This window comes from Anabrus simplex, chromosome 5 (genome assembly GCF_040414725.1).
Source record: "Anabrus simplex isolate iqAnaSimp1 chromosome 5, ASM4041472v1, whole genome shotgun sequence".
NCBI classification, from domain to species: domain Eukaryota; kingdom Metazoa; phylum Arthropoda; class Insecta; order Orthoptera; family Tettigoniidae; genus Anabrus; species Anabrus simplex.
Genome location: NC_090269.1, coordinates 265,465,221 through 265,609,399, shown reverse-complemented (window position 1 = coordinate 265,609,399; position 144,179 = coordinate 265,465,221).

Here is a 144,179-nt window from a genome sequence, read left to right as displayed (position 1 = left end):
GGTGTCGACGGTAGATTTAATTTTCTCAAGACCAGCGGATTCTATACTAGCGGATAGGCGATTTTTGAACAAACAATTAATTTTTAATCATGTTATATAGGCAGGCTGTACCATCGGGAATATTTTGTAAACTAGGAGTTAATTAAACAAAAGAAGGTAGTAGTTTCACTGTCACGTGACCATCCCACCCCGCTGGGTTCAATTTGTCTCACAGGATTGGTAATCTCGGAACCTTTAGTATACACACTTACCGCAAACACGCATACGTTTTAAAGATTGAGAGAAAAAAAATGAGTGAACATGACTGAAAGTCTCGGACGATACAGCGCTGGCTTTCTGAGCCCGACTCGGTAAGATGGCATTCGGAGATGCCCTAATACGCTAGCCTCGTGTCAGAAAATTTGTAGGCACGTAAAACAATTCCTGTGGTGAAAATTTCGGCACCTCTGTGTCTCTGAAAACCATACAATTAGTTGGAGGGACTTAAAAGCAAGAACGATAAAAGCAATAAAGAAAGGGACTGAAGGAGTTAATCCACCGGATAGCCGCCCGTCCCTATTAGGGAACCGAAATGATCGAACTTCTAATCAGTTTGTATGAAACATTTCTTTTATGTTTGGATGTAAGCGGGATTTGACTTAAAGCACAACATTAAAATTGTCAACCGTCCAGCGGATTTTCTAGTTCGAATTTTATTGGAAAATTTAAATCCAATACATGATCAGGTCAGCGAGTACAAGTAGTGTCTAACAATCGGCAACGAATTTTTCAGCACGGAGTCCGCCATGGCATGGATGATGGTGTCCAGGATTGGTTTTATTAAGAAGTTCAGCGTCTCCGTAGTAACTGACAATCATAAGCCAAATGGATTCCCATCTTTTAATCTCATATTCATTTCCGAGATCCTCGGTGCATGGTTTATATATGGTATTTTTGCCCTCAATCGCTAATCGCGGCTGCTGTTCATTTTCCTCGAATATTGTAGTGGGATCAATCACCTTATCCGTACCTTTAGCCCCATAAATTACGACAATATCAACTAATTGTGGATCCATCTCTGGGGAAGACATCCTGCTTCTTCATAGATGTTGTTGTGAATCAATCACTACTGATCTGAATTTAGGGCAGTCGCCCAAGCGGCAGATTCCCTATGTTGTTTTCTTAGCCTATTCTTAAATGATTACAACGTTGTTGGACATTTATTGAACATCTCCATTGGTACGTTATTCCGATCCAAAACTCCCCTTCCTACAAATAAATATTTGCACCAATTTGTCCTGTTGAATTCCAACTTTATATTCATAGTGTGATCTTTCCTACTTTTAAAGCCACCGCTGAAACTTATTCGTCTACTAATGTAATTTCATGCCCTCTCTCCCCTGACAGCTCAAAACATACCACTTAGTCGAGCAGCTAGTCTCGTTTCTCCCAAGTCTTCCCATCCCAAACTTTGCAACATTTTTGTAACGCTACTCTTTTGTCGGAAATCATCCAGAGGTTTCCAGCAACCAATGTGCGAATTGTAATGCACTGATTGATTCTCATAGCTCCCCCTTATGGCAGAACCATACTACATGAGGTAAAGTTTCGAACTCATTTCAGCCGGGCTGAATGGCTGGTTTTCTCACCCCAACTTGGAACTTTCTATCCTGTCTCAGTCCGGTGGTATTTGAAGATGCTCAAATACGTCAGTCTCGTGTCGGTAGATTTAATGGCACGAAAAAGAACTCGTGTGGGACTGAATTCCGGGAACTCGGCCTCTCCGAAAATCGTAAATGTAGTTAGTGGTACTTAAAGTAAATAAAATTTCTTCTTTTTAACAAATCATTGCATCTCCTGGAACGGGATATATTAAGGCTACTTCCAGGGGGAGATTGAACTGGGATGGCACTACAGTTCATTTTAATTGCTTCTGTCCGTTGTCCGCATGATACACTCCTCTTATTACAGATACGAGTGTTTCCTATCTTCCAGCGGGTAAAGGAATACCGTTGATAGTGATATGTACCAACTTCTAAGGGAATCTATTCCTCATTTCCGTATGTCCGGTTCCATGGCTAAATGGTTAGCGTGCAGGCCTTTGGTCACAGGGGTCCCGGGTTCAATTCCCGGCAAGGTCGGGAATTTTAACGTTAATTGGTAAATTTCGCTGTCACGGGGGCTGGGTGTACGTGTCGTCTTCATCATCATTTCATCCTCATCACGACGCGCAGGTCGCCTACGGGAGTTGAATCAAAAGACCTACATCTGGCGAGCCGAACTTGTCCTCGGACACTCCCGGCACTAAAAGCCATACGCCAGTTCACTTTTTTCATTTCCGTATGATTGGAGTTTTAAGAGGGGGTACCGTTTTTTGTAATTCCAATGTTTTCAACTTTGAAATGTTGAACATAAGACTGTAAATCAAACTACATGAATCTGTAAGTAAATCTGTAATCTGATAGCATAGGTGAAGCATTGAAACAGGTATCTAGTTTTATGCGTAGTAATTAAAAAGCTACCGAGTTGGATGGCTGAAGTCGCTTAAGTGCGGCCAGTATCCAGTATTCGGGAGATAGTAGGTTCGAACCCCACTGTCGGCAGCCCTGAAGATGGTTTTCCATGGTTTCCCATTTTCACACCCGGCAAATGCTGGGGCTGTACCTTAAGGCCACGGCAGCTTCCTTCCCACTCCTAGACCTTTCCTGTCCCATCGTGGCCATAAGACCTATCTGTGTAGGTGCGACGTAAAGCAACTAGCAAAAAAAAAAAAAAAAATTAAAAAGCTGCCACCAACATAATTTCAACGCGCATCTTAATGAAGTTTATGTATGTACATCAGGTTTTCTTCTTCTTAAATTTGTGCTCTACGAGGTTTCATTCTAAGAACAATCCATATGAATCAGTCAGAATTATTTAAATCTATGCAGGCTGATATTGCCTTTTCATCATTAGTGTTCTGCCCTAGGGCAGGTTTTTACACGGCAGCTTTTCATACAATACTCTCACCTACTACCCAATTTGTTTTCTCATAATTGGCATCTATCCTCACACTATCAACCATCTATTCTTCTTTCATTCACCGCTCCTTCCATAGCATGGATCAGTAAATAATCTCTTATAATTATTAAATTAATGTCGTAATGGTAGGTGGACCAATACGACATTAATTTAATACATGTATTGTGATAACACTTCAATACGGATCAGAACCATGAAGTTTATATACTATGAAAACAATCTTTTCTCAACCATTGTCCAAGCCAATTGTGTTTCCTCCTCCTCCTCTCAGCACCTACTCATTTCTCACTTTCTCTGTCAATTTAATCCCCTCCGTCCTCCTCCAAATCCACATCTCGAATGCTTCCAGTCTTCTTTATTCCTCTTTCCTCAAAGACCATGTCTCGGCTCCGTATAAAGCATTTCGCAATTTTCTTCGTCAGATCCCTGGCAATGCAAAGAAGCCTCCTTTTCTTATTAAATGCCTCCTTGGCAATTGCGATACGAGTTTTGACCTCCTTTTTGCATCTCATATCATCTGTTATTATGCTTCTCGGGTATTTGAAAGAACTTTCTTGTTCTGTATCTTCCTGTCCTATTTTAAAGTTTTCCTTACTTTTCTTGCACTTATCACCATACATCTTGTCTTTTTCTTATTCTGAATTCCTCACAGATTTTATTTAAATATTCTATCATTCCAAGCATAGCTCTTTCACTCTCTGCCAATAACACTATATCATCAGCAAATCGAATACAATCCGTCCGCCTATCACAAACCCACACTATTATTTGTTGGATGACGAATTGAATGCTGTAGCACACATGTAGTATTACTAAATAGCGATGATTACTCTGGTAGTGGACTGCAGTTTGGTTAAGCACGTGATAAGACCATAGGGCCGAGTCATGTATCAATATTACACGTAAATAAAACTTTTATTACAATTCAACATGATTAACAAACTGCATAGAAATTATTTACACATTAACAATAAACTAAAATGCTTGGATGGCTATTGATTAAGTTGGAGGCCATATGGCCGCGAATGCCTCTCTAGCCGACATGTTGTCTTGTTCGAGTCTGTCTCGTTTTCTTGCCGGAAACCAGATGCATTCTGGACACTCAATAGAGACGCGGACAAGAGCGCGCTCTGTATAAATTTTCTAAGAGGACGGAACATTCTCCCCTCTGTTGATTGCATTCAATCAAGACAAAATACAGTTTTAATGAAAATAACACTAACATAAAACAAAATGTCATCAGAATACAAATACATAATAATAAATGTTGCACTTAAATGAACGTCAATCACTAATTAACATAGATAAAATGAAACAGAACTGTACACTCGTGTGCAGGCTGATGCATTGTTTTGTTTACAGCTGCACAATGAGAGTTTTTTGAATTGTTCAACTGCGAACCATGTGACCTTGCCGCGGTGGGGAGGCTTGCGTGTCCCAATGATGCAGATAGCCGAGCCGCAGGTGCAACCATACCGGATGGGTATCTGTTGAGAGACCAGACTAACGAATGGTTCATCGAAAGGGGGGTAGCAGCCTTTCGGTAGTTGCAAGGGCGGCAGTCTAGATGATTGACTGATACGGCCTTGTAATAATACTCAACATGGCTTAGCTGTGTTGATACTGCTACACGGCTGAAAGCAACGGGAAACTACAGCCGTAACCACCTCCCGAGGACATGCAGCTCGCTCTGTATGAATGATGTACTGATGATGGCTTCCTCCCGGGTAAAATATTCCGGAGGTAAACTAGTCCCCCATTCGGATCTCCGGGTGGGGACTACACGAGAGGGGGCGATCATCAGGAAGATGGATACTGACATTCTGCGAGTCGGAGCGTGGAATGTTAGAAGTTTGAATCGTTGTGGTAGGTTAGAGAATCTGAAAAGGGAGATGGATAGGCTAAAGTTAGATGTAGTTGGTATAAGTGAAGTACGTTGGCAGGAAGAACAGGATTTTTGGTCAGGCGATTACCGAATTATCAACACGAAATCAAACAGGGGTAATGCAGGAGTTGGTTTAATAATGAATAAGAAAATAGGGCAGCGGATAAGCTACTACGACCAGCATAGTGAAAGAATTATTGTCGCCAAGATAGACACCAAACCAATGCCCACCACAATAGTGCAGGTCTATATGCCTACTAGTTCAGCGGATGAAGAAGAAATTGAAAGAATATATGAGGAGATAGAAGATTTAATACAATATGTCAAAGGTGACGAGAATCTAATTGTGATGGGAGACTGGAACGCAGTGGTAGGCGAAGGAAGAGAAGGTAGCACAGTAGGAGAATTTGGATTGGGACAAAGGAACGAAAGAGGAAGTCGGCTGGTTGAATTCTGCACTGACCATAATTTAGTCCTCGCCAATACTTGGTTCAAACACCACAAACGACGGCTGTATACGTGGACGAGACCTGGAGACACTGGAAGGTATCAAATAGACTTCATTATGATTAGGCAGAGATTCAGAAACCAGGTGTTGGATTGCAAAACTTTCCCAGGAGCAGACGTGGACTCTCACCACAACTTGTTGGTCATGAAATGCCATCTGAAATTGAAGAAATTGAAGAAAGGAAAGAATGCAAAAAGATGGGATCTAGACAAGTTGAAAGAAAAGAGTGTGATGGATTGTTTCAAGGAACATGTTGCACAAGGACTAAATGAAAAGGCCGAAGGAAACACAGTAGAGGAAGAGTGGAGAGTCATGAAAAATGAAGTCAGTAGGGCTGCTGAAGAAATGTTAGGAAGGAAGAAAAGATCAACTAAGAATCAGTGGATAACTCAGGAGGTACTAGACCTGATTGATGAACGACGAAAATACAAGAATGCTAGAAATGAAGAGGGCAGAAAAGAATACAGGCGATTAAAGAATGAAGTGGATAGAAAGTGCAAGGTAGCTAAGGAAGAATGGCTGAAGGAGAAGTGCAAGGATGTCGAAGGCTGTATGGTCCTGGGAAAGGTAGATGCTGCATACAGGAAAATCAAGGAAACCTTTGGAGAAAGGAAATCTAGGTGCATGAATATTAAGAGCTCAGATGGAAAGCCACTTCTAGGGAAAGAAGACAAAGCAGAAAGATGACAGGAGCATATCCAACAGTTGTATCAAGGTAACGATGTAGATAATTTCGTTTTGGAACATGAAGAGGCTGTTGATGCTGATGAAATGGGAGACCCAATTTTGAGGTCAGAGTTTGAAAGAGCTGTGAGTGAGCTAAATAGGAACAAGGCACCTGGAATTGATGATATTCCCTCTGAATTACTGACTGCCTTAGGAGAAACCAGCATGGTAAGGTTATTTCATTTAGTGTGCAAGATGTATGAGACAGGAGAAGTCCCATCCGATTTTCAGCAGAATGTTGTTATACCTATTCCCAAGAACGCCGGTGCTGACAGGTGTGAAAACTACCGCACTATTAGTTTAGTATCTCATGCCTGCAAAATTTTAACACGTATTATTTACAGAAGAATGGAAAAACAAGTTGAAGCTGAGTTGGGGGAAGATCAATTTGGCTTCAGAAGAAATGTAGGAACACGTGAAGCAATCCTGACTTTGCGTCTGATCTTAGAGGATCGAATCAAGAAGGACAAGCCCACGTACATGGCATTCGTAGATCTAGAAAAGGCATTCGATAATGTTGATTGGACCAGGCTATTTATGATTCTGAAGATGATAGGGATCAGATACCGAGAGCGAAGAATTATCTACAACCTGTATAAAAATCAGTCTGCAGTGATAAGAATCGAGGGCTTTGAAAAAGAAGCAGCAATCCAGAAAGGAGTGAGGCAAGGCTGCAGTTTGTCCCCTCTCCGTTTCAATGTTTACATAGAACAGGCAGTAAAGGAAATCAAAGAGAAATTTGGAAAGGGAATCACAGTCCAAGGAGAGGAAATCAAAACCTTGAGATTTGCCGATGATATTGTTATTTTATCTGAGACTGCAGAAGATCTCGAGAAGTTGCTGAATGGTATGGATGAAGTCTTAGGTAAGGAGTACAAGATGAAAATAAATAAGTCCAAAACAAAAGTAATGGAGTGCAGTCGAACGAAGGCAGGTGATGTAGGGAATATTAGATTAGGAAACGAAGTCTTAAAGGAAGTAGATGAATATTGTTATTTGGGTAGTAAAATAACCAACGATGGCAGAAGTAAGGAGGACATAAAATGCAGACTAGCACAAGCAAGGAAGAGCTTTCTTAAGAAAAGAAATTTGCTCACTTCAAACATTGATATCGGAATTAGAAAGATGTTTTTGAAGACTTTTGTGTGGAGCGTGGCATTGTATGGAAGTGAAACATGGACGATAACTAGCTCAGAAAGAAAGAGAATAGAAGCTTTTGAAATGTGGTGTTACAGAAGAATGCTGAAGGTGAGATGGATAGATCGAATCACGAATGAAGAGATACTGAATCGAATTGGTGAGAGGAGATCGATTTGGCTAAATTTGACGAGAAGAAGAGATAGAATGATAGGACACATCTTAAGACACCCAGGACTTGTTCAGTTGGTTTTTGAAGGAAGTGTAGGTGGCAAGAACGGTAGGGATAGACCAAGGTATGAATATGACAAACAGATTAGAGCAGATGTAGGATGCAATAGCTACGTAGAAATGAAAAGGTTAGCACAGGATAGGGTGGCATGGAGAGCTGCATCAAACCAGTCTATGGACTGATGACTCAAACAACAACAACATTTGATGACTGTACAATATAACTACAAATACAACTTTATACACCAATCAACTCACTGACACTGTAAGGAATCATATTGTCATTAAAAAGAAAACACTACTCGATGGGAAGGGGACACAACTTCACTACTGGTCTCTTGAAATTTCCATGAGCAGTTTTTATGGTGACTGCTCGCACAAGTCCATCGAGACCTGGGTGAAGTTCCTCAACCACACCTAGTCTCCACTGAAGCGGGGGTAAATTGTCCTCCTTGATAACCACCACTGCTCCAAGTTGTATACAAGGTTGCTGGGAGGCCCACTTTGGCCTGTTTTGTAGTTGGGTTAAGTATTCCTTATGCCATCTGGTCCAAAAGTGTTGCACCATTTGCTGCAACCGTTTCCATGCTGAAAGTTTATTGCTGGGTACAAGTGTCAGATTGGATTCAGGAATGGAATTCAAACTGTTACCAGTAAGAAAATGACCTGGAGTCAAGGGTTGAGGGTCAGTCGGATCTGAGGATAGGACTGTAAGTGGACGAGAATTTAAACAGGCTTCAATTTGTGTGAGAACAGTACTAAGCTCTTCAAATGTTAATGATGAGTTTCCAACAACTCGATGCAAATGATATTTAACTGACTTGATGCCAGCTTCCCATAATCCTCCAAAATGGGGTGAACGAGGTGGAATGTAATGCCAGTTGATACCCTTGTATGCCAGATTCCTTACAACTTCCTCTTGATGCTGCGGTGATGCTATGAATTGGTGAAGATCTTTTAATTCTCTATCGGCTCCAATAAACGTAGTAGCATTGTCACTGTAGATATCTGCGGGCTTTCCTCTTCTGGCTATGAAACGGCGAAGTGCGGCTAAGAAGGCATCTGTAGTAAGACTGCTGACTACTTCCAAATGTACAGCCTTTGTCGTGAAGCAAACAAATAGTGCGATGTATGCCTTGATACGGACATTGCTCCTCTTGTTAATTGGGCGAAGTAGAATAGGACCTCTATAATCAATGCCGCAAACACTGAATGGACGTGCTGGTTGAACTCTATGCTCAGGATAGTCAGCCATGAGTTGATGACTAGTTACGCCTTTCAATTTGTAACATGTTACGCATTTGTGCACTTGCTGTCTGGCTACATTTCTGCCATTCAGAATCCAATAACGTTGACGAAGGGTTGCTAACAACAATTCTGGTCCTGCATGAGCTTGTTGTAAGTGTTCATGTTTGACAATTAGAGTCGTCAGGTGATGTTTTGATGGTAACAGTATTGGATGTTTGGATGAAAACGGAATCGATGCATTCTTCAACCTGCCTCCGACCCTTAGAATATTGTTGTGTAAGAAGGGACATAGGTTCTTTGTCTGGCTCTTCTTAGAGACTACGCCTCCGTTTTTCAGGTCTCCAATCTCTTCTGAGAAGGCTGCATTTTGTGCAATACGAATGCAGACTTCTAATGAATGTTCCAATTCTTCAACATTTAAAGGTCCAATTTTCTTGTCCCTGGCATGCTTAGTGTTATGAAAAAATCTGTAACAATAAGCTATTACTCGTCGCAGTCTTATTAATGAAGGGAATTTCTCAATAATAGTTTCAGCTTGTGTCACTACTAATAGTGTGGATGATTGTCGCTGCTCTGCTATGGCGAGCGAATCCTCAACATTGTTGTTCTGCGGCCAATTTAACTCAGAAGTGGATAACTAGGCGGGTCCTGACCACCAAATGGTTGAGTTTTGCAGATCTGCTGGTCTGACGCCTCGAGAAATCAAGTCCACTGGATTATCTTGTGATGGTACATGATGCCAGTCACTATGGTTCGTTGATTGTTGAATATGAGCTACCCTATTTGCTACAAAGGTCTTCCAACGTGATGCTGGTGATGCTAACCATGACAGTACGATAGTGGAGTCTGTCCATAAATGTTTCATTAATGGCCAAGTTTAAGACTGGCATGGTTTTGTGTACCAACTGAGCTAATAATGCTGCACCGAGAAGTTCTAGACGAGGAAGAGTGACTCGTTTAACCGGAGCTACGCGCGATTTAGAGCATAGCAGTTTGACTGATACTTCACCCTCCTGATTCACTGACCGAAGGTAGATGCATGCGCCATAAGCTCGCTCGGAAGCGTCTGAAAATCCATGAACTTGAATATTTGCCAAGTCACCCTCAATTAATACGTGGCGTTCTACTTGTATATTGTCAATGTGTGCTAGCTGCATTTGTAATTTTGCCCAGTCTGATGCTAATGGATCTGGCAGTGGGTCGTCCCAGTGAAGTTGATGTAACCATAAGTCCTGCAAAAATATCTTGTATAGTATCACTAATGGGCTGATCAATCCTAATATCCTAATGGGTCAAATATAGATGCTACAACTGACGTAGTGGTGCGTTTGGTAATGTTACTGTTCCCTGGAATGTGTTTGATTCTGTTTGCCACTAAGAATTTGTCTGACGTAGGATGCCATGATAATCCTAAAGCTTGTATGGTGTCATCATTATCAAACTGGAAAGGTAAGTTAATTTCTCTGTCTTCAGGTGGAACAGCGCCAAGTATAGCTTGATGATTTGAGCACCATTTCCTGATGGGAAAACCACCTTTATTGAGTAAGGCTATGAGTTCACTTTGCAATTTTAATGCTTCAGCGATGTTGGACGCACCACACAGGGCATCGTCAACATAAAAATCCCTTTGTAAAACCGTTGATGCCAGTGGAAATGAAGTTGCTTCATCTTCTGCCAATTGTTTGAGGCACTGTGTTGCCAAATATGGAGCTGAAGCTGTACCATACGTGACAGTCAATAGTTCGTAAGTCTTGATAGCTGTTTGTGGCGATTCCCTCCAAATAATTCTTTGCAACTGCGTGTCATTTTCATGAACCCGAACTTGTCTGTACATTTTCGTGATGTCTCCCGTAAATGCAATGTTGTGTGTCCTGAATCTCAACACAATGGAATAAAGGTCTTGTTGTATAGTAGGCCCTACTAACAATGTATCATTAAGCGACACTCCAGTAGTAGTTTTGGCTGATGCGTCAAAAACTACTCTGACTGATGTAGTTGTGCTTTGTTTAAATACTGCGTCGTGTGGCAAGTAATAATGTTCATAATCATTTGTTGCATGTAGGCCTACCTCCCTCATGTAAGATAACTGTTCATACTCGGACATGAAGTTCGCATACTGTTCATGCAATACTGGATTTTTCTTGAATTTTGCTTCCAGTTGTTGAAATCGTTGTGTTGCCATATCACGAGAATTGCCCAAGGGTGATCGAGTTTCCTTACGAGGTAACCTGACAACGAATCTTCCTTCAGGAGTGCGTGTGGTGTTTTCCTTGAAGTGCTGTAAACACTGTTGTTCATCCTGAGTTTTAGGTTTAGTGTGCAATTCTTCTATTTCCCAAAATTTACGAAGTTGCGTGTCGAGTTGATCTTCCTTTTTGACAAAGAGAGAAGTGACTGTGTTGCATGCAGGATGGCTGTTTGACTGAGGGCATTTACCAGAAATTATCCAACCCAGATGAGTGTCCTGCAATACCGGGTAATCACCTGCACGTTTTTTCCCATCTGTCTTTAAAATGTTAAAGAACATCTCTGCACCAGTGATTAAATCTACCTTGCCTGGACTGCAGAATTTAGGATCTGCTAGTGTGATGTCATTAGGTAGGTTCCACGATTTGTAGTCTAACTCCATGGAAGGCATTTCTCCTGTGTTAAAATCTGATGTTGTGGACTGGAGGTGAATATCCACACTGTGTTTCAGAGTTGATGAAGAATTGTTAATGCCTACAATAGAAGTGGTGTCTTCTTTACATTTTAAATTTAGTCTGCTGACAGTGTCTGTAGTAATGAGATGAGTCTGACTGCCGCTGTCCAAGAGTCCTCGAACCTTGCGAAATTTACCACTGTGATCCTTGATTTTGACAATAACTGTGGATAACAACACATATGGTTTGTTTCGAGTACATGGATGTTCATTCTTGGTGGTTGTGTGAACGCTGGCAAATACCACCTTGTTGTTAGAAGTAGTTTCGTTAGTTGTACTAGACTTGTGATTTTCAAGATGTAGTAATGTGTTGCGGGCCTTGTTGCATTTGCGACAGTGACTGGATGTACACTCTGACGTTTTATGTGATGCTCTAAGACAGTTTAAACGGAGTTTGTTGTCACGAGCATATTGAATGCGATTTGACACTGTTAACTTGAGAAATGCTTCACATGCAAAAAGTCCTGGTGTATGACCTTGTTTACAATAAGAGCACTGATTTGTTAATGCATGCAACATGTGTATAGGACGACGGTTTTTTCTTGTGTGAGCTTTCTTTACTACCACGCACCTTGACTTGACTGACAGATGTTTGCATGCTTTCAAGGACTTGGCAGCGATGTTCAATGTAAGATGTTAATTGTTTGAGGGAGGAATTTTTGTTGGCGTTTGCTTCTAGTTCCCAGCCCCTCCTGGTTTCATAATCAAGATGATCAACAATATGTTGTGATAATATTACTTCTTCGAGAGGAGTATCTAATTTCAATGCTTTTAGTGCTTGTAAGTTGCTTGAGAATGTGCCGATGAACTGCCTGAGGTCTTCAGCGGTTTCATTCTTCACTGTTGCAATGTTTAAGATTTCTCTAACATGCTTTGCTGCTATTAGCCTCTTGTTTTGAAACCGATCACATAATAGGTTCCAAGCTACCGTATAGTTTGTTTCAGTAGTTGGAAGATTCTGAATTAATGCTTTAGCTGAACCTTGAACTGCTCCTAGTAAGTAGTGAAATTTCTGAATGGTTGCTAGACTGGAATTTTCATGCACCAATAGTTTGAAATTATCTCCAAACGACATCCAATCTTCACAGTTACCACTAAACATGGGTAGATTAATCGCGGGTAATTTGATGTTGATATTTTCATGCAACGAATTGGAAGTGTTACTTCTGGTACTACCGGCATTTTCGTGTTGGTCTGGCGACAATAATACCTGCATTTTTGCCTTCAAACTGTACACAATGTCATCTACTTCATCTCTATCTACCCCATGATCTCGTTTACTATCCTCCACCTCAAGCTGCGATTGAACTAAATCGTATTTGCTTTCTAAGTCAATAAGTGCATCATATCTAACCCTAATGTCTGCTAGGTTTTGAGTAGTGTCGTACGTTTTGACGAAAGTTATGATTTTTGTGATTCTACCTTTCAGATAACCCCGTTGCTTGATCAGCTTTGCGATTTCGTTCTCGTCCATCGTAAAGCACTGGCTCACACAAATGTAAATAATGCAAGGAAAAGGTAATTAAAGGGAATCCGACCTTGTAAACTGAAGAGTCCCACGTTGCATTGTATGTTTCCAATCCTGCGGATATTTCACACGCGTTTCACTTTTACCGTGTAATATCGGGCCCGGAGGACCAAAATGTTGGATGAAGAATTGAATGCTGTAGCACACATGTTGTATTACTAAACAGCGATGATTACTCTGGTAGTGGACTGTAGTTTGGTTAAGCACGTGATAAGACCATAGGGCCGAGTCATGTATCAATATTACACGTAAATAAAACTTTTATTACAATTAAACATGATTAACAAACTGCATAGAAATTATTTACACATTAACAATAAACTGAAATGCTTGGATGGCTATTGATTAAGTTGGAGGCCATGTGGCCGCGAATGCCTCTCTAGTCGACATGTTGTCTTGTTCGAGTCTGTCTCGTTTTCTTGCCGGAAACCAGATGCATTCTGGACACTCAATAGAGACGCGGACAAGAGCGCGCTCTGTATAAATTTTCTAAGAGGACGGAACAATTATTTTTCCTTCCATACATTTCTGAATAATATTCTCCAGATGAATGTTAAACACTTCCAATTGTGCTTTCCTCTGTCATCTAATTCTCAGTCTGTACTCGTATGTTAGGTTGTAGGTATAGATTAGCCTTCTTTCCCTCCAGTCAACTCCATTCTTCATTAGAATGTCCATAATTTATTCCACTGTACTTTGTCAAACGTTTTCTCCAGGTCAATGGAGACAGTATACATTTCTCTTTCTCTTTCAATGTATCTCACCTGTAGTTCTTAACAGTCCAATTGCATCTCTTGTTCCTTTCCCTGTTCTAAATCCACACTGTTCCTCTGCAATACATTTGTCCATTCTACTTTAGAGTCTTCTATTTATCACCCTACGTAAAACAGTTGCTGCATGAGAAATCAAACTGGTGGTTCTAAAATCCTCATATTTATTGACGTTCAATAATAATAATAATAATAATAATAATAATAATAATAATCTGCTATAAATTCCTATAGATTTTAAGATACACTGAGAGTTTAGTACTGCAGTAGGTCTTGAACGAGCCGGAAACCAACTTGTCCCATTTAAAAAAAACCTTAAATGCCACCAAACTTCACTGGTTACGAACCAGCTACCTTATAAACGGATTTATGAATCAATACAGGCAAATGATTAGCCCAGGGATAACTCATTTCGTATCTTATTAAAAACGACCGAAAAATAAATGGCAATCATCGGGAAAAATAAGTGTTGCAAAATTTTTTTTTTTGCTAGTGGCTTTACGTCGCGCCGACACAGATAGGTCTTACGGCGACGATGGGATAGGAAAGGCCTAGGAGTTGGAAGGAAGCGGCCGTGGCCTTAATTAAGGAACAGCCCCAGCATTTGCCTGGTGTGAAAATGGGAAACCACGGAAAACCATTTGCAGGGCTGCCGATAGTGGGATTCGAACCTACTATCTCCCGGATGCAAGCTCACAGCCGCGCGCCTCTACGCGCACGGCCAACTCGCCCGGTGTTGCAAAAATAATGTGTTATTCGTAGCATCGTAGACCTTAAATGTTCATCTAAAAATAAACTGTGAGTACTCTTTCCTCCATGGTGACGATGTCGGAAACAGAAGATCAATATTTATTACTCATGAACTAAATTTCATTCCAAAAGGTAAAATATTTGCTATTTGTGAAATGTCTTTTCGAATGTGCACAGAATAGGAATGGCTTTTATTTTATTTGATCCTTATTTTATATACATGTTCGTCAATATTTGGTTTGAAAATATGTCTTGTCTTATGGGGGAGCGATAACCGAGTGATATAGTAAATTGACTTTCAGTAAGGCGGCCATGTGTTGAATAACGGCTGACGTATAGGAATTTTTGAAATGAATAAACCTGCTCCTGTAATTCGTATTCCACGTAAAACTGGATGTCATGTGGTTATGATCAAATGTCGATTAAAATTAAGAAGCTTGCTCCTTTGGTATTTATTTTAAACTGGTTATTGCTGTATAAACAAAACAAAACCCCAAGACGCAACAGCCCCAAAGGGCCATGGCCTACCAAGCGGCCGCTGCTCAGCCAGAAGCTCTGCAGATTACGAAGTGTCATGTGGTCAGCACGACGCATCCTCTCGGCTGTTATTCTTGGTTGTCTAGACCGGGACCAGTATCTCACCGTCAGATAGCTCCTCATTTGTAACCACGTAGGCTGAATGGACTCCGAACTAGCCCTCAGATACAGGTACAAGTCTTTGACTTGGCCGGGAATCGAACACAAGAACCCTAAGTAAGAGGCAGGCACGCTACCCCTACATCCAGGGCCGGCGGTTGTTACTGTATACTATTCAAAATTCTAAAAATATACAGTATTTTCGTGATAAATATCTGTTCCGTAACATGTCATTATATTTATTTATTCATAAATTCGTAATTACATTAAGTGGTTCATATTCTGCCACGATTGCAACTGTCGTTCACTTATCATTCCATTTTCATTAAATCCTCATTGATGGCAATATTTTCCAAAATACGAAGCAGGGAAGTTTAAAAGTTGTGAAATTAGATATGTTAAAAAATCTAGGAAAATAAGTGCATTGTATTAGACACTGGGTCTGGACGAGTTAAAATGCGTGAACTTAATCTCAAGACTTAAGGATATTGTCCTTTTAAAAACACCAGATACAGCCCTGAAGTTACGTAGATAGAAATTAATCTTAGTTACTACAGACTTGCTTTCCCATTGCTTGAGTTAAGCGCAATTGAACCTGCACCGCATTAAGCTTTGGGAGATTGTTACTTGTTTGCTAAACAGTTCCAAACTCTACATACATTATTACTGGGTCTTGAATAGCTTACGGGAGCTGAATTAAACTGCAGTTTGTAATGAAACTGTCAGAAACAAGTACTGCGTTTGTTGCCAATGAAGTTCTATTTCTTTGAACACCGGAGGTTTGACACAAGTTCAGTGGCGGCACAAAACGAGTACAGCAGTCTGAACAGAAACCACTCATAAAACTCAAACTTTGAGACCTCAAACCGTTTAAATGGACATAAGAAAACGAACACGTCACTGGCTTCTCACCGCAGCGGATGCGATTAGAATTTCTCCCGTTTCACATAGGATGAAATGTTACAGATCTGCAACTCGGTTTTCATGAAAACGTGAGGTTTCCATAGCTGTGAAATGGCGTTCACCACCATCCTGACCACTACCACCGCCGTCCGAGGCGAAAGGTTACACAATCTATCCCTGTTATTACCAAGTTTACAAGTAGTGGAAACTTTCACTTCTCCAAATTTCCTCATGACATGCATGGGATGATTTTGATGTTTTTATGTTGTTAAATGATTGAGTTCACTAATTAGTATGAACTTTGTGCAATTATAATTCCTTTACAGTCACAGTTCATCAGGTCGTATGCCTTAACTCCCGCGCGTGGAAAAGGATAGTTAGCAGTTTACTTTGTTAATGACTGCTTCAGTTAGGGTATTAAATCATGTTTGTTACTTGGCATCGGAAATTGGGAGGTTGCAGCGTCTGATGTGTCGACGTTTTGCACATGTGGGCCCACAATATTTGGATAAAGATACGAGTCCAGTGAATGAAATCGTAGAAAAGAAGAAAAAAATTGGTGAAGAAATAACTTCCACGCTCTAAAACAGAGAGGAACATCGGTAGCTTTTATGGGCCAGAATTCTGGTGTTCTTGATAACGCAGTCTGTTGGTATTTAAGGGAGCATGTTTCAGTAGATTAACGGGCACGTTGAGCATACATTTTTCAGGGCTGGACTGGAATTCAGCAAGTATTGTTCATTATGAATTTAGAATCGAATTCGAGCTATGTAGTGACACTAATAATGTACATGGAGCGTTGACTTCTGCAGATTAGTGGCGTGATGTACAAATTTCCCGCGTGTTGCCGTTTCGAAACACATAGTCGAGGAGAGGATGAAGTTCTTTCGAGTATTTTACGGAGAAGTACTATTATTTTCCAAATAAAAATTCGAATATATATAATTATACGAAGAATAATAGAATCGGAAGAATATTAATAAGAAATACGGAAAAATCACCTGCAAGGAATACATTTGAAGATCCTCCATAAGTTCCGGTGCACATTGTAAAACGTCAATTAAGTTAGTCGATGGGTTTCTTTTCCTAGCTTCATATTACATTATTTTTCTGTTTTTTACATGCACCACTTAATGAGAATTTATTCTCAATTTTCCAAAACGTGCTAGAGGAACAATGGATGCAACATGAGTTTTACTTCATAATGAGTGCATAGAATATGAAAACTATCCAAATTCTTGATACCATCTTTGGTCCAGGTGTTTTTCTCATTTGGAAAAAGTAAACACGGCCAGAAAAATACCACCGAAATGGATTTATGTAGATCCGACGATCAGATTTGAAACGACCAAAACAACCCACCAGGCGAGTTGGCCATGCGGTTAGGAGCGCGCGGCTGTGAGCTTGCATCCGGAAGATAGTGGGTTCGAATATCACTGTCGGCAGCCCTGAAAATGGTTTTCCGTGGTTTTCCATTTTCACACAAGGCAAATGCTGGGGCTGTACCTTAATTAAGGTCACGTCCGCTTATTTCCAGTTCCTAGACTTTCCCTGTCCCAACGTCACCATAAGACCTATCCCACTAGCAAAAAAATAAAAAAATAAAAAAATAAAAAATCCAAGAGCTGGAATGGTTGGCGCTAGAGGAACTATCCCTGTCTTCTTCGTCAAGTACTGCAAACCATTTAACAGCAGTCAGACATTACAAAAAGAATTTACAGCGACTGCCTTGAAAAGGCAAATCATGAAGATTTTTCATGAAACCAACCATTATGAAATCAACTCCTTATAATTATTTTAAAATATTTTTTACTGTAGATATGGTCCTCGGGAGCAATATCCGGTTGGCGAAAGTCAAAATAGGTAGAAAATGATAACTTGGCACTACCGCACAGTCACAGCGGTTCTGTATGCCATGATACGTTAAAACATCTTTCGAAATGTTCATATGATTTAATCTTAAAGTCTTTTAATTCAGAAGTTGGTCTGCCATTGGAAAAATTACCTTTTTCACAAAATGTACGTGATTCTAAGGAACTGTTTAGACGGCGCTCTATAACACAGTCACTATCTTCAGAGAATTCTTCAGTCAATTACAAGGCCATGCGTTGAGAGTGTAGGGAAGGGAAGAACAACACAGTTTGTTTTTATGTATAACTGGCAAAAAATGCACGACACTCTCACCATGGCAATGAAGATCACTGATACCCAGCCTGGGCGAGCTTTCCGTTGAAGCGCTGCAGGTAACATGTGGTGTAAATCGTAAACATTGCAGACGTTTTTTTGTATGTAGCATGTATCAGTTCAATTATTCAGAGCTAGGTAGCAGACATATCTTTTCTGACATGTGGGGCGGGAATCCAGTGGATTTAGATTGATGGAATATAATAAGGAATATACGGTACCTAACTTTTTTATTTTTCCCTCTGACGCCGGCGGCCACACTGGCAACATAGACGCTACGCCCCTCTTCCAAATCGCTGTTCTGACTAGCTCAGACAGTAGACTACTTGACATTCTGAGCAAACGTTAGAGGGTTCGATCCCTGTTCAATCCGTTGTTATTCGAAGGTGCTCATATACTCCAGCATCGTGTCGATAGATTCATCGGTGTGTAAACGAATTCTTGCGGGAGGGAACTTCGTCACGTCAGATTCCCCGAAGATCATTAGTAGTTGGTGACACGTAAACCAAGAATAACGTTATAATCATACATTTCGGTATCCGTGGATCTCATCAGACTGATGTTGAGTACGGTATCTTCTATTATTTCAAACAGAGTTTGTTTATTTGGTCGTGTCGAGTACATATCGTCGTTGCGTCACTGAAGACTGCGATGTGAAATATTTCAACTTAGAAATTTGGCCGGTAAAGCTTTGTCATTTAATGTTCAATATTGTGAAAGGATGAGCCCCATGGCACAGGCGGCAGCACCCCGGCCTCTCACCGCTAGGTTACGTGGGTTCAAATCCCGGTCACTGCATGGGAGATTTTGTGTTCGAGAAAGTGGAGGCGGGAGAGGATATTCTCCTGGTACTCTGGTCTTCCCTCTCATCTTTCATTCCAAGAACACACACCATTGTCATTTCGTTTCACCTGTAGGTCATTAATCATTGCCCCAGAGGATTGCGACGGGCTTCGGCAGCCGGCATAACTCCTATCCTCGCCGCTAGGGGGTCTTCATTAATTCCATTCATGACCCGGTCGGGTGACAGGAAACAGACTGTGGATAATTATATGACTGTGTAAGTTCATCGCCCTCTAGTATACATCAGCCTCCCCACTTTAAGAATACATGCGAACATCAAGAAGTACTCACTTTCTCCACCGGAGCGCTGCAAGCATGGCCAGTCAGTTCCCCACAGCTGTTAGGCCTATATTCTGATTATTTTCCTGTTGATCGGCTCACTGCTTAAGTATTTCACCCTCTCAAAACGTTCAGTCATTTCATCTCCAACGTTTTTTTTGAAATACTCGGGATAAGAGTTTTGCAGATTACCTCACCTAATTTCTCAGCATGATTAGAACTGTCATTTTAGTCGCACTTTAAAACCTCCGAATTCTTCAAAACTAGCAGAACTACGGTAGTTAGTCGTACAAGCTCCTGTGTTAATAAATTTTGCAGCTTCACACACGAAATCATTAACAATATTTATAATCCACACCAATCGTTCTGATGGATAGAAGAAGGCATTACACCGATCTTCCTTAAAAATTATGTCCATTACTGGAGAACTGCATTTTTCTTGTTGAATTAGGCTACGGCATGATTCACAAGTTACTTCTTTTCTTATTTCCTTCACAACGAAACCACTGAGGAAAGCAAGCGATGCAAGTTTAATAGACACTACCTCTAGACCTGTAAAAGAAATAAGGGTATTAAGTTCACTACATAATAACAGTATGGTTATTACTTAGAATACTGTTATCTAATAGCCAACAGTAAATAAATTTTGTAAAAGTGAGTATATACGTACAATGCTTGTGAAGATTTTGCAGGATTTCTGTCACTGTTCCTGGAATGTTAGGGATCACTTCCGATGGGACTGATTGAGATGACTTGACACAGCTTATAACATTCATCTCACGAGTATTTTGATGTCGCCGTTTCAAAGGAATTCCTATCTTCAAAATTTTGTTGAGGGCAAGTACTACAGCCCTTGAATTCAGCATTCTACAACTCCTGATTAGTTTTATTCAGTTCGTTTACAAGACGTGAAAGTTTATCCCGCGCTCCCCACAGTTTTAGTCGCAATTTATTTGTTTCTATTTTCTATTTTGAGTAGCTTCTCGTCTAAAATGTCGCACTGGACATCAACGGAACTATGAAAGTCATGATTTGCGGGACACCCGTGCAGTAAAACACCTGTAGTATTACTTTCGTCACTTACCTTTGGCAATTACTGAATGTTTTATAATAGGTCTACGTTCTTCTTTGATCTGTTGGACTTTGTACGATGGATAAGAAGGGAAAACAGAGGGAACAGCAGCATCCTGCAGTTTCTTAATTTTCAATCCAGGTCGATAGTCAGACTCACGAAAGGAGCCTCCGTGGCTCAGACGGCAGCGCGTCGGCCTCTCGCCGCTGGATACCGTGGTTCAAATCCCGGTCACTCCATGTGAGATTTGTGCTGGACAACGCGGAGGCAGGACAGGTTTTTCTCCGGGTACTCCGGTTTTCCCTGTCAACTTTCATTCCAACAACACTCTCCATTCTCATTTCATAGTATCTATCAGTCATTAATAAATCACTTTGGGAGTGGCGACCCCATCGTACTAATAGCCCCTATATCTGCTTCATTCATTCCATCCCTGACCCGGCCATTGTCAGTCAGACTCACGAAAATGAACGCTACATACCACAGAAGATCTGAAGTCTGCTCTTGATATAACGTTAAGCCATTGTTGTCTGAGGTCAGTTCTGTTGGGAAATTCGTGAAATGATACTCCTTTCACTTTACTACTCTGGCTTGTGCAGCAAGGCACGCAGCAATACACCATTGCTATTGATAGAGAGAACTCTACAATAGAACATTAATATGCCAAGTTAATGTAGCCTATGGCAAGATCGTAAGCAATAACTAATTAAAGCAAATATGTTAATATAGCCTTCAGTGAAGTAAGAAATTAGATTAAAAGGGTATGAGAAACTCGAACAGTGCGCGAGATTTAAGCATGCCCTGTAATTACTTCTTTTAATAAATTACTACCACATACCTTCTTATGATGAAATAAATAGTCTGTACTTCCACTAATATCACAACTCAACTCAACTCAATCTCAGTAAACTACATAAAGAAACGACACTCGATACATTGTTTACTCCCTCTTTCTTGTTGTTCCTAACGTGCCTTCGGCGCGGGTCTCGTTCACGCTTCTAGCGCCACAGCGGCCAAAGTAGTCCTTACGTGATGTTCGCAAAGAAGCACGCAAGCCGAGCGAAGTGGGAAGGCTGAGAGGTATACTAGTGGGCGATGGTAAGGTAGACCAAACATTCTCGTTCCCATGACATATGTTCTGCGGGTCAGTATTTCTTCAGTGTTGGTTTTATACAGCTGTTTCCGCAGGCGCAACGACGGTTATACTTTGCGTCTAAGAGATATTACTGTAAGTAGAGTAAAAAAATCAAACGGACACCAGTAACTTATAGTACAGATCCCAAGCCAATGGAATTTAATCGGAAAGGCCAACACAACTCAGAGGTAGAGCATCGGACGGATAATCTGATGGTTTTGGGATCGGTTCCTAGTGGAGTGTGGCTGGCCTATTTTTTTATTTTAAACGTTTACTGAATTTGAAGTTTGATGTAGTTATGAATGCTAACTATTCAGTCAGGTAACCTTATTTAAATATTTAGTTTCACTTTGTGACATCTTTCAACAATAGACTGATGTGCGTCCTGGAATCCCACTGCGTGGCCATTGTTGATTTTATGACAGCCGTAACTGGAGCAGGTATCTATTGGTTAAACTGGGTTCCAAAACACAAGGAGTAGGCCTAATATGAAATATAGAAGCCAGTAATGAAATAAAAATCTCGGTAATACCGAAATGAACGAGCTTTGTATAAATCTGAAAAAAAAAAAGCATTTAAGGTGTAACATTTTCCTTACCGGCATGTGTTTAATGTAGTTTCAAATTGTGTTGACTGACGAGATGTAATGTTTTTGTTTCAGGTAAGTTACAAGTCGCAGAGCAATGCGATGATAAACTAAAAGTGTGAGTACCCATACTTTTTATTAGAACAACCTCTGTTTCTTCATTGAAATATACATTTGACATGGTTACGTATTTGTTTGATTCCTTATCACTCCAGAAAGAAGCAGTAATAATAATAATAAATGAACATGGTGGGGTGAATTTTCTCGCATTATGCCTATATTTATAATGGTACCAACAAACGGATTGTGCACGATGAGGTGATTTGGATGTGGTCATTAATGATAGTCTATGTAAGTAGTTATTTCAGAAATCTGCTTTTCCAGACGCAAAAGTCTGTCATCTTGAGATGGTGGAGTGGCAGTTTCAGTAGTGAATACGAACTGAGTAGGTGCTGTCATTTCTAAGACATTGCTAGCCATGGAGGCGATTGCATCGAGACCAACATCATGACTAACAGCCAAAATATATCACACACCCGTGGTTAGTCTCTGTAAAAATAAAATACACTGACTGACAGAGCAAATGAAACACCAAGGAGTGGTCAGAACTTTATGCCAATTGCAGGGTAGACTGACGTCACTGAGGTATGCTCATGATGTGAAATGCGCCGCTGTGCTGCGCACGTAGCGAACGATAAATGGGACATGACGTTGGCGAATGGCCCACTTCGTACCGTAATTTCTCAGCCGACAGTGATTGTAGAACGTGTTGTCGTGTGCCACAGGACACGTGTATAGCTAAGAATGCCAGGCCGCCGTCAACGGAGGCATTTCCAGCAGACAGACGACTTTACGAGGGGTATGGTGATCGGGCTGAGAAGGGCAGGTTGGTCGCTTCGTCAAATCGCAGCCGATACTCATAGGGATGTGTCCACGGTGCAGCGCCTGTGGCGAAGATGGTTGGCGCAGGGACATGTGGCACGTGCGAGGGGTCCAGGCGCAGCTCGAGTGACGTCAGCACGCGAGGATCGGCGCATCCGCCGCCAAGCGGTGGCAGCCCCGCACGCCACGTCAACCGCCATTCTTCAGCATGTGCAAGACACCCTGGCTGTTCCAATATCGACCAGAACAATTTCCTGTCGATTGGTTGAAGGAGGCCTGCACTCCCGGCATCCGCTCAGAAGACTACCATTGACTCCACAGCATAGACGTGCACGCCTGGCATGGTGCCGGGCTGCCGGGCTAGAGCGACTTGGATGAGGGAATGGCGGAACGTCGTGTTCTCCGATGAGTCACGCTTCTGTTCTGTCAGTGATAGTCACCGCAGACGAGTGTGGCGTCGGCGTGGAGAAAGGTCAAATCCGGCAGTAACTGTGGAGCGCCCTACCACTAGACAACGCGGCATCATGGTTTGGGGCGCTATTGCGTATGATTCCACGTCACCTCTAGTGCGTATTCAAGGCACGTTAAATGCCCACCGCTACGTGCAGCATGTGCTGCGGCCGGTGGCACTCCCGTACCTTCAGGGGCTGCCCAATGCTCTGTTTCAGCAGGATAATGCCCGCCCACACACTGCTCGCATCTCCCAACAGGCTCTACGAGGTGTACAGATGCTTCCGTGGCCAGCGTACTCTCCGGATCTCTCACCAATCGAACACGTGTGGGATCTCATTGGACGCCGTTTGCAAACTCTGCCCCAGCCTCGTACGGACGACCAACTGTGGCAAATGGTTGACAGAGAATGGAGAACCATCCCTCAGGACACCATCCGCACTCTTATTGACTCTGTACCTCGACGTGTTTCTGCGTGCATCGCCGCTCGCGGTGGTCCTACATCCTACTGAGTCGATGCCGTGCGCATTGTGTAACCTGCATATCGGTTTGAAATAAACATCAATTATTCATCCGTGCCGTCTCTGTTTTTCCCCAACTTTCATCCCTTTCGAACCACTCCTCCTTGGTGTTGCATTGTCACTGTCAGTCAGTGTACTTAAGAAGTCATCTGTTACTTATGACCTCGCAAGGGCACGTATCTCTCTTAGGAATGTGGACGGACTTATGTGCCCCAATTCTACCTCAATGAGTAGCTTTCCTGGCCCTACAGGACTAAGATGATTCGAATTCGGCGATGAGATGTGATTTTTAAATCTTTGTATGGAGTAGGTGATTCAGGCATAGAGACGAGACTTGAAACCAATTCGGCAAATTCAGTCTAAAGAATCTAGAATGTAGTTGTATTGTCACTTGAATTCTTATGTTTTCTGGTACAAACTGATATTCTACCTGATTAAACCACACTTTCATATTCTTTAACCAAAACGGCGGTATTTTCACAGCTACTCGTGTTATTTACGTACCGGTAGTGATTATAATTTCGTTGTTTGTGATTGGGTGAGACTTGTGATATATTTAATTGCAAGCTGTAATATTGCGCTACTTATGTTGAGTATTCACGATCACGTCGGCAAGCCACCAGATGTAGGCTTAGTTTTAAAACATGCAAAGTTTTTCGCTACACGGAAAGACATACAATCATGGATATGTTTTGGGACTCAGAAGAGAGAGAGAGAGAGAGAGAGAGAGAGAGAGAGAGAGAGAGAGAGAGAGAGAGAGAGTTATGATTGTTACCCTCTTAGTAGCCTCTTAAGACATATTGCGGGTACAGATAATGAATGCATCCTTTCAGCCACCCACAAGGGAGATAGAGTTCCGATAAATCTAAATAAGATAATTTTCTCTTCCCTCCGCAGTGTTCAGAATTTCAATTAATGCTTTCCCGTTAAAATTATTCGCCCTTGCTTTGATTACAGCCTCTTTTTATACGTCTAATGCGTCCAACATCAATATCATCGAAATGAAATTAAATGGCGTATGGCTTTTAGTGCTGGGAGTGTCCGAGGAAAAGTTCGGCTCGCTAAGTGCAAGTCCTTTGATTTGACTCCCGTAGGCGATCTGCGCATCATAATGAGGATGAAATGATGATGAAAACGACACATATACCCAGCCCCCGTGCCCGTGAAATTAACCAATGATGGTTGAAATTCCCGACCCTGCCAGGAATCGAATCCGGGACCCCTGTGACCAAAGGCCAGCAGATTAACCATTTAGCTGTGGAGACGAACAATATCATCCAAAAACATGCCTTTACATCCACAAAATGGCGTCATTCTTCCATCCGTGTGATGTACACTGGTTGCCTGGTTACGGTGTCGAATGTTTATCAACGCAAAACTATCTTCACTAAATTGCTTACATTAATTCCAATTAGACCCCCAGCCCAAAAAGTTACCAGTGTTATACAGGGTGGCAGAGGGAAACGGTAAATTATGAAATAACGGAATTTGTACGAATAAACACAGGAACATATATATTTTGATGATGCTTGTTGTTTTAAGGGCCTAACATCGAAGGCCATCGGCCCAAAATATATTTTTAGTGACAAATGTACTGTACATGTGTATAGTATGTCATTTGTTTTCATTACAAAATGCCACAAACTGTCACTTTACTCCTTAAAGATGACATCGGTTGATGTGCTCCATTTCGACGTTCACATTCTAATAACCTGTTATGGAAACTCTCAAATGCTCGCTCTAGCATGTTTCAGGGAATGACAGTGATTTCGTCTTCAATATTCTGTTTCAGTTCATGGTTAGTTGCAGGACATGAACGGTACACTTTACTGTCAAGATATCCCCGCAAGAAGAAGTCGCAAACACTAAAATCAGGTGATCGCGCGGGCCATGCAATGTCGCCGTTACGTGAAATGGCGCGCCTTCCAAGCAGTTGGCAAACGGCTTCCGTCGATTTTCGAGCAGTATGTGACGTGGCTCCGTCCTGCTGAAACAGTATCTGTTCGATATTCAGAGCGCGCAGTCTCCCACCATTCCAATGCTGCATGATTACGAAATGGCAACGCGTTCACAAAAACTACGCATCGTTTCCGGAAACCTGCTGCCACTACAGTGTTGACAACACCAACGTTCAAAATTTCCTGTTTCCGCGCATACTTTGTATAATAATAATAATAATAATAATAATAATAATAATAATAATAATAATAATAATAATAATAATAAAAACAGTCATCGTAGCCTATCCATCTCTCTTTGGGAAAAGAGGCCCCGGGTTCGATTCCCGGTTAGGTCAGGGATATTTACTTTGACCTGAGGGCTGGTTCGAGGTCCACTCAGCCTACGTGATTAGAATTGAGGAGCTATCTGACGGTGAGATAGCAGACTCGGTCTAGAAAGCCAAGAATAACGGCCGAGATGATTTGTTGTGCTGACCACACAACACCTCGTAATCTGCAGGCCTTCAGGATGAGCAGCGGTCGCTTGGTAGGCCAAGGCCCTTCAAGGGCTGTAGTGCCAAGGGGTTTGGTTTGGTTAGTTCTTACTCACAAGACCTTATATCGTAATTAATACATCATGTATAATGAATAAAGTATAGTTTCTGTATAAGGTATGAATAAGTATGCATCTCGCCTATTGACTAAATCAGAGATGAACAGGTTGGATTAATAAACCTGAAACTGTGACTTGAAGTGACCATCACATAGTGCGCGGAACACCTGTCAGTATTTCATTGTCAACACACGCACACTATCTTCAGCGTATCCCAGTTATTTCTGGAGTTGCTACAGCCACATCAGGCTCATTTTGGTTTTGGCTGGGGTTTTAAAGCCAGATGCCCTTCCTGACGCCACATGATGAAAATGTTAACGCAGGATCGACCGGATTCGTAACTCAGTCTTCCGGGTGGGAAGCCATCAGCTAAGCCGCTTAGCTTAATCATGCCTAACGTCGAAACACTCTATCTCTCTCTCACTCTTTCTCTCTCTCTTTCACACACACACACACATACACACACACACTCTTACTCACTCACTCTTTGACTCGGTCTTCCTCTTAACTAAATATCGCCCGAGTGTTCCATGCCGCAAGTTGACTAGTACGTTCCCTGTTGAGGCAGTGTGTGTTGTAAACATTAGAAAAAAATAAGAGGGCCGATGACCTTCGATGTTAGGTCCCTTAAAACAACAAGCAAAAAATAACAATACCGAGCTCGATAGCTGCAGTCGCTTAAGTGCGGCCAGTATCCAGTAATCGGGAGATAGTGGGTTCGAGCCCCACTGTCGACAGCCCTGAAGATGGTTTTCCGTGGTTTCCCATTTTCACACCAGGCAAATGTCGGGGCTGTACCTTAATTAAGGCCACGGCCGCTTCCTTCCACTTCCTAGGCCTTTCCTATCCCAACGTCGCCATAAGACATATCTGCGTCGGTGCGACGTAAAGCAAATAGCAAAAAGATAAAAAAAAATAAATAAATAAAAAACCAATAGAAAAACATTGAAATACAAATCGTGAATTCAGCCTGCCCATCGCTGTGCAACATTGTTCTTCTGAAATTACTTAGCCCTATGATAGTGCTTCATGTTTAAACTTTCAACTCATGATCATCTTTCCAGGCACTTGATATCAATTTTGTCACTATGTTGCGACAATGTGTTTAGGGCTTGAAGTAATTGTAGAAATTGAAATAACCAAGCCGAGTGGTTTAGACGGTTGAGGCGCTGGCCTCCTGACCCCAACTTGGCAGGTTCGATACTGGCTCAGTCCGATGGTATTTGAAGGTGCTCACTCTCGTATCGGTATATTAACTGAAACATTAAAAATACTCCTGCAGGACAAAATTCTAGCATTCGGCGTCCCCGAAAATCTTTAAACTAGTTAGTGGGATGTAAAATAAATTTCTTCTTATCCTTATTCTTCCGCTTTTCCCACACCTGTGGGTTCGCGCGTGCGAACTGTGTCCCACATATGGCCCTGTTTTACGGCAGGATGCCCTTACTGACGACAACCCCATGTTGAGGAATATAATCATTATTGCGTGTTTCTGTAATGGTCGGTAGTGTGTTATGTTGTCTCAATATAAAGAATAAAGTGTTGGGAAAATCACAACCAGTCAGTCCCGAGCCAGAAGGATTAATCAGACACGATTAAAATCCCCGACTAGGCCGGCAATTGAACGTGGGACCCTCTGAACCGAAGGCCTCAACGCTGACCAGCCAAGGAGTCGGACACGTAAAATAAATATTATTATTGCATCTTGTTAGATATGTTTGGGCCATCTAAAAATGAATACTTTCCCCTTAATTAAATTATCCAGTATAATTGGTGCATCAAACAAACTCAAATGATTTTCTCAAGCAGATACGAGGAAATACTATTTCAAAAATTTACAACATTGAGTTTCTTGAAAGCTTGATCTAACCTACGATAAAAGCTTGTCTTGTCAACCTGTCTCCAAAGTAAATAATATCTCTGTTATTCTTCTCAATACAGCAGGTCCATGACAAATGTCGGCATTCAGTACAGTGGCCATTGTGTTCTTTTCAAATCCAGTGATTCGGAACGTGATCATTTGAAACTCCACATCGCAACGATCTCTACTACTCAAAGAATGCCACGCACAAATTCTTAATCTCCAACGTGAACTACAATTATTAAATTATTTTAGAAATAACTATCTCACTGCTGTTTTCGATGGTGAACTATCTCGCAGGAACGCGTTCAACTTACGCTGTTCGCTTGTCTTCAGTAATTGACGATTGGGAAATTATCTATTGATACTCTATCAATTACCAACAATACGGTTAGGGAGCCAGGTTAATGTTGCCGTTCTCTACTTCTTTCTGGGGTCGGCACTAGATATGGATTTGACCCTGTTTTATGGCAGGATGCTCTTCCTGACGCCATCCCTGTATGAAGGGATGTTTTCACTACTGCGTGTCTATGGCGGTTGGTGATGTACATGTGTCAACAGGAGGACTTTACCAAACGCGGTTAAAATCTCCGGATTGATTGCAGATCGAACCAGAAACCCTCTGAACCGAAGGCTGCTTCGCGGACCATTCAGCCAGTAGGGAAGATTTGTGATAATTTACCTCATGCGATTTGAATTTTGTGTGTATGTACATAAACACAAGTATGGTAATTCCCAATATCAACAAGCCCTAAATTATCTAGAACAGTGGTTTTCAGTTGTTCTGTGCGTGGACCCCTTGGAATAAATAATTACGGTCACCCCTCTGAGTTTTGGAATGAAACGTGCAGTACATATGTTACCTGCTCCGTATATCTTAATTCATATGTATTCAAATCAAAAGGCAAAATGATAATATCAATGACATCAATAACAGTTTAACTTGAAAAATGTTCCCTTTTGAACAAATGTCTCTGCAATATTTGGTATAAAGTCTGATAATTTCAATATTAAATCGCTATCAACGTCAAGTTTATTTCGTAACTTTGATTTTGAAAGTGTAAATTGCGAGATTGTGGTTTCACAAAAGAAATAAGTAGTGATGGAACACAGACATTTCAAATATTTTCTTCAGAGTTCTGAATATTCAGTCAGGCATATATCCGTAAGTCAGCCAGTTGTAATTGTGAACACAGTAATTTTAATGACCGTTCCGTTGAAGTCTTTCCAAGTAATATTCTTGCAGTGATAGAGTTTGTTCGATAGCTCATCAGGAAATCTACTCTTTATCCATACGTCACTTTCATCCGTCACCGGGAAATACTCCCTGATTTGCAAGTGGAGTTACTCCAAATATTACTTCATAACGTTTTAGTTCTTTGTAATATTTTGTAATTTTCTCTTGGCATATGAATGAAATCTACCATTATAATTACAGGACAAGAATATTTTTATATTTTTAAATTTAGTTATAAACTTGTCGGTGGACATAACCACCGACTGTGCTCTAGGACAATAACAAATACGATGGCTGATGAGCAATTTCTACACGGATGTTTGTTAATCCAGTACTAGGATAACAGGCTCTTTCTCCGAAGTAGACTTCATTCTTCCATTCATCAGGGATTTCGTATAAACTATTCCTTGTGAGATTATGAAGAATCGCCTCAAATATCTTTACTAGTCCTTCTGTATCATCACACCTATGACGCTGTAGCTGTTAAATGAGTGAAAACAATATTAAGAAAGTCACAGGGATGTGGTTACGTAAGTTATGTTTATTCTGGCCTAAATTTTTGTGACCTGATTTGCCATCAGAGGTCGGATATTGCCATGATTAACTCGCCACTTATTCCGCGAGCAGCGACGTCTTGTACTCCGTTGTAATTATAGGGTGTGGAAGAAGTGAAAGCTGGTCAACTGTTCTCCCCTTCCAGTCTAAGAAAATATACAGTTCTTGTATGAGGAACCGTTGCCACCTCGTCACCACGGAGAGATAATTTTCAGGAGATGGTGGGTTCGAATCCAGCAGTCGGCAGCCCTGAAGATAATTTTCCATAATTTCCTATTTTTACACCAGGCTGATACTGGGGCTGTAACTATAGCCATGGCCGCTACCTCCTCAATCCTAGTCCTTTCCCCGCATTCGATGTGTTAGTGTGATGTTAAACCACTAAGAAAACAAACTCAGACCGAGTGGGTTAGCCGTGCCGTTAGGGGCGTGCAGCTGTCAGATTGCATTCGGATTCGGGAAAGCGTGGGTTCTAACCCCACTGTCGGCAGCCCAGAAGATGGTTTTCTGTGGTTTCCCATTTTCACAGCAGGCAAATACTGGGGCTATACCGTACTTAAGGCCACGGCCGCTTCCTTACCACTTTTAGCCCTTTCTTGTCTTGTAGTCACTATAAGACCTACCTGTGTCGGTGCGACTTAAAGCAACTTAAAAAAAAATCAGGAGTTTCTCTTTATTAGACCCAAGACCGTAAAGGCATTTCCTGGGACCTCCAGTATTGTTGAAGAGGAGAGGTGTGGGATTCTTAACGAGTCTTTAATAATGCCTATTATTCTGTAGCTTCTAGGAAGACATTTCAACGATATCAATCTTGGATCGACGCGAACTCAGTCTACTGCTACTCCAAACTTAACGTCAAGAAAAGAGAATTGATATATGAAGTGGACGTTGACAAAACTGAAGACAATGCTCCGTTAACATAACTCGAGATAGAAATCGACGTCCATAAATCTTCGGGAGGACTATATGACTTTGTAGACCCTCTACTGTGGTGAAAGACACATTCCGTCCAGCTTTCAATTATTTCTTCGATAGCTATTCGTCGTCCAGTATTCAGTAATGCAGGAAATATTGTCGCTAAACGTAGATCAGCGCTTATTCGGAGCATGTGAATACAATTGCGGATGAAGCAGTGTTGACTAGGCGAGACTTTCTTTAGATTAATATTTTTAGATTTAATAAAATAATGGTTGCTGCGTAATTTTTTCAGTAAAAACGATTAAGAATAATTAAATCATATTGTTTATAATGAATTAAATCATGTTAATCATAATCACAGAATACTAATAAAATAAAATACAATTCTGATATATGGAATATTTAAGTTCCCTGCCGTAGCCATAAATGTGCATGCGCCGGGCTGAGTGGTTCAGACGGTTAAGGCGCTGGCCTTCTGACCCCAACTTGGCAGGTTCGATCCTGGCTCAGTCTGGTGGTATTTGAAGGTGCTCAAATACGTCGGCCTCGTGTCGGTAGATTTACTGGCACGTAAAAGAACTCCTGGGGGACTAAATTCCGGCACCTCGGCGTCTCCGAAAACCGTAAAAGAGTAGTTAGTGGGACGTAAAACAAATAACATTATTAAATGTGAATTCCAAAGTGATCAAATTTCGATTGATCAATTAAAACTAAATGCTGCATTAACATTTTGATCGATCCACGATTCTTATTCATCTTCTTGGTTGCTCCCATGCTCTTCACTGCACACTGGACTTTGAATATTTATTAGATAATTCACTTCACAGCGCGTTTCGGTGACTGTCACCGTTTTACCATCTGACGATGGAGCACAGTTTCCGAAATGCACTGTTAAGGGATTTTTTTTTGTTTTTTTGCTATTGGCTTTACGTCTTACCGACACAGATGGGTCTTATGGCGACGATAGGACAGGAAAGGGCTAGGAGTGGGAAGGAAGTGGCCGTGGCCTTAACTAAGGTACAGCCCCAGCATTTGCCTGGTGTGAAAATGGGAAACCACGGAAAACCATCTCAGGGCTGCCGACAGTGGGGTTCCAACCCACTATCTCCCGAATACTAAGGGAATTATTTAGTAAATTCTAAAGTGTTTAGTGCTTTTATTGTTCCATAAAGACTTGTGTAGCTTGTTTCATTTATTTGTTTGTCTACTGAAGATCTCAAACTCTTTTTTTTTGACTGGGGGTTTTAAGGATGAATGCCTTATCTGATGCCTCATTTTTCGATTGAAAACTCCACCATTTTCCACTGGAATTCGTACCTCGGCCGTTAGATTTGAGAGCTAGTAGTAGCGCTAATCACACCCCCAAGCTAGTCATAATCGTATGAAATCAAAGAATTGTATATAACTAGCACGCTTAAGTAAAGCAAAGGTCAATCATTGGATTCGTTTTAAAAGGAAGTCCATCATTTACTTGGCCACAAATTTCCGTTTTCATTTGATCACGTCCGGCAATTATTCTGTATTTTATAATATTTAGAAGTGGTTTACCTCTTATATATTGGATGATTGGTTAAATGCTAAAAGGGTTTTGCTGTAATTCTTCATACAAGTGGTTAATACAAGTTTTGCAGTGGGTTGCATTTCCCTTTTGGTAAACTCAGTGCATGTTGTTGGGCGTAATCAAGGAAATGTGAAAACACACATTTATTTTAAATCAATTTCTCTTCAGAATTTATTTCCTTTTATTTCACATCAAGCAATTTTCATTTTATTGTAGTTAACCCCTTGTAACATCGGTTAACAAAATTAGCTCAAGCGAATTTCTCATCTATCTTGATAAAACAAATCCTGTAATTGCTTTTTGACGAGATTGCATTTTTCTTACTGACCTATCACCTATCATCTCATTACACGCCTGTTTTGATGAATGATGTCATCCATTTTGTTTGTATGTTTATCCACAGAAAAGTACACGTGTGCCTCTACAGTACACTCAAAACCCACTGAGATCTATAAAATATGCCTGGTAACCACACCTAACTCCAGAACAGAACCGCACTGCAATTGATGTGACTGACAACACTGAATTCATTAGCATCTCACAAGTGCCTATTCTACACCTACTACTGTAGCAAGTGTTCTTCATATGAGCTTGACACAGTATTTTTGCACATGATACCACTGCCCTTGCGTTGGAGATAATGTCATAATGAAATACTTGATTAGGGGCTGCCTGGCTGAGGCGGTAAATGCGTGCTCGGTTCGCCCGGAAGGACGTGGGTTCGAATCCCTGTTAGGAAGTTGTAAAATTTAATAAACAAGATTTCCACGCCCGGAGGTGCATATGGCCCTGAGGTTCACTCAGCCTACACCAAAAATGAGTACCAGGTTAATTCGTGGGGGCAAAGGCAGCCGGGCGTGAAGTTAACCACTCTACCCCATCACGTGCCGAGGTTACGGATGGTTGAAGCCTTTACCTTCCACTCCTCCAAGGGCCTTCACTTTGCTTTTGAAATACTTGATTGAATGCATGAAAAATGACGCAGACAAAATATTACAGGCCAAACGGCATAAATGATCTTATCCTGCTCGACGTTACATACTTATATAGATACAGTGAGTAAATCAATTAGTTACGCTACGGAGGATAGAACTGAAGAATTTATTTGATTTTTAATTATGAACGGGCGTACACAAAGGTAATATCACATTAATACTACAAACTACCAAGTTGCTGCTATACTGACTCGCCATGTACCACTCTCAGGAACATTATAAATTATGTCAATCACCTACACCTAACGTACATGCTACCACAGAGGGATAATCTTACAAAACTATTGCATATATTAGACAAAATTATAGAGCAACCTCTTCACTCAATGTATGACCTACCATTAACACTTCAGCAATAAATTTTCTTAATGTTGTAGATCTAAATATTTTCATTCATATATAATCGGACTGAGTCGCTCAGACGGTTAAGGCGCTGGCGTTCTGACCCCAACTTGGCAGGTTCGATCCTGGCAGACCGTTGGCATTTGAAAGTGCTCAAGTATGTCGGTCTCGTGTCTGTAGATTTACTTGCACGTAAAAGAACTACTGCGGTACAATCTTCCGGCACTTCGGCAGCTCCAAAAACCGTACACGTATTTACTGGGAATGAAAGCCAGTAACGTTATTTATTATTATTATTATTATTATTATTATTATTATTATTATTATTATGGGTATGATGCGCAAAGGTATCACCCAAATATCACTATAAAATTTGTCACAAATGGAACATAATAATTGCTTTTACACATATCAAGTGAAAAATCCCTGACAAATTAAGAAATACCGTCGTTATTTGAGAAATATGAAAACATACTTAAGGCTTGTAGACAGGACTGGTTTATGTCGTACTACGCTGCTGGTGCCGTCTTTTGTTACTTTCTTCAGGTCCAGGGCCAGCACCGTGGAATGGGAGTGCTATGTCTGTGGATTCTCATTATCTTTGGCCAGTACAAACAGCAAAATGGAGGTCAAAAGAAAAATAGCATGATCCCTGGACCAATAAATATTTTTATTTCCGTTCGAACGAAAGTAGCTCGATCCCTGGACCAATAAATCACTAGTCCACTGAATTTTTCTTATGTACATTGGCCATACCATTTTGTCGCCTATTAAATATTGCATATCGCGATACAATTCATGAAATGTCATTGACAGGTGAAGAATGAAACGAAAGCAAAGAATTTCAGTGAACACAGATATCACACACGAAATTGTTCAAAGTGTAAGACAAAAGACATACGTGTGTCACTGTGAGCGCAACACCAAATGTACTTGTAAAGTGGTAAAGTACGTATTAATATTCTCCAAAAAACATATATTTCTTAATTTGCCAGGGATTTTTCACTTGATATGTGTAAAAGTAATTATTATGTTCCATTTGTGACAAATTTTATAGTGATATTTAGGTGATACCAATGTGCACTATACCCATTATTATTATTATTATTATTATTATTATTATTATTATTATTATTATTATTATTATTAAATTTATGTTGAAATGATTTTGCAAGTTGCAATGCTATTCAAATAATATTGGCTCAGTAGGTCATGGAAAGTGATCAATATGTGTTTACGATTCATTGATACATGTGAAGGGCCAATCAACACTCCTGGCGCTTAAGGAGGGGCGAGCTAGGGGCAATGCCCGAGGGGCGCTGTCAGCAGGGGGCGCCATTGTGTCCAGCCAAACACTTGGTGTTCATCTCTCTAGCGCCCTGCAACATATCATCCGTCATATTCACACCTTGCTCTACCGTTCACAAAGAAATGCCATCATTCACTTCCCAAATCTACATCGAGGATGCAATCTATCACCTCATCTGAGCTTAAGATTACTCAGCGAGAGACGCACAGCGAGGACAAAGACGAATCCAGATAATCTGTAATCAACGAGTGTTATATTTCCTAATTTTAGAGGCATCTCTAAGTATGTCTTTCATATCGTACACTGAAGACTAAAAATATAATACTCGTAAGATGTCTAAAAATGAGGGATCAAAAGTAAAACAGCGTAAGCAGGAGTGTATGTATTTTCTTCACCCAGTGCAAAACTGTTTCCAAACCGATAACAATTTTCGTAGGTTTCAGTAATTTCCAAAAATATCCAAACTATTTTTTGAAAGCAAAGACCCAGAAGATGTACAGGGATATTTTCAAAATATTATGTAATCATACACTGCTGATCAATACAGGAAACCCTATTAAAGTGAACCCTTTGTTGGTATCAGGCCTTCTATAAATACGATAGATAGGGCCTTCTACAAAACGTCAACCTGGATTAACTGGGGTGGGTCGTAGCTGTTTGAATCTATAATTTTCTGTATTAATTAAAATAAACAAAGTAAGTTGTGTAAATAGGGCCTAACTGCATTGCTTTTTTTTGCTAGTTGTTTTACGTCGCACCGACACAGATAGGTCTTATGGCGACGATGGGACAGGAAAGGGCTAGGAGTGAGAAGGAAGCGGCCGTGGCCTTACTTAAGGTACAGCCCCACCATTTGTCTGGTGTGAAAATGGGTAACCACGGAAAACCATTTTCAGGGCTGCCGACAGCGGGGTTCGAACCTACTATCTCCCGAATACTGGATACTGGCAGCACTTAAGCGACTGCATAACTGGATCGGTACGGTGGAGATGACGAAGGAGACAACCTACAGTCCATCGTTATAATGGGCAGAGGGCACAACAGTTCAACATGTCAGTGGCGGTGCCCCGGCAACGTCTGGTCCACATGTTAGTGGCGGCTGATAAAATTTACCTCAGGGCTATCAACGTTGAGAGTTAACCGTCACACTAGGGTGACCCCACATATATACTCCTTGGACTCAACATGAAGAGAAATATCAACAAATATATTGCCCCAGGTGATAACCAATCCACCCCCGGTCATGACGGGGCAAGCAGGTCATCGGATTCTGGGGAGCCTGCAACTCCATGTACTCCACCACTACTGCCCTTACATAAACAGCAACAGAAAAAGAAAAGGAACATTACTTACCTAGCTACAGTGAATATAAACTCCCTGTTAAAGATTGGTAAACTCACACACCCTTGATGTGTTGGACAAGTATAACATCAAGATAGCAGCACTACAAGACACTCGGTTCACCGATGAAGATGCAATGGAAACCCAAGGATACCGGATGTATGCAGCAACTCTCACTCTACATGGTTTTAATGCTAATACACACACACATATATATACACAATAAATCAACTACAATAAAACAAACGATAATTAATTAATACATAGCGAAATAAGATTACAGAACTGAATCAATAATAATATTTTTTGCGAGGGATTGCTGAAAATCTTACATGACACTCGTGAAGGGTCCGCACTCCACGAGTATGTGGGATTCTTGCCCACTAAAAATCACACACACATTTTCCCACGATGTTTGTGTCTACCCCGGAACTGCTCTCGCATTACTTCAGGCTATTGTCGTGCTTTTAGTCATTCAGACTTCTTCCTTCATTCATCTTTCAATGATGTTCAAAAGCATCCAGATCCCTCTTCTTCGGGCGCAGGATACTTTCCACATATTCTGTCACCCTATCCCAAGATTCCTGATTTCTCAGCATCACAAGCACAATAATAATAATAATAATAATAATAATAATAATAATAATAATAATAATAATAATAAAGATGAATGCTTTTAACGGGATTTGAACCATTACAGTACTATGCTCGCACTGTCTTGAGTGCATAAGCTTTAGCTTGCTAAAGTATAGATAGATATATAGATAAATCAACTCTTGTGGTTGGTGTACGGCATGGAAAACGGTGCACAATTCATCCTAAAACATTTAAGTATCCTATAATTATGTGGTTGCACCATTATGATTTCGTTAATCTCAAGAAATTCACTAACGAGTGTCGAACTATTTACTCCCGTTTTTTATTGGATTCCAGTATTAGGTAGGGAAAGATATTGCAGCCATATAACAAACATAAATTATGTAAAGTAATCATTGATGTTAACAGCCCCACACATGTCTAGAGTTGAAAAAAATTAATATTGGCAATCAGGTTATGAAATGTGCAGCTAATCGAAATAATTGTGGTCACTGCTACATTGGTAGCATATGCTGTAAGCAAGGCATGCAGATTGGTTATTCATTTCCACCAGGTTTTAATATTAACATATTCAAAATGAGATGTCTGTACTGGTGTACTCTCCTTGTGTGTGTGTTCGTGTGTTTTAAATGTTCATCATTACTCATGCACATTATAATAACATACCGGTAGTTGCCTCTCTCTCTTACTTTAGGATTAGGCATCTTAGTCAACTTCCTTTCATTTCTAGCTCAAATGATATGCTTCAAGTTAGCTTTTAGGCTGTTGTTTATGTGGTATGTCATGACTTGACTTACTTGACTTAATTCCTGTTGTTCCTTGTGGAACATATGGCATCAACAAAGCATCTCCATCTGAATCTGTTATCTTTGGATCATTCCGGTTTCTCATTGTTGATGTTTCTGTAATGAGGGTATATAAGGTTGTGCGAGTTATTGGCCCACAGCAGCCGAGTTTGGTGGTGGGGCTGCCACCTACACCTCCAAGCTTGCTGTTTTCTGTTGGGGGTTGTCTCCCTTAGCCTTTGAAGATCCCTCTTCACAACAAGGCAGTGGTTTTCCTCTTTATTTTACCTCGATAGGAACGGTTGCCTCCTCCGCCAACTTTGCCGTACCAAAGGTCTCCTTGCCGTTAAGGACTTCACCAAAGCCCCATCAGTCGTTAATTTTGAGGATTCCTGTAAGGCCTTCACAGCTACCGCAGCGGTCCTGGGGCACATAATTTCCCCGCTATACTTCACCCTTACAGGCTATCTCCTACTTCGTACCGTTGCCCGTCACCCACGACGTGGACGAGGGGTTGGACTTATGGGGGACGGTATATCGTGTATCGTGTTTAAATAAAGAGGAATGCACTAAATTAGAACACAATCGCCCAGTAAGTAAGTAAACTCGTGTCCTCATCCCGAGGTGGTGCAGCTCTTTTCAGGCACACCCCCATTGGAGGTGAGCTGCATGTACCATTTCAACCACATACCAGCCCTCCTGCCCCCGAGCACGGCAGCTAATAACACTAACCGTTACGCTACGGAGGCGGACAATCGCCCAGTCACCGCGGCAGACAGAACTAAAATATCCGATCCGTCCGGCCGGATCTTTTGAACCGAAGCTCACTACGCTGACCATTCAGCCAAGGAATGAGACGGGGCATCATTGTCAACAACTGTGCAGGAGGTATTACATATTAGGTTACTGTAGCCGGCCCCGCGGTGTAGGAGTAGCGTGCCTGACTATTACCGGAAGGCCCCATCCTGGCATCTTTACTTGGATATGTGGGCAGTTCTGAGTGATTACAATTGAGGAGCTATCTGACGGAGAGATGGCAGCCCCGGTCCAGAAAGCCAAGAATAACGGCCGAGAGGATTCGTCGTTCTGACCAATCTACATCTCGTAATCTGCAGGTTTTTGTACTGAGCAGTCTCAGATTGGTAAGCCATGGCCCTTCGGGGCTACTGCGCCACGGGTTTCTTTTTATTAGGTTACAGTATTTATTCTGGTACATGTTATACCAAACGCACGTCAGAATTGTCATAATTGTACAGGGTTATTTTAAGTACTTCAGAGGAGCCCAAAACCTTATATACAGAGCCAGCCAAGATATTACCCTCAAATAACTAGTAATCTGTTAAATATATCGAACAATTGTTTCCCCAAAGGACTCGTCATCAAAATTGCGGTACTTTTCTTTGGTGTCGATATATGTTAGGATAGGGGTAACTTTGTTCTTTTTAATGGAACTAAAGTGTTTTCCACACTTAGCATTTAAGTTTCGGATATTACATATTCAGAAATGTGATTATTTTACGAAACGGAGAAGTTACGGAGAAAATGGAATATATTGAAACATGCTTCGCTTCCCGCCGTGGGCCGCCCTGCACCATTGAATCACAAACCATGCAGCTCAAAGACGGGTCGGGAAAGAGCAACAGTTGGCCAAGGCGGATAGGAAAATAAACCCGTGGCACATAATGTTTTCCTTTACCTTTACGATATTGAAGGTATTATATCATACATTTTATCTTAGTGTATTCATCGGCCTAATATGTGACATTGAACTGATTATGGATAAGCGCATAAATCTTTTGACGAATTTCCTCCATTGACGAAAACGGTGAACAATGCACCATGTGACTTGGTTTTTGCCTGTATGTGTTTATCCGGAATTACGAACATAGTTTGTTGATGGAGTCAAAATAATTCTAAACCAGAAAGCATTTTGTTCCGAAAAAGACAGTTTCCTCCTTAAGTGATGAAGACTGTAATTCATTCTTGTGTAAAACCTCTAACACTGTGTTTGCTACAATTCTCATTGTGGAAGATACGAATACAAACGAACAATCTGAAGAATTTACTGTACACATTACAGTATCCGCTCACAAACGTAAACAACCACTTCGGAATCAGGCAGAATACAGTTCCAATGCACTGCTACAACAGTATGCAGCTGCACACTCTAACTGCTTATCTGTAGCGAATGAGGCAGTATGGGCAGTATGCTTACTAGTGGATCATTAGCGCCTATTTACTGAAGATGAGATGAACACCCACGAGATGCTTCGCAAATATTCCTTGTAAAACCTTGATATCATAGTGCCTTCAACCAGATAAGTGTCACAGTACAAAACCAGAAAACTTGGGTTTCACTGGACGATACGACAGTTGTTGGTGGAAGATATGTTGCAGACGTTATTGAGGGGATTTGTTGCTTGATCATGTTTTAAAGAAAACGAAGTTGTCAGCTGAAAACTAGAAATTGTTAACCAGAATGCGATCGAAAACTGTTTTAAAATTCGATGCGTCTGTATTTTTTGTGCTGCTTTCTTGAACGGTACCATATTTACAAGTCAATAAACGCCCTCCCGTCTTTCCTCTAATCCTCCCCTCCGCATGACCAAAACAATAGAAAGGTTTGTAAGTTTTGGATACCCAGACAGATAAAGCAAAGCAATCTCCATACAGGCCATGAAAGCTTTATGGAGGAGGTAAAGACTTCTATTGTCCGTAACCTCGCCACTAAGTGGTATAGAGTGGTTAGCTCTATTCCCGGCCACCATTTCTCCCCAGAAATTAACCTGGTACTCATTAGAATATTAGATTAGGAAACGAAGTCTTAAAGGAAGTAGATGAATATTGTTATTTGGGTAGTAAAATAACCAACGATGGCAGAAGTAAGGAGGACATAAAATGCAGACTAGCACAAGCAAGGAAGAGCTTTCTTAAGAAAAGAAATTTGCTCACTTCAAACATTGATATCGGAATTAGAAAGATGTATTTGAAGACTTTTGTGTGGAGCGTGGCATTGTATGGAAGTGAAACATGGACGATAACTAGCTCAGAAAGAAAGAGAATAGAAGCTTTTGAAATGTGGTGTTACAGAAGAATGCTGAAGGTGAGATGGATAGATCGAATCACGAATGAAGAGATACTGAATCGAATTGGTGAGAGGAGATCAATTTGGCTAAATTTGACGAGAAGAAGAGATAGAATGATAGGACACATCTTAAGACACCCAGGACTTGTTCAGTTGGTTTTTGAAGGAAGTGTAGGTGGCAAGAACGGTAGGGGTAGACCAAGGTATGAATATGACAAACAGATTAGAGCAGATGTAGGATGCAATAGCTACGTAGAAATGAAAAGGTTAGCACAGGATAGGGTGGCATGGAGAGCTGCATCAAACCAGTCTATGGACTGATGACTCAAACAACAACACTCATTTTTGATGTAGGCAGAGCGAACCTCTGGGCCATACGCACTTCCAGAAGGGGAAATCTCTTTTCTTAAATGTTTTGACTTTCTGATCAGGAACGCGAACCCACGTCCTTCCAGGCAAACCGAGCACGTCTTAATCACCTGGGCTAGGCGAGAGTCTTGGAAATCAGTTGCGCTCGCACCCCGTTTTAAGTGTTTCGTTGTAAATACGTCGTCAGTTGCGCTCGGAGCATATCTAAGTTGCTACAAGTGAATATTTACTACTGTACTGTGTGAATGTGGAGCGCGCTTGTAGTTGGTCACTTCTTCTGTACGTTCGTTCAAATATGCCAGCCTGTAAAAGTCACCACTCCTCGGGCGATGTACCTTCAGTATGGATCAAAACTCTGAAATTCAATACATTTTCAGTGAGAAGCAGATTTTATGTTGGTGAATGGCTTTAAGTTTCGAAAGGAAGAAGGAACACAACGGGGATTGTGTGGAAATCTACCACTGAAGGATCTAACTAATAAGACAGTGCCAATAATTTGATTTGCTACGATGTTATTAATAATAATCATGAACTAAATGGTAACTGCCCCAGAAAAATCTTTAAGAGTGTAAAGCGAGAATCCTGCAATGATTTATCAAACTCATTCGATCACAAGTTTAGAACATGTGAGCTGTAATTACAAGTTTAAATGTGTCCAGAATTAGGCAAAGTGTTTATAACCGCAATAAATAAATTTCAACAGTTATCCGTATTGTCATCCTCAGCAAGATAGGAAGTCTTGATAATTGTGTGACTCCACCTTTACAATACAGTACAATGTTAATACTTTTTACTTAATTTTAAAAAGGGACATGTTTCATCTCTTCCTTCTGAGACATCTTTAGCCTAAAAATATAACGATAAACACATAACAGGATAGAGCAAAGTGTAGCTTCCACCGAAGTCCCAGTCTCACCACTGGCTGTGACAATATGGATGCTGCTGGGGTATGGGTTGTGATGTGTAATGACATTCAGAGCACATTTAGTGCGTCATAGTGTTATGGAAGGTGTTGCTCATAGGATTAGTCATGCTACAATAACACTGCCTGGCCCAGTGAGGAAAGCAATGGCAAACTACCTCACTCCTCGTCTTGCCTAGTATGCCTCATTTTGGTGCTACCATTGGTTTTTGTGGTTTCATTACAGCTGCATAGCCTTTGGTGGTGCTATTTGAGGATCCACCCAGCCTCTGGGCTGATGACCTAACAAACACATGATACTCTATAAAAAAAAATGAAAAAAGCTGACACTAAAAAGGAATAATATTGTACTGTTTTGTAAAGGTGGAGTCACTCAATTATTAAGACCTTCTAGCGTCTTAAGTGGTAATAATACAAATGGATCTATAATCCTACCTTTACGTAAGAATTCAAATGAAGTACACACACATATTTGCAAGTTGACTAAATTAAACAAAACGAAAACCTGCTTATAATTGACAGCAGTTCTTTGAATATTACGTTTTCTCAACGATATGTTAATGAACATGATACCAATTTTGTTGGTGCTGCTTTTAATTATTGTTGTAATTTATTTAAAATCATCCTTTCACTGTGAAGCAGTACGAATTTGTGACTGTATAAATAGGAAACTTCGACATATATTTGTTGTTGCAGATCTTGAAATAGCCATGCATAAAGCCATAAATAATAATGGCCTTTGTCCTAATTCATAAGGTGCAAATTTCGTTCAACTCCGACGGTGGTGAAGGAAGATTAAATGGTAGGGTGTTTCGTCCGAATAAAAGGAACACACTGGATTTAGAACGTGGTTACAGTGGACATTCACTCTGACATTTTTCGATCCTGGAAAAGTTGGTTTAAAAGTGATTAGAATCTAACAAGTCGATCGAAGACTCACCTAAACTTCATAGAATCTGATGCATTATTTCCTCCCGATGTTTGGGCTTCAAATACGGTTACTTCTGAAATAATTACAAATGTACCTAATGAGAAAGTTTCACAGTGCTTTCTCCTTTAATGTTAACCGTGCACATCCACACATTTACAATTTTGTACACGTCATCATTCAAACAAAAACGAATACATAATATGTGTAATTGAATGGTATAGAAAATGCTAAGAGAATTAATCCAAACTATTAAGAGAAACTACAAACGCACCAAGAGCGTTAAAAACTTGTATTTTTTATTGGGGGACCAAGTTATAAAACATATCCAAAAATCAATTATTTAAAAAAATTAACGGGTTCCAAGTTTCTATATGATCATTTTAAAAAGCATGTAAAACCATTTCCGTTAATAGGAATATGATGCACGGGATATCCTAAATCTGTCTACAATGGGAAGGAAAATTCTGCCATAAGGATGTGTGTTATTTTGAGTGCAACGAATCAACTCACTATCCGTCTTTAAACTCCTGAATAAAATCCTAAATGAGGCAGAGTGGCTCAAATGTCTCCTAATATAAGCTAAAATAGTTCATTATTATTATTATTATTATTATTATTATTATTATTATTATTATTATTATTAGAATGGCGAATAATGTTAGTATTTCCCGCAGAGAGCATTGTTTCCACATGGTTTAACACGCTCATCATCGGGCAGTTGACGCATAGCTTTTGATGAGTGTGATATGCCTGTACAGTATATCGATCATGAATTTACTAATTGCAGCCTGATGTGCAATTAAGGTAGGTATCTGCGGAATGATCTAGCAACTACATTACTTCCGTGCTACTAATTTGCCAATAACTACTTACATATCAGGATGATGTGATAATCTGAATTACGTAACTTGAAAAGCCTTGTTATTTTTTTTTTTGTTTCGGAACATAACATTTCCAATACACTCAACTTCACCACCACATTTCTTTTGTTCTGTTGCTCCTTCCGAACCTAATGCCTATTTCATTAATAGAGTGAAGTTTAATTCTTCTTCAACGAAAGCTGAAAATATTGTCGTAAATTATCTCAAATTAAATAATAAGTTTTATCTCAGATTCGGCAACTACTACTACTACTACTACTACTACTACCGGTATTGGATTTTGCTAGTTTTACGTCGCACCGACACAGATAGGTCGTACGGCGACGATGGGACAGGAAAGGGCTAGGAGTGGGAAGGAAGCGGCCGTGGCCTTAATTAAGGTACAGCCCCAGCATTTGCCTGGTGTGGAAATGGGAAACCACGGTAAACCATTTTCAGGGCTGCCGACAGTGGGGTTCGAACCTACTATCTCCCGAATACTGGATACTGGCCGCACTTAAGCTACTGCAGCTATCGAGCTCGGTAGGTATTGGCTTTACTTTCAACTACCTGTTTGTATTTTATTCGGAGACGTCGTCGTGGTGGAATCTTGTCCCGTAGTTCTTTTCTTACATACCAGTAAATTTACCTGAATACCTACTTACATTTCTGGGCAATATGGTAATCTGGATTACGTAATTGGAATACTACTTCATTTTTTCGTAACATAACACTTCAAACGGACTATGTTAGTATTGAAAGAGGGATTTAAATTCTGCCACCAGACTGAGCTGGGATCGGACGCCCTAACTTGAGCTCAGAAGGCTGCCGTTCTACCGTCTGAGCTACGCAGCCTGACACATCCACATCTCAGTCCAGCTTTTGTTGTTTATTCATCTATTAATTACGACGTTAAGGGTAAGTGGCTTAATATTATTTCTCGAAACTCAGTTTTTATGTTTAGGGATAGCCACTTTGTGTGCTAGCCAAAAAGGGCATATTAGCTGTGTGGCGGTATAGGAATATTAAAGGGGAGAAAATATGAAACGCCAAACTTGTCCGTTAATTTTTAGATAATAAGGAATTTTATTCGTGACGAACTAAACATTGTCCTCCTATAAACATAGGCGTTTTAATTATTGTATGACTCAGCATACACAGACACTGTTCAACGAACTAGATGTATCATAAGTTGACAGAATAACAAGGGAAACGATCCAGAAAACATCATCAAAAGTCAAATTTCGAATCGATCGAAATCAAAATAGGAGTCAGACATGAAGACAGATTATCCCCACAACTACTAGTTTAGTTCTGGAAAATGTAATTCGTAAATGAATAAATTCAACTAAAAGAATAAATATTGGTAAAATTCTTGGAAACAAAATCCACCTTGATTGCTTAGCCTTTGCAGATGGTCGTGCAATCATGTTCAGCAATAGAAAAGATGCAATCCCGAATTTTACAAAATGGTAGCAAAAATCATACTCCAGATTTCGTATTGAAAGTTGCAATGTAATGAAGGAACTAAACCGGGATTCAATAACGAAATTTTAATCCCTAAGTTCGGAAAAATCTCGTTAGTAGATAGATTAAAGCAAGGATACATCAGCAAGCAGAGACAGAAGAACTGTAAAATTAAAAATAGCATAAAATATCACCTGGGACAAATGCAACAGAAATGATCAAGAAACGCAAATTTGCGGCACTACACACTGTCGCCAAACCACAAATATTTTTCGCATCATAAACCTTGATAATTGGCGGGAGGTTACTTATAAAAAGCACTAAGAAAGAGTTAATCAAGAAAATACTACGACCAAACTATGAAGATGAAATTTGGATGAAAAGGAAACACAGTAGCTTAAATTTATAAAATCAAAGATGGAATCAGAAAAAAGGCGTTTCAATTTGCACAAAAAAGGAAAAAGAAAGAAACAAAAACCTGTCTCCAGTATATCACTGCGGATAAATAACTACTTCCAAGGGTTGCATAATTATGCCGCATAATGATTTCTTAACAATACTTTAGGAAATCAGAGTCTGGACATCAGTATAATAAAGAAAAGCAAAGGCAGGTCATTCTGAACATGCTAAGACAAGACTTCGATAAGCAAGGCGAGAACGAGTGACATCGTCACTTCCAAACTGTTACATTAGAAAAACTGGTGCACATGGACTTACACATATATTTCATATGTACAAGAGAGTATGATGAAAAATCCTACGTCCAATTGTACAGTAACGAACATTATCACATGCAACCATGATGATGAGGTTCCTACTATGGTTTGATACCCAGGGGGTAATGAAACATTACTCATATAGAAGTTGCAGTCATCATAATTGGAGTATCTCTAGTGTGGAAAGCAATTGGACAGCACCGTTTCCCGTAAGTAGGATCGAGATGGAAGTAAGCAGGCAGACTAATAGGTGTGTCATGCGTGTCTATTCATGAAACACTGTATCCCAGCGAGTACGGACTAGGGTTCACAGTAGGAAGTTGACTGATTCGAATCCGCTCGGGATGTTTTCTTTATTCTGCCGGCGGCATCAGCGGGCAAACCAATTAGATTGAAAGATGCCCCCACCACGCATATTAAACACAGATAGGCAACTGTTGCACATCAAGGACCTCACATCTGTGAACGGATAGTTGCTCTCAGTGAACGAGGAAATCTAACCGCTACAGAGGATGGACGGCACTACGGTATCCCACACAATACGGTGACCCGTTGCATAAGACCTTTTCGAGAACTGCTGGCTCGGGTTCGTAGCGAGTCTCGAACCGGAAACAGGACGACAACTTGATCGCTGAGGCGCATTCGACTCCGTTCATGGACCCCATGCAGCTACGCTAGGCCGCGTGATTTCCCGTCATCTCTAGCACTGTCTTAAGACACCCGAATGAGACACGATTAACATTGCGGTGAGTGGCTAAAACCAAAAAGCTCAATTATGTGCAGAGCGCGTTCCGCCTTGCGTTTGCCGAGGAAAACGTGCTACGTGATGGGCCGAATGTCCTATTCTCTGATGAGAGCACGTTTTTACTCGGCGAATTATCGGCCGGCACGCATGTTTCGCCCTTTCGGAAACTGATGCAATCCAGCAAACGTGGCCGAGTATTGGTGCTCTGGTCGTGTATCTCTCGCGGGATGGGAATGCTGCACAGAATCGAGGAAGGTTACACTGGCGGGCAGTATGTGTACATTTTAGAGAATATGATGGTCCCTTCCGTGCTGGTAATTCGGTGTTACACAATTTCACCCCCTGTGGGTGGGGGACGCAGTTGCAGATTACATACACGGTATCCCCTGCCTGTCGTAAGAGGTGACTAAAAGGGGCGACCAAGGGATGATCGAATTAGGAGCATGAGACTACTTGTAATTAGTACCATCACGTGGGGAACACAATGGGTCGCCTTTACTTGCGCGTAGTACCACTATGTTACGTACAAAATAAGTTTGTGATTAGTAGCAAGTGTGTGTGAATCGGGATGGGTTACATGGTACCCATGATTAGTACCACTACATGCGGAAAGCCACAGGCTTACGTTGCCTGTAATTAGTACCACTATATGAACGACACCGTTAGTCTGCGTTGCCTGTAATTTGTACCCACTATGTGAGGAACACCACGGGATAGTACGAGTCCTTGTGATTAGTACACCTATGTGAGGAACACCATGGGTTTGCGTTGCCTACGAATGGCGCTATTATGTGAGATACACGTTAGGTCTGCATTACCTGTGAGACGTACAATATTTGTGAGTAGTGCCATAATGTTGGGAACACCGTGAGTTTACGCTACTTTTGATTAGTACCGCACCATGAGAAATTATCGTGGTTCTACTATACTAGCGATAAGTATCATATGAGGGACTGTTGACCTGGATTTTGAACCCCTTCAGACAACAAGCATCATCTATTCAGGATTGTGCTTTGGAAGCAGTCCCTTGATCAGTAATATAGTTTCCGGGAAGGTCAGGCATTACGGGTCGGATCCACTGATTGTTTAATTCATATTCATCAATTCATTCTTCATCACGTTTTGAATTCTAGTCAGTGGATGAATTTTGGACTTATAAATTTTTTTGCATTTCGTCTCATTTCGTACCAATAGGGGCCAATGACTTAGATGTTACGCCATGGGAAGTGTGAAAGGATAAAAAAATGCATTTTTGGTTTTTCATTGTATTAAATTCTCCTAAGTTTTCTGAACAAAATGGTATGAATTTTAATATTGTTTTGTGCATATTTAGTTCTTAAAAATATTTAGAATATTTAAAAGGATTGCGCGTCTTTGTAAGTTGAGTCATGCCAGGTCCCTTTGCACTCTGATCTAAATTTCTTCTTCCCGTCGTGATAAAGATATCTGACATTTTGTTGAATTTGTTTTTATGTTGGCTAGTCTGTTGTAGTCTGGGTATGCACTGCCACGTCTTATTTTGTTTTGTGTTGCGTGCTTGTATGAGTAAACAAGTTGGTCCATTTGAAGTTATAAAAGTTTTTTTTTTTTTTTTTTTTTGCACGTTGGTTCATCTTCACGCTATAAGTGGTGGTATAAAATAGTGATAATGCCTAGAGTCTGTAGTGTGTACAAAAAACGTAAATTCCAAGGGAACAAATACACTAAAGAAAAGAATTGCGAACGTCGTGTTCATTCTAACCTACAAGCATAATCATCATCATCATCATCGTCATCATCATGTTACACAATTTCAGCAGGACCTGTCTCCGATTCGTAAATCGCGATTTGTTCAGGAATGGTTCGCAAGGCAATGCCAGGTCGAAATTTTTGACTGGCCCCCTTGTGAGGCAGACATGAAACCCATCGAGAACGTATGGTCAAAGATGAAGACAGTGATGTCAGCGCGGCGTGGGATTAGTTGGCAGGTGATGATAATACGTATACGCCTGCCATAATCGACTCCTGGAAGAGCCATGCACAACGGCGGTGCGTGGTTTCCAACGACCTTTTCCAGGACAAATAAGTCCGCTCATTGTAAATAATTGCATGACAGAACAAAGGAAGTTAAGTAACTCGTCATATAAGTCAGTATACACCGAGCTCGATAGCTGCAGTCGCTTATCGAGCTCGATAGCTGCAGTCGCTTAAGTGCGGCCAGTATCCAGTATTCGGGAGATAGTAGGTTCGAACCCCACTGTCGGCAGCCCTGAAAATGGTTTTCTGTGGTTTCCCATTTTCACACCAGGCAAATGCTGGGGATGTACCTTAATTAAGGCCACGGCCGCTTCCTTCCCACTCCCAGCCCTTCCCTGTCCCGTCGTCGCCATAAGACCTATCTGTGTCGGCGCGACGTAAAGCAACTAGCAAAAAAAAAAATCAGTATAGGAATAAATTGTAAACATATTTTACTGTCCGAGACTCGAGCTTTTGACACCACAAGTGAGTGGCAGAACTCACGATTTAGCACGCAGAACTACCGACTTTGCTGTCAGAGCCTACACGTTCGGATATGCTTCAAGAAATGTAACACGGCAACCGGACAAAATGTCGTGGATATATTACGACGTCATGATGGTCTTTTTGGTGAAATTTTTTATGACTGAAATTGAAAAGATTGAGTTTCTTTTTTATTGTCACGAAGTTATTCCGCTGAAATCAAACAATTTAGCACTGTAATAATGCTTTGTTTGTCAATTGTCATTTTACATTAAAATCCCATTTTCTCCCATAAAGCAAAATTTGTATGGTATATGTATCACAGCTATATTAAGACACGTGCGTATAGAATTTTTTTTATTACAGAATTGTTTCAAGTAGTAGGGATTTTTACGTCCAAACTTTTAGAACGTAAAATTACACAAACTTCAGTACTATATATCTCATAAATTAAGTACAGAAAAATCGATACGTAGTGATTTTAAAAGAAATATTATCTACCTAATTACGAATTTATATTAACATGTTAATTAAATTTCATGCAAAAAATGGAATGGAATTAAAAGTTACAAAAATATTTTGGAAAACTCTTTATTGTATATGAAGGAAATGTTCATGATATATCTACTTTTATGTAGGTGACATTCCCACAAATTTCGTGAAAATCCATGCATTACTTTAAAATATCTTTCTATCTCGGGCGTGTCGCCTTAATGTTTTCAAGTAGTAAGGATACTACGGATATACTGTATCCCAGGCTGAGGCGGAACACGCCATGCCCTGTGGCCGTGTAAGGACAAAAAGATAGAATATAATTGACAAGGTCATTTTGCATATCCTTTCTCTGTTGGAAAGTTTACTTATGAGCTATTGCAGATGGTTTCATACTTATCTGAAATGATGAATGAAGATGGCACTTCAAACCTCCAGTTTTAAAGGAGTGTACCAGCATAACGAAATTCGAAGTAATATCATGGCATAGGCCTGTTAACAGCAGAATGTACGTTTATTAAGTTCACCATACACCACATTAAACTGGGTATCAATCGATGCCATAGCGAGTACGCTAACGGCAACAGAACTGTAGGGTGTTGTTGCCACATTGGGATTATAATATACTACCTTTCCTATGATCGTAATTTTTCAAACGCCAGGCTGAGTGGCTCAGACGGTTGAGGCTCTGGCCTTCTGGCCCCAACTTGGCAGGTTCGATCCCGGCTCAGTACGGTGGTATTTGAAGGTGCTCAAATACGTCAGCCTCGTGTCGGTAGATTTACTGGCACGTGAAAGAACTCCTGCGGGACAAAATTCCGGCACCTCGGCGTCTCCGAAAACCGTAAAAGTAGTTAGTGGGACGTAAAGCAAATAGCATTATTATTATTATTATTATTATTATTATTATTATTATTATTATTAATTTTTTAAACGTTTTTCCACCGGTACAAATTTTGAATGAAGGACACATTTGTCCAGTTATCAACGAGGACAGCGATGGGGATTAAAAGGTTTGCTCCTTTTTCTGTTATTGTACCTGTGGACAGTAATCTGTTACTGCATATAATTTCTGCGTTCTGTTATATATACTGGTTAGCTGTAAAATAAAAGCAGTTGTGTAATTTGCCGCCCATGTGCAAAAGAAAGCTTTGTTACAGTTTAGAAATAGTACATTATTTATACGATACTCCGTAGTCAACCACAGGACACGTTGATACTGTACGTCTGGGGAGTAGGCAACCCGTGCTGCAGGGACGGCTTTTAATTTTGTTTATGTTCGACGATGCTGAAATGTATGTATTACATGCCAGAAAACTGAATCTTAATGAGGATCATTATAGTTCAAATTTCATTATGACACAGGTTCTCCACCAATCAGAGTTAAGATTTTCATTGTGATACGACTGTTTGACCAATTAGGTGAGGATAGCATCGCACATGCGCTCACCGCACTAGCTTCGCACTTGTTTCCAAAATCAAAGATGTCGGACGCACATATTGATATAAATGCACCTTCCACTTCTAATATTCCACAACCACACGGCACATTCCCGCAAATTCACTTCAAATGTACAATAAACAATTTTTATTTGAAATAAAGCTAGCTTTGAAAACAAATGACATTGTGAAGATCACTGATCCATTCATGGAAAATAAATAACACAGCGCATGCACTCTAAGCTCTGCTCAATAAACTCAACTGTCAAGTAACATCTCGACAGAAATATATAAATATTTAACAAATAGTTATAATTATCGTTGAGTATGGAAATTATAAAACTCGCTTCGCTCGTTTTATAAACATAATCGTGTCTTAATTACTGCCATTGTTGCATAATGTACTATTTCTTTACGACATACCCGACGGAGAGTGCTGCGGTTGATACCTAATATACTACGGTTTATAAAGTACCTCTCAAGTACTTCTATTTGTTATAATTACAAAATAAAATTACCATGAAAATTGTCATGTTTAATTTTAAAATTTGTACATATTACAATATAATTATGGTGCTTGTATCTATGTCTCAGACGCCCCTGATATTTGGTGGTGTTTTTCTACCTCTAATTTCGTAAACATATATTTATGCCCTATTCACACCTATTCTTAGCATTCTGATAGGGGTATGCACATTGGTACAAATGTTCCCCCAATGAAGGACCGACGACTGGCATATTACTTGTACGATTTGTCTCAAGGGCAGTTTTCACTATCTTATCCACCTACGGCCTTTCACTCTGATAGATTTGTCTCTTGGTGTATCGTGACTGAGAGAATGAGTTAGTTGTAATTCGCATTTATGTTAATAGATATGAAGATCATAACCTAACATGTTTACAAACATCACAGTTTCCTTACAATGTTACCAATTTTCAGAACTTCATTATTTTTAAATTATATATTTTACACTTTGCTTAGAATTTTTGTTCTCGCTTTCACAAAAATATGTGGTGGCTCTCTGCTTACCATTATTTAAGAATAAAAGGACTGTGCCGTGCTGTTGTGGCCAATACAAAAGAGAGCGGATCTCATGTTACATACGTTGGAAATGTGTTGTGCTATTGATAATGTTATTGCTTTTATGTAGTATCATTTGATTTCATGGTGCGATTATTAAATTGTGTACACGTATCGTATGGTTATGTTCTAATGAGAAGGTTGATGAGTATCGTGTTCTATTACTAATATAAAGCGGTACGGTTGTTTTAATCACGATAAATCATAAATTTTACGATAACAATGAACAAGAGTGTTAGCAATTTGTTCTACAACGTGTATCCAGCCACACTCATTCGAGTTGCGTTGGAGTCCGACGATAGCATTTCATTGTCAAATTCTAAATACAATATTTCGTAAATAAGTGAATTTTCACTTCTTGTGATTGCTACAATGGCGGTAATTATTGCCGCCTGAAGATAAAGGTGGAAATTAAACTAATAATTAACAATATACTTCCAAAAAGTGATAACAGTATTATAAAACCAAACCCTATGGCGCAACAGCCGCGAAGGACCATGGACTACCAAGCGACAGCTGCTCAGCCCGTAGGCCTGCAGATTACGAGGTGTCGTGTGGTCAGCACGCCGAATCCTCTCGGCCGTTACCTTGACCTTCTAGACCGGGGCCGCCATTTCATCGTCAGATGGCTCCGCAATTGTAATCACATAGGCTAAGTGGACATCGAACCAGCTCTCAGATGCAGGTAAAAATTCCTGACCTGGCCGGGAATCGAAGCGGGTCCCCCGTGTAAGAGGCAGGCACACTACCCCTACACCGCGGGGTCGGCTGTAACGGTATTATAGGTAATAACATTCGTCTTTTCTTATTATTCTCCACATTTTTCTGTCCTTTCCCATCTCTTTCATCTTTCTCTCCTTCATTTATTCTCCTTCTTCCTCTTCTTATCCTACTTCTTTCTTCACACCGCTCCATCCCATTTGCATTTCCCCCGAGAATTTTGCCTTCAGTGACGTTTACTATGAAGTTGTGTCCTAATATTGGCTCTGAAAACTTCGAGCTCCTCCTTCAAACTTGGCCATTTTCTGTTATATCATAAAATTTTTGCACTTGTTTTCCATTCTATTCAGTTAGTCCTGGTTAATCGTCTAAGTATTCATATTGCTTCTCAATATTCTTTCTTTAAGAGTCTAGCTTTCAGATCCATAAAACACTAAATATAAAACAAAAGTATCAATAAAAATTTACACCATGCTGAGGTGTTTGACTACTTATTTAAACATCCATCAACATATGTCCTTTAAAAATTGCACGCCTTATAAATAGGGATGCCAGCTTGTAGAGTGAGACGAAAATGGGGAATATTTTAATACTATACAAATATGAGCAACGCACAGTAGAGTTGAGTATGCAAAAACGTAGGGTAAGAGTTTAAGAACGGTTCTCGAAACTATTCAAGTTCACGACGGGGAATGGGCGAACTTCTGAAGGGCTTGGTGGCCAGTCTACTTTGAGAATATGTACCGAACATACGTGTAAACTGATTTGAGTTAAATAAGTCATTTGTGCAGAATATAAAATGCGACTTTAACGAATTATAACACTGCTACAGTATAATAACTGAGACAATATTACAAAAGAATAGGGCAAAAATCTGATAATGTCGAAGAATACGGAGAATTTATGCAAGCGTATTTTGGCGAGTGGCCGTGTTGTTTGGGGCACGTAGTTCTCGGCTTGTATTCAGGAGGTAGTGGGTTCTAATCCCACAGTCGGCAGCGCTCAATATGCTTTTCCGTGGTTTCCTATTTTCACACCAGCCAAATGCTGGGGCTGTACCATAATTAACACCACGACCGCTTCCTTCCCACTGCTAACCTTTCCTATCCAGTCGTCACCATAAGAGCTATCTGTGTCGGTGCGACGTAAAAAGTCTTCAAAAACTAAAAAAGGTTATTTTGGGAAAAGAAACGAAACAGCCTCTATGGCGAGAGGAAGAAGCCCTCTGGCAGTTCAGGCATTAACGAAAGTGACACGTTGGTGGATGTAGACATTGAATATGAGTTTCAGTGATGAGTCCATGGTCAGCAACATCTCTGGGTTACTGGTCACGTCCACGATCGTCGAGCATGTCTCCCCAGAAGGGTTGTCAGAGCGCACAAGTTGTGAAAAGTGAGAGGTTAGTTACACCACGAGGGCAGCCTAGTTGGTGCTATATTAGTAGGCCATAGATGTCTCCATGGAAGCAGGCATGTATAACATTCTGTGATACTTATTACTGTAAAAAATCATCTTTTTGACTACCTATTCGTATAATAAATTAGCTGCATCAGTTTGTAAAGTTCCCTGGTTTATGATGTACCAAATAAACATGGTTGTGGGTGACCAGTCTACGTTGAGAGTGCGTAGCGAACATAACCATGGTCTGTTGTTCAACAGAGTGATGAGACTACTTTCGAGGCTGCCGCCTACGACACCACCCGTCACCTCAACAAGACGTTCAACTGTAGCTGCAGTGTTCATTCAGTGGCTTTGTTTCAAGAATAGCATTATGCAACTACCATAACTAAATTTATGTTAATAAACATATATTAAAACGAACAAATATAATGTAATTATTTATACGCATTTGAATATTATTTTTAATTCGAAGCATGTACAATTAATGACATTTTTACGTTAAAAGGAATACTAGCGGTCGTATCCTGACACAGCCAACACCATACTTTGGTGTATGATCGCAAATGACACTAAATGTAGCAAAGTATTAGTAACAGAATTAGTCCATTTGTATTTCATTATTACCTGTTGTCATTTTCGTCCAGCTTTCTGTCTTGATTTGCCAACGCTCAATCATTTGGTTTCGTTAATCAATATGTAGACGAAATTATTTTAGAGTCAGGGAGATGGTATTTAAACATTTCTGAGTGTGATTCTGAGTATTAGCTAATAATTCAGTGTCAGTTTTCGAATCATTCTCAGGAAATTCCGTTTTCAGATCCAATAACAACTAATTAATGTTATGTGCTTAACTTTCTTTCAATTGATATAGATATTGAGAGATGCTATAGTATCGAGAGGAGGTTCTGCAACATTGAAGTAGCGAGAATTACTGCTGGTAAGAGATGATCGAAACGAGAAGATAAGTTAGGCATCAACATGAATTCTAATGGATTCGGTGCAAGGTCATGTAAGGTGATTGGAGGAGGATAGGTTACCTAAATGAAAAGTGAACTCTGCCTTAGATGACACGAAAAGCACAGAAAACACGAATGACTGACTGGTTTAGGATTTCAGGAATGAAGCTGTAAAGCTGAAGATGCCACAGTGCCAGGTGATAAAGGTTTAGACGGAGACGCTTAGATTATTTACGGAGGGCTATTAACAGCCCTTCGCTTCATTGCATGCACAACGCACGAATAGTTTTAACGACAGACGCATGCGATATATTACATAATGAAGTGAACAAGATCCACCACGTTCTTCGTGTTTGGGTCCTGTTACACATTATTTCTTTTCTATAGACAGCTCACGACTCCATAGTGGTGGAATGTTAACCAGTAGTACCGTTTCAATTATCTCGTAGAACACTTTGGTCACCGTCACTTCCATAACATACTGATCAGTTTAGTTGAAAAGTTAAAAATTGTGATTAATCGCAAAAGAACATGTCCACGGAGTCCGTGGATTAGGGATCGGCTGTAGATGACGAAGTAGTCGCTGGTGATCTCTTCAACCCATCTCCAACCACCAGCAGCTCGTGGAGGGTAATAAGGCCCAAGTGGAGGAGGCGTTTCATGCGGTCCAGTTTGGTAAGATTTGGTAAGCTATCAATAAGCACTTCGGTATAATGTATATAGAAGATAAACGCTTATCTTTTTCTTTTCAGGAAAACTATTGGAGTTAGGAAGAAAATTCTCTTAACCTTTTTTCTAAGAAATTGAATTCTATGTACACCTGGTAGGACTAACGGTGCAGGCAGCGTATTCACTTTTAAAGGACCCCACCGAGCGAGTTGCCCGTACGGTTAGGAGCGCGCAGCTATGAGCTTGCATTCAGGAGCTAGTGGGTTCTAACCCCATTGTTGGCAGACCCGAAGATGTTTTTTCCATGGTTTCCCATTTTCATACCAATGCAAATGCTGGGTATGTAGCTTAATTAACGCCATAACCGCGTCCTTACCATTCCTAGTCATTAAGACCTATCTGTGACAGTGCGACGAAAAACACCTTTTTAAAAGAGATAAAGGAGCCAGGCTTATATCTTACCGTGTCATATTTCACATTTTCTATCGCTGAATGTTCCCCTTAAGAGATTGGATAGTTAGCCTGTTCTTTGAGCATTCAACCTATATATTTGTGTACTGAGGTTAATGGAAATCGGGTAAGCATTCAACCTATATATTCGTGTATTGAGGTTGATGGAAATCGGGTAGGCGGTTTGAGTTACTGTGGAGCAGACATACATACACGCAGAAGGAAAAGAAAGACAACTTTTCAGAATTATATGTATAGATTATAAGGCACAATTAATTGGCATACGCTTTATTGTATAAAAGACGTGTAAAGCAACTTACAATAAAACATATTTACAAATAGTGAAATTAAATTTTAATAACATTCTTGCCTCATTTTTGGTGATGAGAAACTAGGAAAAGGAAGTATTCTATTCCATTCACTACTAACGATTTTTAAAATAAAACATTGAACACTATTTCATTAAATTAATTAATTTTATGCAACTTGGGCTAATTTCATTCTAATTTCAACGTTTCATTTTACTCAACGAAATGCTAATGTAACTGTAACTTAATTCGGAGACGTATTGACGAGATTTAACTGAGTAATTAATTAATTATGTAGCGAAGTAAACCAAAATTATGATTGTATTATCCATGGCTTCTAGTGAAAGAACTGAAATATATTTTAAAAGCTTGAAATGTGGTGTGAATAAATCATTTTGTGGATTCGATAGGAGAATAGACGAGAAGATGTAGCTCGCCCAGAGGTACGGGATAATGAGGGAGGTAATTCGTAAGAGCTCTCCTGCTAAAAGGGTAGTTCAGTTTGTTCTGTGCCAGTCGTATGGGGGTCAAGATGACGCCGCGAGTGCTCAGCGTCACGGCGTAATGAGTGTCGTCTCTGTTCTTATAGTACGCTGACAGTAACGTGCATTGTTCCACGCGTTCCTTTCCAGTGAGAGCTGTTTTTTTTAATCTACTCCTCTCCTAATGTTAGCCGTTAATTTCCATTTAATATGTGACGACTTAATAACAGGGCAATTATTACAGTGAAACATGCGTAAAAAGGAATCTCTCAGGCCCGGTTCTACCACTCTCTAGTAAAACTACTCTGTAAAAGAGGTTATTTCTGTTCAGCCTCCACTGGGTAGCACTACCGGCAGCAAAATACTTGGTTAATTGAGGGGAAAATTGTCACTTTGAGGGTCAGACAAGACATTATCTCCCAGTAAATCCGGAGAGCTGAAAATGATTAGCTGTAGGCTATATGTGATATTCAGTACAACTTAAACGAGCTCACTATGTTGATAAAATGTTTATGTCGTGACAATGATCGGTATTATATTGCCGGGTATTAATCATGAATGCTTCCCTTGAAATTATTATTATTATTATTATTATTATTATTATTATTAATGACAAATCTGAATTTTTAAATTACTTGTGCCTAAACATCTCAAATTACTCTAGACTTCAGAAGTTTTCTTTACTACTCAGAAGGACTTATTTATTAACTTGAATTATTTACAGTTTTGAAACTATATGAACCGTAAATAATTATGTTGTAGTCTTATTTTCATTTCTTGCCTAATTTTCTTCAGTAACGTTGTTACAGATTCCTTTCTTTTAACTTCGATTACATCCTTGTGGTTTCAACGAATTAATTTGCGTCCCGAGGTGATACAATCACACCACGCTTTTGCTTATGATGAGTGTATAAAGTGGAGGACACCGATTATGTAGAGATTTTGCAGATGGGTATTAAATCAATCCTATTTTGAAATTATATTGATTAGGATTTAATATCAGAGATTTTAGGATTTCGATTTCCAAGCCCCAGGTATAGGCCATCATAAGCCAGCATTCAACACGCTGGATTCATAATGCAAGGTGCACAGGTTCGACGGCCGATGTCCCAGTTGTTAGGCCAACTTAAACAACAAGCAAGCACAGGTTCGAGTTTCCTAGTTATATTTTATTAATAATTACTGTTACTACCTTTTGTGTTGTTTTTATCTATATATCCTTACATTTACTCTATATTTCTTTCATTCTAATTTTTACCGAACAGATTAGTTCAGTACGTTGCAACACGGCCAGTTATTTGTGCTACTTCTGTATTCGGCAACGGTCGAATTTCCCCTCGTCCATACTTCAAATGATTTTCCGTGGTGCCCCATTTCAGCTCCAGGCGAATGCCTAGATGGTACCATTCCCATTCCTAAGGCCATGGCCACTTCTATCCCATTCCTAGCCCGTACAATTACAGCTACACCCACAGGCAACACTCTCACACAGAGGTACGTATGGCTCACTGCCATCGGGTGTACTGGGAAACGCAGCTGCAGAACTAATGAGCCGAATATGTTATCGGACATTCCGGCTCTAAAAGATATAAATAGGCTAAAAATAAAAGAATAAAACGAATCCTAATGTTCAATCGTAAATCAAATACATTAGGATTAGTTTTAGTCTTACTTTTATCTTCAGTTCATTCCATAGATTTTCAATAGGGTTTAAGTGCGTACTCTGAGGAGGTGTATCCAGAACTTCAGGGCAATTATACAGCGTCCATAGTCTAACAATATCCGATTTGTTTCAGGTCTCTGTTTTGATATAATTTATACTTGCCCAAAAGCCCTACATTTTCAGCACTTTTAGGTAACTATTTTTTAGAATATTCAGATACTTATGCTTCTCCACTTCACCTTCAGTGTATACGGATTCGCTCACCCCAGATGAAGACATGGCGCCCAAAATCATGGCACCTCTACCTCCGTGTTTAACTGTGGGTTGCAGATTCTTCGATTGAAGCTCTTCATTTGGTTTTCTCCAAACCATACTTCTAATGCTTGAAGAGAAAATCTGCACTTGACTTTCATATACAAAAATTACTTCATTCCACCAACCGACAGGTTTGTTTATGTGCTGATTTGCGAAGTCCAATCTTTTCTTTCTATTTCTCTCACTTACATGGGTTTATTCCTCTTCACTCTGCCATTATACCCTTCTCTTCTGATAATTCTTCGCACAGTTTTTCAGGGTGAACTTTCTTCCCATATTCCTGCAGCAGATATTTTCGTTGCCGGTAACTTTGGATTTTTCTTAATTTGTCTTTTTAATCAAGTTTCCTCTCTTCTACTCAGCTTTCTTGCCGCCCTCTTTTTGGTTTGTCTTAGATTATATTTTCTCTGTTGAATCGTTTTATAGTATCACCTACAATACTCTTACTTATTTGTAACAATGCGGCAACATGTCTTTCAGGATGGCCTTTTAGCATGATGGAAAATAACACAAGTTGTTTCTTTTCAAATGATGTATATTTTTCCTTTCCGCCTCATCGTACTGTAAAACGTTCATGTTTACAGAACAGAAACGGAGCACATAATGAGCTTGTTCTGCCTACTACTGCTATCCCCCACTCCCACCTGTTCCTGCCTGCGCGACAAGTGCCCGAAAAATTCCTGTCTGCATATTGTGGTGCCATATAATTAAAAATAATAATTGCATATAGTTAATTATATTTTACGGTGACTTGTGTGTGGTACGTTGTACGTCAATATTCACATTACTAAATGGACTGACAATTGCTTCTTTTGGGCTTCAAATGTTGGAAGAGTACTTCAAAAAAAGAAAACATAATTGGTTGGTCGAATACTTTTGTGATTCAGTGTATGGTTGCGAAAGTTAGATCATAAACAAGATTAATAGGAAGAACATTGATGCCTTTGAGTTAGGGTGTAGAGTGATACTTCTGCGCCTACCTTAGATTGCAAGAAAACAAATAACTGAGTTTTTCATAAGATCAGACCCAATCTATCCATTGAGGCATTTATTGTGAAGCTAAAGCTGAGTTACTTTGGGAAAATGCTGAGAAAAGCTAATTCTATCGAGGGACACGGAGACGAGGACTGTCAGTATTAAGGTGATAGGCACTATCACAGAAGAAACGAAATCATCACTGAAGGACCTTTAATGTCTAGTTGAAAGAGGACGGCTGCATACTGAGTAGACCATGGCTACCATCTATAGTTCTCTTGAATATCTTTCTCTTTGACGCCGAATGCCCTGGAATAAACTACATTTTTAACAGCGTCTCTATATTGAGCCCAGTTAGTTTGGAATGACAATTTCCATCAATGGATTCCGTTCTATATTATCATTCCTCCAAAGAAGATCTTCGTTACAAGATTGAAACGCGTCATCATAATTATAACACAACCTACATTGGCTCTAGTAGGAAGAAGATCAACTGGAGAAAACCTTACATAATTCTAGACAGAGAAGTTAACAGACGAAAACCCTACATTATTGAAATAGAAAGGTAACCTTACTTAACCTTACATACTCCGATCACTTCAGATCTTCATCGGCCACAAGATTTAAAATTTTACATTCTTGAGTGATGTCCTGTCAGTTTACCTTGCCATTGCCCCAGCGGCCAGCCGCATGAGCCTAGCCAGGTGCGTCCTCCAGGAGATGTTGATCAGTAAAGACATTCGGAGACCATCTCAGCATCCTTGTATTTATTGCAGGCTTGTTGCTGATTGGGCAGAGGTATTGCCAGTCAATCTCATACTAGAAGTATGGTGAGCCAACCTAACAAGTGTACCCAATGAATTTCATGGACGTGTTCCAAAATGGCGCCTACGGAAGGTAGAGACCACCCAAGACACCAGGAATATATAGCAAGATATCGACGTTTAAGCATATTAGAAGGCCATGACTGATTCGTAACTACGATGTTACGAAGGCAATGTGCGACAGAGTAGAATCGACTGAATTGTTTTTTTTTAAATAAGAAGAATCGAAGGGATTATTAGAAAAACTGTCTTGAAAATTTAATCTCGCAAGGACAAGAGGTGATTGATAGTGCTCTGAAGAATTGAGAAGATTGAACAATTTCTAACACGGATACTAAGCTGAAACGACATTAATATCGAAGAGAAGAGCGTATTAATATATAAAATACAGTGAGGAGGATAAGAACCCGGCGAATTTTGAAAACTTCGTTCAGATATATATGCTGATCATCGGAAAGTATAAGATCTGGTGATACACGAGAGCAGAAACTGGAACTGCAACTGGAGAAAATAATAGCGGAGATATTATAAATAGAGAAACAATCATTCCCAAAATCAAATAAGCTAACTCCGTATATTTCAAAAAGACGAGACGATTTACCCGTACGCAGACCTCAAGAATTAAAAAATTATTCTACAGAAGAAAGCTAGAATATATAGATATCAACAGAAATTTTAAGATATCAGAAATCCAAAATGAATATGTATTTTTCAGAAATATTCGATATTGTCTACAGTACTTCTGAGGAAATGATGGCTTACTAAACCGGCATGGACCAATCTGGAGAGAGATGTCATCCTGGCAGTTAAGACAACCCGACACGAGAGATGGAGGTCACGCAACCAGAGCCACTTGAGATGAAGGATCCGACCATTCGTCGAACCATGACCTAAGATCCAGCCATGGAGCAGACGGAGAGGAGCAACTAAGGCCCGAGATGTCGAATGACGAGCTAAGTGGTAGTAATAAGTAGAGTAGTTCTTTATTTAACGTATTCATGGTATGTGCTGTAGAACTGAATAGCCAAAGCATGAAATAATTAAGTGTGCAAATGATATAAGGAAGTGAAGTGCGATATATTTAAGATGCTATTAATATATTAAGCCAGTGTGGAATTAAGACGATATCTAATGATATACTGGTTAAGTATTATGATATAATTTCAATCAATGAGTGAGCATACGATTAAAAAGTGACATAGTAAAACAGCTGATTTCAGAGTGTGCCAGTTAGTTTAAAAGATCTATGAATGACATAGTGCCATCCAAACCTAGATTACGTCATAGTAGGACGCGTATTTGGAAGTGTTTAATTAAAGTCAACATATTCTTTGCTGTATGGTAATGTATGAAGAATAGATACCGTGTGTGGGGTTATGTGTCGTATTTACGATAAGCTGAGTATTAAGAAAGGAATTTTGCGTGAAATGAACGTGATGTCTCAATGTATTAGATGATTATTGGAGGTTATATGCATTATATATGAATGTTAAGCGAGTTGAATATGAGTTGAAATGAAGGTTATTAAGGATAATATGGAAGTGTTTGTTATAGTTTAATTGAAATATTGCGCAGAATGGTAAGTAATGAGACATGTGTGAAATGAATAATACGCGATATATGGATAGAAACAAAGCAATTACTGAAAGGAAACATACCCCAGGGAAAACTTATAGCAAGGTATGGATGGTTAAGTTATATGTATTTAGCTGAGTATTGAGAATGATTTGGCAGTAGTAATAACTGGTAATGGTTAGATTTGTATGTGTTGTGTCGTATTTTCTATGAATATAGATCGTGTAAAAGACCACATTATTATATAACCAGAGTGATAATATAATATTGAGATATCATACTGCAGGTACTTGCACACATGTTTATATGATAGAAGCTTATCGGCTATGTGCACATTGAACTGTGTTACGTTAAATAAGGAATTATATAGCTAGAGTAGGGAAATAATATGATATATAATATGAAATATCGTTTATATTTTTCTTAAATTAAAACACTATAAAAGTGAGTAATAAACTAGGAGCCGTAATTTGAATGGCAGTAGGACCAAGTAACTTAGCACGTCAGTCGATTTCTTGTTTTCTTTATTTTATCCGATACCAACGAATTAAGATCACTATTATCAGAACTCAGATAATACAGACTATGCAGATTGTTTTTAATTTAAGTCATTTTGATTATAATTCAGGTCATTATTATTATAATATGATTTCTGTTATCGTTGTGATTATTATGACAGTGAATTTTTGACGTCGTAAATGATATAAATACTTGGTAAAACCATGAAATTTGACAATAATCAGATAATTAAGCTATACTTGTGTACGCAAGTGGCGCGGTTTAATTTTTGAATGGAAGATTTAGAAAAACTTGATTTCACTTCAGAAATATCCAGTTCAAAATGTTTACTGAGCGGATTTGCGTTGGAAGTCGTTGATCGAAGTTTGTATTTGCGGACTTTGCGATTTGGTGATGACATACGAATTTCAGAACTGCACTTGGAACTAGTATCTTTCTCTGAACTTACGTAAAATTGAACTTATAGAAAAACTAAACATTTTTCTTAAAATATGGATACCCTGAGACGAAATCTGACTAGCTGGAGAAATAACGGTAGTTCACCTTAACCCGTAGGGTGCACAAGTTTACAATTATTACCAAATTATTCAAACATAAGCTTCCAGGTAGCTACACCATTCGATGAAGCAGTTCCTGTGGGCAATCTAAGATAAAGAAACCAATGACAATTGTATGGTGTTGGAGTTCTACGTTTCACCACTAGATGAAGCTAAGGAAAGGCATCTAGTTTGCCTAACCACACGGGGTCTTTTTCGTAATGTGACAGTGTCTCTTAATACATATCTTATTGTCCGCCTCCATGACTGAGTTGTCTGCGTTTTGGCTGTCGGTCCTCGCAAATCTGGGTTCGATTCCATGCCAGATCAATGTATTTGAATCTTGAACGAATAACACCCGTAACTCGAGGACTGGATGTCCCCTTCAATTAACAGAAAATCCTTCACCACACTCACAAAGTTTTCGATACAAGACAGATACTGTCAGGTCTCGTTGGAGAATCTGCATTATAAGGGCTGCACCGGAGTAGCATAGCAACGCTCAATTATTTACAGTGCCCAACAGGAGTTTTGCGTATTACGCTAAACCCAGATTAGTTCGATATTTGTCCGATAGGAGGCATTTATCGTGACGGCCAGTTTTACATTAGTTGTTAAGTCGGCTGTGAATAGGTAGCATATGCATGACTGATATTAACATGGCAAGAGTACCCACTTCTTCTATTGACCGCCTTCAAATTCTGGTAATGCTGCAAGAAGGATGGCGGTAAGTCAATGTCACCGCTCATGTAGGAGTGAGTAAGAATGATGCCTCTAAAGGCTGAAAAACGTTGAGGAAGACACAAACGGTTGATTATTTACAACGGACGGAACGCCTACGCAAAACACGGCATCAATTGCCTTCAGCCACCGTAGTAAATGTGTCCGATCAGGCAAGTGAAAAATTGGCTAAACAACGGAGGACTGATGTCGGGGAGGTCTATGCCAAAAGCTACTCTTAAAGCACACCAGAGGACTGCTCGTGTGAGGCGGACAATAATTCATAGCCTATGTTATCAGGACCAGTGGAATCGTACGCTCTTTTCTGAAGAGGTCAACATGGAATTACTCACTTAAAAAGGAGCTTGCGAGTCTGGAGATGATTTGATGAGAAATGGAACTAGCCCTTCTTCATCTTGGAGTGCCATCAGTAGTAAAGAGGGTTTGGGGGTTGGATCTTGTTTGGTCGATGTACGGCTCGAATTCCAATCCAGGATAACATGACTAGCCTGGTATACAGACACAACATTCTCCAACATGTAGTTAGGGTTTGTTGTCACTGTGGGCGAGAGCTTTACATTAATGGACGATAATGCTCGTGTCCAATGAGTCAGAATGGTCGACCAATTCCTTGAGACGTGTGAGAGGCATATTCTGCGAACATGAAACTGTTTAGTATATGCATGGCGTGAACTGAAGAGAGCATGCCCATTGTCGTACTCTTGCTAAGATTCAGCAACTGACTGAAGCTGATATCCAAGAGTGGGATAACCAGCTTGATAATAAGTTGGAGTTTTTGGTGTCGAGTGTCAATCTTGCTTCACGGTCGGAGGTAGTTTTACACGGTATTTACCTGCCGCACACAGTGAACGATAAAATTGTGTTCACAATCCCTCTTGTTGCCTTTTTGTTGCTTTTGCATAGCTGACTGCATGTTGGATTTCCTTGTATATACTCGTCAAAATGTATAATATACGTACTCGCACATAGCAAAATAAAAACTTCAGTAAACCAGAATATGCAGAACTTATTTTGAGCACTATAATACATGATGTTTTTGTTTGAGGTATAGTTCCTCATTGGATCTAGGTTGTGTCTTTTTCTGTTTATATTCCTCGGGCGTAGTCTCTTTCTCAGATTTATTGTTATTAACAATAAGTTTTCGGAATGTTCCATGTTTAAAATTTAGTTTAAACGTTACTACTTCAAACTGTGGTCACTTCAATGTTAGGAACGAGCCTAGTGGAGCCCAAAATCCATTAGCTCGGGAACATTGTATGGAAATGGCATATATTATCATCACTCGTGCTTTCCAAGCGAGGGTTTATATTTGCTACGTTGAAATATCTGCAACGTTGTCTCTTTCATGAGAATGATAGCCGCACCCTCCACCCATTCCAGGTAACTATATCAGGCAGGCAGAATATTCACGGTGAGGTGACACTATAATGTGAATATTTTATGACACACCTCTTTATGTTCTGTGTCATTCAACCAGCTTCACTCCTTCCAAAAGACTCGGATGACGCACTTGTTTCAGATTTTGGAGTTGTACAGTGAGGTTTCGTCATTGGTTACGAATTGTGAGATCGAATCTCGAAGCAATCGGTTCGAATTGAAGAGTATTCAATTACACTGGCATGTGAGTGAGTCATTAAGTATGAAAGTTTCCTGCACAACAAAATAAAAATAACCTCTATAAAGAAATCATGGAAATGAGGTGTATAGGCCAGTCTGTGTGTCTCAGACGGTTGAGGTGCTGGCCTTCCTACTCCAATTTGGTAGGTTCGATTCTGGCTCAGTCCGGAGGTGTTTGAAGGTGCTCAAATACGTCAGCCTCGTGTTATTAAGTATTGGTACGTAAAATCTCCTGCGGGACAAAATTCCGACACCTCGGTGTCTCCGGAAACCGCAAAAGTAGTTAGTTGGACGTAAAGCCAATATTATCACTATTATTATTATTATTATTATTATTATTATTATTATTAATATTGTGAAAGGTGTATTTCTGTTTTATATGCTGTATTATTTGAAATTGCCCTTCATATTTATTCTAGGATTATTCTTTGCCTGACTGTAACTACGGAGACGTTGAGACTGTAAATAAATGTATGATAGTATGTGCTTTACTGTAATTAAATCCAGATCAAACATAATAGACAACATCATACACATTTATTCCCAATGAAATTGCAGTTAATTAACTGTTATTCTGAATTAGAGAAGAACCAATATAGCCTGAATGTATTGGCAGAGTGCAAAACACACAGAGTGGTTTGATGAAAAAAGGAAGGAAAAGAGGTGAGGCGGGGGGTGTGGATGGGGAGGAAGCAGTAAGAGCACAAAGACACACCACCTAGAAGACGGTTATGAGTTATCCTCTCTGGTCTCTTCTCCAGGACTGAACGAAATGTACGCCCAAACGTTACCGCTTTCCACTTTCACCCGGAATTCTTCTGATCGTGAGTATACAATTACACCTCAAGTTATTTCAAATGTTAAAATGTATCCAACACTACACTACCAAATGCTGTCATTATACGTACTTGGCCATTCTGGCAACCTCAGATGAAAGGAAATTAGCAAAAGTTTAATCCTTTCAGCGTAGATTACTATCCTCACAACTTGAAAACAAGTAATTCAGCACTTGTTACCTCGAGTTGCAGTTACAGTGTAGCTCTATCAGGCTCATCATCATATTAATATTCTTGTTAATCTTATGCTTTCCCTCCACTTTAACTCAATTGAGGGATCGGCTTATACAACGAATATCCTCCATCGCATTTACGTTCTTCCTGAAATATCTTGTCCTTACGGTAGGCCATATTCTGTCTCTCCATTTCATCTTCTGTCTTCTTGGTATCCTTCGTGTAACCAGTTTATGCCATATTCTCTTCTTCACGATCTCTGTTTCCGATTTTTTACATCGTCTCCCTACCACCTCAGTATACTGTACTTTGGTCCTTCGTCTTGGTAGCTGCAGTCGTGCCCACTCTTCGTCGAAGGTCTCCACTTCATATTCTTTTGTAAGTCAGGGCCTCTCAAACACCCGAAATCTCACGCGTGCAAACTGAGGCGCAGAGGTTCAGTGCAGTATGCATCGGTCTGACTCGGCTAAGCTCGGTTCAACTCTGCTCGGATGCTGGAGCGCTACAGAACAAGTGATGGAGGAGACGGCGGAGCAAGCGAGACAGGCGTAGGGAAAGAGATACAGCGTTATTGCTCTAAACCGAGGAGTGGGGGTTTGCACTCTGGTCAACCTGTGCATCGTGTTAAGCACATATTCCTTCTACATCGATTTAACCCAAAATACTTAAAGTACAAATTATAATTGTACCGGAGATACACCCGCCCCGCGCATTTCAATAAATCGCCTTGGATAAGCCCATATGAAACATAAACTTGAAACTATTAGTACAAGAAGTTTCGACATTTCCCAACAGATGTCGCTACTATAAACATGTCGCGCCCTCTAGGGTGAAGATGAACTATTAAAATTCAAGATAAATTTTGGGTGTTAAGGTTTCCTAAACGGGGATGTTTAGTGTTTGTTTTTGATGTTCAAAAGTTATTAACACTTCTATCTCTTCCCGCCAACTTAAGGAGTTGGTCAATACATTTTTTGTGCATTTACTTATCTACTAATAAAAATTTTCTGATATTTATTCAATTTACCAATAAGAAATGGGGTGTGTCAGGGCCTTGGCCCAGAGTTTTCTGAAACTTCCCCCTCGGCTATAAAAGCTGGCAAATTTCGGACCAGGTTGTCTTAGTGATCGCTTCAGTGTAGAGTGTGTTCGTAACGGAGGCGGCGGTCGCCTCGTCAATCTTAGAGAGGTCCACCAGATCAAGGTAATGGCAGATCCTGTTTAACATGTGATCGTCTTTTAAAGCTAGCTTGAGGGTAGGTTTCAAATCTTCAGCAATGTCAACTTTATTTTCTAAAATGTAAATTTATAAATTTAAATGTAAATTTCAAACAAGTCGAAAGAACTTAAACCAAAATCAGGGAATAGAGTGAGATACCTTCTTGTATTCCCCCTCAACTTGTTCTTGAGGCGACTGTGATTTTGTAACCTTCAAATCTATCTAGTAATTTCTGTAACTTAAATATTTTTCTCCATCTAGTCACCTCCGTAGTATAGGCCTAACCTATGTAACGTCGGGCCATAAGCCCAAATAGGGTTTTAAGCATTTCATGTAAATTTCAAGGATTGCAAGAGTTCGCCTCCTTACCATTTTGATTTGCGGCCAGTAACTTTAATCTTTTATTTTACCAAAGGTCAGGTAGAATGGGTACTTGTTACCCCTATTAAACTCTATTTAATTCATTTCATGTTAAGGATATCAGAGTGTTGAGCATTTAAGGCAGGGCCTCTCAAACGCCCAAAATCTCACGCGTGCAAATCGAGACGCAAGAGCTCCGTGCACTGTGCATCGCTCCCGCTAGGCACGGCTCGTACCAACGCTTCATCTCTGGGCTAGTCGGCTAAGCTCGGCTCAACTCGGATCAATTCGGCTCGGATTTGGAGCGCTAAGCAGCAAGTGAGGAAGAGGGAGACAGGGGGAGCGAGCGAGACAGGCGTGGGGAAAGAGAGAGACAGCGCTAATGCTCCAAATCGAGGAGTGGGGGTCTGCACTCTGGTCAACCAAGCGAAGACGTCTTTTGCACCGTGCACAGTGCATGCACTGAGAAGCCCTGATTTAAGGCAATGAGTACTGTTTAATTTTTTTAAATGCATGTTGCGCCTTTGATAGGACTGGAAAGTGTAAATTTGTAGAGCAAAGATGCGCTTACTAGTGGTATAAAAGAAATGGAGACATCCGTCTCCTTGACTATTGATTGAAAGGAACAGTAGTGCTCAGGTAAAAATTGCAATTGGGAGCTTCAAGCTCAGCCTGTAAATTTATCTGATTATTCTCTTTTTCTTCTTTTCCTACCACTTTTCACACATCTGTAGGAACGCGGGTTGGAACTGCGTCACACACACACACACACACACACACATGTATGTGGATTTGGCCTTGGCCTTGTTTTACGACCGGATGCCCTTCCTGACGCCGAACATCTTTGGAGGGATGTAAGCACTATTGCGTGTTTCTGTGGTGGTTAGTAGTGTGGTATGTTGTCTAAATATGATGAGGACAGTGTTGGGACTGACACATACATCAGTCCCCGAGTCGGAAGAATTAATCAGAAGCGATTAGAAACCCCAATCCGGCCGGGAATCGAACCCGGACCCTCTGAACCGAAGGCCAGTACGCTGACTATTCAGCCATTATTCTGATTAATCTAGATCTCTCTAAAAGTGTTTTTCAAGCTTAGAGCTAAATTTCTAGAACTGATTTTAAATTACTTGGCAAGGTATTAAGATTTGAAAAGAAAAGGGGAAGGTTAAGAAAGGAATTAAAACTGCCAATTTTATTTTAATTCAATCTTTTGATTTTCGTATGTCCACCCATTCATGCCCGCACCTTCTTTCACCTCTGTGATCCACAATATTTCCGTAATAATCATAATTCTCGAGGTGGACAAGCATAAAGTTGGAAATTTTACCCAAAGATTTTTGTGATACAAAGTATTAGATTAAGGCATAATAATCACAGAATTTATTACTTCATTAGGAAATAAACGAAATGCAAAGGTGCAAAAACAAGAGGTACAAATGACACAGATCTTCGTAAGTTTCTAATAGCGTGTTACAAAAATGGTAAATAAGAGAGAATAAATCATAATGCAGTGAACAGCGTGAACTTCCTGCAGTTAGTGCAGATTCTTCTCGAAATATCCTCCTTGAATTTCGATACACAACTTATTGGGAACACATTAAGTCTTCTTCATTTTTTGTTATTCGTATCGTTTCCGATTGCACTTTTGCAGACAGTTGTTAATTGCCTGATAAGTGTAGATATTAATCATGTGTTATTAATTATCATTGCCCCATTACGGGGATCAGGAATCTATTGTTATGTGTGAGCAACTGACAGAATATTCGTTATTAAGATCGACTGCGGTGTGAGAGATACTAAAAATTGGGTAATTCGTTGTTAACATCAATTTTTTGAAATGAGAGGGAATTCTGTTGAAATTTGAACGAATATTATAGGCTACAACAACAATAATAATAATTTTACAAGTTATGTTACGTCGCACCGCCACAGATAGGTCTTACGGCAACGATGGGAATGTGGAAACGAAGCGGCCGTGGCCTTAGCGTACAGTGGTGTGAAAATGGTAAACCATCGAAAACCATCTTCAGGATTGCCGATAGTCGGGTTCGAACCCACTATCTGCTGAATGCAAGCTCACAGCTGCGCGCCCCTAACCGCACGGCCAACTCGCCCGGTACACGAGATGTTGGTGTATTCGATGGTGGTCAGATTGTTGGTACCATACGTATGGCCCCTTCCATCTCCGAAGTCGTGCGGGCACCAGGATTCCCAAGGGTCTCTGTGCCAGGAGTGTACCATGAGTACATGGATTCGGGCAAAACTACCACTGTCAGGGTCAACTGCGGTGGTATAGCAACGTGTTGATGACAAGGGCTGTTGTCGATGGCAAGAGCGAACAGACGGGCCACAGAGGAGCAGAGCACTTTCGAATACAATGATGGTCAACAACAAAGACTGAGCAACTGTATTATCTAGAACAACTTTCTATCAATGTGGTACACAAGTCACTGTCCCAGTAGGGCTCTTCTGCGTGCCTCATGTCACAAATCACAAAGGCTGGCATCGGTAAAAGAACACTTCCGCTGGATTGTCGAAATATGAGAAAGGTTACCTGGACAGATCAGTCGAGGTACCACTTGGTATAAGCCGGTGACCACGATACTATTGCGTCGACAAGCATATGAATCAATGGATCCTGCTCCCAAACAATGTATTCTCCAGTCCGCTGGCGGTGGTATTCTCGCATGGTTGCTGCCCAAGCGCGGTGAAATAGGACCTCTGGTCCATATACCAACGTCCGTCACCACCGAACAACACACGAACTTACTCTCAGATAATTTCCAGCCATCTATTCGCCTCCAGTACCGTGCCGAAGACCTGTACCTACAGCAAGACAATACACTGACCCATCGTGGCTGATTGGTTCGATGAACATTTCATGGACATGAAAATGGTTGCCTAGCCCAAGGTTACCCGACCTCGATTCCATTGATCATATCTGGGATGCTGCCGGGAGAGATGTAGACCCCCTTGGACCTGCTCCGATCAATCTGTCTATTGTGGGAGATGTGCAACAGTTAAGGATCAGGATGTCTCCCCAGTGCTTCCAGTGACTAATGCAATCCATGCTACACCGCATCGCTGCCTTTATCAGTAACCACGTACTCCTAATTCAATTCGTCATCTGTATTTGAACTGATCCAGTGACTCAGCCACTTAAACGGAGGGGGAACAGTGAATGCTCATTTGTTTATCACGCGCTGCCTTCCTGCGGTGATTGTCATGACTCGATGGTTATGGGTTAAGTACTTAAAAGCTCGTTACTAAAATCTCTCGGTGAGCCACCTTAATTAATGACATGGTGATCGAGTGGTCGATCACGATAGACGACTACTGCTCTATTCTAAAATTAACTATCACACAAATTGCCGTCTAACTTTCGGACAAGTCTATGTACATTTCCTGCTTGCCTGTCTCGTAAAACATTGGCATGTTTATGCACAATTCAACAAGGAATATGTATTAAAAATGATGCACGTTAAGTCACACCCCATTATGTAGGGTGTATAATAATTCATAGCGCAAATTGGAATAGCTCTAAGTACATGATACTAGAAGCAAAAAAATGTCTTAGTAAATATGGGTCCGCTAGCGAGCCGTTTGCGAGATAATTTAGAATTTTGGTTGCCAACCACCACTGTCTTGTGTGTAAATGTCATCCTAGTTAGGAAAAGGTTCCAATACAACATTAGATACTTTGGTAGAAGTGCAGTTGTTTTTAATGAACAAGACAACAGCCTTACTTAGTATGTTACATTTATATCTTACAATGACTGTACAGTGTACTTAATTGTAGTTGAAGGAAGTGTTCAAAGTGTCGTTCTTGTACCCGGATGCAGGCAATCCTGGAAGAAGATGCCGCAGGAACCGAAGATAATTCCGTCCATTGAGTTTGTTTGGTAAAATGTACGGACCCTAATCACACATTTAATGATAAGCGTCCCTGATGTGGTGACTCATGCACAGAATGTGAGTAACACACTAACGTAAGTAAGACTAAGTAAGCCCTCAGGTCCAGGTAAAAATCCTGACCTTGCCAGGAATCGAACCCGGGGCCTCCAGGTAAGAGGCAGGAGTGCTACCCCCACACCACGGGGCCGGCGACTGGTAACCACAAATTCTAAATAATTTTACAAACGGCTCGTTTGCGGACCCATGTTTAGTAAGAATTATTTGCTTCTAGCATCGTGCACTTACATGAGTTTCAATTTGCGCTAATAATTATGATATACCGCGTATATACTTACTTCGAGTTTCAGCAATATCAGGACCGAGGTCGATAGCTGAAGTCGCTTAAGTGCGGCCAGTATTTGGGAGATGGTGGGTTCGAACCCCACTGTTGCCAGCCCTAAGGATAGTTTTCCGAGCTTTCCCATTTTAACACCAGGCAAGGCTGTACCTTCCTTCCCACTCCTATCCCTTTCATATCCCATCGTCGCCGTAAGACCTAACTGTCTAAGTGCGACGTAAAGCAACTCATAAGTAATATCAGAACGTATCTGGTCAAATCCTTGCATGTGACGCTCCCTCTGATCAGTGGTAGTGTCTTCCTCCGGATCCCAAGTAGATGCTTTCACATCCGGCAGACGTAGTGGGATTTTTGAAGGGTGTAATTGAGTCAATTTGACTTTCCGCGTTGTGAGATAGCGGATTGCAAATTATATTTCGTGGCCCATTTGGGTCTCTCTTGCTGTGGTGCAACAGCCCTGATGGGCCTTGGCCTACCCAGTGACTGTTATTCAGCTCGAAGACGTGCATATTATAAGGTGACACGTGGTCTCCGCAAGCGACTAATCCTTTAGGCCATTATTTTTGTCGTTCTTAGATCGTGGCCACTATATCCCCATCGATAGCTCCCCACTTGTTCTCACGCATTCCAAGCAAACCTGGAACCAACCCTCAGATATAGGTAAAATCTCTGACATTGTCTGGAATCGAACCCCTATTCTATGGATAGGCAGGCTCGTTACTCCTAGACTGTGTGGTCAGCGCTACAAATAAAACTCAACCATAGATCACTTAGCAGAGCTCCGTTTTTTGCCATTTGATAGCATGAAATGGAACATCGAAATTGACTCGCAGGTAGCTTGAGTGGCGTCAAATTACATGCACTCGATAGCTGAGGCCATACGATTATTATTATTATTATTATTATTATTATTATTATTATTATTATTATTATTATTATTATTTGTGTATCTGATAAAATATTGGACAGAGGATTTAACCTTTAATGTTCGGCTTATTACAGCCACACCTAATTAAAATCGTGGCTGCTGGAACTAACTAAACTTGCCATTTGTTTCTCAGACCAGGACTCCTATTTTAACTATTTTATCACAGTAATCTGGACACACAAATGTTCAGCTTGATCTAATCTTTCCGAGGTAAAGGATTAGCTGGTACATTTCCCAGTTCTGAAGGAGGGTGGGGTGGGGGGGAAATCCCAGCGTGATGTTTCTATTTCGCATTCACTTTGAATGTCTCGTCTCTTCTCGGGTATCTGTGAAGCGCTCTTCCCGGCTTAAGCGTGTTCCCTGAGACTAGGGATCAAACAGCACACACGAACGCTCCTGCCGCTTCTGACAAGTAATTCCACATCGCTCTGCTTAGCAGGCTGATAAAAGTTCTCTGCTTCACAAAGCGGTAACACAGAAATCCCACAGTCTAAATGACTTAAATAAATGGACACAGTACTTGTTGTACATCTTGTAAAATCTGTAGCAAATGAAGAGTTGCTCTGTGCTCGTATACGTTCCCGGTGACTATGGGATTGGAAAGGTTTTACCTAAATTAAGTGCCATTTAAAGTGCATCCGTGGCTCATGCGGCAGCGCGCGCCGGTCTCTCACCGCTGGGTTCCGTTGTTCAAATCCCGGTCACTCCATGTGAGATTTTTGCTGTACAAAGCGGAGGCGGGACAGGAATTTTTTGGTACTCAGGTTTTCCCTGTCCTCTTTGATTCACGCAACACGCTCCAATACCATTTCATTTAGTCTGTCAGTCATTAATCACTACCCTAGAGGAGTGTGACAGACTTTGGCAGCCGGTGCAATTCCTATCCTCGCCGCTAGATGGGGCTTCAGACATTCGATTCCTCACCCGGTCAAAGGATTGGAAACAGGCTGAGTATTTTCAATATACCATTTGACTGATGTAAAAATAGGAAACTACGGTATACCATCTTTGGTGCAAATGGCAATTGGGTTCGAACAATTCATCTATTAAATGCAAGTTGACTTCATAAACAGCTTACTCACTGACGTATAATAATTACAGTATTGCAGACATATGGGCTTTTGGGTTTATGCCATGTCAAGAAAACAAGGTGAAACTCTTTACCTTCTTCTTCTACTTCTTAATCTGTTTATCCTCCAGGGTCGGTTTTTCCCTCGGACTCAGCGAGGGATCCCACCTCTACCGCCTCAAGGTCAATGTCCTGGAGCTTCAGACGCTAGGTCGAGGGATACAACTGGGGAGGACGACCAGTACCTCGCCCAGGCGGTCTCGCCTCCTATGTTGAACAGGGGCCTTGGTGGGGGATGGGAAGATTGGAAGGGATAGACAAGGAAGAGGGGAAGGAAGCGGCCTTGGCCTTAAGTTAGGTACCATCCCGGCATTTGCCTGGAAGAGAAGTGGGAGACCATGGAAAACCACTTCCAGTATGGCTGAGATGGGAATTGAACCCACCTCTACTCAGTTGACCTCCCGAGGCTGAGTGGATTCCGTTCCAGCCCTCGTACCACTTTTGAAATTTCGTGGCAGAGTCTGGAATCGAACTCGGGCCTCCGAAGGGTGGCAGCCAATCACACTAACCACTACACCACAGAGTCGGACGAAACTCTTTACCTTTCGCAGAAAACTTTGCTCCGCGTCTTCAGAAGAAAATCTCGACAGTTCACGAGGAAGTCTTCTACAATTACAGTATTATTTATAATTTTTTTTATTTCTTATTAGTAGCCTATGTCCAATACAGTCCTCTCGGCCGGAATAATAATACATACGGAAGTAAATGCAGAACGGAAAAGACGTAGAAATAGTGGAAGAAATAATTTATAGACATGTACGGCCCCGCAGTGTAGGGGGCAACGCGTCCGCCTGTCACCCGACGGCCCCGGGTTCGATTCCCGGCCGGTTCAGGGCTTTTTAATTGTAAATGATTAATATCCCTGGCCTGGACACTGGGTGTTTGTGTCGTCCTTAACGTTCCTTTCCTCACATTCAACACTTTACACTTCAGCCATTTACGTAATACACGCAGATTCCTCACATATGGTGGAAGTAAGGGCAAAAGATCTCCATAGGTCTACTCCCCGAACAAATGACATTTAAAAAAATATGTAGACATACAAACAATATAATGCTCTAAAGTATATCCGGGATTTTTCCACTCAGCCTACGTGGTTACAAATGAGGAGCTATCTGACTGTGAGACGGCGGCCCCGATCTAGAAAGCCAAGAATAATGGCCCTTCGGGGCTGTAGCGCCATGGGGTTTGGTTTTTGGTTTTTTGGTTAATTATACATGATTTATACAAGGACAGAACTAAAACAAAAAGGGAATATAAACGACAGTAATACATACATTAATGGGGCACGATGGTAAGAAAGCAAACAAAAAAAAAAAGATGAATTTATAAATGGGAAATCCAGATCTTAAATTGTTTATTAATTACAGTGTACTTGACTTTGAAAATATTTCTGTAAGGAGTGTGTTATGTAAGCACAGTATTTCAATGAATGGTGAGTTCAAGTGATGAGGTATTCCCGAACTTTAACATGAGATAATTTATTTTTGCATGCTCTAACTTTTGGAACATGGATAAACATTCATTAGTCCTGGAGAATCAAATTTATTGTTTTTTTTTTTTTTTTTTACCGGGTGTAAGGAAGTTCTCCTCCTGTTATGGAGCGATGTGATATAAAATAACTTATTCAATTCCGTGCTGATGTATACAAAATAAAAGTACGTTATTTGTTTTACATTACAGTGCAAATACCGCAAAGTCTTATGTTGAAAAACATTAATATATCGTTCCTTTTAACGTGAGTTCCTAATTACAGACCCATATTCTGACGTTCTCTTTACAATACTAATGAATAACTGAATCAACATTTTTTCTTTGCTATTTTGCTTTACGTCGCACCGACACAGATAGGTCTTATGGCGACGATAGGATAGGAAAGGCCTAGGAGTGGGAAGGAAGCGGCCGTGGCCTTAAGGTACAGCCCCAGCATTTGCCTGGTTTGAAAAGTGGAAAGCACGGAAAACAATCTTCAGGGCTGCCGACAGTGGGGTTCAAATCCACTATCTCCCGGATGCGAGCTCACAGCTGCGCGTTCCTAACCGCACGACCAACTCGCCCGGTCTGAACAAACATTGATGATGGAGTAAAGAATTTAGGTGTACTTATTACAAACCAGAGCATGCGACTAGTATTATTCTTTAGTTTGGTAATATGGGTGTTAAAAGTTAATATTCAATCAAATATTACTCCTAAGGCTCCAATTGTCGACGCTATTTCTAATTAAGTATCTCGTGTATGGTAAGATATGGTCGTACAATATTTTCCCCAGTAAATGTTACAGATTTTATTATTCTTACATTAAGTGCCGTTTGATTCATATCACACCATTGTACAGTAAAATGAATGTCCTGCGCTAGCTCATCCTCATTTCTTGTTATTTATAATTTTACAGAGTACAACAGCATAGTAAAATAGCAAATCACCGTCATGACAAACATTATTACATAAAAATATAGATTAGAAAATTAACCATAGGGAGATCCAAACTGGATCCTTAGAAACACCGGAAAAACTAATGAACTGGCCCGTTTTTACAATTCTCTTAATTATATTAAGCATTAAATGCCTTTCGGCTTTTGATTCATGGAATAACAAACATTTTGACACAACGTGGCATTAGGCTAAACATTTGAAAAAATAATATAAAAATATTGTGTTTCGTGGTGTGGATTACCTAGTCACGTCCTAGTTCGTGAGCCAAGGGCAAAGCAAAGGCTGGGTGGCCTAGTAAGTGGTCACGTGAGTCGGGGTACCAGTTGTTATGGAGTGACAGTGGGCATCTCGGACATATCCTTAGTTGTGGCCCTCCTTGTGTCCAGGCGGCTAGGGCTAGACAATCCTCTGGTGGTCCCTAACTCGTTCAATGAGAGATTCTCACTGGGACTAAGTGGGGTAGAATCTCGCTTAACAAACCCATTAGTGCAAAGCGTCTGAAAAATCGGATGTCATAAAAAAGTAATTTGTGTGATATTTATGCCTGGATTTAAGACCTTGATACTTTGTGTTTCAGAAAGGCTGTAGCTAATAAGAACCAAGAATAAAACTTCAATGTTGAATCGCACTTACTCCGAGCATGGCGGCAACATAGTACAGAGTTTTTCCAACGGTCGAGATTTTTATTTACGAATTAACAAAATTTACAATAATTGTAAACTTCGGGTTGTACCATATTGCTGACTCTTCTACGAATCAAAGATTCTACCAACACACAAAGATATCATTGTTGTCTTATTATTTACGGAGCATATGATTGCAAACATACACAGTTCAAAAAATTAGGGGAACATGTATTTGAACGTATGCCATGTTCCACAAAACACTACCTCACACCCAGGTATATTACCAACAAAACGTTTGTTCTTTACCGTTGAAGTATACAAAAGAACATCGATGGATTCGCGTTCATCTTCAGAACACAAACGGAAATGTCCAAATGGGGATGAAAAATTGATAAGTCCTCCAGGGTGGATGTTTATCACGGCTGGAGACCTTCAGTATGGTGTATGTCCTCCACGAGCACTTATCACAGCTTGGCACCTACGTGGCATGCTCCGTATAAGTCGACGGAGGTCACGTTGCGGTATCAGGTCCCATTCTTCAATGAGAGCCTGTTCGAGGTCTTGGAGAGTCTGTGGTGGAACAGGACGCCCACGAACACTTCTGTCAAGCCTATCCCACACATGCTCGATGGGATTAATGTCGGGACTCACTGCTGGCCATTCCATCTCTAATAACCAAGTCTCACAAAACAGTTCTGGTGATGCGCGCTACATGAGCCCTGGCATGGTCGTGCACGAGTACGAATTCAGGGCCAACGCCGTATGCAGCAACCAACACATGCTGTAGCAGTATATACCCCGCAGCGATAAGGTTACCACGGATGGCGGCAAGATCCGTAGGGCCATAAATTTTGATGCCACTCCAAACCATCACAGAACCTTGTTAGAATCGGTCACCTTCCTGGACAACATTTGGCATGTACTGCTCACCATGGCGTCTCCATACGCGTTAACGTGCATCACGCTGTGTCAGGGGAAATCTGGACTCGTCTGTGAACAACACAGGTCTCCATGGACGAAGTCGCCCGTTGACGTGGGTACGGGCAAACAGAAGGCGGGCTGTGCGATGTTGCTGAGTTAAACGGGCCTCTCGAATAGGACGTCGGGGTCGTAAGGACACTTCGCTTAACCTGTTCCTTACTGTGTGGTCAGACACCGTGACTCCAGTGACCATTCTGTGGTCTGTTGAGTTCTCTGGCAGTTGCTGAACGACGCTGCAACGCACTGATGGTCAGATATCGGTCATCCTTGTGGGTGTCATGCATCGACAATCTTGTCCAACCCTCCTTGTGAACTGGCCTGTCTCACTGTAGTGATTCCACAAGCGATGAATAACTGACGGAGAGACATTGAGATCCACAGCAACATGACGAAAAGTCCATCCTTCCTGGGTCAAAGTGAAGGCCCTTGCGACTTGAACCTCATTAAAATGTCTCATGGGATGTGCAGGTTGACGTACAACGTGCTCAAGTGACCGCAGTAGTCTGTGTACCTCACAATGTCAAACGGGCGCACCGCTATTTACTTTGTTTTGAGGGGTCACCTGACAATTTAATTCATGCCTACGCCTACATATGGAATATAACTTCGATTTGACATACCCTGAGTAACTAAGGTTTCAAGGTATGCTGTACGACCATTGGAACCCCATCTACCAAATTAACGTTCACATACCAGACGCTTCAAAACATGGTCCCCTAATTTTTTTGAACTGTGTAGCTGTCCTGAAAATCGAACGCTATGCACAGGGAGTCCTACTGTCACAAACATTTGTATTCCCTTACTAGTTTGATGGTGAGTGAAATATTTTAAGTTTTGATGGATGAATCAACATTTGGAGAGGAGCAGCACATCAAACCTCCTGATGATGGATGTGAAACGGTTGATGATGATGACAGATGAGAACGACGACAATCTAAATTACCTTGGTAGAAACCTACTTCTGACTAAATGTGAAGGGCAAATTGCTTCAACAGGATATGAAAAAGGGAAGACTAGGTCCTGTACTGAAAGTTCTAGAGATGGAACTGAAAAACCAGAAAACAATGAAAAAGGAAGCTGTCATGCGAAAATAGTCATACATAAGATTGGACCCGTACCCCGGTTTTCAATATCCCTGATAGAAAATTGAAAAGCATTAGTAGGTCGAATTTTAACACACAAGAAGCAACCCCAAAGTGGACAAGATCACAATCTACATTTCATTTAGTGACTGAATGTGTTCCTGTCTCCTGTCTCCTCCTCCCCCCTTCCCCCATCAGATGATGTGCAAAATTGTGAAATTCCACTAGACTTATTTATCTGCCAGTGGATATGGGATACTTTTCCACCTTTCCAAGTGTATACAGCAATATGAAATGAAAGTCTGAAAGAATTTGGACTTAGAGGAAATGTAGTCCTACCTTTCATTGATGCAGGTGGAACTGAATCAACAAGGGCACACAATGTTCTTGGACATCTACTTTGTATTCCTGAAATTTATTGGCTTCTCATAAAATAAGTGCAATAGGGACATTTCAAGAAAACCAGGCAGAGAAGTGCCCTATTTAAAAAAAGGGTGGACTGGAAAAAGGATATCATACGATTGCAGGAATTTTGGTGGTGAGTTGCTGGTGCGCTGGAATGAAAACAATGTTGTCACTGCTGGTACGAACTACGAACAGATGGAGATAAGCGGTGCTTAAAGGTGGTCTGGCATAAAAATATATGCAAAGTATCTGTACCGCAATGAAAGCTCTTTAAGTCCTATAGTGGCATCCGAAGAGTGGATCAGGTTGATCAGTTTGGCCTTCACTTGAAATGCTTCTGTGAACAACATGAAGAGAAAATATATAACCGTAAATAGCGTATACAATAAATATTGTGGTAAGTCTTCAGTATAAATTGTAGATACACCTTACAGCGTAAGCTGGATAAGTTAGCACTGCCTAGCTTGAAACATTATTGTACAATATAATGTTGAGTAATTAGTGGTGTTGTATTGACCTGAGTGCATAGCGCCCGATATATCGCAAGTCTTGTGTACATAAAAGTATCACTTGTATGAACATTCTGATTGTTGGAACGTGTTTCTGCAATTACTAAAGGTAGAAATGTGTAGATAACTTGAAATAAAACAAAACATTACTTTATGCACCAATGGGTTCAGAATTTACCGAGCTCAGAACATTTCAAACAAGCCTCGGATCTGAGAGTAACGGAGTAAAACTTTTATTTGATAGGTGAGGGAATCCTGGGAAACAACATGGAAAATGAAGTAGAATTCGATGGGGAGTGATCAATATTAATGGGGCTTATGAAAGAAAGAAAGAAAGAAAGAAAGAAAGAAGAAAAAGAACTGGCTGAGTCAGCAAAGAGGATGTTTTTAGGAGTTCATGATATTCGGGAAAGGGAAGATAACTAAGAAAAGATGGATTATAAATTGTTCTTGGCGGGTATTAAGAAGGGAAAGGAAGAGTGCGGTACAGGATTGTTTATAAGGAATACTATTGCACGCAACATAGTTTCTGTTACGAACGTTGATGAGTGAATGATTTGGATAGATTTGGCAGCTGGAGGAAGTAGGACAAGAATTGTCTCATTCTACTCACCATGTGAGGATGAAGTTGCCAAATTTTTATGAAGCACTGAGTGACATCATAGTGAGGGTCAGCAGCAAGGATAGTATAGTACTAATGGGCGATTTCAATGACAGAGTTGGAAAATTTAGAAGGATATGAGAAGGTGACGGGTAAATGTGGGGAAGATACGGAAGCTAATAGGAATGGGAAGCGTTTACTGGACCTATGCTAGTGAGAGATTAGCAGTTACGAATATATTCAAGCATAAGACTATTCACCGTTAGACGTGCGAGGGTAGCGGTACCACATCCACAATAGGCTATATCATAACCGACTATAAATTCAGGAAATCTCTTAGGAATGTACGGGTATTCTGAGGACATTTTTATGATACAGACCACTATCTGATCTCCAGTGAACTATCAATAGGGTCTAGGATAAAGACTACAAATCTGTCTGCAGACGAATAGGAGTAAAAAATCCAAGACGAGGAAATTAGACAGAAGTGCATGAACGTGATTAGTGAAAAGTTCAAGGGTCCAGGTTGCACTTTTTGGCATAAAACTTGGGTCTGTAAAGTAACGCTCTTAAGCCTAGGGTTGAACCCGGGGTCTGTGAAGTTAAGCCTGAACACGTAGCCAGTGTTAAATGTGAGGTTAAGGGTGCACTTTCAGCCAACCACCGTACTTTTCAAAACGCCCGCCAAGTAAGTTCATGTGAGGTTAAGCAAATACAGTAGAGACAATACGTGACACTCTGCGAGATATCGAGGGAGAGCTATTAGACCAAGGACCAAGGGGAAAGTTTTCATTCCCCTTCCCTAAGGGAAGAAGGGAACCTAGAAGGTTACGCCTTCTCTCTGGCCAGGAGATTTGGCGGGGTTTGGAGGATTTGATGGATTTGAAAGAGAGGGATGGAGATTTGCTATGTTGAAGGAGTTGGGAGGGGGTCTCGACCTCTTGGCCAAGTGTTTATTGTTCTTTTCAAAATATACAATCTGGTTACAATTTACATGTGTTTTTACATTGTGATTTTACATCAATAGTTGTTTCATTTTTCGTTATTTTCTTGAGCATTGGCGACTCTCATAATATTTCGAAATATATCCCTTACCCCCGTGTTTTTTTAAATAAGTTTATTGCGGGGTTTTTAGGATATTTACATGGTGTTAATACAGGTTATTTACAATACATTTGTTAATTACAGAGTTATTTACTATGTTATTTACAGTTATTGATACCGATATATTTACAGTTGATGATTATCAGAATAATGTTTTTGCTAGTTGTTTTACGTCGCACCGACACAGATAGGTCTTACGGCGACGATGGGACAGGAAAGGGCTAGGAGGGGGAAGGAAGCGGCCGTGGCCTTAATAAAAGTACAGCCCCAGCATTTGCCTGGTGTGAAAATGGGAAACCACGGAAAACCATTTTCAGGGCTTCCGACAGTGGGGTTCGAACCTACTATCTCCCGAATACTGGATACTGGCCGCACTTAAGCGACTGCAGCTATCGAGCTCGGTATATCAGAATATTTACATTGAGGATATTTACAGTTACTAGTTATTTACACATTTACAATATTTGTTGTTTGGGTGTTGTTACAAAGTTTTACATTGCTTGTAGTTGGCATTCACTGCTTCTGAAACATACAAGAAGTACGTTAATACATGGGCTTGTAATTTAACATTACATTACATTCTAATGTTGAGGAGGAGGTCGCCGGGGGGTTCTTTAGGTATTTTGGTTGTCTTACATGGGGTGTAAGGGGTGGGTTTTTTAAGGGGTTGAGGGGTTATAGGATAGGGTTTTGCATCACAGCTTCCTTTTTCTTACGTGGCACCCCCATCGGGTGGGGTGATGGACAATCTTATGACCTGCTCGACCCATATTTTAACTGGCTCAAAATATAATACGCATATTTTATTGTATAGTGCAGCAGTTAATCTTCAATACCGATGTGTTGTTGTAGGTGTGATCTGTGGGTTTGATTTAATTCAGAAAAATACATATGCGTGTGAGTGTAGCTGATTGTGTTCCAAGTTACCCCATTTAGAATGCCGTAATGCGTTGTCAAGCACTGAAGAAAATATGGGTGATTTAAGAAATGTACATATTTTGTTGAAACAAGCAAGTATTGCTTATAGGGAAAGTTTGAATGTTTTTGAGACTAAATTTTTAGATTTTCTTTCTGTTAGTAGGCTTCAAATTAAAAGGAAAATTGTCCAGCTCTTAAATATAAATTCATTGAATAATGTGTGTAAGGAATGTGCGGATTTTTTGTTGACAAGTGTTTTAATATGATACAAAGCTTTTAAATGAGAAAAAAGAATAATGTAGCCGTGAACATTCAGGCATGAATTCTAAAGCTTAAGAAGTAATGCATAAATGAAAGATCAAGCCCTTTCATGGCAGTCCATTTCACATCTTGATTATATGTCTAATTTCAGTCTTTAAATAATAACCTGTTAAATAATTCTTCGTTCATCTATCCAGAATTGCTTTAGCAACTTTGAAGTTAATATATTAGTAACACTTTCTTTCTAGACGTAATTTATTTATCCATTTCCGTATATACATTTCCATTGATATTTGAATTTAGCGCGAATTTTCAGGTCAAGCAACTAGGAGCGCCACTTGCGACTTGTCTCCCATTTTAACAAGGCTAAATCCGGAAGTGTCGTGTATTGTGTGTACTGTATTTGGGTTAAACAAGCATATTTCATGAGGCGGAGGCCTCTCCCAGGGGCCGGAGGTGGAGGTGGCTACAAAACCCCCCATAAATATCTACTGTGAAGCGGCTGGGAAACCTTTCTGGACAGTAATAAAGAACCTTAGAAAGTGACGGAGAATGAAATGAATAGTGTTGTGGGTAAATTGGGTGAACTCATAATGGATCCCATATGATCATTGGAGAGGTGGAAGGAATATTTTAAAAACATCTTAACGTGGAAGGAAATCTTTGGTGACAGCGAATATCCGAGTTTATGGTGAGGAGGACAATGGTGTTAGTAAAATAGCGCTTGCGGAAGTGGAAAGGATGGTAAATATACTCCATTATTGTAAAACAATAGGGATAGATGAAGTTAGACTTGAAATGGTGATATAGTGACAAGGCAGATACAAAATGGCTTCATATATAAATGAAATGAAATGCAATGAAATGAAATGGCGTATGGCTTTTAGTGCCGGGAGTGTCCGAGGACAACTTTGGTTCACCTGGTGCAGGTCCTTTCAGTTGAGGCCCGTAGGCGACCTGCGCGTCGTGATGAGGATGAAATGATGATGATGATGAAGACGACACATACACCCAGCCCCCGTGCCAGCGAAATTAACCAATTATGTTTAAAAATCCCTACCCTGCAGGGAATCGAACCCGGGAACCCTGTGGCCAAAGGCCAGCGCACTAACAATTTAGCTATGGAGCCGGACCATATAGTAATAGGATTAGTATACAATGTTAGTAAGGTACCTCCAGATTGTTAGAAACCAGTTATTGCACCCATCTATAAGCTAGAGAACAGGAAGAATTGTAACCACTGTTGAGATCTATGCGCATGTTGTAATAATTCTGCTAGTAACATCGACGGGTCAATACAGTGAATATATGAAATTACACAGGTGTCTTCTAGCAACCATGAAGATAATCAATAACTAGTTAATTCATTCATTCTGTCAGATGTATGTCACCGTAAATACTAGGTAAATATGACCTTCATCAAGCTGTTCATGCTTAAGAAAAAATGAAATAGCGTATGGCTTTTAGTGCCGGGAGTGTCCAAGGACAACTTTGGTTCACCTGGTGCAGGTCCTTTCAGTTGAGTCCCGTAGGCGACCTGCGCGTCGTAATGAGGATGAAATGATGATGATGAAGACGACACATACACCCAGCCCCCGTGCCAGCGAAATTAACCAATTATGTTTAAAAATCCCTACCCTGTCGGGAATCGAACCCGGGACCGCTGTGCCAAAGGCCAGCACGTTAACCACTTAACCATGCAGCCGGACATTAGGTTAAATGGACTAGCATGAGACCATTAGCACTACTAGAATAATTCAATGTTTTCTCATAATACCGTAAATAATAATAATAATATTATTAACTTCCCACGGTATCCCTTGCCTGTCGTGGGTTGGACCTCTTAACATGGTCCTCGCACTGCTTCCACTTACGCGTGCCAGGATTTTTACTTTCTTCCGTGCTATCCGGCCTCCCTTGACCCTTGTTCTTTTCCGACCCCGATAGAATGACATCTCCGAGACATAGGGAGTTTTTAATTTTTACGCCCTTCTTGGCCCCTACCTTTTTTGCCAATACCTTAATTTTTCTAAGTGTCAGTCCACAACCATTTCTTTCTTCTGATTAGTGTTAATGGAGGATGATTGCCAGTTGTACTTCCTCTTAAAACAATAACCACCACCACCACCACCACCACCACTACCACTACCACCACCACCACCACCACCACCACGACCACCTGTACACTTAAAATTTTAGTCTCATACTTCATATTCTATCTCGAATTATGTGTTCAAAGTCGAATAGTCGGTTTTCTCAACGTCGCGAGAAAACGACTTAATAGAATTCCATCTAAGCTATACATTATTTGATTATTATACAGTAGCTTAGCAGTATTAAGGGGAACCAATGCAGAAAATGCCACATTTCTTCGATAATATTAGCTGTATCATAATGTGCAGTTTTTCGTCACGTTTATAAAATGTAATTTCCGACGTTGTTTTATGCTCGTTCACTTGAGGAAGGATAACAACAACGCATATATTCGTGATTGTCTTTCTTAAAATATTTTAAAAAATATTACTGCTAATAAAATGTATCCACCGGGCGAGTTGGCCGTGCGCGTAGAGGCGCGCGGCTGTGAGCTTGCATCCGGGAGATAGTAGGTTCGAATCCCGCTATCGGCAGCCCTGAAGATGGTTTTCCGTGGTTTCCCATTTTCACACCAGGCAAATGCTGGGGCTGTACCTTAAGGCCACGGCCGCTTCCTTCCAACTCCTAGGCCTTTCCTATCCCATCGTCGCCATAAGACCTATCTGTGTCGGTGCGACGTAAAGCCCCTAGCAAAAAAAAAAAAAAAGTTTCCATATCGACATGCCACATCTCATGAGCTAAGGGTCTAGTATCGACAAAGCCTTCTTCTAGCTCAGCAAAGTGTAGAAACTCGTCGTGGCATCGATTCTACAAGTGGAAGGCACATCTGTGGAGAGATCTGATCCATGCGATTTGAATAGCTATCCACAGCTTCCTGTTATTTTTTGGTGCACCTGGCCTCCACTATTATGCCCCGTTCGAAAGAGTGTGATTCACATCGCCCTGCCGCGACTAGCGCGGATAGTGTTCACGCTGGCTGTCAAGATGTCAGACTACAGTTTGTACTTTTAAAAAAAATAATTGCGTTACGTCGCTCCAACGCAGACAAGTCTTATGACGATGATCGAATAGAGAAAGTCTAGGACTAGGAAGTAAGCGACTACGATCTAGCCCTAGCATTTGCCTGCTGTGAAAATGGGGAAATAATGGAAAACAGTCTTCAGGACTTCCGACAGTGGGGCTCGAACCCAAATGCAAGATGACAGTTATGTGACTCAAACCGCGCAACCACTCGCTTGGTCCTTAGGAAATTATTACAATCCCTAATTCCTCTTCCTATAAACAAATATTTGTCCCAATTTGTCCTCTTGAATTTCGATTCTATCGTCATATTATGATCGTTCCAACTCAGCTCCAAGCTTATTCGTCTACTGTCGCCATTTCTCGTCAGCTCTAATTTGGCAGCTCGAAATATACCTACCGTTTAGTCGAGCAGCTCGTCTCCTTACTCCCAAGTCTTCCCACCTCGAAGTTTGCAACATTTCCATAACGGCATTTTTTGTCGGAAATCACCCAAAACAAATAGAACAAATCGTGTCGCATTCTTTTGGATATTTTCCAGTTCTCGAAACAAGTAATCCTGGTTAGGGTTCCATACATTGAAAACATATTTTAATTGGGGTCTTACGAGTGACTTATCACCCTCTCCTTTACATCCTTACTACAACCTCTAAATACCCACATAACTATGCGGAGAGATCTGCAATCTTCATCCTACTTCTGTTTCCTTAAGCTGATGTTAGCTATGTTAAATCTGTCAGACAGAATCACTGAACATCATGTCCGGCTCCATGGCTAAGTGGTTAGCGTGCTGACCTTTGGTCACAGGGGTCCCGAGTTCTATTCCCGGCAGGGTTGGGAATTTTAACCATAATTGGTTAATTTCACTGGCACGGGGTCTGGGTGTATGTGTCGTCTTCATCATCATTTCATCCTCATCATGAAGCGCAGGTCGCCTACGGGTGTCAAATCAAAAGACCTGCACCTGGCGAGCCGAACATGTCCTCGGACACTCCCGGCACTAAAAGCCATACGCCATTTCATTTCATTTTTTCACTGAACATCATCAAAAAATAATTCATCTGATAATGCGGTTTTTTTTCTTGTTAATAACGAATTCTTTTCTCCTTTCAGGTAAGTCATCGGTCCTAACTTCAGTCCTGTACTAGCTGTAGAGGTGAGTAATGTAAGACCTCCCTGTCTTTTGTTTTCCTCCTCACGAGATGTTTACAATCCCCTGGTCGATACAAGTTGAGGTATTGTGTGGACACAGTGCCTTGAAGGATCCACTAAGCAAACTTTAAACAAACAACGACCCATTATAACCTTTTAGTCCTCACAAAGAGAGGTTTAAGGAAGCAGTGCGTTCACATTGTTCCTATTATTATTATTATTATTATAATTATAATTATTATTATTATTATTATTATTATTATTATTATTATTATTATTATTATTATTATTATTAGTTTATGCGAGAGGAGGATAAACAAAAAGCAAAAGAGAAGATGCTATTTAACGAATATCGGATTATGAAAATCGAAGAAACGAAATAATATTACGAGGCAACCAAGAGATAAGGAATTCGAACCACGCTGTCGGCAACCCGAGGTTTCCCATTTTCACACCAAGAAAAACACCGACACAGATAGGTCTTATGGCGGCGATGGGGTGGGAAAGGAGTAGGAGTGAGAAGGAAGCGATCGTGGCCTTTTTGTTTGCCTCAGCGCACGCCTTTCCATCCACTTACAACACATCATGTTACCATGAGGACCACAAGAAAACATGCAATAGTAAATACATCCCTGCACGGAAAGCTGGCGTCAGGAAGGACATCCCGCAGTAGAGAAAAGCCGCGAGGGAAATTTTTCACCCATCCAGACTTGGGTTTTCCTTTTCTCCGGTTACTTGAGACACTCCAAACCAAACCTCTATGGCGCATCAGCCCCGAAGGACCATGGCCTACCAAGCGACCGCTGCTCAGCCCGAAGGCTTACATAATACGAGGTGTCGTGTGGTCAGTGCGACTCATCCTCTCGGTCGTTATTCTTGGCTTTCTAGACCGGGGCCGGTATCTCACCGTCAATAGCTCTTCAAATGTAATCATGTAGGCCGAGTGGACCTCGAACCAGCCCTCAGATGCAGATAAAAATCCCTGACCTGGCCGGCTAACAGACAGGCACGATACCCCTACACCGCGAAGCCGGCTTTGAGACACTCCCCTGTTGTTTATTTAGGATCCATTCTTTTAACGTTATTATTAGTGCATACCCTTTCCTTGTGATGTACAACTCAAAACTGTATTTCGATCCCTAAGTCCATTCTTTGGCTTTATATTCGAGTCATAATCCCTTCCCCTCCTCCAAAGATTGGTTGCTTGCAACTTCTTTTTATTTCTAACTATTTTTAACCAACTCACGCTTTTTCTTACATATTCTTAAGACCTGTTTCATGAGAATATATTGCCCCTCAGTGTATTATTTTTGTTTCTTCTTTATCATGAAGTTTTCAGAAGAGAACCAGTACCACTGAACGTTATTAAGATTCCCCTGTGCGTTGATCTTCTCTACAGAGATTCAGGTTATTGGAACACTTTGCGATTATGTAGACAGCGTGCTGGGCCTGTAAAATATTAACGGGGCAAGTTGAAACAGGGGAGAGTTGCGAGAGAAGTTCACTAATCTAATGTTATATAATGTTACGTTCTATATTTAGTACGGGAACATAAATCATTTGTTAGATATAAGTTTTCCTCTGGTGCTCTCAGCTGGATGATGAAATAAATTCTCAATTTTTATCCAGCTTGCATCATCGGACTTAATTTAGAATCCCATCTCAATTATTACAGAGTGGTACTTTCTGAAGACCTAGATTGCACAGAGTTATTAACTTTAAGGACATTTAAGCAATGTTAAGAGTATTTGTCACGAGTGACGGCGGGTGAATTGTTTGAACTGGAATAATTGTGTAGTTTCGAGGCTCGTGCTCGCAAAATGACAAATGAAATCTAGTTCAATTCTTGTTTCAGAAAGAAAGGATAATAATAATAATAATAATAATAATAATAATAATAATACCCAGCTCGATAGCTGCAGTCGCTTAAGTGCGGCCAGTATCCAGTATTCGGGAGATAGTAGGTTCGAACCCCACTGTCGGCAGCCCTGAAAATGGTTTTCCGTGGTTTCCCATTTTCACACCAGGCAAATGCTGGGGCTGTACCTTAATTAAGGCCACGGCCGCTTCCTTCCCACTCCTATCCCTTCCCTGTCCCATCGTCGCCATAAGACCTATCTGTGTCGGTGCGACGTAAAGCAACTAGGAAAAATAATAATAATAATGATAGGTTCGAACACCACTGTCGGCAGTCCTGAAGATGGTTTTCCGTGGTTTCCCATTTCCACACAAGGCAAATGCTGGGGCTGTACCTTAAGGCCACGGCCGCTTCCTTCCCATTCGTAGACCTTTCCTGTCCCATCGTCGCCATAAGACCTATCTCTATCGGTGTGACGTAAATCAAGTAGCAAACACGAAAAAATTATGTTTGGGTCATCAATGCATAGACTGGTTTGATGCAGCCCTCCATGCCAACCTACCCTGTGCTAACCTTTTCATTTTAACGTTGTTACTACTACTACTACTACTACTACTCCTCTTGTACACCCCACTATCAACAAGGGGCGATCAAAATGTTCCGTTCGACGGCCATACAGTCCTGAATCGGGATGCCAATCAGGCAAAATCGCCCTGAACATTGAGGCACTCACCCACCGAAACACCGGTTTGAAAATTCCCGTGTGGTAAAACACCGTATCCTGCTGCGTGTAAAAGACCGCAACCGCCTGCTGCACATCCTCGTCCGACAGGAAGCGTCGACCCTGCAAGCCCTTTTTGAGGGGACCGAAGGCGTTGTAATCTCATGGGAAGAGATGAGGCCCGTCGTAGTAGCCTCATCCACCACCCGCTTGTCGTTGTCTGTAATACATGAGGCTGGCCTACCACACCGAACGGCGTCCTGTGTCGAAACGCGACCCGTACCATCCCACAACGCTGTCCTGTACACAGTCTTCATTTTACGATGGATGTCGACCGGTATTTTTCTTTCGGCAGACAAGAACAGAATAACAACACGTTGGTCCTGTTTGGACGCATTTGGTAATAACATCGCCGTAGTTCACGTGGCATGCACGTCTGCACGACACGGCTGCAACACTAGTCCCTTTGCCTACATGCCCGGGCTTAAATACCCGCAGCAATGTCGCGCTATTTAGCATGTCCACTGCAGAAATGCCTTCAAACGGATATTTTTCCATCACGCCTCATATTTTTGCCGTTCCCGGCGACGCTGTGGCCCTGACATTTTCTCTCTCGCCAGGAAGTTGATAAATTTTGAAATGAGGTTTCGATTTATAAAGAGGCACAGAGCCCAAGAGTTCACCAAGCCTACAACAGAAATTAGTATCAGGGTGATTCCTCGGGAGATACGAAGCCCCTTGTCCCACTAATGCCAATGATATGAAATGGCGTGTGGTTTTTAGTGCCAGGATGTGTCCGAGGACTTCGGCTCGCCAGGTTCAGGTCTTTTTATTTGACTCCCATAGGCGACCTACGCGTCATGATGAAGACGACACAAACATCCAATCCCCGTGGCAGGGGAATTAACCAATTACGGTTAAATTTCCCGCCCCTGCCGGTAATCGAACCCGGGACCCGTATGACCAAAGACCAGCACGCTAACCATATAGCCATGGAGCCGGACACTAATGCCAATGCTTGGAATAATGGAAGTATTTATCTTCCGTCACTCCAGTAGCCTTCATGACCTGTACGAGATTTATTTTCTTCCTTGATCACTTATTCTCTTTCTTGGCCTTTTGACAAATACCTGGAGCTGGAACTTTGTATGGATTTATCCCAATTTGATGGCAGGATACCATTCCTGTCACCAACCCTATGTGGAGGGAAACGCTCACTATTCAGTGTTTCTGTAGTGGTTTGTAGTGTGATGACTGTAAATGTGTATAAGATGAAGGCTAAAACCCGGACTTCTCCGAAGACCTTGTAGTTAGTGGGACGTAAAACAAATAACATTATTATTATTATTATTATTATTAAAACTCGGACCCAGACCTAGACGAATTAGTCATACGCGGGCAAAATCCCTGGCCTGGCTGAGAATTGAAATGGAGACCCTATAAAACGAAGGAAACTACGCTGACCATTCGGCGAAGAAGCCAGTCGCTTCCCTTTATCATTGCGCCTTTGATTCACTCCGCACTGTTTCTCATTCATCTTCTAATTTATTGAATCACACTTCTCTTAGACCTCTCTTCCATTCCACAAATCACGATATCGCTGCAAATAAGATAACGAATTACAAATTGATTACAGCTACCTGTACCAGCACAGACACTTCATTGTCGTAAATTATGAGATTTCAGAGATTCTAACTACGGGGAGTTGTTTATCAAAAGGAAACGGATTTCTATACAAATACATATCATTTCAGGTAACTAATATTAAATACATTTTTGTTATCTTAACAAATCATGACGTGTGGAATTAAAAAAATGCTGTTTATTTTCCATATTTTGGAGTATATTACATATAATCCATATTCTTAGACATTAAAATCATTTTAGTCCATATTTCGGCTAAAAAAATCTATTCAGTTAACAGTCCTCTCAATAATGGTAAAACAAATAAACAACTGATAGGCCTGTTTAAACAATTGACATTTTAACTCTAGTGCAGTTCACCAATCGACAGTTCGGTAGTGGTTTTCCGATTGTTTCATAATTCGGGAATGCCATTTCATTGCTTTATGGGACTCTTTTAAGAACGTTCTGCAGCCTCAACTAAAAGTGAAATAATAATAATAATAATAACCAGTAGTCTGTGACACATAGGGTGAGGAATGACGTAAGTTATTTAGCATAATTTTTCATGTATTACATAAGCACTTCGGCTTTCAGATTTTTGGCTCAAAATAGTGCATGTGTCCTTTTCTGAAAGTTTCGAAAATGTGAATAATACTCTGGAAAAATTGAATCATGGTAGAGGTAAAGCAGCAAATATACAAACATGAAGATGAACACTGTACTATCAAACAAACCTGGATATGAAGATATCTGAAATTTTGGTGCACTTTTCAGATTCACTTTCACTTTCCAGTACTTAAAATACCATTTTATATTCCATTGTTTTGATAAGAGAGAAAAAAATAGCATGTTGTTCGAAGTTCATAATAACACTAAGTGCAACGGAATGTTTCATGTATGCCTACTTTGTTTAGCTTCATTGCACTTTAATATTGAATGGAATTGATAGTTTTGTAATTTTAAAACCAGACATAATTTCATATTTCAATAGAAATAACTAAATAAGTTATATGTACATAATTGATTGTTAGTACATATAGATCATTTCCCTATTTATCACCGATGATGGGATAAAGATCAATATAGTAATTGGGATGAGTTACAATTACCTGAATTTTTTTACTCAATTACAACTACAAATTAATTTTTCAACATTTATTTTTAGACATCAGAGTTGTAGGCAGAAACAGGTTAGAATGCCAAGTAATTTGGATTTTAGGACGTGTCGTGCAAAACGTTCTTCCACAATGTAACAAGAGTAACATGAATTCTGGTTTTATAGGCCTTACCCCTAATGTCTATGCATAGCACAACCATTGTACAGGATAGTGTATACTTTTTACTGGCTTAAGTAAGTTTCCATTCGGACTCTGGTTATTAGGGGAATTACAATTACTTCACAGAACTCAAATCTTAAGGATCGCTGACATTAGTTATGTTGGGCTGGAATGATATCAAAGTTTGCAAGATCAGTAATGGCGATTGGGAATTAAAAGTGCGGGAATAAAAAAAATGCGGAGACAAGAAACAGTACGCGGGTTTGTGGGGATACAGTGGACAGGAGAGGGATGTATACACATCAAAACAGAAAAACCCTACAAAATGGTAAGTTGTTTGATGCTCTCTGAGCGAATTTTGACAGAGAGGTAAAGACTGACAGTTTATATATATATCAATCAATCACTACTGATCTGCATTTAGGGCAGTCGCCCAGGTGGCAGATTCCCTATCTGTTGTTTTCCTAGCCTTTTCTTAAATGATCGCGAAGAAATTGGAAAAATATTGAACATTTCCCTTGGTAAGTTATTCCAATCCCTAACTCCACTTCCTATAAACGAACATTTGCCGAAATTTTGCCCCAATTTGTCCTCTTGAATTCCAACTTTATCTTCATATTGTGATCTTTCCTACTTTTAAAGACACCATCCAAACTTATTCGTCTACTGATGTCCTCCCACGCCATCTCTCCACTGACAGATCGGAACATATCACTTAATCTGGCAGCTCGTCTCCTTTCTCCTAAGTCTTCCCAGCCCAAACTTTGCAACATTTTTGTAACGCTACTCTTTTGTCGGAAATCACCCAGAACAAATCGAACTGCTTTTCTTTGGATGTTTTCTAGTTCTTGAATTAAGTAATCATGGTGAGGGTCCCATACACTGGAACCATACTCTAGTTAGGGTCTTACCAGAGACTTATATACCCTCTCCTTTACATCCTTACTACAACCCCTAAATACCCTCATAACCATGCGCAGAGATCTGTACCCTTTATTTACAATCCCATTTATATGATTACCCCAATGAAGGTCTTTCCTTACATTAACACCTAGGTACAGTCGAACCTCCCTTCTGCGGACACCGTCGGTTCCGAGGAAAAATGTCCGTTACGAGAGGTGTCCGCTAAAATAAGTTTGTAAAAAATAATCGAACATTTTAACGACAAAGAACATCTACCTTAAATATAAGCATACATATCTTTATGTTTATTATTCTAAGTCATTTCTGTGTTAATATTTCATAGAGAGTTATTATAAGTGATTTTACATCATTTACAAACATTACAGCTTCGTGAAGTAATCCTGAAGCTTCGTCTGTGTAAATTTAGCACAGGTTTTCTTAACTGTGATATTCTCGAAAACGGAATAAAGTCTGTTAAATGGTTCCATAGTGTTCTCGGCGTACTCGCGGTACAGCGTGATACACAAATTCCTTATCGGTTTAAGCATATTTTGTCCCTGCTTCATTGTCAGAACTTCTTGTTATTCTTCCGCCTCACCGTCATCGTCACTTTTCGTTCCTGATTCGGGCTCCGTAAAACGATAAATTTTTTAATTCAAAATGGTCCTTTTGTACGACTAATGAAGACAACTGAACTGCTACAGTATTTCTGTCTCACTGTACTGTCTTTTCCTTCTCAAGTTGACTACCTGAGCTCGACCTTATCAGCGACAATCCGAGTTATGTATAGAATGATGCAAGAAGGGACGAAAATCCCCAGGTAACTTGTGAGTCAACAATCTCTGGCAGCATTTCTGGGCAATTAGAATTCTCGGAATAGGCCTATACACCACTAGGTAGAACTGCATTCCGATGTACACTTTCTCCCCTCGCACTCGAAATAGTACAAATATTCAAACGGGATTTCCTTGTGACTGAAGAATGGTTTTAAAAGGAAGAATGGCATGTGGTCCGGTGTAACAAATTGTCCTGCAACGTGTAAAATGTCCGCTTAAATGAGGCCAATTTAACACTTGTCTTATGTAAAATAAAATCGGTTCAGAGGAATATTGTCCGTAAGGGGAGGTGTCCGCTGAATGAGGGTGTCCGTTATGGCAGGTTCGACTGTACTTACAATGATCCCCAAAAGGAACTTTCACCCCATCAACGCAGTCATTAAAACTGAGAGGACTTTCCCTATTTGTGAAACTTACAACCTGACTTTTAACCCCGTTTATCATCATACCATTGCCCACCGTCTAACTTAAGTGCGGTAATAATAATATTCTGGGATTTTGATTCGGTACTATAAAACTTTCACCAAAGGAATAATATTACACTTTTACTGCTAATGAAAAAGTAGTAAGGCGTGATTATACAATTCAAATCATTTGACTACACACTAAGAAACTATCAGACACTAAAGAGAGTGCCAGACTGACGAACGCGGGCGGCTAGCGGGTGAATCATACCTCAGTGTCCAGGCACTGGCAAAGAAAATATACCCCTGCTATTCATCCTCATAGCACATGCAAAGTCTCCACTACTTGCTGTGGTGCTATACAAATCGGTTAGCCAGGACGAACGAAATCTTTTGCGTATTTCCACTAATAAATAAAAAGGAAAGAATTAGCGGATAAGACAACAGGGCTTGTACAAATTGCTTTATTTATAACTCCTTGTTTCAACCGGCCAAAATGGAATAAAAATGTAATGTCTTCTCCACAAAGTGGGGACTTCCCCCTGGCTTTCCCCTAATCGCCACGACAGTAAAAGATACGTTAGTATTGAACGTTTTGTAATGTTAATATAATGCATGTTTTATTGATTGTTAATTTGTTACTATTCTTTCGTTATCTGCAGGTTTGAAACAGCCAGCACAACACTGCCAAAATCGAGCCATGTTACTGGTATCGAAAATTGTTTCCGATATTAACGGAGTATCAATAATTTTTGCGACTTGAGTATCGGTAGCAAAATAGCGTATCGAATTTGCTGTCTCGATGCATCTACGTATCCTTGGCTTTACGGGGTGTTAGTTTACACCACTGGAGTGATGCTTAACGATTGTTGGGGATCTAGGGTTACTAAAATCGCGATGCGATGCGTATCGTTTACTAGAATAAAAATGTAACGATTTTATTTCAGGAATTAAACTTTACACGTAACTAACACAAGTAAAAAGTACTTTTAAAATATTCGTTACATGTCATTATATAATTTTTAATCAAATACGTCTCAACTCTATTTACCACGATATCCATCCTACGAATATCATAGTTGTTTCGAGGATAAACTTCTTAAATGATAAAGCCCTTAAATGCACAGCATTCCGTACGGGCAGAGGAAAATTCACTTCTTTGCTGTAGATTCTTTTAGACAGTTGAATTTTGTCATTTCTGCTTTACGAATTTACAAAGTGAGCGAGTTGGTTACGCGGTGCAGATCACGTATCTCTGAGCTTGCAGTCCAGAGATGAAGGGGACTAATTTCACTGTTGCATTCGGGAGATAATGGGTTCAAACGTCACTATCGGCAGCCCTGAAGATGGGTTTTCCGTGGTGTACCGTTTTCACGCCAGACAAATGCTGGGGCTGTACCTTAATTAATGCCACGTTCGCTTCCTTTCCACTGATAGCCCTTTCCTATCCCATCGTCGCCGTATGACCTATATAGGTCGGTGCAACGTAAAGTAAATAAAAAGCCGGGCTGAGTGGCTTAGACGGTTGAGGCGCTGGCCTTCTGAACCCAACTGGGCAGGTTCGATCCTGGCTCAGTCTGGTGGTATTTGAAGGTGGTCAAATACGTCAGCCTCGTGTCGGTAGATTTACTGGCACGTAAAAAGAACTCCTGCGGGACAAAATTCCGGCACCTCGGCGTCTCCGAAAACCGTAAAAATAGTCAGTGAGTCGTAAAGCAAATAGCATTATTATCATTAGTAAGTACAAATCTTATTCCTTGCAGACGAACTCTCTCGGTGTCGTTACTGTAGTAGTAGTAGTAGTAGTAGTAGTAGTAGTGAAAAATTTCTTAACTGTCAAAGTAGCGGTTCCCATACTACGAAAAAACGTAAAATTAATTAATTTCCCTAATTGTGCCGGAAGTTGAAGGGCTGAAGGGCCCGGTAATGTTTCAAATTGAGTCTTGGATAGCTTTATTAAAATAAAATAAATAGTGATAGAAAATCTCTTCCGACCTCTATGCAGTTCCGGTAGAACACCCTAAAATCGCTTGTTTCTTTATCCGTTTTCTTTTTAATTCAAATCCTAGCCAAATTAACTTATTTACATAATTCTTTGTGTAATGTGTGCCTTGATCCAACACCCTCAGGCGAGTTTTGAATTTTTGAGATATGTCATCACCAAATGTAGTAATAAGGGCTTAAGGAAACTACGCATTGACACTCATCACCGCTCGTAGTGGTAGGAAAGGGTAAACTGGTAATCTATTCGACCGGATAACGATAATCAAGAAAAGGATTGTAACTTTTAGAGTTAAATTCTCGTACTCCATATTTCATTTACCTAAAATTCGTAGTTAAGATTCCTAGGATGTTTCCAACATTGAGTTGCTTGCCTGACTTTTTAGTTTCAAGACTTTTCATGCGAATTAGATGGAGCGATGTGTAAACTCTTTAGAGAGGAAGTAAAATTAGCACTAAAATATAATTTATCTCGGAGCATTCACGATCATGGACGTTTTCTAAGGCTGTAGTTAGTAGATTCTGTAGCGATAACAGCATAGATTTGCATATTTTGGATTTGAACTGACATTTACAACATATTCTTCTGATTATGCATTATTCTTGAAATTAAAAGAAATCATATTAAAGGTATAATATACAGAGTTCATCACGTATTTATGACTGTGATATCGACCTACATTTGGAAATCGAATGAGCAAGCTTTGTATTAATGCTGTCTAGATGCTGACCCGTATTCTCTGAGAAGGGACTTGGATGATTTCCCAGGTTGCAGCTGAATTGATGGCGAACGTTACTTCTCACATCATTTAACGCTCAACGGCGATGTCATTATTCTGTGTGCTTGTCGTTTTGTGCTACATTTGCCTCGCTGGAAATGTGTGTATCAATAAAACCTCCTGTTCGAGCTTGATGACAGCAGCTCTTCTCGTAAGAAAGTTTTGTGTATCAAGAATTTCCTATGTCCCATTTCCATTCACGTGACTCATCTACATGGCGCTCTTCCGAAGAGGCGCAATGAACTTTAAATGCGTTTTCTTTCGTTTGTTTTGCTGTAACATGTTACCAAGGCGCTACTACAATAGCTCATAGCTTCGTAGTCGCGTGTTCTATTCCCAGGGCCACCACAAGATTGATGTGATGGTAAGCAGTGGTACACACTGTTCGATTAAAACATCACTATCGGTCATCGTACAAATAAAAAGTAAACTGGTGTTCTCATCCCGAGGTGGTTTCATAATAGTTTCCCCCACACCAATTTTATGCGAATACCGTTTTTTTTCAAACCTACCGACCACAACTACTTCCTTCCCAACATTATCCCAGATTAATTATTTTAATATATCTGTATCGATGTCATATATATTCATTTATCAAAGATAATGTTCGATGATTTTCCAAGTTGTTTGTAATCATTTAAAGAAAGACTAACTAAACAGTTGAGTAGAAACACCAGTCAAATTTATACTTCATTTATTTCTACTTCCGTTTTCTTCCTTTCAATTTCTTTTGATAGTGTGAATATACGGTAATCTACAGTCTTTTCTTTACCTAGCATATATTTGTTGTAACTATAACATTAGCAGTTACTGGATAATTTTCTTTGTTTCATATGTAAAAATTGAATCGGTCATTGACATGCCAAAAATTTTAAAATAACAATAGATGACACAGTAAGGGAACCCACGGTTGACAGTTACTAAAATTATATCTAAGTAGAACAACATTATCTTTATTAGCAATTGCGGCATAGGGATATGACTTACGAACAGGAAACAAACGAAATTCTGTTAATAATAAAATAAAATGAAAATTATTCCATTGTGGCACAGTACCACAAATATATCTGAGAATTGGGACAAACTCTTAAATTTGCAAAAGTTAGTATTTAGAAAACAGTCTTACATAAACACACAACTGCATCCATTGTACCACAGCTTACTTAGGAATTATACAGGATGAACTGAAATTCCCGCACTCCGCCGTCGCAGTGCGACTCCTCACATGCCAGCAATAAAAAAAAAAAAAATAAAAAAAAATAAAAAAAAAATCTCACAGAAGTACATCCTGCGAGCATATCCGGAAGAAAAAGCACGTTGAAGACCGGCAATCTGGTAACACTGTAACCACATGTAGGGTAACTGCCTCTGTCAGCATATATTAGTCGTGCTGTACAGTTGGTGCAGTGGATAGAGTTTTGGGTTAGCATGCAGGAGGTCGAGGGGTCGATCCTGGGTTGAGGCGTATGTTTTTCATTTCGTAAATGTAGTCCAGGTCCGCCTCTGTGGTGTAGTGGTTAGTGTTATTAGCTGCCACCCCCGGAGGCCCGGGTTCGATTCCCGGCTCTTCCACGAAATTTGAAAAGTGGTACGAGGGCTGGAACGGGGTCCACTCAGCCTCGGGAGGTCAAATGAGTAGAGGTGAGTTCGATTCCCACCTCAGCCATCCTGGAAGTGGTTTTCCGTGGTTTCTCACTTCTCCTCCAGGCAAATGCCAGAATGATACCTAACTTAAGGCCACCGCCGCCTCCTTTCCTCTTCCTTGTCTATCTCTTCCAATCTTCCCATTCCCCCGCAAGGCCCCTGTTCAGCATAGCAGGTGAGGCCGTCTGGGCGAGGTACTGGTCATTCTCCCCAGTTGTACCCCCGACCCAGAGTCTGAAGCTCCAGGACACTGCCCTTGAGGCGGTAGAGGTGGGATCCCTCGCTGAGTCCGAGGGAAAAACCAACCCTGGAGGATAAACAGATTAAGAAGAAGAAGAAGACGAAGAAGAAATATTATGTTATTACTGAGGAAATCACTTAAGAAAATATTGTGAAAGTTCAAAAAACATTCTTGTAAGAGACATAAACCAATTATTTCCCTAGAAATTAGTTTCTACTGTTCCAGACTTCAGAGAATATATGATCTGCCAATAACTTCCGCTGAACAAGGAAACTGGTAGTGAATTTTTGAGCCTGGCTTGCCAAACTTTGGGATAATTTGAAGAATATCGTTCACAGAAACATTTATTTTGTCACCTTCATTTTTAATTAATACATTCCTCAAACAATAAGGGATTTAAGAATAACTGCTGTGGCACAATCTGTTATTTGGAGAATTTACTTGAAATATTTCTTGATGTTTTTGGTTTGGTATATAACAAAAGTACCTTCTTGGATTGTTATATCATGTGGGCAAAGCGAAATCTTATTAAACCTTCTCTCACTTAGGCCTAACAGACGTTTCTCGACTGGTTCATTCACTTCCAAACCACTGCCTTCGTATTGCATTTTAAAGGAAGGTCATAAGTCACAGGATATAACTTTGAAGACAAACTTTTGACACCATCTTGGTGCTGAAGTTCTAAATCTTCACTTTGACTCTTCACTGAAATGGTTGCTTACTTCGTCAATACCGCCTCTTGAAGGAATCCATTCTCCTTCTTCCTTTTCCGAAGAAATTATTTCACGCTGCTCCTTCCTTTTGCTAATCGTCTTCTTTGCCACACATTTTATTTTCAGTTTTTTTTCTTTCTGTTCCTTCTTCCATGGCCATTACACTCGCTGCACTGTCTGTTATCATCACAGTTAAACATTCCTTTTCATTTGAACTTATCCATTGGTAAATCACTTTGTCCTTTCTTTGTTAAGATATTTCCTTTCGGATTCAAAACTCCCATACTCGTCTGCATTAAAAACCCTAACTGGATTATCTATTAGGACCAAAATATTTTCATCGCGCAGTTAATTATTTCTTTGTACCAGTTTTGCAGGTGTTCGGCTGACGCCATTTCCTTGAAGTTGTTATATTTTCTGGCCTTCATACATAGATCGTGAGGTGTATATTCAAAAATAATTCGGCTAATTTGACAAAAGCCGGTTTTCCAATTAGTTAATAAACAGTCTTCAGCAGCTCTTAATACAATTAAATAAGAAATTCCAACTCAAGGATTGGATCCAGTTCATAACCACCTCTTCCACCTCTAGGGACAAAATGGGTTTGGGCCCGTTCAGGATATTTTAGTTTCGCCCTGTACCTTTTACATCAGAGTAATTCTTGGTACTCCATGCCTTTTAGCTGCTGATTTTACCGAGGACCTATTTCTAATATCCCCCATCGCTTGCTTCATTTTCTTCGGTGCAAAATTAATAATTTTACTCCCCTATTTACTCATTTCGTGGCCTTAAACGAAAGATAGCACAACATTAGGTTAAATACCAATACCTTACCAGCATAAAACATTGATAACCTAGACTAAAATAAATAAATAAATAAATAAATAAATAAATAAATAAATAAATAAATAAATAAATAAATAAAAAAATAAAAAAAAAATAAATAAATAAATAAATAAATAAATAAATAAATAAATTTGGAATCAATCACCAATAGTTGACACCTAACAAACCTGAAGTTGACACCCCCTGTCATCTTTTTGGTACGAGTCAGTTCATTTCCCTAAATGGACTACCAAAATTATCTTAATTTAAAGCATACTAACAAATGTGCCCGTGCTTCGTTACGGTTTTCTACATCGTATACAGATTTCTACGTAAATTACTTTACAGGCGGTGATTGAGATTTTATTAAAAAGCATGCCACTTCGCGTTATCGAAGAAACGCCGTGGGGAGGTTTCAATACGTTCTTTCCCGTGTAAGGTGCGAGTTGTAGAGCTGTGATGATAACTGTAGGCCTACCATTATAATGAAACTTCTCAACTCGTTTGTGAATTTTAGTCGGCAAGTGAGCCTACCTTGCCTACTGCCAGTCAAAATCGACTTGGGAAGTTTTCTTTATAATGGAAGGCCACCTTTCCTACTTCCAGGCACATTCCACTTGAAGAGCTATCATTATAACGGCAGGCACGTTCACGACTGCCAGTCAAAATTTAGTTATGCTGTTTTCATTATAACGACAGATCCGTTTTCCTAATACCAGTCAACTCACTGCCAGTAAAACTCGAGTTGGTGAGTTTCAATTATAATAGCAGGCCACTTTGCCTAATGCCAGTCATATTTTAAATGGGTAAACTTGTTTATAATGGCAAGCACCCTTGCCTACTGCCAGACAGAACCGGATAGGGGAGATTTGGACAAAATTGCACTCTCCATTCCCTTCTACTAGTCAAACCGAGAAGGGAATTCTTCATTAAAATGGTAGGCCCTCCTTACTAACGCCAGTTACACAGGAGTTGGAGAAGGACCACATTCCTACTGCCAGTCAATATAGATATGGGGAGAATTGATTACAACAGGAGACACGCTCATGCTGACAGTCACTATCAATTTGTGAACTATTAATAGTAATGACAGCCACACCTTTCCAGATCGATACAAATCGACTTGAATGAATATAGTTCGATATACAAAGGTATATACACACTTAAAGTATAGTAGACATTCATTTACAGATTTACTGCTCCTAAACGGTTTGCGTCATCAGACGGTGCTTTTGTTGTTTTACATGTTTAGGTCAAAACATTTTCTCGTATCTCCCAAATTTACGGGTTGTAATGAGTTAGAACGATTGAATCGGGTAAATTTGGGTAAAGTTTGAATACTATACATTATTTTTCGCATACTTATGTGCAAGCTAGAATCATGAAATTTGGCTCGCATTTTACAATCGGTCTTGTCAATGTACGCCCTAAACCTGATGACTCTCTCTCTTATAAGTGTATCAAACAACGAAATATACGTGTAGAACTCACCAAATTTACGAAGAATCCAGAAATACAGCCAAATCTAACGTATAAGGGAGAGACATACGTCACAAAGTCATAGGACCAAAGTTGTAGATCACTCCATATTGAACCGGGATTTGCCATCCGTTCTATGATACGACTAACCATTTAGCCAACAAATACCTCAAAAGGAATGTCTGCACAGTCATTAAAATTGCCGGCATATTTCGATATTTTCTGGGGGCAACACGTGAAAAATTTGAACATCTTGGAGTTTTTCCGTCGGTTAGAGGCTAAAAGCTATAATTTCGCCAAATTTTAATTTTATAGCTCGTCAGGCAGATTGTGCCACCATCTTGAATTGGGAGGAAGGGGGATAAAAATTAGAAAATAACTGAAAATTGTTTAAGCCCACGAAACCTATGGGTTGTTGCTTTGGATAAATTATAAGACTGCGTTCTTATGCTGAGCCCAAAATTTTTAGGGCTCCTAGCGCTCCCCCTTCAGAGAGTTTTGAGAATTTTCGATTTTTCTCCGGTACCAAGTTTCAAATTTCTGAGATGTCTGGAAGTGTCTCATTAGTTAACGCCTATTTTCATGTTTATAACTTTGTACAGCATATAAAAAGCTCCAGACCGACTTGCTTTATAGATGACAGATAAGCACGAGCACGTTTAAAAGTGTAGATCTCCACTTCGAGATTTACTACTACTAAACGGTACATCATATCAACAAACGGTTTGCGCCATCAGGCGCCCGTTTTCTCCTTCTATTGATTCGTTTATTCATTTAATGAGTCTTTACAGAGTTATCCTCCCATTTTAGACACAAAATTATAAGGAATGAACAAATCAACACCAGGTTAAGTATATAATGTATGAAAAGAGGAACCGCAAACTTGGTCCTCAGCACAAAATAAATGAAACTATTAAATGACGGCAAACGACAATTTGGCAAATGATCCAATGTAAAGAAACTGTTAAGAAACCTGTCCCTTAGGTTACGTAACAAAAGTAAAGGAAAATAAGGCAACCTTATTAATAGTTGCAAGCATACACCTGGTGTTGACCCACATCTTATCTGAAAGAGTCAGCTTGTCTGGTATTACGATGTACCACTACAAGCCGACTCTATCAAAACATTACATTCCGCTGAGTGCACTGTCCTCCTTCCTGCTGTCCTTAAACTTTCATCATTGCTGTTTAAATTCCGGACCGCCTGAGCACTTACATAATCACTTCTTGCAGCTATAAAACATGCTAATCTCACTTTCCTTGAACATAATTTTTTTTCACTGCGCTTAAGAACTTATTCAAGTTCTTCTCGTTTTTCCCCTCTTTTGAGATCCACGCAAGAATTTTTTTCGTCACCTTGTCAGCACATCTTTTGCTGCTTGGCACTTAGAAACTTTATCCTTAACTTCTGTTTCAATGCGATCACCTACGAAATACAGGTCATCTGTCTTGTTCCCGCACAAAATACATTGTGAGCTTTCTTTCCAGCTAATACAACCATTGTTTTTATATAACTCCCAGAGCCACCATATTAACACCCCTTTCCGTCTTCTATCCCCATATCTTATATTTATCTTGGGGACTTGGAACACCTTATAAAACAAACTAAGCGAAGCTCTGTTCCTGAATTCTTCTATCACTCTTTGCATTTGTATATCCTTGATTCTTGTTGTCAGAGCTCTCTGGCTACTACTTCCTTTACTCTTCCATATCTCAAACCAAATATAACCCATTCCCACACTTTCGACATATGTTTTAATTTTAGACAACCAACTCTCGGCATACATATCTTTCACTTGCCGTTTGTAAGCGTCCTGTAGCACTAAGCCACCTTCCCCTTGTTTCAGTCGCATCCAGTAGTTCAGTATCCTTCTAACGCTTTCTACTTCTATATATTCTCCGCATAATAATAACGCCCCAAAATTCGCTGTACACTGAGGTAATCTCCTAATTATCTTACTAAATTTGTACATAATTTGATTTAAGATATACCTTTTCTTCTAGGCCCCATATAATACTCTGCTTAGCACTAACATCTTTAACACTAGTCTCAATATCTTATACTTTATCCCCGGGAATTTTGACACTAAGATTTTAACCATACATTGTGCTGTGACCTCTCTCCTCTTTGCTCTCTTAATATTATCTTCCCATCCTCTATTTAACATAATTGTCATAGAGCAATGCGGCAATACATTCAAGTTTTGTTACAAATTGCAAAAACGGCGACGGATATGCATGCGAAAGTGTACGAAACAGAAGCAGTGAGAAGGAAATGTGATTATGACTGGTTCAAACACTTTCGGGACGGACAACACACATTTGATGATGCACCACGTCTTGAATATCCACCGTACTCTCCCGATCTTGAAAGGCATATATTGTGCTGACATACTAGATATCCAAGGACGTGTGACATCAGCGCTTCTATCGATTCCAAATGAAGATTACGTTGCTGGTTTCCAGCTGTATAGGCCTACACGGTGACCAGTGGGGACTTAAACGCATTTTGTTTGTAACTTATATTTTCTTTGTATTGTGCTATAGTTTTTCTTTGCTAGGAGCTTTACGTCGCACCAACACAGATAGGTCTTATGGCGACGATGGGATAGGAAAGGCCTAGGAGTTGGAAGGAAGCGGCCGTGGCCTTAATTAAGGTACATCTCCAGCATTTACCTCGTGTGAAAATGGGAAACCCCGGAAAACCATTTTCAGGGCTGCCGATAGTGGGATTCGAACCTACTATCTCCCGGATGCAAGCTCACAGCCGCGCGCCTCTACACGCACGGCCAACTCGCCCGGTAGTGTGGTATAGTTAACCGAACTGTTTAGAAACATCTTGTATTACAAAAATAATACTGAATTGGACGATATATCTTGGCTTTATCTTTCTTATCACCTCCCGTTTCACCTCCTTGCTTTCTATCATAGAGGAGAGACTCAACCTGAATGACCATAATATACATGAGGTTGACCATTATTACTAACCTCTAAATGATAGAACTGCAATAAGAAATTATACCTACTGTCCAATATTGGATTTTAAATTATTATTATTATTATTATTATTATTATTATTATTATTATTATTAAAAACAAATACATCGTAGTTGGAAAATATCCCGGCGACAATGATCACTTACCGTAGTGTGATAATATTCAGTCACTGATAAAATTATCACGTCTCATCCATTGGAAACGTGGGAGATTGATACTGAATAAATTTCAGTGTCAAAACTAGCATGGAAGAGCTACATACCCCCTATAGTCACTTCAACCATAGTGCCAATAATTTCAGGAATAAGTTTGAAATTTCAGATCATATTACGGTCTTAATTTCAATCTATACACGTTACATTAAAATTTGTGTCAAGGCTAACTTCAATCACGGAAGTTTTAAAACTAATTCATTTTACATTATTTAAAAAAAATACTCCGCTCTGTATTTGCTATGAAGCTATTATTGGAGTCATTTATCACTAGTTCTTCGCGTGTAGACGACACCACCATCAGTAAGTCTTCGGTCATAACAGTTGATCCTGAGTTGTCCATCGACACTACTTACTTCACGAAACAAATAGTTATGAGGACGCGGCGTGAGAGTCGAGTGACGTAGTCACTGGCTTCTTAGTTGTCACGATTCGAGTCTGGGCCAATAAAATACAGTTTTTAAAAGTAAAATTGCATGTTTTCTTCTCCCGTTCGTAATAGAGTGATTCAGTACGTAACTATGACTACAAGGCTTCATGTTGATCATCTTTACGAACCTCCTTACAGGTGTATAGTTCGAGTTGTAGACAAGTCAATATCTACTGTAAGTGCCACATTTGTTGTTCACGGACGTAGTATAGCTTCCGCGAAAAGAAATAATTCCTACTCTTAATACTTGATATTGGCGTTGTGTGATTTCCGACGTTTGGATGTTACATTGTAGTTATTTGATGAAATGGAAGAAATATATACATTGACTGTTTGGCGTTACCAATTCAATTTTCTACATGTGTTTGAAAACTGAAATCAGTATGTAGAAAAATTTGCTGAGAGTTTGGTATCGTATTACATTTTGGGTCATATAAGCTTTATTAAAGTCATTTCATTCACATAAAATAACTGTCTTCAGCTTGTTACAGGTGTTTCTCGGGTCGCTCATGTTGGTTCTAGTCGAAGCTTTAAGGCCGGCTGCCTTTCCTGACGTCACATGATTTTACAAGTTTTTTAAAAAAAGAATTCAGCGCTCGGAGTAAACTATCTTTACACCGGTCTGTTATCAGACTAATTTTGCTTTACGGGAGTGAAAGATGGGTGGACTCAAGGTATCTTCTTCATAAGTTAGAAATAACAGACATGAAATTAACGAGCCCGGTCATAGGTACGAACAGGTGGGAAGAATGACAGGAGGGTACTCGGAATTATGAGATAAAACGCTAAGTTAAGATTGAATTCGATTGATGAAGCTATATGCATCAACCGGCTTCTGTGGTGGGGTCATGTGGCCTAGGTATTTCTTGTAGGTCTAATGTAGGTAGAAAGATTACCTAGGAGAATAATGGACTCAATCGTGGAAGGTAAGAAAAGTAGAGAGAGACAATGATGACTATGGTTAGAGACGGTTTCTGATTATCTAAAGACGAGAGATATAGAACTAAACGAGGCCACTGTGCTAGTTACAAATATAGGATTGTGGAGGAGTTTGGAAAGTTCGCAGAGGCATGCAGACTGAACGATGAAAGGCATTACAGTCTATAATGAATATGCACTGTATGTACAATATGTATATAAGTATTTACGTACAGGGTTATTCAAACATTAGTTACCTAAAAGTATCTTTAAGTAACTTTGAAACTATCGTCCGTAATGTCTGTAGATGTTCCTCAAATTTTGCATCATGCCATAAAGTTTCAAGCCGCCAGATTTCCCTCGACTCATTTTATCATTCTAGTGGGACACATGGCAGAGTCTCGGTGGATGTATACAGTGCTGCGGGGTTCAGCCGACCATGCTGTGGAAGCCGTGAAAGAGACGCATACATTATATCTCCACAAAAAACTGTCCACATTTAGAGCCAGTTAGAATTCATCTGTGGGATTATGTTAATGACAATGCATACTTCCCTCCACTTCCTGAAACTCTTGATGAGCAACATCAAGGGATAAAACTGTCCCTATACATCAGTGGTAGAGTACCAACCTCCGGATTTCAAGATCGCGGTTGAATGCCAGAAGCGGTAGTTAGATTTTTAAAATACTGTAAAAGGTCCATTGAGCAATGTGTTGCACGCTTTCACTCAGTAAAAAAATCTGTGGTGCCATGTTCGGCGTTTATTGACAAAATTAATTAAAAACGCAGGTACTGGTCGCTCAACAGAGTTTCGGCTTCCCTACCACCTAGTAAACATGTACGTCGAAATTGATGCGGGAGCAAGCTAAGTGATGTTAAATAAAAATGTTTACAACACACTAACTGACCCCACACGATGACCGTTTTACTATAATTGTTATTGTTTTAATTTTACATTCGTTTTGGCCTTCTATGGACCACACTTAGCTTCTGCTTCTGGTTCTCGGCTTCCTGTCTCTTCTGCTCCCAAAACCTCTTCACATTTTGACTTCTAGCCTCCCTCTGTCGGTCTGTCAAGTTTCATTGTTGCTTCTCTGGTTTCTGATATTCCCTGTGTCTGTCAACTATTTTCCGGAATTTGTTTCTGTCCAACATGCTTTCGGTTTTTAGACCTAGTTCAGTAAGATCTTTGATAACTTCTTTCGTCCAGGTTGTGGTGCTCTTGCATTTCCCAGTGTATTTCCATATCCTTTTCGCCAAATTGTCATTACTCATCCTATGAATGTGTCCATCAAAATTCAGTCGTCTCCTTCTCATTTCATCAGTCAGTTCATTAATATGTTCGTACAGTTCTTCATTCCTTCTTTTCTTCCAGGTGCCACCTGTCTTCCTAGGACCTAATATCTTACGTAAAATTTTCCTTTCTATCCTCCTCACCCACTCGCCTTCTGTTTTTTCTGTTGTGGGTTAGATATTCCGATGCATACACTGCTTTTGGCCTTATTACTGCACTGTGGTGTCTTAATTTTGTTCTTATCGACAATGATTTTTTGTTGTATACGTTTTGTATGAGTTTGTAAGCTAATTCCATTTTCCTGATCCTACTCTTATTCGCTTCATTATCAACACCATTGAACTGTACCCGCTCACCGAGATACTTGAATTTGGATGCTTTCTTTATCTTACAGTTTTCCATTTCCCAGTCTGTTAGCGTGTTCATTACTTGAGTCTTATCATATGATATTTTTAGTCCTGCCTTTCTTGCAATTTCTTCGAGCTTGTGTAACATCTTCTTACATTGAGCTTCTGTTTCGCTCAAGATCACTGTGTGTTGGGTATTCAGCTCGAAGGCTGATTTGATCCTCTACAGCTCCACCAAAAGCATCACTGAAGAGGCATACTGGGGAAATGAGGAAAGAGGTAGTTTCCCGTTCCTTTTCTCACTAAGCTAGAAGTTGCTATTACATATCAGTCTGCCAAGCCCACTGAAATGCATGCATCAACCGACCCTATGAACGATATTTTCACACCATTCATAACAGGGACTGGCTGCATAAGGAGTGGTATTACTAGCATCAATCATACCTCGGTCACTTTCATATTGTCAAAGCCAAGGATGAGACTGAGACAGGTCAATGAAAGTAACAAATTTATCTAGCCCATACCAGAAGACATAGTGTAATGTAAACACTACATCTCGCCAGCAAAGGCATAAGATGATAGTGATCATGAATGTGATCATCGGCAAAAGCCAAGCAATCCACGTTCAGGTTGTCTTTCTTGTAACCATTATTATTATTATTATTATTATTATTATTATTATTATTATTATTATTATTATTATTATTATTATTATTATTCCGGAGTTTGGTGGATCGCAGAGGTGAAAGAAGGTGCTGGGTAGAATATCTAACTACAATATCAAAAAATAATTTCAAACTTTAACAAAGGTTACATTTCTCTTTAAATCACAAGCTTAACAATTTTTTCACTCAGTGAAATAATGAGGTTACAGGTACAATGACAATTTCAAGAATTGGAAAATCCAAGATTCAGAACTTCAACAATTTTGAGCTTCAAGCCCCTAGTTTGCAAATTTACAATTTCGTAAATGAGGTATAATTTAGGCAAGGGCAGAAATCCCCCAATTCAAGAACACTTTGCTCCAAAGTTACAATCTCTGGCCTTCCCTCACTATTACAGAAAACTTAGAAAAGAACTTACATGCTCTCCAACATCAACACATTTCTTACAGCCTACTCAAGGCAACATTACATCAAAAATCTTACACTCTCTGGCCCCTCTAGGCACAATTTACAATTGAAATTACTTTTACACAGGGCTATCTGTTACCCAAACTACTGGGCCTTCGTGGATAAAGAACAGGTTAGATTACTGGCCGAACACAATATGAATGGAGGCGTACACTTGCACTCCTAGATAATGAAGTATAATATCCTAACTTGGCTCTCGACCCGATTATACAGGGGCTAATCCCAAGCTACTGAGGTGACTCGAAAGAAGTTTAATTTAATGCATTACGAGAAAGAAAGACAGTTACAAAAGTCGTAGTCACCTCAAACCAAGTTGAAGGGGAACTCGAGAGGGTAACACAGTCTCTATCCCCGATTTACAGTTTAAGACTTTATGAAACTTTACATTAGCCGGAAGGAAATTTACATTTTAGAAAAAGGTGGTTACGTAGTTAGAAATCTGAACCTTCCCCTCGTGTAAGTCGGCGGAGGTAGCTACAAAGAGATAAAACTGATGACCATTATCTGGGCTGATGAACTGCCTGGCGAAGAATGAGGCGCCCCGCCTCCTGTCTTAATGCACACGCACACGCACACACTCAGAAATATGGCGATCAATAGCCAGAAAAGCCATAGCTTATATACCCGAAGGGAAAGTTAGAGAGGATTCTGGACTAATCTGGACACACCCTCTCAATTTTATTGGACAATTCAGAAAGCAACAAGAAGCCTGTGATAGGCTAAAAATAATTTCAGAAATTTCTAATTGGAGAGATTCAAAACTGGCGGAATGAAAAATGTGTTGCCAACCCAAAAATAAATGCACATTGATTCAGTTATGAAAACCTAGAAACACAAAACTTCTTTAAATTACAAGTTCTTCTACCTTGCACCAGAGTGCATGACCAGAGTTTGTGTAATGACATCTATGGAAGAAAGTTTAAACTTCTTGAAGTACACCAAAACAAAACAAGATAAATCCAATCAGGTTAGGAAACTTAGAAATGACAAACTTCTCAATTATTCAGTAGTGACATCTTCTGATTACTGTCCCAACTTCCTGCAGAAGCAGTTTCACGTTTTGTTGGATAGAGAGAGTTCATTAAGGCGCTTTTTTTGAATGTGCGTAGTTGGGGTGTACCTCCCGGTACAATTATTATTATTATTATTATTATTATTATTATTATTATTATTATTATTATTATTATTATTATTATTATTATTGCCAGCAGCTGACATGCTCTCGTGGTTTGGGGTGAATTACCGTAGACGCTCTAGTAAGTGACGAAAACAACCTCTGTGTGCATCTGTGAAAGAAATTTTTGTACTGTTAATTTGGGAACTGTACATAAATTATAAACATGACTGACATATTATCCTGAGTTATTTAATGTTAGATATAGGAAACTAATTTCGAATAACCTTGTGTTTCATTCAATAAACGTTGAGAAGTATTCAGTCAGTCCTGCAACTGATTTATTACAGTTCAGTGTGCTTGCTCTTCTGCGGCACATTTGGTGTCTTCGTAGTTTCGCAGTCCGCCACTTTTAAGGAATGTCTTCATGAAGATCTTTCTTGGTCTTCCTCGAGAGCGTTTGCCTGGTACTTTATCTTGTCACTTCAGTCATCAAACTGTCATGACAAAGCCTATCCGTATGACCGCTCTCTCTCTCTTTCTTCCTTATCTGTTCCAGTAGCTGGCTCCTCTCTTGTGCGTTATGTAACACCTCAATGATGGTCATCTTCTCAGTCCAACATACTTTCTGCATTCGATGCCAGCACCACATCTCAAACTTCCATCCTCTTGATGTATTTCTTATTGAGCATCCAGATTTCGGCAGAGTACAAACCGGTAGACCAAGCTCAAAGTTAAAAATGTGAAAATAATTAAAAGGAAAATAATGAAAACTTAAGAAAATATCACTCAACCATTTTCAAATATTTTGTCACTATTCATTCACTATCACTGTCTATTCACAACTTTCACATATTATATTTCAGAAAAATCACCATCACTATTATCACTCTTTCAATGTTCGATTCCCTTTCAATACTAGTGCAATTCGAGTAATCAGTCTTCTTCAAACAAGCTACAGTAAACAAACTACAGCTTTAACAACTGAATTACAAAGTAATAGAATCACGAGTTCGATAATGTATTATTCTACAACTGGCACACTGTAACATACTAATTTTTACTAAGTAGTTTTAGTCTTCATACCAGATTTCCTGACTTCAGTAGTCTATGGATGAGGATGAAGGTAATAATAGGAGATATTACAGAATTTTTGTGTCTGGTACCAAGGTTTTATATCTAAAGCTCGTAAGTCGCATAAAGAAACTGCCATTCTAGTGTACGATAACTACATTTATCGAAAGAGTGAAAGTTTCTTTCTAAAGAGGAATAATGTTTCCATATTCTATTTTCTCATTTATTGAAACTATAGGAGAAAATCCTGGTTTGTGGGACTTTGTGCCAGATTTGATTTCTTCTTGGATTGATAGTCATCTCTAATAATTGATGCGCTAATGTGAACCAATATATTTTCTTGTTCACGAATGCTTCTCTATGGAATTTTCTACGGACAGGTTATCCATCCAGCCAGTCACATTACTCTCCACGTATCATGTTCTATGCTTTTGAGGGAGAAATAAATCAAACGTAGCTGAGAACCAGAGAGATGGATCTCTAACAATAGCACATCGATTGGGTAAATAATGTGATTATACCGTACTTCTTGATGGGGTGCAAAACCAACGATAATCTGACATTCGATCCCGGGAGCCATAGATCACTCACTTTTTAATGAAGTCTCTTGCAAGTTAGAGCATTGCCATATGATAACTCGAAACTAATTAAAATAAACTAATTTTTGATAACAAATCTGCCCGTATGAAATGTCGTCAGTTACAATATTTCTTTGAGTGTTCGGGAATGAGCGGTACGTTACGTCAGATTATCAGGGTTCCTCATCATACTTCGTCAGTGTATTTCTATCGTGCTGATGAAGTTTCAAGATCGGAGGTTGTCTGATCCCCAAATAGCACCACCAAAGGTTCATACAGTTATAGACACCGCAAAAGCCGATGGTGGCGCTGTAATGTGGAGGACCAGGCATTGAATTTTTAATACATTATTTATACTTCATTTACACTAAATAAACCCTTTTTACAGACCATCATCTTAGACCTGCCACGGCGGTACCCTGATTTCTTTCCCACTTGACACAGTACATAATGAGCTGTGAATCTCTCATTCAAATTACCACGCTAAGACTTATTTTTGGCTGTCCCAATGCTTCTGTCTTTCAAATGGAATTTTCCATTGCCCCAGGTGGTGCAATCACATCCGCTTTCCGCCACGTGTGGCAAGGAACTACTTAACTTTGCCTGCTCCCTCTTGCATCATACATGCTAACCAAGATGAACACTCTCGTTAGCATTACAAGTTCTTTGTTCTTACTAAGTAAATGAATGGAATTAAAACCAATTGGGTTTTATATACGGGGTGTAATATAAGTAAGGTACGTCATTTGATCTGGTGGTGTAAGATAGAATTGTTAGCAAAGATCTTCAAAATTTTAACTCCCATCTTAATTAGTGTAGGAGAGAGTAAATAATAAAACTTTGATGAATGTTTTCGAGAAGCCAAAAGACACTGGATACGTCAACATTGTTGTGATTCCCCGAAGTTGCCCTCATCCAAGGCTGTATAATGTTGGCCAATGTGTCTCGAGGATACTGTACTGCGAGCATTCGTGCTATAAGCAAGCGATAAGCAAGACCAGTTTGAACGATATCGGTACGAACAGGAACCCAACTGAATACCTTCACTAGAAGTATATGGTAACACGTGCGATACAAGACGTTATGTTAGTCATTGAACGTATGACTAATGACGAGGTATGAGCTTTGGAGTGCAGTCGAAGTGGCTTTATGAAATCATGAAATCTGTGATATGATTTTAAGTGACGAGGCAAGATGTAATAGAGCAAGGGTAGGACGAATTTAACGGGAAAATTTTCCCATCCGAAGACACTCAAGTGATCGGGCTTTTGTCGCTGTTCTTCAGGCACTTCGAGACACTGGACAACTACTGCCTACGTTTGGGGAAAGGGCTCATACACCGGGGCTGATTATCGAAGTCATTTTTTTCCACAATCAATCAATGACTTCCACACTTACTAGGTAGGCTACACAGTGCTACCGGTCCAAATATCCTAATGATTTGTGAGATAGCAGCAATAAAAACAGCAGCAGCAGCAATTTGTCTACGTAGGGATTTTATCAGGCGAGTAGCACTATTCTCGTATCAGGTGACTCTACCCCTCCTCACCCCTGCCTACAAGCAAAGTCATGCTTGGATTATGTAACACCTTCCCCTCATCGACCCTGACTCTAACTACTGCAGAGTTAGTTCGCCTCTGTTGCCTGATGGGTTACTGAAAACCCCAATATGTTGTCTTTTTAATGCTTAATTTTAAATTGTAAATTGATACGGAAATATCGTGGATCACAGAGGTGTAAGAAGCATGAGGGGTGAATGGGTGGACAAGGAATGAATTGAGCATAGATTAACACAATAAATTTTGATATTTCTTTTTCTCCCTTTTTTGCATTAAAATCTGATAAATAGAAGATCTGAATAAACGAGAGTAATATTATAGTGAGCTCGTCAGTCCAACAATCAGGTACAACTTGAGAGAATAGCAAATGCTAATATCCACAAAAAGGATCTGGATACCTCTTAGGAGGTACAAAATTTACAAGAGCAATATTTGCTTCCATCTTTCACACTACAAGGGAGTCTGAGCTCCAGCTATATCATAGTCCAGCCTCACAGAGGCATCAGTTTTTAATAACGCATTTACAACCCATCGGTTGTCCTTAATTAAGGTATTTACATAAGGTAGTCCTATTGTTCTATTGCTGAACAGTTTACCACTTTCTGTTCCAGAAACAAAATCAGGGGCAATGAGTCCTCATACTAAAAGGCCTCAATGTAAAAAGAAAAAGTTGAACATGATTGGCCATGAACAAAAGGCTAAGAGGCGAAACACTTCCACTCCTTTTAGAAATATTTAAAACATTAGTGGCCTTATGGCCCAATGATACAGAGGCTAAGCCTATTCTACACCGGGGTGAGCAAATGAGAAACATTAAATACCAAAAGTGTGTCAAGAATTTTAGAGGATTAGAAACTTTAGTCACCCCATACCAAGTTGAATGGGAATCAACAGAGGATAGTCACTCTTCGTTCTCTTACATTACATATTTCCCAGAAGGGAGTAGAACAGAGTCTTCAAAGTGGCCGAAAATTCTACATTTAAACCACCAACTAAGAAATTTACATGACATAAAATTGTTGAAACCTTCCTCTCAAGCTATCTGTAGGAGCTATCACATGTTTATGAAAATTCGGCCATTACCTTGCGTAGCTGGGCCTTCCGAACGCCGTCCGTAGCCCCATCTCCGTTAAGACACGCTGCACTCATGAAATCGGAGCAAGATGAAGACAATACGGCCCTAAAGCGCCCAGCTTTTATATTGAGGGGAAGATTCCAGAACTCTTCACTGATATGCTGGATTCCTGTACAAGCCCCCAATTTTATTTGTGTATAATAATAATAATAATAATAATAATAATAATAATAATAATAATAATAATTTAGTGTGGCTATTTCCAGCCGAGTGCAGCCCTTGTAAGGCAGACCCTCCGATAAGGGTGGGCGGCATCGGCCATGTGTATGTAACTACGTATTATTGTGGTGGAGGATAGTGTTACGTGTGGTGTGTGAGTTGCAGGGATGTTGGGGACAGCACAAACACCCAACCCCCGAGCCATTGGAATTAACTAATGAAAGTTAAAATCCCCGACCCGGCCGGGAATCGAATCCGAGACCCTCTGAACCGAATGCCAGTACGCTGACCATTCAGCCAACGAGTCGGACATTTAATTGTGTAGAGAAAATATTTATAGATTTCTGATAGGTTGATTACTATTGAAGAAAGAAGCATCAGGAGTGTAGACACATATGATACACTAACAAAATTCTAAGAACCACGTTGACAAACCCCAAAATTACAACTTTCTTTATGGAATAATTATGGTTTACTCTGCAAGATGGAGCCATTAAACATATGATACATACATTTAACAGGTGACAACCAAAATATCTTCTGCTACAACAGTTCAAGTTAGATTGCATAGATGGCCTTAGAGAAGGCGCGCAATTTAACTGGCCGGAGGTGTAGCCACGGTACGTTACTGATAGCTCACAATTTCTTCACATAGTTTGCTTAGAATAATCTCTTCTGTCACCTGTTAGGACTTGGCTTATTTCAATTACGCCCTTTATACGGATAGACAAATCAAATCAAAATCAGATGAAATCGAAATCAAGTCAAAAATCAAATCAAATCCTTTCGATTCTTCAAAATTTATATCGACTTACGGATGAGTTCCAATAGGATGTTCTCAATTTCGATGAATGGTTGAGGAGATTTATCTCTGTTAATTATATCCATGGGCCTGAGAGTTCTCTACACTGTTGCCTCTACAGTTACTTCATTTATTTATATGAGCATCAACTCCAAGTCTTCCAGGGCTCAAGGCTATTTCCACTCTGCGTTTATCAGTCTCTCTAAGTTGAAACGCTTCTCTTTCTCCTCCTACTACTACTGCTGCTGCTGTCTCATTAATCTGTTTATCTCCTCCCAGTATTTAAACTTGGAGCATCATTCTCTTTAGAAAAAACTTTATCAGGTACACTCCATGGCTCTTTTACACGTACTAAACAAGTAAAATTTAAAATTAAGAGTGGAATAAATCTTCGATTTTCTGTGATACGTAAATGTAACACAGCGGCATTTTATTTTCATACTAATTCCTAGATTTCAGAACCCTGACTGCAGAAATTTCCAAAAACAAATGAATGACAGCCAGTTCAATGTATTAAGGTCATCGTAAAGAACTTACGAGTCTGTCCTCGAATTTCTTGGATAGCTCCCTGTATCGCATAAATTAAATCATATGTACCTGTGATCATCTACCCTTGTAACTCATCCACAGCTGAGATTAAACACGTACTCCAACGGAGGATATTTAAAGGAATACGTTTGACGTTTGAAGTACTGAGTAAAAGAACACAGCAAGTAAATTAAAAAATCACATTATTACGCAACGAATATTTACATTATTTCAGTTCTCATTGTAAGGATTTGAACTTTTCGAGATTTGACAAGGAAACTACTGAAGCATTAGCGTACTTCGGAAGTATTACTTTTATTTTTCAACCACTTATTTGCATATGTCTCATACATTGTATACATAATGACATTTTAGAACAGTATGGGTTGGCATATTGGAATAATAAGAAGAATAAGAATAAGAATAAGAACCACAACCAAGCGTTAAAACGCATTATTGTGATGCTTGAGATACAAAGTTTAATAGTAGTGTTATTAGATGATGTACCTAGTATTGCGATTTGAAATAACCTACAGTCCCAGCATTAAAGTAAAGCGAATGGGATCCAAGGACACTCTTTTGGTTTTACGTCACTACCTTTTCTGTACAGAAATACTACTTGAAATCCGAATCACAGGCAGGTGAATTTTAATTTCAAACATCCTAATGCATTAGACGGGATTCGAACTGAATTTCTATTGTAGATAACCAAACGAGTTAGCCGTGCGCGGGAAATAGTAGATTCGAGCTCCACTCTTGACAGCCCTGAAGTTTTCTCATTTTAACACCCGACAAATTCTCGGGCTATATCGTAACTAAGGCTCCGACCGCTTCCGTCCCACTCTTAGCCCTTTCCTATGCCATCGTCGCCAGAACACCTACTGTATCTGTGTCGGTGCGACGTAAAGCAACTGGTAACAAAATAAAATAAAAAATAAAAAGAGAGATAAGCCAGTGGTGGTTTCAAATAGCTATCACGACTCTGAGAAAAGACTCTCTATAAATATTGATTCATATATAACATCCCTACAGATGGAATTCAACCTATCAAGCTTGACTTTGACTCTTATAACGTAATGTATGCTAGCAACACGGGAGGATCAATACTTTAATATCCGCCATCTCACACGTGCCATAAATTATTTAAATGATTTTGGACAGGCTATTTTCCACGGATTTCCACTGCAGCTAATTGATATTCTAACACTGAAAGAGAGGTCGTACGTTTTAACTGATGAGTTGATTAGTAGGGAACTCTCCAAATGCATCCTGTTTGAAGGATAGTCTAGCTGGGCAAGAAGCCAACTCAACAACCTGTACGGGTTCTTTCACTTCGTTGTTATGAAATAAGAGTTCAGTACTTCGCTTCCTATTAACATAGTAACAAACTAAATGAATGTGTTCTATGACTTGCTAAATTTCCGTGCTATAGGTCTATCAATATGTATCTAACTTTTTTCCTGAATGTAGCTTGTATGGTGAGGGTTAAACATGCCTTAACCCTCACCATACCAATTCGGTCCAATTTGGATCCCATTGTTCTATTTTGTGTGATTGTTTCCATCTGTTGGTTGCAAGTTCGCTGTAACTCAAGCTATGTCCGGCCCAGCGGTGTAGGGGGCAACGCGTCTGTCTGTCAGTCACCCGGTAGCCGCGGGTTCGATTCCCGGCCGAGTCAGGGGTTTTTAATTGTAAATGATTAATATCCCCGGTCTGGGGACTGGGTGTTTGTGTCGTCCTTATGTTCACAACATATTCATATGGGGCAGAAGATCTTCTTAGGTAGACGCCCAGAATAAATAGCATTACAAAAACTAAAACTATGCCTTGACATAACGATAAAACGATAGGTCCATACTGTAAGGTGTAAAAATAGGTGGCAAAATTCTGAAATGAAGCCCGAATTAACCTGGGGTAGGCCCTATCCCAGTTCCAAAAGGACACCGTCAAAGTATGTGTAGTGAATTAGATTATATATAACTTCTGTGAAACTGATGAAGTTCATCAAGGATTTATGGCTTCTGAGGATGTTCAACGAGCCTAAGTTGCTGTTTGTTTAGACAAGTGAATAAATAACAAAACACTTAAATTCATCCACCAATTATGTTTTACCGGTATAGTCTATCTTAACACTCGGATGTACAGTCGCTCAAAAAGGAAAGTGAGCGCAAGGTAATATGTTTTTCTGTCGGAGGTACACTTCTCTTAGAAACAATTGAATATTATTTACTGTCGATATCCACAGGGTTTATATCTATATGAGAGCTGAATTATATTTTGATAAGTAAAATTAAGCGTAAAAATGTTAAATGCCAGGACCATGCCACACCATGCGCTATTCCTTTTTATGAGCGACTATTAATTAAATGCCTCTACTAAGCACTGGGCTTACGAGTGGAGTAACTGATGTTACGCGTATTTTAAGCTCTGTATTTTCACTTTTCGTAATCGCATGAAGTTCGGACAAAAACTGGGATTGTAACTTCTCCTACAATGGTTTTTCTTTTTCGTCGTTGGTTGCAGAATAGTGTTTGGTCGGACAGTTCTGCACACCGACCGACCAACCGAGGGGAGGACGGGTGGGTACGGCTCTACCTTGACTTTACACCTCTGCATTCGAGACACGGAGAGGGGCTGGTTCCTCACATCGGCTGTCCTCAGAATAGTTTTCCGTTGTTTTCCATTCTCCTTCACCAAAGCGAATGGCGGGAGAGTCTGGCCCGTTGATTCATTTTAGAATTTTTTCTCCTGTTGGTACTTATATATTAGGTATTTTTATGTGTAAACGGAGCAATTTTACTGTATAGTGTCATACTTCATTTTCTCTTATTGGTTATTATGTGATGTATTATATAAACATGGGCGTGTAAAACATATTGACCGGGCGAGTTGGCCGTGCGCGTAGAGGCGCGCGGCTGTGAGCTTGCATCCGGGAGATAGTAGGTTCGAATCCCACTATCGGCAGCCCTGAAAATGGTTTTCCGTGGTTTCCCATTTTCATACCAGGCAAATGCTGGGGCTGTACCTTAGTTAAGGCCACGGCCGCTTCCTTCCAACTCCTAGGCCTTTCCTATCCCATCGTCGCCATAAGACCTATCTGTGTCAGTGCGACGTAAAGCCCCTAGCAAAAACAAAACAAAAAACAAACATATTGACAATGTTTATCTCTCATTGGTTTAAAAAATGGGTCTCAAACAGAAATATGTCACTTTCACACGACGATGCTGGTGGTAAACATTCAAAGTTCCTTCCTGATACACAGAGCGAGTCAATAAAATTGTTTCTTCTTTTCCACCTTCTTCTTATTCTGCTCTCTGACCTTTCCCCAGAATTCAACCCTCCTTTATACCCGGATACCCTTTTTGTCGCCAACCCTTTCTGGAGGGATGTATTCACTTTTGCGTGTTACTGTGGTGTGATGTGTTATGTGTAGACGAACATGTGTATTGGGAGACATACACACAGTCTCCCAACCAGATCCTCAACCCTCGCTTAAGTATCCAGTATTCGGGAGATAGTAGGTTCGAATCCCACTGTCGGCAGCCCTGAAAATGGTTTTCCGTGGTTTCCCATTTTCACACGAGGCAAATGCTGGGGCTGTACCTTAATTAAGGCAACGGCCGCCTCCTTCCCACTCCTAGCCCTTCCCTGTCCCATCGTCGCCACAAGACCTATCTGTGTCGGTGCGACGTAAAGCAAAAAAAAAAAAAAAAAATCCTCAACCCAGTACCCTCACACGGATATCAGAAGTGGTATCACAGTCTGAGCTGACAATGAAACCTAGGTATTTAAAATGAATGGTCTTCCATAAGTTGTGATCTTTAATTCTGATTGTATCACTGGTTTGCCAGCCCTGTGGTGTAGGGGCAGCGTGCTTGCCTCTTACCCGGAGGACCCGAGTTCGATTCCTGGGCAGGTCAGGGATTTTTACCTGGACCTGAGCGCTGGTTAGAGGTCCACTCAGCCTACGTGATTAGAATTGAGGAGATATCTGACGGTGAGATAGCGGCCCCGGTCTAGGAAGCCAAGAATAACGGCCGAGGGGATTCGTCGTGCTGACCACACGACACCTCGTAATCTGCAGGCCTTCAAGGACTGTAGTAGTATGGGGTTTGGGTACCACTGGTTTTGGGGTCACATTCCAGGTATTCGGTTTTTGGATGTTGAGGCGCAGTCCATCCTCAGCCAGTTGATCTATCCAAGTAGAGACATGCATAAAGCCTGTAAAGCGTTGCCGGGATGATCTTTATAACAACTCTCCATAGACTTAGTTATCGGTTTTTGGATTTTCAACCTGCCACCACTGATATTTCCCTTATTTTTCACTTTATCAGAAAAACAATGTAAATGATATGCTTAATTGTGACGAGAAACATTCCTTTAAAACCAGTCGTAAAAGAGATACACAAAGTTTTATGTTTTAGGACCCCCATGAATTCACTTTCTGCTGAATTTTTTAAACAAGTTACAGCTAAGATTCCACTCGCCTTAGCCTGAATAGGTATTTTCGTGAAAATCCACATTCTTTCTTCCGTGATGCCGGAAGGAAAGGGCAAACCGACTCAAATTGAGCTGAACCCGTCACCGAGTAAGTTGGCTACGCGGTTTTTGTCAAGTAGCTGTGACCTTGCCTTCATGTGATGGCGGGCTCGAACCTTGCTGTCGATAGCCCTAAAGGTGGTTTTCCATGGTTTCACATTTCCACACCAGGCACATTTATTTAGGTGAAGCTCGCTTCCTTCTCTATCATAGCCTCGCCCTTTCTTATTCCATCGTCAACATAAGAGTCGGTGTGTCGGTGCGACGTATAAAACAAAGCGACGACTGAACCTCACATAAGCTGTTATGTGTCCTGTCCGGAATAAAAACTAAGTATCAGGTTAATATTTAAGAAAAATACAGCCGGAAAGATGTGTGTAAATATATCAAAAGCAAAGTCACCTCCGCACAGGTCATGAAGACCTTTGGAGGACTAGAAGGTAAAGGCTTCCACTATCCGTAACCTCGGCCCTCGATGGGTGTAGGTTAGCTGTACGCCGAGTCACCTGTGACCCCAAAAATTAACCTGATTTTCATTTTTGATGTAGGCTGAGAAAACCTTAGGGCCATTACCACCTGTGGAAATGGAAATTTCCTTTCTTTATTTTTTCGACTTACTGACGGGGAATGGAACCCACCTTTTTACGGGTGAACCAAGCAGGCCTTTACCGTCTCGGCCAGGCATCCCCTTTGTATATATACCTATAATCTCTAGGTATAGATGATGTCACGTCTAACTACACTCGTCCCAGCTGGGCAGAACTAATTCAATGCTGTAAACGTGCTAATGATTGTACATGTTTCAGTTGACTGTTTGTGTTTAATAAGTCCTTGATATTCTTTCTAGGGATATCCTGATGAAATTAGGGAATCAGTATTTAATTTATGTTATAATTTCTCAAAAATAGTTTCCAGGCTGTGTGGCTCAGTATAGGGCTTGCTTTCTGAGCCCATGATGGTAGGTTCGATCCCGGCTAAATCAGGTGATATATGAAGGTGATAAAATACGCCTGCCTCCAGTCGGCAGATTTACCAGTAACGAAAGGAATTCCTGCAGGAAATCTTCTGATACTTCGGCGTTACCGGAAACCGTAACAGTACTTTGAAGGTCGTAAACCCAATGGCATTATTTTTCTGTAAGTTATTTTAATTTTGGTTGTATGTAGTGTCCAACGTTGTAAGTAAATCAAATAATCGTTCACCGAAAGATATGTGTGTGTGTCTAGTGTTATGACTTCGTGTTATGTGCTGTACTGGGTTGTGTAGTATAGTGTGTTGTTGTTGTTGTTGATGATGATGATGATTATGTAGGGACAGGTGATCTTCGGTGTCGGCACTTTGCCTACTCTTGTCGAATAACAGCAAGGCGCCTGCTCAAGACTTAGCATCTCCATCCGACGGACGAATAAATTTCAGCAGTGTCATATGTCGTCACTTCATATGAGCATGCAGAGAGGTTCGTAATTGAACCCTGGGTTTAGCACGTAATCTAGTGACCTCTCCTTCCCTGCCAGCTGTCATTATGATAATTTTTTCCATCAGCGGGAAGTAAACCGGATAACCATGCAGTAAGACCATTAAGACTTGACGTGACAGTTATCATGGCCAACAGATGGACTCTTCACCGAATGATGTGGTCACTATTCCAATGTTATAACACAGTGAACTTTCAGAAGAAGAAATATCCCAACTATTGGGATATCGCAAGCTTTCGTGACCCAGTTCAAATAAATCTTGACAGATAAGGGAATTAATGACGTCATTATGTTGGAACTGCGATCTAGTACTTGCGAAGATCTCGCCAGCTGATGTCCGAAAATTTGTGAAGGTATACCATCCGATTATGGTAATGTAAGCATTTACTTTAGGTGTAATATACCTAGAGAGCGACAATTTATTAATATAGTAGATGGAGAACGCATGATGCGTGACATTTGGTTACTGTCTATGTAGCACTTCATTGCTGTTGACATTGGAAGCCGGACTGAGTGACTCAAATGATCGAGCGTGGCCTTTCGAGCCCAAGTTAACGGGTTTGATCCCAGCTCACTCTGGTGGTATATAGAGGTGTTCAATCCGTCTGCCTCCTCACGGCAGGTACCAACAAGTAAAAGAACACCTGCTGTACCAAATTTCTTCATATCAGCGACTCCGAAAACCATTAAGATAGTTATCCTGGCGTGAAATCAATAGCATTATTATTTATTGTGTTCCGATTACGCTCATCAAGATGTAAAGCTATCAACAATGAAGCAAGTTACACTTCGAACACATGTCACACTTGTCGTGACCCTAAGGGATGTACAACAGGCTGAGGACTTGGGTTCGGAGTTCTGGGAGCGTATAGTCAGATTGGCAAAGTTTAAACACTAATTATATTCTACACCCAGGATATTCACACATCAATATATACAATAATACATACAATATAAAATCTCTGACACCATTTACTCTCAATCCCTTCTCAACTTCAGATCTATGAGAATGTCTTTAAGTCTTGTTCCTAGCACACACAAGAATACTTATAATGCATATATTTACTGTTGAATACTTAACTACGGAGTATAGCTGATTCTTGTACAGCTGACGTCTTCACTCTTCTCTTCTTGTCTTCTCCTCTTCTGCGTAGGTATCCCTGGAACGCGTTAATCTTCGCGGCGACGTGAATTATCCCAATTACAATTAAGCTGCTAGTCTATAAGCTGATATTCCAACACCTACTTTGACAATCGGTGTGGAGAATCGTTGTGATTGTTCAGCAACAAGTCACACTCAGTTCAAGAGCCTGATACCCCTCTATCTTACTATCACTTTACTGCGTCTACGACTGAATGCTAATTCTACCAGTACTCCAACAGTTCTCCCTGATTAACTATTCACTCTTCTGCGCGATACTGCCTACCGTCGAAAAGCCTCCTTCCAGTGTCGTGAGTCAAAGAGCCTTCTTCGAGGGATCACAGTCAAAAGCCCTGTTGTTTACAGGTTACCAAGTCTTATAGTTTCTTCTATTCTTTCTCGAATAATCCTACTGATTCATATACCACCACCACAAGTCACTAGTTCACGTCACAACTGCACTGTTCTCCGATTGGTTGTTGCGCACGGAACCACCCTGTCACGTTGCATTACACACATTGTTCTAGAACATTTGGAAGCTGTTTCTACGTCTCTTACACGTGACTCTGTATATTTCTAACCCAAAAGAAGTGCGCATTTGACTTACACAATGTTCCACAATATTGAGACACAAAGCTCTTGGCATACGATCTCCCAAAGCAACATCGAATATTCTAAATCCTTCTTTGAAATATTCTGTTATTTCTCTTATTATTATTACTGTCATTTATGAATTATGAGTTATGAATATACACAAACTCTCCTATCATTTCCCTTCATATATACATGCGTTCATATGCCTGCTACTTTTAAATCACAGACTTTCTACCCTGGAGTTCGCGGATTCGAATCCCATTCGAACCCGTTCGCTCTCTCGTTAATACGCGGAAGGCGCGTCGTGAGCCGCCGTTCACGACACCTCCCCCGCCTGGGAAGAAGTGCTTTGCGTCCTCTTGATGCAAACACTTCTGTCAGACACTCGTATTTGCTTACAATTTCCCTGGATGTGGAATGTCTCCCCTGTGTGGCATTATTATCTTTAAACTCTACCTTTCTCTTTATATCTCAAGCTACTGGCTGTTTGTACTGTTGCTGTGTCTTCAATTGCAACTACATTGACTTCTGAATCATGTATACTGGCGCGACTACTCGCTAACCTTGGTCTCTCAAAATGGACCACTAAGTCATCATCTGATGACCTCTATTTAACCCTACTCTCATTAATGATTTTCTGCTCAAAGCAAATTCGAGTACAGCAAGCAGTAGCATGATCCCAGTGCTTTTTCTTAAAAACTCCCGAAAAGCAAGGACAACACTTGCAACATGTTAACAAAAGTACTAGAGCCACAACAGCCATTATCGTCCACACTATGATTTTATACACATTGATATCAGCATGCAATTGCTTTGTATACAACTCTTTTTCCTTTTCCAATATTAAATTTTCCACATCTTCAATTTTTACTCCTGCATGTTTAACATCGTCTATATGTGTTAGTAGACTGTGTAGTGGTACCTCTTTTAACTCAGGTAAGTCATTTAGTTTTATATCACTATTAAGATATTCACAACATTCATATTCTAATAAAATGTCAGGAATTACATCCTTCGTATAAGTTGTGTTAACACTACCTGTGGACCGTATCTTACTATCTGGTCCGTAAATTGTACAAGGTTGATACATTGTAATTATACCCACATTTACTAAATTTACATTATGTGTTTCCTCACAAACTACTGTTATCCTTGTAAGTGATGGAGTCAAATATAAATATTTATTGTCACTTACAGGTAACCATACAAGCTGACTAACTTTGATTATGTTTTTATTACACTCACTTGGCATTATTGTTGTCCCTTTCAATAAAGTTAAAATGGAGTCTTTCTGTCCATGAACCAATTTTAACAAAATACTAGATGCACACACTCTGTGAATTTCATCTACTTGTTTGCAGTCTTTCACTTGTTCTTTACTTAAATATGCATATAACTGCTGCTCTGAATCAATAATAACAAAGTCTTTTTCTACCCTGATATGAACATATTCTTTTACAATATTTACATTATCATGATTTGCATTATCATCACTGTCTTTCATTAGCGTAGGGAAAGGAATTATCTTATATAATCGAAAGTTTTTCTTGTCACTTAGAGGCATTTCAATTACATACACCAACATATTCCTATTTATGAATGCATTTACAGTTGCAATCCTGTAAATTAAATAATCTTGAGCCATATCCAACTCTAAAGGGAGGGTCATCCCTTGTGGAAACTGATCTTGGGATTTCCTATAAGCTTTTAAAATCTCAGAAGGGCTCAAAATTTGCATATTAATTATTCCTAATTGTGCATACATTATTCCATCTGATATTACCTTATATTGATCATACACCTGTGAAATGAGGTCCTCTATCTCTATCAAATGTCGGTTAATGGCAATCTCAATATCTAATTGAGTGAACTCGCGTTTTAATAGACTTGTTTCATTTCCCAAAAACTCTTTTATCTGTTCTAAATTCATGTTTAATTTTAGCTCATTAGCTGTTACATCAAATAAAGTATTGTTCAATGATTGTAATGTAGATCGTGTGACCGTAAGTTGTTCCTTCGCAAGTTTAAGTGTTGAAAGCTGTTCTTTCTCTAATTCTGAAATTTTATTCTGGTACATCTCAGCATCATCGCTATCCAGCGTCCCGAACAATGTTTTCGATAATGTGCCTATAAAATTAAATAAACCTCTTTTTTCACGTTTCACTGTATTCTTAGTAAATTGTTTCAAAGTGTCCCTTAATTCCTGTACTCTCTGTAAACGATTAATCTCCATCTGCACTTCGTGTTGGCAGGTAAAATTCAATTCACTCTGTAATTGATAACATAACACTTGTGTTTTCTGTATGTTCTTCCTAATTACTGTGTATGCCTCTGCTAATTTACTTAAATTGACATAAGTGATCAATCTCCATTCTGTAGTAGACAATTGTACGTTTCCCTCATCTTTAAAATATATCCCTGGGGTTTTCTCATACGGAGTTATCTGAAAATCTATCCCATTTCCAACTACTTTTCCCTGAAAGTATACTACAAGCACTACATAGATTATCCAATACATCTTGAATGTAGTGTGTGTCTTCTTGTTTCCTTACGGGTGACCTGCAAAGAAAAGTCTCTGTTGTACCGTACTGTAGGAGTACTATATTTATGCAAAAATTTGCAATTACATATGTTTCAAACACTTTTATAATAATTCATCGTATCTCATTTCTAATGCAAGTTATGTTCATCACGTCATATGGTATGCACTTTGTATCCCCTAATGAATGTTTCCCGTGTTGGGGTTCGTATACCGTATGTGGTTTTGTTAAGTGTAGCCACCACCATATTTCGTATAGCTCTCCCAATTTGTGTACCCCTGTTTAGTTATTAGATCATTTTTACTTCCGTATATGCAACTACTGAAGGACACTTTCGCTCAAGGTTCATTAGACTCACTTTTCTGTTATCTGTAGCGGCCTGGCTGCCGTGTTTCTAACAGTGTCCCTTGCTAAGTGCTTTGTTATCTGATGAGTGCCGTGAAGTAAGCTTGAGCTGGTCAAGTCCAAACATCCCTTCGCTCTACTCAACACTGTATTCTGTTATTATTATTATTATTATTATTATTATTATTATTATTATTATTATTATTATTATTATTATTATACTTTTTACTTTTAGTTAAACTGGATCTCTCTGTTCACGTTGTTGCATGCACATATTATATCAATATATCTCCTCGTTTATCTCTAACGTCACTCTATAAGATCGGACTCTCGGTTCGAATCCCGATGTGTGAAATGACAACTAGGTTAGGCTCTCACGGACCATAACCTTTCTGAAGGGTTTCACGATAACACACAATGTGTTCCGCTCCACCAATTATTTCTTAGCCCCTGGGTAATCTAGGTTCGAATCTCTAAAGAACTTCTCATGAAATTTAGGACGTGATTTGGCAGGATATTTCAAACTAATCCTACCAGCAATCATCGATACTTTCAAAGCGCCGTCGGAGTAAGGAGAAGTGTCATCTTACCGCAGCCTAAATCGGGGCGATCGTCCATTCTGTGGTCTGTGCTTCGACCCTCTACACATAAAGTTTTAGGCGGTTTTTGTGTATTTTGATTAGCTTACCTTTCTTGTTGATTTTCAACAAGCAGTTTACACCATCAATTCGCTCTATTTCGTAAGGTCCTCTGTATGGTGGTTCAAATTTTGATGACCTCCCTCGTCTCAAGGTTTCATCTCTTAATAATACCTTATCGCCTACCTGAAAATCTATTTCCCGTTGTTTTCTGTCATAATTTTGTTTCTCCCGCTCCTTGCTCTGAATCAGAGTTTTGCGTGCGATCTCATGGTTTTCCTGTAATCTACGGGTTAGGCCTTCGATTACATTCTGATACTCATTATAAGTAGGCTCTGGTTTTCTCTGCAAAATTCCCGGTATATTAGCCTTTCGCCCGAATATCAATTCATATGGTGTGAACCCTGTGTTACTGTGTTTAGAAGTGTTATACACAAAAGTAGCTGTTGGTAGATAATCATCCCAGTCATTCTGTTCTTTACATACATAATGACGCAAATATTCTATGATCACGCGGTGTGATCGCTCAATACTCCCGTTTGATTGCGGCCTGAATGCCGTTGTATGGATCTTTTAGATTCTCAAAATTTTACATAATCTCTTAAAAGTTTGACTCATGAAATTACTTCCCATGTCTGTTAGAATTTTACTTGGAATCCCGAATATGGCAATTACATTCATTACTAGTGTTTTTGCTACCGTCTCAGCTTCTTGATTGACCATTGGACTGGCAATTAAATATTTTGACAGCTGGTCTTGACAGGTAAGTATATATTTGTGTTGTCTCTCTGTAACCGGCAGGGGTCCTACGACGTCGATTGCTACTTTCTCAAATACTTGACTCGGTGTGTCTGTTAAAATCATGGGCATTCTAACCTCTGGACCCGTAATTTTGTTTTTCTGACACGAAGGACAAGAGCGTACAAATGTTTCTACATCTTTCTTCATATTTGGCCACCGTATAACATCTTTAATACGTGCTAGTGTTCTTGTGATCCCTTGGTGTCCGCCTACAAGGGACGTATGGGCATCACGCAATATTGCTAACTTTTCCTCTTCAGTTAAGTCTTTTCGCTCTTTAACAGGTGTTTCGTCTTCAACTTCGGACTCACTCTCCTCTGCTATTGCGTCCTCGGAGTTGGAGTCTTCGATTCGTACCTCTTTTCCTGACCTCTCTGCTTTCGCGTCCACGAGATCATTTCGCTCCTTATATACTCTTTCGGTTTCACCTGTTTCACCTGTCCCTAGGGGAGTAGTTCCCTCTGAACTCACCACTTGTACCGTTCTCTCAGGTACAATGGGAATTCTACTCAATGCATCCGCATTCTTATTTGTTTTGCCCGTCTTGTACACTATCGTGAAATCATATTCGGCTAACTTTAATCTGAATTTTATTAACCTGGATGATGGGTCTTGCACATTAAATACCCACTTCAGTGGCTTGTGATCTGTTACTACTGTGAAGTGTTTCCCGAATAAGTATGGCCTGAAATACTTTTTTGCGAGGGAGTGTGGAAAATCTTTCATAAGACGCTTGTGAGGGTCCGCACTCAACAAGTGTGTGGAGATTCTTACCCACTAAAAACCACACTCCCTTTTCCCACGACGTTTATCTCCGCCCCGGAACCGCTCTCGCATTACTTCAGGGCGGATGTCGTGCTTAATGCATCTTGTGCTTCATCTTCCTTCTTCTGCTTTACTATCTGTCGTAATCGTCCAGGTCCTTCTTCTTCTGACGCAGAATATTTTCTACGTAGACTGCCACCTGGTCCCAAGATTCTCGACTTCGTAGCATTACTGACACGATCCCTTCTGGCGTCAATTCTCCGTGCATAACTTCTAAGCATCTTCTTTGTGGCAGCCAATGAACACACACAAAGAAAGTATGTGATACGTCATCGATATCGCCGCAGTATATGCACACCGGACTAGTTGCTAGCCCTAGCCTATGAAGAAATTTTCGGAAGTATCCATGACCTGTCAGGAACTGTGTGAGATAGTAGTTCACTTCACCATGATTTCGGGCAACCCATACGCCCAGAGAAGGTATCAGTCTTTTCGTCCATTTCCCTCTGGAATCATCTTCCCATCTTGTTTGCCATCGTTGCATTCTGCGACTATGAGCCAAAGCCTTTGCCCTTTTCCTTCCTAGCTCTTCTTGTGTGAGCCAAATTTCTTGTCTTTCGAAGGCCAACAAGTCAATGGGAGCTACTGCTGCTACTACTAGAATCGCGGGTTCTGATACTGTGCGATATGCGCAAGCAATTCGTAAAGCTGCTCTCCGTTGTACAGCCGCAATTCTTCTCCGATATTTCACAATTTTTAACGATTCAGCCCAAATTTCCGAACCGTATAGCAGTATCGATTGAACGATTGACATGAGAAGCCGCCTTTTACTAGATATCGGTCCCTTGATATTTCCCATGAGTCTGCTCAGTGCAGTCATGGTTTTCGCTGCCTTATCTGTTACCTGTTGGATGTGGTCCCAATATGTAAGCTTAGTATCAAGCGTTACACCAAGATATTTTGTGCTCCTAGTTGTTTCGATGGCTATCTGTCCGATCTGCATCGGTACAACAGTATTAATCCTTTTCCTCGTCAGGAGGACAATTTCCGTTTTGTGATCTGCGAGTTCTAACTTGTGATTTATCATCCATTCTTTGACACGTCGCATCACCTGATTCAATTTAAATTGAGCCAGCTCTAGGTTACGGGTTACTATCACAGCAGCCACATCATCAGCATAACCCACAAGTTTTACATCTTCTGGCATCTCCAGCCGTAATAAATCATCATACATGATGTTCCAAAGGTGTGGTCCGAGAATTGAGCCTTGCGCTGCACCAGCTGTGAGCCGTTTTCTTCTCTGACCGTCTTCCGTGTCGTATAACAATGTACGGTCTTTCAAATAGTCTCGCAGTATATACATGAGATATTCTGGTACCTTGAAAGTTTCTTCTAGAGCTTCCAAAATATCACTCCATCTTGCCGAGTTGAAGGCATTTTTAACATCTAGAGTCACAAGAAGCGTCAGTTTCCTAGAATAATGATTACCCGTTTGAGCTCGTTCTGCTGTCTTCACCACTTCCTTCACAGCATCTAGCGTTGAGTGACCTCTGCGAAATCCATGTTGTTGGTCGGATAGGTCGCCAGCTAATCGGACTGCTGCTAGTATTCTCGGTTGTAGAAGCTTCTCTAAACCTTTCCCGGCAGTGTCCAGCATACATAGAGGTCTGTAACCCCCAGTTTTCCCTTTACTGATCAGAACCAATCTAGCTATCTTCCAACGAAAGCTAAAAATTCCCGCTTTCAAACAATGATTATACATTCTCAACAGCAGTTGAGGACATAATTCGGCTGCCACCTTTAGTACTTCTGCTGGAATACCATCTGGACCAGGGGCTTTCTTATTTCTAAGGGAATTAATTGCTGTTATCAATTCTTCAATTGTAAAAGGTGGTACATTGTCTAGTTCTTTCTCGGCCTCATCATCAATCCTCTCTGCATGATCAGGGAATAGTGTGTGTACTATTTCTTCCATGGTGCGTGGATCCATGATAGGGCTTGGTATCATCCCGAATTTCTTCATGACAATTTTATACCCTAATCCCCATGGATTTTCATCCACTTCCTTGGACATTTCCCACCACTTGTCGGCTTTACTCTTTTTAATTGTATTTCGCAGTCTTTTCTTCATAGTCTTATACTATACTGAGAGAGCTGGGTCGTTATGTCGTGCTCTTTGTGTCCTTCGTCTGAGTCGCAGGCATTGTTTCCTCAATTCAGCAATTTCTTCATTCCACCAATATGCTGGACGCTTGCCTCTCCGTTGTTTGATTCTGGTCATTGATGCGTCGCATGCTTGCTGAAGGAGTCTCATGGTGTGTTCCACGCATTTATTAGCAATAATGCTTCTTTTGCCTCCATGACATGTATCCGTCATACAATACTTTCCATTCTGTATTACTTCATGAAATTTTTCTCTGTCCATAGTGGCTATGTTCCATCTTTCTGACTTGGGCGTGGTAATCCTTAGATTCGGAGTCTCTTGAAGTACACGAAAAGTGATATACTGATGATCGCTTCCAGTATATTCTTCAATTACTCGCCATTCAGTTATCCTAGACGCAATGTCTTCAGAAGCAAAGGTTACATCTGGTATGGTTCCCTGACACCCTGGTCGCCGAAAGGTTGTCACATTACCAACGTTGATAACCATTAATCCCAATCTCGCGACCATCTCCATTGTACGCCGCCCTCTAGAATCTGTTTGAGGCATGTTCCATTCAACTGCTTGGGCATTAAAATCACCAGCAACAACTAGGTTAGTGTTCATCCCTTGCAGAGTATCTTCAAGCCCATCTAGTTTTGTCTGGAAGTCAGAAATAGCCTCGTTCGGGGTAAAATAACAGCTGACAAAAATTACCTTCTCAACTTGGACCCAGATGAACCCATCTCCGCATCCTTGATTTGTAACTGAGTATTTTCCAAGGTCTGGTACCCATATCGCAGCTGTCCCTAGATTGTCTGAAAACCAGCCTGGTTGTTCTGTCTTGATATTGTTCGCTGAGAATCAAGATGTCTGCTCCTATCTCATAGATTATCTGCGTCAATAGATCATTGGCAGTTAGACTCCTGTGTATATTGGCTTGAAGGATCTGTACCATTCACCACTGCTTTTTGGCCTTTTCTAGTGCTTCACGAAACACAATACACTTGCCTGAGCCAAGAGCATGATGTCGTTTTGGCTCTTCAACGCCCATATCTGTGCAAATTATGCATCGTGGATTCGTTTTGCATCCTACTGCCTTGTGACCAGCTTCTCCGCACTTAAAGCAGAGCTTACTTCTGTCCAATCCTTTACAGTTTCGTGCTTGATGCCCATATGACAGACATCTAAAGCACCGAGGAACTACGGCCCACCGTCTTACTCTGCAGTATAGCCAGCCTAGTTTAATTTTGCCTATGTCTAACAGCTTTCGTGCCTCGCTATCTTCTATCTCCACGATGGCGAGTTTTTGTCCCCTGCTGTTCGGATTTGTGATTGAGACCTTCAATTCTTGATTAAGATTTTCTAATTCACGTCTTACAGCCTCCTCTACGTCGGAAATAGTGGTGGCACTGTCCATATCCCGAATTTCCAATGTAGTTCTAGGCGTTAAAACCTTTACTTCGCCATCATGTCCAAGAGCGCCTTTAAGTGATTTATTAAAATTGTCTCTATTCTCCTTTTCCGTGGCCTTATTAAATTCAAGAAGAACTGCTCCAGACATAGTTTTCCTGATCGATCTAACACTGGCGCCACTGTCTTCTGGGTTCACCTTGCTGCGGATATCCTTCACAACATCTGCAAAAGTCTTGCCATTCATCGGTTTAATAAGTACGGCTTCTGGGCGGCTTCTTATAGTTGAACGTTTCCGTTGCTCGTTCTTTTTAACAGTTTCAGATACCGGTACTGGTTCAGGTTGAGTACCTTCATCTTCATCTGCCTTCTTCTGCCTCTGTTCCCTCTTCTTCTTCTTCTTCTTGGATAAAGCTATTTCCCAGTTATCCTGTTCTACGTTTCTGTTTGCGGTGCTCTGTTCTACTTTCTCTTGATCGGTCAAATCCTTTTGCATTAATGCTCTAGTTGCTTTCCAGGCTTTTCTGTGCGTAGATCCCGCATCCAGGGCTTCCTCCAATTTCCTTAAACCTTGCTGAATTTCAATCTTCATATTTTTCTGCTGAATTGCAAGAATACTTTTCAACAGGCCCCTGGCGATTTCCAGTTGTTCTTCCTCTTTTAGCATATCCTCCATAATTTGTTGAGTGATATCAAGCCTCAGATTCGTTTCCGCATTCTGCTCAATACTTCTATTGCATGTATCATGCGTGCGCTCCACGTCCATGATATTGTGGCCATGTTCCATAGATGCTGGATTCAAATCCACAGAATCGCACTGTATTCCAGCTCCCGACATCGTGCCGTGAGTAGGGAGTCCAGCTGGCCGTGATTCAGGTCGCAGAGATATATCTATTCTCTGTTATTTTCTATGACGAAACTAGGTAACCTTTAAACGCATTTTCACTAACACACAATGTCAATGTCTTGAACTTTTCACCCACTACCGTAGTTTATCCTATTAAATATTGAAAGCACGGATATTAATTATTACTTACACTCACTTTCCATGTCAATATCCGGGTGATTACCAACGAAATCTTCGATCATTTCATTTTCTATGATGAAACTAGAACTAGGTAACCTAAAAACGCATTTTCACTAACACACAATGTCAATATCTTGAACTTTTCACCCACTACCGTAGTTTATCCTATTAAATGTTGAAAGCACGGATATTAAATATTACTTATACTCACTTTCCATGTCAATATACGGGTGATTACCAACGAAATCTTCGATCATTTCATGCACAACAGACTTACTGATCTTGTCACTGCCAATGTATCAATAATCACCCCATACAATTGCAAGTAATTCTTTCTCTGTGACTGAGTAGTTTCTCTCCGCTTTATTCAGAGTTCTGCTTGCATATGCCACTGGTAAATCTTCCCCTAATTCTCCCTGTGATAATATAGCGCCTAAGGCTTCGCCACTTGCATCCGTAGTGAGAATGAATGGCTTCTCAAAATCTGGGTACTGTAATATGGGTTTCTCCGTTAACTTCTGTTTCAAAATATTGAAGGCTGCCTCCTGCTTGTCTGTCCATACATAAGGGACATTATTCTTCAGGAGTTCGTACAGAGGTTTTGCGATTTTACTGTATTCAGGAATAAATCTCCGATAGTACCCGCTTAAGCCTAGAAATCCCTTCAATTGTTTTGTGGTTTGAGGCCTAGGAAAATTCTTTACCGCCTCAATCTTTCGCTCATCTGGTTGCACTCCATGCTCGGTAATGATATGACCTAGGAATGCTACCTCTGTTCGCAAAAATTCGCACTTATCTGGCTGTAATTTTAGCCTGTGTTCCCTGAGTCTTTGAAATACTTCTCGTAGTCTCTGATTATGGTCTTCTATGGAACTAGCATAGACCAAAATGTCGTCCATATAAATGAGACATTTAACACCATTTAGGCCCGACATGGCGGTTGTCATGAGCCTCATAAAAGTACTCGGCGAGTCCTTCAATCCCATGGGCAAACGTAAATACTCGTAATGTTTCCCTAAAGCTGAGAATGCCGTCTTCTCACGGTCCTCTGGCCTTATTAGCACCTGATGATACCCTGACGCCAAATCCATGGTAGAAAAATACCGTGCTTTCCCTAAAGCATCTAAGAGCTCTGATATGAGAGGTATTGGGAATACTGTCCCTATTGTCACATTGTTTAAAGCACGAAAATCAATGCACACCCTGTATTTCTGTTTCCCCGAAGCGTCCAATTTCTTGGGGACGAGAAGTAATGGCGCTGACCATGCACTTTTACTAGGTACGATTATTTCATTCGCCAACATGTCGTCAATTTGCCTTTGAATTTCCTCCTTTTGAGCCTCAGGTAACCTGTAAGGTCTCACGTTAATTGGAGGTTGGTCTTCCCTGACTCTAATCTCGTGTTGTAACAGATCGGTGTACGTTAGTTTATCCCCTTCTAAATGAAAAATATCATTATATGCTGCACAGATAGCATACAACTCTTCTCGGTCTTTAGGTGCCAAATGGTCGACCCTTAATTGTTCTATCACTCTCTGTTCTCGAGATTTCGTGTTTCCCTGTTCTACTTGTGTTACCTGGTTCACTCCCTTTCGTTCGATACATTCTGAGATTGTCATAGGTTCAAGCTCTTGTATAGGGAGTATGGGGCTTTCGAAGTTTACTTCGGTTTCCCTCGTATTAAGCACACTCACTATTGCTTTGTGATTGCGTGCCTTCGTTAAGCAACTAGCTATGTATACTCCTGGCAAAATTTCCTTTTTGTCAATCACACCTTCTGCTACTTTTTTATCCGTTCTCACTTCAATAATCGTCTCTGTTCTAGGCTTGAGACAGATTGTGTGGAGCTGAGCAGTTTTCATCGTTATGTGATGTTGCTCACCCTTTAATATGACATAACCTTCTCTGAAATTTATTATACTATCTTTGAGTATGTTTCTACCTATAATCCCGTCATACTTGAGTTGTATGTCATCATCCACTATATGAAAATCTGCGTTTGACTCCCCTATTGGAAGTCGTACGGTGCCCTTGGTTCGGATTCTCTCTGAATCTACGTCTTTTAATTCAACGGCAGGCTCCCTAGCGATCATGGCTTCCCTTGGCACTACCTGTCTCTTTATAAGGGATACTTCACTCCCAGTATCTAATAAGAATCGAAGCAGGTTCCCCTGACCTCGTATTCCAATTTCGACTGTGCCTTCTAATGCACTCAAATTATCCCGGTTGGTGACACTTATTTGGCATATTTCATGTACACTTAAACCCATTGGGTACCTTCGATCGAAAATTTCTACATATCCATCCCTGTAATTAATTATACTCTGTTGTAAAAGGTCTCTCCCTATGAGGCCATCTGACGAAAGTCGAAATTCATCTCCGACAACATGAAATTCAGGGGAAGAATCCCCTATGTGCAGTATAACACATCCCCGAGTGCGTGAAGTCTTCCAGTTACGCCTGAGAGCTCTACTACCGGTTTACGATAGTGAATCTCTTTCTTTGGTATACTCTTTTCCCGGATTAGGCTAATGTCAGCCCCTGTATCTATCAAAAATTTGAAAGGTCTATCCCGTTCTTTAGCGTGCACGAGTATCGAACCTGATCTATCATGTTCCCTTCGTGATTGATCCCTTTCTGTAGTGGACTGGTTTCTACTAATCTGTCGCGGGGAATTGCGCGACTTATCTGCGCATTTCTGAGTTGCGCTCCTACATGGGCCTTTGCTTTGCTGGGACTCATCCTTAGGCCCGTTGTGGTGGTCCCTGTTTAGTTTAAATCTTTATTATGAAGACTTTTTCCTTTCGCATACTGTTTCGGCCCGTCTACGTACTGTTTATCCCTTTCATGTTCCCTTCTCGCGTACTCACGAGGTTTGGATTTTGCACTATTCTCTTTTTGGTCTTTGAACCAACAGACTCTTTGTAAATGACCCTTTCGTCCGCAAATGAAACATTTTCTTTCCCTGAGTTGCTTTGGCCTTTCGCGACAATGGGACTGTTTGTGTCCCGTCCTGCCACAATTATAACATCGGATTATTGCACAAATGTGTATTTCTCATGACTTATCCTCATCTTTTTCCCTAGTTTTCTTTCTACAGTCTTTTTCTATATGGCCTACCTTCTGACAATATTGGTAGGTAGGTGGACCTTTCTTGGTGGCTTTCTGTTTTCTACAGTCCCTAGCTATATGCCCCTCACAATTACAATTATAGCATATCACTCTAATGTTCGCCCTCTTATTTGTTAATTTACGGGGTGTTTGCCCGGTCATTCACGGTGTCTGTCTATCTGAGTACGTGTATGATTTCACTCTCATTTCGGCTGGTTTCCTTATCTGACCCATGAGCTGTTGCTTAGCCTGAGCGGAAACTATCGCTGTTTCCTCTTCTGTGGCAATGTTAACCGCCTGTTCTAATGTTTGTGCGTCCCGGCTCTTAATGAGAGATTGTATTCTCTCGTCTCTGATACCCTGTACAAAGCTAGCCTTTACTAACTTACGTACCGCCCGAACTTGGTATTCTCTGGCAACTAATGGTTCACCCTGGACCATTGCGTTCCGGAGTTCGGTTCCCATGCGGTCAACTCGATGGGCCCACTCTGCGATACTTTCGTTCTTACCCTGTCTGGCGGCAAACAACTGACATGCATAGAAGTCTACAGTTCGTCTCTCGGAATAGTATTCGTGTAAAGCTCCCTTTATATCATTCCACGTTTCAATATCGGCCCTCACCAGTAGTTTGCTACGCGCATCTTTCGTGATTTTAGTGAGTATTAATTTGTCAAATAGTTCGCGCTCTTCTGGCTTAACTAACCCTATTGCCATTTCAACATTTTCACAAAATTCTTGCAATCTTTCTTTGTGTAAGCCATCAAATTCAGCCCCTATGAGTTTTAAAGCCTCTGTTACTGTTAAAAAGTGGGCATGCAACACTCCACTTGCATCATGCATTATTTCTGCATTACTAGGGGTAGGACTAGCATTTCTATCTGAACCCTCCATTATGAGTTGGCTTTTGACTCACCCTCTCTGGTTAATCACTGGACTCCGAGCTGGATTGACTGTTCCCAAGTAACTGCTACTGTCTGCTTTCTGCCTCCAAGCGACTCGAACGACTTGAATTCCTTTCCCGTTGCCTTCTTCTTAATGTATCTGAAACAGTGATCAAATACAATTACAAACTTATTCACCTTTATTCCCGATCACTAAGCAGCGCTTAAAGTGATCGTAATTATACTTACATATATTCACTGCAAATTAACACCCGAATTTTCTATTAATTTCCCGTAAATTAATTGTTACCCCTCATCTGCACACCAAATATTTTAAGTCCACCTGTCGTGACCCTAAGGGATGTACAACAGGCTGAGGACTTGGGTTCGGAGTTCTGGGAGCGTATAGTCAGATTGGCAAAGTTTAAACACTAATTATATTCTACACCCAGGATATTCACACATCAATATATACAATAATACATACAATATAAAATCTCTGACACCATTTACTCTCAATCCCTTCTCAACTTCAGATCTATGAGAATGTCTTTAAGTCTTGTTCCTAGCACACACAAGAATACTTATAATGCATATATTTACTGTTGAATACTTAACTACGGAGTATAGCTGATTCTTGTACAGCTGACGTCTTCACTCTTCTCTTCTTGTCTTCTCCTCTTCTGCGTAGGTATCCCTGGAACGCGTTAATCTTCGCGGCGACGTGAATTATCCCAATTACAATTAAGCTGCTAGTCTATAAGCTGATATTCCAACACCTACTTTGACAATCGGTGTGGAGAATCGTTGTGATTGTTCAGCAACAAGTCACACTCAGTTCAAGAGCCTGATACCCCTCTATCTTACTATCACTTTACTGCGTCTGCGACTGAATGCTAATTCTACCAGTACTCCAACAGTTCTCCCTGATTAACTATTCACTCTTCTGCGCGATACTGCCTACCGTCGAAAAGCCTCCTTCCAGTGTCGTGAGTCAAAGAGCCTTCTTCGAGGGATCACAGTCAAAAGCCCTGTTGTTTACAGGTTACCAAGTCTTATAGTTTCTTCTATTCTTTCTCGAATAATCCTACTGATTCATATACCACCACCACAAGTCACTAGTTCACGTCACAACTGCACTGTTCTCCGATTGGTTGTTGCGCACGGAACCACCCTGTCACGTTGCATTACACACATTGTTCTAGAACATTTGGAAGCTGTTTCTACGTCTCTTACACGTGACTCTGTATATTTCTAACCCAAAAGAAGTGCGCATTTGACTTACACAATGTTCCACAATATTGAGACACAAAGCTCTTGGCATACGATCTCCCAAAGCAACATCGAATATTCTAAATCCTTCTTTGAAATATTCTGTTATTTCTCTTATTATTATTACTGTCATTTATGAATTATGAGTTATGAATATACACAAACTCTCCTATCATTTCCCTTCATATATACATGCGTTCATATGCCTGCTACTTTTAAATCACAGACTTTCTACCCTGGAGTTCGCGGATTCGAATCCCATTCGAACCCGTTCGCTCTCTCGTTAATACGCGGAAGGCGCGTCGTGAGCCGCCGTTCACGACACACTCATGACAGAAGTAAGAAGGGTTGAACACTGGCACGTCTAACATGTCGCACAACGCACTGTTTGAATTCCGTTAGCTAATTATTTCAGCGTTATTAGTCAGCTGAAGGCATAGCGTCTCTTCCTCCTATAGGATGGCCCCGGGTTGGATTTCCGTCCTGTTCACGGATTTTAATGCTGATTTGAGGGTGGGAATGAGTAAACTTAAGAGCTATCCGTGTTGACAGGCAGTGGGCTAAGGAAGTCAACTAATGCGGCTGAGGAAGTCGTCACACTAACTATGACTTTCCAATTACTGCATGACTTCTGGTGGACACTCACCTATTCACCCAGCATGTGCACAGGAGTCTGAAGCTAGGTGAAAGTAATACATGAGATGTGATAAGCATCCAATGTACAAACAATTCAATTGTGATGTTTCAAAAGAACTATGTAATCGTAGAACTAATATTCATCGTTACAAAGATATGTGAGAGAGGAGGCTGTGTTCTTCATACAGTGATTTCTCACAACGTTCGCGTTTAATAAACCCTGCAAGTTCACTAGCTGAGAAATTGTCAGTGAGTTGCTGTTCAATTGCCGGGTGCAGTGGCTCAGATGGTTAAAGCGGTGGTATTTGAAGGTGCTCAGATATATCAGCCTCGTGTCAGCAGATTTACTGGCAACAAAAAGTGCTTCTGCGGGACAAAATTCCGGTAACTCGGCGTCTCCGAATACCGTAAAAAGTACTGACACGTAAACGCAATATTATTATTTCTGTTCAAGGAAACCTGAATGTTTTTGAGGTATCCATTCTTGAAACAGGCATTTCTAATTAGGCTCCTGTATTTAGGTTCCGTAAGTTGATAGTGAAGGGCCTGAAGCTTCAAAAAGTGATTTCTGTGTCAGAAATTAGTCACTTGAAAACAGACCAAAATAAATTACAGCCAGACTATGTGGCTCAGACAGCAGAGTTTAGCGCACAAGTTTGTTAGTTCGATCCCGGCTTAGTCCGGTTGCATTTGAAGGGAATCTAGCCTTGTGATGGCAAATTTCCGTCACTGTGGTGTCTGAAATCCGTAAATGTACAGTAGTTAGCGAGTAATAAAAACCAGTAACATTATAACATCAGTTATAAATGTTACCATAGTTTTGTATAGAATAAGGCGTGCTTTATGCTATACTAATTGCTGCAATATCTGTTCTACAGTGTGCAGGGAACTTTCATGAGGTTTCTGTTTGAGTGTTTACAAACTAGATGCTCTTGATCTACTTGCGCGAGAAGCCTGCTAAGAGGGGCATAAACATTTGCTTGTGAATAAACCACAGCCCAGTCTCTATTTAGAAGTGCTCCTTTCAATATAATTTCAAATGTTATACCTCGCAATTATGCCTGTATGAAATTTATAACAAAGTTTTCTTGCATTTTCGTAAGAGATGCCACATTAAATTTTTGTATCTTGTATAAAAAATGATAGTTCCAAGGAGAAAACCAAATAGAATGTACACCCCGCTCAGTTCGGCATTAGTCGGTAAATTATACCCTTCCCTGCACAATAAGTGATCTTTTTTTCTAAGCCCCCGAGTTAAAGCCAGACGTAAAGGAAAGATCATATTATCATGGAGACTTTCGTCCGGATTGAATAGTTGAGACGGTAGAGTACTGGCCTTCTGAGCTCAGGTTAACGGTTTCGATCACTTGCCAGGCGCTCAAATATGTCACATTCGTTTCGGTGCTTCCCAGGGACAAAATGCAGTCTCCTGCGCGTCTCCCAGAATCATGAAAGTAATTTCTGGCATATAAAAGCAAACGTATTATCATTATCATGATTATGATAATATAATATAATATAATATAATATAATATAATATAATATAATATAATATAATATAATATAATATAATATAATATAATATAATATAATATAATATAATATAATATAATATAATATAATATAATATAATATAATATAATATAATATAATATAATATAATATAATATTATTATTATTATTATTATTATTGTTACGGAGATTTCCGTGGTAGTTAGAGGTGAAAGAAGGTGCGGGGGTGAACAGGTCTCAGGCTACGAAATTAAAGTTAATTTAAAATTTAACAAGGTTATATTTTCTTTGTAAAATCAAGAAATAACAAGCATGGCAGGTACAGAGTAGCAAAGCCACTATTCGAGAATGTACAATTACAGAGTTACAGGATGGGCTCCGAGAGCCAAACCCACAACACTTGAACAATTAGCCCAATCTTACGATATACAGAAATTCAACAAAGGGGCAGAAGACCCCAATCATGCCCAGGAGCACTTGCTCCCAATTACACAGTAAAGCCTCCTCGAGGCATACAACACTCAATTTTCGAGAAAGAGCCACTCGCTCTCAACTTTAAGCCTATCAAAGGCCACACCAAACTCCACCTTCAAGTTGTCCTCTAAGGACATAGACACAGGGGTAAAATACCCAACCTACTGAGGCCTATTAAGTGAGAAAAAGGTTAATTACATGACCTCTAAAATAACCATTTGAGAGGAGGCGATCTGCACTCCTAATACACTTGTTTAAAAACCTAATCTGGCACTAGGCCGCTAATGCAAGGGCTAATCCCATACTAAAGAGGTGACTTAAGAAAGAAACAATTTACATTACTGTTACGGAAGAATCGGTTGAGAAAAATAAGTTCACCTCAAAACAATATGAGTGGGAGCTCGAGAGGGTTAAGCACTCTCTATCCCAATATGTAGTTTAAAAGATAGAATAAATACAAAGTATCTTTACATTTTAGGGAAAGTTACATGGTGGAAACGCTTCGGACCCGCCCCGAGAGTTAAACTGCTGAGCTAGCAAGAAAAGAAGTTATTAAACGGCCATTACCTTGTTGTTGAACAGCTGCCCGAAGAAAGAGGCGCTTCCCGCCCCCTGCTACGTACTTTACACACCAAAAGCTGTTACTGGAGTGGCTCGGAGACCCGAAAATCAGCAGTTTATATACTCTCGGGGAAAGTTCGAGGCGTTTTTGGAATGAGAACACCCGCCCACAAAAACTTTATTGGTTAGGGTTAAGCAAGATATTCAAGTTGGAAGACACATCAGATTGGTCAGAAATTAATTAAAGAAATTCGGGATTGGCTAAATACAAA